This window comes from Homarus americanus, unplaced genomic scaffold, assembly GCF_018991925.1.
Source record: "Homarus americanus isolate GMGI-L3 unplaced genomic scaffold, GMGI_Hamer_2.0 scaffold39905, whole genome shotgun sequence".
In the NCBI taxonomy this organism is placed as follows: domain Eukaryota; kingdom Metazoa; phylum Arthropoda; class Malacostraca; order Decapoda; family Nephropidae; genus Homarus; species Homarus americanus.
In genome coordinates, this window is record NW_024754064.1 from 1 (window position 1) to 107,500 (window position 107,500).

The window sequence follows — 107,500 nt, forward strand, 5'->3', positions numbered from 1 at the left end:
ACCGACCTCCTTCCACTGGATGGCGAGATCCTCCAACACAGGACTTCAAACACATCTAACGAAGCCCGTAGGACGTCAGCGTGCTCGAGGATTCTGGACGCGGACAGCGAGCTTCGACATCTGGATTTTGATCCCATGGCCGTTTGTCACCAGAATCTAGTTTCTCGATGCTGCGATAGAGGAACGAGAACGACAAGAGAAGGGCATATGGGGAGAATTCAAATGTTGATCAAGGCAGCTTCACCTCTAGTGCACAACCCTGGTGGGATGGGCCCAAGTGCAAGAGGTTTTCACGCCAGACTCATGGAGCTGATCAACAGAAGCAGCAGCCCAGAAGTTATGTCACAGCCTGGATGAGATGTCGACTGTCCTTCTCGGTCGGCTTTTGCTCTGCCTCAGGGAACGAGAGCTGCCCCTACTCCGTCAACTGCTGCAGATATCGACTATGAGTTGAAGTACCTAAGTCGGATGGGATTCAAGTGCTCAACTAACACAGATAGGATAGTTGCTTATGTATTAGGATATTTAATATTAAGGTAAAAATGGTGGCGAAGGTGGCTATTGGGGAGGCTGAGGCCACTATAAAAAAAAAAAAAAAAGTAGTAGTAGTAGTAGTAGTAGAAGTAGTAGTAGTAGAAGTAGTAGTAGTAGTAAATAATATTCCAAAGAAAGTCCGCCATCTTGATAGAAAAGTTCACGTCTGTCTGTCTGTCTGTCTTATATGTTTACGCCCATCAGTCTGTCGGGCGTCATATTTCTGCCTTTTAAGTCACATCCCCAGGAAGAAAAGTTGACCAAACTGAGCAGGAACTATCCTCAGGGAGTGGCGGAAGTAGAGTTGTTGAGATGAAGTCTGGCCTTCCAGGGAACTGCACAGGAAGTCTTGCAAATCTTTTCCCTTGTGAACTCTCTGTTTCCCCGACTTTGTGCTGTGTTTGGGATCATATGATAGTACTCTCTCTCTCTCGCTTCGGTCACGTTAGGTTCGGTTAGGTTAGGTTAGGTAGGGTGGATTAATAGATTAGGTTTGGTTTAGGTTAGTGCAAGATTGGGTTAATTTTATGTTAGGTTAGCGTAGATTTGGTCATCGTTAGGTTACGTTTAGTTGATTAGGTTAGTTAGAAAAGGTCATGGTTAGGTTAGGTTAGGGTTAGGTTAGGTTAGGTTAGGTTAAGTTTGCAGTAGGATAGTTGATTATATAGATCAGGTGTGCTGATGGGGAAGCAGGTGTAATCTAAGGAGGGAACTTAATCTATCAATTATCCACCTTTACCTCACCTCCTCTTCTCCTACAGGTAGGTGCTGACTCACACACACACACACACACGCACACACACACGTCACCAGGGAGGAAACACTCTTACAGGTGAAGTGTTCTGTGTATGCTGTGTATATACATTGTTTTACTGTAGTCCATTATTTGTATACGTACACTGTCTAAATACATTGTTTGTATTCCTGCCATGTCTGTATGTGTAAATGATATACCCACACTGTATATGTACCTCCAGTTTATATGTACATTATATACCTGTACTGACTGTTTACATGGCTGAATCGATATGAACCATACGGCGCTTATTGAGCATCTATCTATCTCTCATCTATCACCTATCTATCTATCCACAACACACTTATCGAAAGAGACAGCAGTGCTGAGACAAGAGGAGGAAATATCCACACTTACTTGTTTGTTTGTGTGTGTGTAATAATAATAATAATAATAATAATAATAATAATAATAATAATAATAATAATAATAAAACGTTTATTAATAGAGCAGACGGTGGGTGAAAATATACAGACTTACATTTGATTTAGACATAATGATATGCGTTGAATACATTTACAGGGCTGCATAAATCAGCAGTTGTTTATTATTTTAACATTAGATGGGATGGTGCTATTCTTAGATCTATCAGTGGGCTCTGGGCTGAATTTTGTTGTAGTGGCGAGGTGGGAGGGGATTGCCGGTGGCAGGAGGTGGCGATAACGAGGATGGTGTGTGTGTGTGTGTAATAATAATAATAAAACGGTTTATTGAAAGTTTGCAGCCCGAAGGCTGAAAAATATACAATATAAATGACTTATTACATACATTGGTGGTTTAACAAAAGCCTTCATTAGAGAAAAGTGAAGGAACATACAGTGAAACATACAGATTAATGCACACGTAGATCGTGAGCTGAGATGTTGAGCAGCAGACACGTAGTAGTAATTCCCTCACAGATAGTTAAGAGGGGCATGTGAGTACTAGTTCTCTCACAGGCGGTGAGGGGCTTGACGTGGTGTAGTAGTTCTCACAGATGGTGCATGAGGGGCCTGATATGTGGTAGTAATTCTCACAGATGGTGTATGAGGGTGATGTGGTGTAGTAATTCCTCTACAGATGGTGTTATGAGGGCATCTCATGGCGTAGTAATTCCCTCACAGATGATGGTGTTATGAGGGCACGTGGTGTAATTCCTCACAGATGGTGTTATGAGGAACTTCACATGATGCTGTAGCAACTCATTCACTATGGTGTCGTAGCATCATGGGGGACACCACGGGCAGTTCACCCACTCAAGTGGGTGAGGTGTGGTCCCAGGCTTCTATCGCGAGTCTCTGGGGAATTATCACTGGGTACCTGGGACCTCACTGTGTGAAGGTAGCTTGGGTAAGACTGATTGTTTTTCACTGACTTAAGCACCGTTCACTACTATTCAACACTGGTTCCATTCTTTCCCAAATGAAATAGTAACCTCTGCAGAACTTGTTGATATTCCGGTGGGGAGGTTCAGGGAGGGAGCTGGTATGGACCAACATAGTTGACCTGGCTGCTGCTGAGCAGCGCCAGGTGCGTCTGACCCGTCGGTGGTCGGTGGTCTGGTGTGTGTGTGTGTGTGTGTGTGTGTGTGTGTGTGTGTGTGTGTGTGTGTGTGGTGGTAGCATTCTTAATCCCATGAGTACATGACTTCATCTCCGAACAGTGTTAATGTACTCAGGAGGTTGACCATCGTATTCAAAAGGATTAGATATTGTACTTAAGTTAAGTCGTCGTACTAGGATAAAGCTATCGAGTAGGCGGATTCATTGCACGTTGTACTCGAGGGGTTAATACAGAAAGAGGATAATAATTAAACTGATTCAGTAATGCTCTTGAATCATATTTTTCCTAACCTAGTCTAACCTGACCTGACCTGACCTGACCTAAGAGTGCGGGGAGATATGATAGAAGTTTAAGTGGGTGAAAGGAATCAATAAAGAGATATAGATAAAGTTCTTATAATATCCGAGCAGGATAGACCCGGAGCAACGGATTTAAGTTGGATAAGTTTAGGTTTAGGGGGAGATAGGAAGGAACTGGTTCACAAATAGTGGTGGACGAATGGAACAAGCTTAGCAACCTTGTAGTAAGTGCGGGAACTCTGAAAGTTTTAAAAGGAGGCTAGATAGATTCATGGATGATAGAGAGTGGTAGTAACTTCTCGACAGGAGCTGCTATAACAGGCCAACCGGCCCATTGCAGACTCTTTATGTTCTTATGTTCTTATGTTCCTTATGTTCTAACCTAACCTTAACCTGACCACTGATTTATCGTAAGGTAAGGATCAGATGTGAGCTACTCCCTAATAAAGGCAGTACATCATAGTCAATATACTGATTCATAATACTGATTCATAATACTGATTCATAATACTGGTTCATAATACTGATTCATAATGCTTCTTGATTGTTGAAGCTTCAGGCTTGTGTTTCCATAACAGTGGAGAACAGTGGAGGGAGGTGTGGCTGTCTGTTTGTCGTGACTTTCTCCTCCCCCTCTCCTTCCCTCCTCTTCTCCTCTACGTTCTTCCTCCTCATTCTTTTCTTCGTCTTCTTTTTCCTGAAATATAAGGAGAGAGAGAGAGAGAGAGAGAGGCGCCAGTGGGCTTGGCTGACCTCCTGTTTGAAGGGGATATAACAGCCTTAGTTGGAAGGAGTGTGGAGGGTCGGTGAGGGGAGGGGGGTAGGAGGGGTGCGGAGGGTCGGTGAGGGAGTGTGGAGGAGTAGGGAGGGAGGTGGGAGAGTAGTGAGGGAGGAGGGTAGTGGGAGGGGAGGGAGGGCAGTGAGGGAAGGGAGGAGGGAGGGAGGGCAGGAGGAGTGGGAGGGGGAGGGAGTGTGGAGGGAAAGGAGGGGAGGGAGGTGGGGAGGTGGAGGGGTAGGGAGGGGAGGGGTGGGAGGGTAGTGAGGGGAGGTGGGGAGGGTAGGGAGGGGAGGGAGGGTAGTGAGGGGAGGTGGGGAAGGTAGTGGAGGGGAGTGGGAGGGTAGTGAGGGAAAGGGGGGAGGGTAGTGAGGGAGTGTGGGAGGGTAGGTGAGGGAGTGTGGGAGGGGTGGGAGGGGAGGGGAGGCAGTGAGGGGAGGGAGGGGTTGGTGAGGGAGGTGGGAGAGTGAGGGAGGTGAGGGTAGTGAGGGAGTGGAGGGTAGTGAGGGGAGGGGAGGGTAGTGAGGGTGTGGAGGGTAGGAGGTGGAGGGTCGGTGAGGGAGTGGAGGGTCGGTGAGGGAGTGTGAGGGTAGTGAGGGAGGTGGAGGGTGAGGAGGTGGGAGGGAGGAGGAGGGTAGGGATGAGGGAGGGGTGAGGGAGTGGAGGGTAGTGAGGAGGTGGAGGGTAGTGATGGAGGAGGGTCAGGAGGGAGGTGAGGGTCGGTGAAAGTCAAAGAGTGAGAGAATGAGAAAAGTGAGAGGGAGTGAGAGAGAGTATCAAGACGTGTGAGAATCACTGTGATTGGACATTATCTCATACGGGAGCCAATCACCAGAGCCCTAACATCACCAGTTGGCACCAGGCATGTATTAACCAGTCAACAATCAGATTACATTCTCAAGACGTGACACCTGCCCCTGATGGCCAATTTATACGTAATTAATAGTCATTAACTTGGGCTTTCACCACTCAGCACGATCCTTGAACCACACTAATTGTGATTGGTGCCTTTCTGATCAATGGGAGGAGAGAGTTTGTTGATTGGTGATGAATAATATGGCCAACGAGAGGATATATTATGTTGAATGGTGTTTATCTGGCCAATGGGAGAGTTGATATGTTGATTGGTGTTTATCTGGCCAAAGGAGGAGTTGATATGTTGATTGGTGTTTATCTGGCCAAAGGAGGAGTTGATATGTTGATTGGTGTCTTATTCAATAATGGGAGGAGTTGACATGTTGATTGCGTTTATATGGCCAATGGGAGGAGATGATATGTTGATTGGTGTTTATCTGGCCAAATGGAGGAGATGATATGTTGATTGGTGTTTATCTGGCCAATGGGAGGAGATGATATGTTGATTGGTGTTTATATGACCAATGGAGGAGTTGATATGTTGATTGGTGTTTATCTGGCCAATGGGAGGAGTTGACATGTTGATTGGTGTTTATATGGCCAATGGGAGGAGATGATATGTTGATTGGTGTTTATCTGGCCAATGGGAGGAGATGATATGTTGATTGGTGTTTATATGACCAATGGAGGAGATGATATGTTGATTGGTGTTTATATGGCCAATGGAGGAGCGATATGTTGATTGGTGTTTATCTGGCCAATGGGAGGAGATGATATGTTGATTGGTGTTTATCTGGCCAATGAGAGATGATATGTTCATTGGTGTTTATATGACTAATGGGAGGATATAATTTGTTGTATGATGTTTATATTCAAAACCCTTCTGTTCTGTGAACCAATCAGCACGTTCGTAAGATCACTAATGGTGATTGGTGCTTGTGTGACCACTGATAGAGGTCAGAGCCAATCAACACGGAGTGGACCCGAAATTCAATCATCTCGGTCGTACAAATGTTGATAATGATCGATGCACATCTAACCAATGAGAGGAGAGATAATATCCCTTGAAAGCCGATTGGTGGGAGTGAACCAATAAGAACTTGGCTTGGCGGAATGGATTAGATAATGGCTATATATTTATCGTTCTATATTTTACTGCGAGAAAAAACATTATCGCGTACGAATAGAGACAACTTCCATCAGTTGGGTCAGGATGGGTGGTCACTGAATGTAGTAAACCACCTCTCTCCCAGCCTCCCCTTCCCTTCCCCTTCACACCCCCTGCCCCCCCCACCCCCTGCCCTCCCCACACCCCTGCCTCCCCCCACACCCCCCTGCCCCCCACACCCCTGCCCCCACAACCCCGCCTCCCCACACCCCACCCCCCCACACCCCCTGCCTCCCCACACCCCTGCCCCCCCACACCCCCCTGCCCCCCACACCCCTGCCTCCCCACACCCCTCACCCCCACACCCCCTGTCTCCACCCACCCCCCTGCCTCCCCACACCCCCCTCTACACCCACAACCTCCCCTGCCCCCACACCTGCCTCCCCCACACCCCTGCCCCCACACCCCTGCCTCCCCACACCCCCCTGCCCCCACACCCCCTGCCTCCCCACACCCCTGCCTCCCCACACCCCTGCCTCCCCACACCCTGTCTCCCCACACCCCTGCCTCCCACCCCTGTCTCCCCCACACCCCTGCCCCCCCCCACACCCCTGCCTCCCACACCCCCTGCCTCCCCACACCCCTGCCTCCCCACACCCCTGCCTCCCCTACACCCCTGCCTCCCTACACCCCCTGCCTCTACACCCTGCCACACAGTATCTACCCACCTGCCTTGTATACTCGACTGTTATACTTTTAGTAGCTTTGGGTAGTAGAGGAAAATAATGGTTACATATTTAGTACTTTGAGTTGTGGGTATATTTTGACCCAAACCAAAGTACTGTACCTTTCTCCTCTCACCCCTTCTCCCTCTCCCTTCACCCTTCTCCCTCTCCTTCACCCTTTCTCCTCTCCCTTCACCCTTTCTCCCCCCTCCCTTCACCCTCCTCCCTCTCCTTAACCCTCCTCCCTCTCCTTAACCCCTCCTCCTCTCCCCATCACACCTCCTCCCTCTCCTCACCCTCCTCCCTCTCCCTTAACCCCTCCTCCCTCTCCCTTCACCCCCTTCTCCCTCGTCCTCTGCCCCTTCCTCTCCTTCACCTTTCTCCTCTCCCTCCCTCTCCCTTCCACCCTCCCTCTCCCTTCACCTTTCTCCCTCTCCCTCCACCCCTTCTCCCTCGTCCTCCACCCTTCTCCCTCCCTCCACCCCCTTCTCCCTCCCTTCACTCCTTCTTCTCCCACTCCCTTCTTCAACCCTTCTTCCTCTCCTCCACCCCTTCTCCCTTTCCCCATCACCCCTCCTCCCTCTCCCTTCACCCCTCCCTCCCTCTCCCTTCACCCCCTCCTCCCTCTCCCTTAACCCCTCCTCCCTCCTTCACCCCTTTCTCCTCGTCCTCTGCCCTTCCTCTCCTTCACCTTTCTCTCTCCCTCTCCCCTTCACCCCTTTCTCCCTCTCCCCTTCACCTTTCTCCCTCTCTCCCCTCCACCCCTCCTCGTCCTCCACCCCTTCTCCTCACTCCTTCCTCCTCTCCTTCAATCCCTTCTCTCCTCTCCCCCTCCACCCCCCTTCTCCCTTTCCCATCACCCCCTTCTCCCTCTCCCTCACCCCTTCTCCTTACCCCTTCTCCCTCTCCCATCACCCTCCTCCCTCTCCTTAACCCCTCCTTCCTCTCCGTTCACCCCTCTCCTCTCTCTCCCCATCCACCCCTCTCTCCTTCTCCCCTCTCCATCCACCCCTTCTCTCCCTCCACACCTTCTCTACCTTCCTCCTTTCTCCCACTTCTCTCGTCCTTCTCCTCCCCATCCTTTGTCTTGTAGATGTAAAACAAAAATAAACTTAAACAATTAACTTTACTCCCTCACTACTTGTCTGGTCTTGTTGACGTAGAGTTGACATAGACTGTGCAAACAAACCCTCATTACTTAACTTGTAGATATAAAATAACAAAGAATCAAGTAACTTTCTCCTCCACTTGTACCCCCCGCCCCCCCCAGGTCAAACACCAGGTCATTACAAGGGGCCTGTTTGTTTACCTGTTATAAGTAGGGGAATCTCCTTTACCCACGACTGTTTACTCAACTCACGTAAAGTCATATACACTGAGATTTATCCTCTTATGGAAAATATTATCAAGGGTCTTTAGCCCGTGTCGCAGAAGTGGGGTGGTCGAGTGGATACAGCGTTTACCTCCTGTTCTATGGTCGGTGGTTCGATCCCCGGGCACTCCTTGTTGACTCAGCTGTAAATGGTTACTGCAACCTAAGTTTACAGTTTGGGGAAGTGAAGATGGTCGAGTGCAGTACCGGCCACGCTGCCTCCTTGTGAACTGATGGGTTAGAATATAGTGTGTTGTATCAGGCTGACACAACACAAGGCTGACACACCACAAGGCTGACACAAGACAAGGCTGACACACCACAAGGCTGACACACCACAAGGCTGACACAAGACGAGGCTGACACAAGACAAGGCTGACACACCACAAGGCTGACACACCACAAGGCTGACACACCACAAGGCTGACACACCACAAGGCTGACACACCACAAGGCTGACACACCACAAGGCTGACACACCACAAGGCTCACACACCACAAGGCTAACACACCACAAGGCTGACACACCACAAGGCTGACACACCACAAGGCTAACACACCACAAGGCTGACACACCACAAGGCTGACACACCACAAGGCTGACACACCACAAGGCTGACACACCACAAGGCTGACACACAACAAGGCTGACACACCACAAGGCTGACACACCACAGAGCTGACACACCACAAGGCTAACACACCACAAGGCTGACACACCACAGGGCTGACACACCCACAAGGCTGACACACCACAAGGCTGACACACCACAAGGCTGACACACCACAAAGCTGACACACCACAAGGCTGACACACAAGGCTGACACACCACAAGGCTGACACACCACAAGGCTGACACACCACAAGGCTGACACACACCACAAGGCTGACACACCACAAGGCTGACACACCACAAGGCTGACACACCACAAGGCTGACACACCACAAGGCTGACACACCACAAGGCTGACACACCACAAGGCTGACACACCACAAGGCTGACACACCACAAGGCTGACACACCACAGGGCTGACACACACACAGCACACGGGTAAGTGGAAGTAACAAAAATATGGGCAGTAATCAGAGGTGAGCTTGGCATACAAGGTTGTGATGTCTGAGGCGGTGAGCACTACTGAAGCATGACCAACGGTTATAAGTGTGTGTGTGTTGGCCCTGAGAGAGAGAGAGGTAAACCAAGGTGTGTAAAAGAGAGAGTAAAAAGATGTGTAGAAGGGGGAGAGAGAGATGAAGAAAGAATAACAAGACGGAAGAGGGAAATAGAGGAATAAACAAGGATAATAATATATAATAATAATAATAATAATAATAATAATAATAATAATAATAATATATCAAGTCAGGTTTCAGGTTCAAGTGTCAGGTCAACCTCTTGGTGACTTCATCAAAGCTGCCACTTGGCCTTTGAGTGACATCAAACGGCGATACTACTCACTGGAGGATAACCTGATTCCTGGTATTAGTGGCACTGATTCCTGGTATTGATGGCACTGATTCCTGGTATTGATGGCACTGATTCCTGGTATTGGAGGCACTGATTCCTGGTATTGGTGGCACTGATTCTGGTGTTGGTGGCACTGATTCCTGGTATTGGTGGCACTGATTCCTGGTATTGGTGGCACTGATTCTTTGTATTGGTGGCACTCATTCCTGGTATTGGTGGCACTGATTCCTGGTTTGGTGACAGATTCCTGGTATTGGTGGCACTCATTCCTGGTACTGGTGGCACTGATTCCTAGTATTGGTGGCACTGATTCCTGGTATTGGTGGCACTGATTCCTGGTATTGGTGGCACGGATTCTTAGTTTGGTGGCACTGATTCTTGGTATTGGTGGCACTGATTCCTGGTAATGGTGGCACTCATTCCTAGTATTGGTGGCACTCATTCCTGGTATTGTGGCACTGATTCGTGGTATTGGTCTCACTGATTCGTGGTATTGGTGGCACTCATTCCTGGTATTGAGGCACTCATTCCTGGTATTGTGGCACTCCTTCCTGGTATTGGTGGCACTGATTCTTGGTGTTGGTGGCACTGATTCCTGGTTTTGTTGGCACTGATTCCTGGTATTGGTGGCACTGATTCCTGGTATGGAGGCACTCATTCCTGGTATTGAGGCACTCATTCCTGGTATTGAGGCACTCATTCCTGGTGGAGGCACTCATTCCTGGTATTAGGCACTCATTCCTGGTATTGGAGGCACTCATTCCTGGTATTGGAGGCACTCATTCCTGGTATGGAGGCACTCATTCCTGGTATTGGAGGCACTCATTCCTGGTATTGGAGGCACTCATTCCTGGTATTGGAGGCACTGATTCCTGGTATTGGTGTTATCCTACGAACCTCCGGGAAATCCTGTCCAAACTTTCATTTTTATTTACAAGGAAAACTGTCCTTACTAACCTCATGGTGTGGCAGGTACAGAGTGTGGCTCAGTGTGGCAGGTACAGAGTGTGGCTCAGTGTGGCAGGTACAGGTGTGGCTCGGTGGCAGGTACAGGTGTGGCTCAGTGTGCAGGTACAGAGGTGTGGTTCAGTGTGGCAGGTACAGAGTGTGGTTCAGTGTGCAGGTACAGAGTGTGGCTCAGTGAGGCAGGTACAGTGTGTGGCTCAGTGTGGCAGGTACAGAGTGTGGCTCAGTGAGGCAGGTACAGAGTGTGGCTCAGTGAGGCAGGTACAGTGTGTGGCTCAGTGTGGCAGGTACAGAATGTGGTTCAGTGTGGCAGGTACAGAGTGTGGTTCAGTGTGGCAGGTACAGTGTGTGGTTCAGTGTGGCAGGTACAGAGTGTGGTTTAGTGTGGCAGGTACAGAGTGTGGTTTAGTGTGGCAGGTACAGAGGTGTGGCTCAGTGTGGCAGGTACAGTGTGTGGCTCAGTGTGGCAGGTACAGAGTGTGGTTCAGTGTGGCAGGTACAGAGAAAGAGAGAGAGAGAGAGAGAGACTTGACTCACACGGAATATCATGTCCCGAGAGTGACTTGATTCATGTGGGGTCTGTCATGGTGGGTAGCTCTCCTTGTCACACCTTCGGATCAAAAATGCTTTGAGGCATCCTGAAGGTGCGGGAGACTGCCTTTTGGAGGTTCTCTGGCTGATAAGGAGGTCTTGGAGGTGCTGAAGACGTCGGGGACCAGGTGAATTACGTCTCCCATCACAGCCTTGGATTGGGATGGGAGGGATCTCGGGTTCCTGGAGATTGAAAGACGTCAGGATGATGGTGGAACGTGTGTGTGTGGACCTGATACCTCACCTGGCCTGGCGACTTGACTTGACCTGGCTACCTGACCTGACTTAGCGACCTGCCCTGACCTAACGACCTGACCTAACCTAACGACCCAACCTAACGACCTAACCTAAACAAAATTAACGCACTCCTGTCATAACTCGTCTCATCCCAACGAAATCCATATGTAGTTAACCTAACCTAGCTACTGATCTAATCCACTTTAACCTAAGTAATTTAAGCTCAACCCAACCCAATAAAGCTGGAACCCATTAAAACGAACCCAGTAGAGCTGGAACCCACTAGAACTAGAACCCATTAAAGCTGGAACCCATTAACACGAACCCAGTAGAGCTGGAACCCATTAGAACTAGCCATTAAAGCTGGAAAGCTGGAACCCATAATAACGAACCCATTAGAGCTGGAACCCATAATAACGAACCCATTAGAGCTGGAACCCACGTAATCAGTAATCTCACACAAGACATGAAAGTGCGGGAAGAGAAAAGGAGCGGGTGGAGAATTATTTTCTTTACCTTAACCCGTCTCTGAGAATCTGTGATCCGGGAACTCATTAAGTCGACGGGAAGACTTCGTGAAGATGTCGCCACCCGTTGTCTTTGGTTCATTAGTGGCTTCCAGTATTCTTCCCGTCTTATTCCTTCAGTTTAAATTATTACCACTTTCGTATGTCTTATTTCCGTCTCTAGATATTACCGTCTTATTTCCGTCTCGAGATATTACCGTCTTGTCTTCCCGTCTCGAGATATTACCGTCTTGTCTTCCCGTCTCTAGATATTACCGTCTTGTCTTCCCGTCTCTAGATATCACCGTCTTGTCTTCCCGTCTGAAATATTACCCTGTTGTTTGTAATATTCCCGTTTCTTCCCGTCAATACATATTAAACGCAATAATCTTCCCGTCTCTTCCCGTCAACACAATCTTCCCAGGCTCTCTATATCATGTTCATCAGCTGGGTAATGGCGCGGCCACTTGTTTGATGGCGCTGCTGAATGGGAGATGGCGGTGACGAAATAAGCTGCAATAAGCTGAAATAAGTCTGGTGTATAAACTGGAATAAGTGGCGTATATTAAGCTGGAATAAGTCTGGTGTATATTAAGCTGGAATAAGTCTGGCGTACCCTGTATATTAAGCTGGAATAAATTTGGCGTACCCTGTATATTAAGCTGGAATAAGTCTGGTGTATATTAAGCTGGAATAAGTCTGGTGTATATTAAGCTGGAATATGTCTGGTGTATATTAAGCTGGAATAAGTCTGGTGTATGTTAAGCTGGAATAAGTCTGGCGTATATTAAGCTGGAATAAGACTGGCAGACAATAAGCTGGAATAAGTCTGGCGTATAAGCTGGAATGAGATTGGCGTATAAGCTGAAATAAGTTTGGTGTATAATAAGCTGGAATAAATCTGTCGTATAATTACAGTAGTTAAGCTGAAATAAGCCTTTAGGTATAAGATTAAACTGAAATAAGCCTCAAGTACAAGACAACAGTCATGGAATACGCAGAAATACGTCGTATGGGAAAGGCGTACGTCTCTAAATATGCATCGATAAGTCTTACGCATTTGACGATCTTGTAATACGTAAAAATTACTCAGGGATTTCTGGAGTAAATACGCAGAAATAAGTTGTGCGTATAAGACGTATCTTCTGATGTGCACTGTTCCCTGTAATACTCCCCAGCTGGCACTGTTCCCTGTAATACTCCCCAGCTGGCACTGTTCCTGTCCCCAGCTGGCACTGTTCCCTGTAATACTCCCCAGCTGGCACTGTTCCCTGTAGTATTCCCCAGCTGGCACTGTTCCTGTAATACTCCCCAGCTGGCACTGTTTCCCTGTAATACTCCCCAGCTGGCACTGTTCCCTGTCTCCCCAGCGGCACTGTTCCTGTAATACTCCCCAGCTGGCACTGTTCCCTGTAATACTCCCCAGCTGGCACTGTTCCCTGTAATACTCCCCAGCTGGCACTGTTCCTGTAATACTCCCAGCTGGCACTGTTCCTGTAATACTCCCCAGCTGGCACTGTTCCCTGTAATACTCCCAGCTGGCACTGTTCCCTGTAATACTCCCAGCTGGCACTGTTCCTGTAATACTCCCAGCTGGCACTGTTCCCCTATGTCTCCCAGCTGGCACTGTTCCTGTAATACTCCCAGCTGCACTGTTCCCCTGTAATACTCCAGCTGGCACTGTTCCTGTAATACTCCCCAGCTGGCACTGTTCCTGTTATACTCCCCCAGCTGGCTGTTCCTGTAATCCCAGCTGGCACTGTTCTCTGTAATACTCCCAGCTGGCACTGTTCCTGTAATACTCCCCAGCTGGCACTGTTCCCTGTAATATTCCCAGCTGGCACTGTTCCCTGTCTCCCCACTGGCACTGTTCCCTGTAATACCCCCAGCTGGCACTGTTCCTGTAATACTCCCCAGCTGGCACTGTTCCTGTAATACTCCCCAGCTGGCACTGTTCCTGTAATACTCCCCAGCTGGCACTGTTCCCTGTAATACTCCCAGCTGGCACTGTTCCCTGTAATACTCCCAGCTGGCACTGTTCCTGTAATACTCCCCAGCTGGCACTGTTCCTCTGTCTCCCAGCTGGCACTGTTCCTGTAATACTCCCAGCTGGCACTGTTCCATGTACTCCCCAGCTGGCACTGTTCCCTGTAACTCCCCAGCCGCACTGTTCCTGTAATACTCCCAGCTGGCACTGTTCCTGTAATACTCCCCAGCTGGCACTGTTCCTGTAATACTCCCAGCTGGCACTGTTCCTGTAGTACTCCCCAGCTGGCACTGTTCCTGTAATACTCCCAGCTGGCACTGTTCCCGTAATACTCCCCAGCTGCACTGTTCCTGTAATACTCCCCAGCTGGCACTGTTTCCTGTAATACTCCCCAGCTGGCACTGTTCCCTGTAATACTCCCCAGCGGCACTGTTCCCTGTAATACTCCCCAGCTGGCACTGTTCCTGTAATACTCCCAGCTGGCACTGTTCCCTGTAATACTCCCCAGCTGGCACTGTTCCTGTAATACTCCCCAGCTGGCACTGTTCCTGTAATACTCCCCAGCTGGCACTGTTCCCTGTAATACTCCCCAGCTGGCACTGTTCCCTGTAATACTCCCCAGCGGCATTCTTCCCTGTAATACTCCCCAGCTGGCACTGTTCCTGTAATACTCCCCAGCTGGCACTGTTCCTGTAATACTCCCCCAGCTGACACTGTTCCCTGTAATACTCCTCAGCTGGCACTGTTCCTGTAATACTCCCCAGCAGCACTGTTCCCTGTAATACTCCCCAGCTGGCACTGTTCCCTGTAATACTCCCCAGCTGGCACTGTTCCCTGTAATACTCCCCAGCTGGCACTTTCCCTGTAATACTCCCCAGCTGGCACTGTTCCTGTAATACTCCCCAGCGGCACTGTTCCTATGTCTCCCCAGCTGGCACTGTTCCTGTAATACTCCCCAGCTGGCACTGTTCCCTTGTAACTCCCCAGCTGGCACTGTTCCTGTGATACTCCCAGCGGCACTGTTCCCTGTAATACTCCCAGCTGGCACTGTTCCTGTAATTCTCCCAGCTGGCACTGTTCCTGTAATACTCCCCAGCTGACACTGTTCCCTGTAATACTCCCAGCTGGCTGTTCCTGTAATACTCCCAGCTGGCACTGTTCCCTGTATCTCCCCAGCTGGCACTGTTCCCTGTAATACTCCCAGCTGGCACTGTTCCTGTAATACTCCCAGCTGGCACTGTTCCTGTAATACTCCCCAGCTGGCACTGTTCCTGTAATACTCAGCTGGCACTGTTCCCTGTAATACTCCCCAGCTGGCACTGTTCCTGTAATACTCCCAGCTGGCACTGTTCCCTATGTCTCCCAGCTGGGACTGTTCCCTGTAATACTCCCAGCTGGCACTGTTCCTGTAATACTCCCCAGCTGGCACTGTTCCTGTAATACTCCCCAGCTGGCACTGTTCCCTATAATACTCCCCAGCTGGCACTGTTCCCTGTAATACTCCCCAGCTGGCACTGTTCCCTGTTATACTCCCCAGCTGGCACTGTTCCCTGTGTCCCCAGCTGGCACTGTTCCCTGTAATACTCCCCAGCTGGCACTGTTCCCGGGAATACAACTGGTTCAGAGACTCAGGATCGTGTGTGCTTCCGCCGGGTGCCAGGAATGTTGGCTGGCGAGGCGGTATTCCTAAAGCCTAGTGTCTGTCTGTCTGTCTGTCTGTCTGAACAACCTTGCTGGTGTTTGTCTGAGTGTCTGTCTATGTTTGTGTGTGTGTGTGTGTGTGTGTGTGTGGGGAGAGAGAGTATTTCACGATTGTTGTCTTAGCAATTTTCTATCACTTTCTATATGCTTGTGTACCTCTACTTTGTCTCACGCTTTCTCTGAGGTATACGAAAGTAGGAGAGAGGAAAAGACAGACAGATAGATAGATAGATAGAGAGACCCAACCACCTCTCTCATTCCCAACTTCACTGCTGCCAACTCCAAACTTTCGAATTTAACTTTCCAAACTTTCATTTTAGACTTTGAAGATAAACACATATTTTGCCATTTAAGTTCCCTAATAAAATTTTAATGATTTAATTAACTTTCCACATTTTTTTAGTTCAATTAGTGATTTTCTTTTTGTTTTAAATATTTTTACTTTCGTTAGTTTCCGAATTTTACTTTTTCTAGCGTATAAACTTTCTAATTTCACTTTGTTAGGTAAGGTTACGTTAGGTTAGGGTTTGGTTAGGTTAGCGTTAGGTTAGGTTGCGTTAGGTTAGATTATTTAGACTAGGCTAGGTTATGTTTGGTTGGGTTAGGTTAGGTTAGGTTAGGTTAGGTTAGGTTAGCGTTAGGTTAGGTTGCGTTAGGTTAGATTATTTAGACTAGTCTAGGTTATGTTTGGTTGGGTTAAGTTTGGTTGATTTAGAAATAGGAGGTGTTAAGTTAATTTAGAGTTGGGTTAGATTAATGTTGTTAGGGTAGTTTAGGCTAATTTAGTGGTGACATTTTCTGAAGTTAACTTGCATGAGGTTAAGTTAGGTCTAGTTAAGTTAAATTAAGTTATGATAAGAGAATGCTCTCTCTCTCTCTCTCTCTCTCTCTCTCCAGATACAAATAAATTGTCTACATCATCAACAACAATAAAAATATATTTATTTTTTTTATTTTTTAATTCATTAATTTATATTAGTAAAAATATAATTACGTAAAAATTCACGGATAATAAACTTTGATTTTTTTTTATTAATTGAGAAAGATTAGAGTAACTTTTTAAATTAATTAATGCTAAAGTTATGATAGTTTTTTAAGTATCATATTTATTTTAATTAATATTTTAGATCACCTGAACATTAGCCCCTCCGAAAAAGCTTTTTACACCTGACGATTTAATACTCTAATCTTACAGTGCCTTGGGGGTTAGGTTAGGTTAGGTTAGGTTAGGTTCGTATAGCGTCAAGGTAAGCCAAAATAAATTAATACATACAGGCCAAAATACATTAATTAGAACATAACATAACATAAGAACATAAGAAAGTGGGATACTGCAGGAGGCCGACTGGCCCATACAGGGCAGATCCCTTTCACACCCATCCCAGCACTTCCATGTGCCTATCCAACTTCGTCTTGAAGCTCCCCAGCGTCCCCGATCCTACTATAGCACTCGGTAGCCTATTCCACATATCCACAACTCTATTACCAAACCAGTGCTTGCCTATATCCCTTCTGAATCGGAATTTATCTAATTTAAAGCCATTTGTTCTAGTTATTTCGTTATTACTGAGCTTCAGAACATCTTCCATTTTACCCTTGTTAATCCCACTTACCCACTTGAACACCTCTATCATATCTCCCCTAACTCTACGCCTCTCTAATGAATGTAAGCCTAAGCTTTTCAGTCTTTCTTCATATGGAAGGTTTCTAATATTATGGATCATTTTTGTCATTCTTCTTTGTACTCTCTCCAAAGAATCTATGTCCATTCTATAATAAGGACACCAGAATTGAACCGCATAATCCATGTGTGGCCTCACTAATGCTAGGTAAAGTTTCAAGATAACGTCAGCAGTTCTGTTACTCACACTCCTAGATATGAACCCAAGAATCCTGTTTGCCTTGTTGCGAACGCTAATACATTGTTTTCTAGGTTTCAAGTCGTTGCTAACAAATACACCTAGATCTTTTTCACAATCTGAGTTTTCTATTTCCGTGTTACCTAGTTTATACTTAACGTTTGTATTCGTCTTCCCTATCTGTAGTACCTTGCATTTATCAGTATTAAAATTCATTTGCCAGTCTACTGACCACTCATGTAAGGTATCTAGATCTCTTTGAAGGTGTTCAAAGTCACTGTCTGAATTTATCACTCTCCCCATTTTGGTATCATCTGCAAATTTACTAATCCTACTAGTTATACCTAAATCAAGATCATTAATGAATATAACAAACAGCAGAGGGCCTAATACAGATCCCTGGGGAACTCCGCTTTTGACCGCACCCCAGTCTGACTTTAATCCATTTATGCTGACTCTTTGTTTCCTACCAGTTAACCATGACCTAATCCATTTTAGTAATGATCCACCTATTCCATGTGCTTCTACCTTCCTTATCAATCTCTCATGAGGGACTCTATCGAATGCTTTACTGAAATCTAAATAAATTATATCATATGACTTATCATTATCTACCGCTTCATATACTTCTGAGAAAAAGCTAAGCAAATTTGTGAGACAAGAACGTCCCTGGGTGAACCCGTGCTGAGAAGAATGAATTAAGTTGAATGTTTCAAGGTGGCTTCTGATTTTTGTAGCAATAATTGACTCTAGCAATTTGCCTATGATTGACGTGAGACTAATGGGACGGTAATTTGATGCAATTGATTTATCACCTTTTTTGAAAATCGGAACTACATTTGCATGTTTCCAAGCTTCTGGCACTAGGCCCGATTCTAATGACATATTAAATAAAACTGCTAATGGATTACTCAACTCATCTCTACATTCTTTTAATATTCTAGCATATACCTCGTCTGGACCAGGCGATTTATGAGGCTTCAGTTTGTTAATTACTTTAAGCACATCGTTACTAGTAATATTGATATTCATCAACATATTTTCTATACTGTCGTTATATACCTTATGAACTTCTGGAAACTGTGCTAGGTTTTCATTTGTGAATACGGGCGAAAATGACTATTTAACGTACTACACATTTCTAACTCATCATCAGTCATTTCTCCTGTCGTAGTTTTAAGGGGACCTATTGTATCTCTAACCTTTGATTTATACAGTTGATAAAAAGCTTTGGGGTTATTTTTTGATTCGTTTGCTACCTTGATTTCATAATTTCTCTTTGCTTTCCTAATTTCTGTTTTTACCTGTCTTGTTAGGTTCTGATAGTAACCAAGTAAGTGATTTTCGCCTTTCTTAACTTTTCTATATACTCCTTTCTTTTTCCCTAGAAGATCTAAGACTCTATTATTCATCCATTTTGGTTGGTTCCGTATCGATCTGAATTTTCTTTTAGGGATGTGTTTATTTTGAGCATTATGGATTGTCGCAATAAATTGTTCATAAGTAGCTGCTAAATTAAATTCGGGGTTCTCCCGTCCTAAATATATTAATACATACAAGCCAAAATACATTAATACATACAGGCCAAAATACATTAATACATACAGGCCAAAATACATTAATACATACAGGCCAAAATACATTAATACATACAGGCCAAAATACATTAATACATACAGGCCAAAATACATTATAAAGGACTACTGGTTCGGCCATTACCCACAGGCAAGTAATTACTGGAAATGACTGACGAATCAATTGGAAAACTGTGTAATAAAAGTGTATATTGGGTGATCAAAATTCTAATGGGTGTAAATGTATAGTTCACGTCTGTTTCATAATGGTTCGTTCGGTGAATATTACTCTTAAGTGAAGGTGTTGGAATGTGTCTGTTTGGCGTGTGGTGATCAGGGAAAATAACGTTTGTATATGGCTTAAACTGTACACTGTGACTCTACCTTGACTAGATACGTTCACTTAGCACCAGTTAAGAGACAAAATTACACTAGATACGTTCACTTATCACCAGTTAGGAGACAAAATTAACACTGTGACTCTACCTTAACTAGATAAGTTCACTTAGCACCAGTTAGGAGACAAAATTAACACTGTGACTCTACCTTAACTAGATACGTTCACTTATCACCAGTTAGGAGACAAAATTAACTTACAGCATCTTTCCAAAAACTCTCTACGTAACTTTGGTGTGTGGGTGGGTGTGTGTGTGTGTGTGTGTGTGTGTGTGTGTGTGTGTGTGTGTGTGTGTGTGTGTGTGTTAGAAAAAGTGAATTGAAGGAAAATTTAACCCCCTCTCTCTCTCTCACACCACCCCTTTAAGATGTTCCGAGTCGCCTCCTTCCGTTTTTTACGACACTGTTAACAGAAAACGGCAAAAGAGGCGGCTTCCGGCCAAGAGGTACCCCGTGACGCCGCCCTTCTGAACCATGCTGAGAACATTATTGAATGAGAGGAAATTGGGAGGTGGTCTTTGCCGGGTTGTTAATGGGGAAAAATTGGGGAGTTATCGATGGGGTGAAATTGGGGATTTAATGACGGGGTGAAATTGGGGAGTTATTGATGGGGTGAAATTGGGACGTTAACGATGGGGTAAAAATGGGACCCTATTAAAGGGATATAATTGGGACTCTGTTGTTAGAATGAGTGATAATTGGGACGTATTGAAGGTTTAAATTGGGACGCTACTAAATTAGGAAATTGTAACAGATGACAAGGTTAGCTTAGGTTTGATTTAATTTGCATATACATACGCATTAAATCACGTTACGTCGAGAGAGAGAGAGAGAGAGAGAGAGAGAGAGAGAGAGAGATTAATAATGGAGGTGTTCTTATTGTTTATGTTGTTTTTTGTTGTTTTATTCTTGTTTTTGTTGTTTTATTATTGTTTTTGTTGTTTTTTGTTGTTTTTTGTTGTTTTATTTTTGTTTTTTGCTGTTGTATTTTTGTTTTTGTTTTATGTTTTGTTTTATTATGGTTTTTATTTGATGTTTTTTTTTTGTTTTTTTTTTAATTATTTTTGTTTTATTAATGTTTTTGTTCTTTTATTATACAGTATTTATTTTATTTTATTGTTGTTTTGTTTAGATGCATCAACAGGTCGAGGTCTTTGAATACTAACTCGTAAAGACTAAAGACTTAAACACCTGTGCTGAGATGAAGGTCACAGAGGTCTGGCCGTGGGTCAAAGGTTAAGACCGTGTTGGGTTTGTAGGCAAGGTCATTATGTCAAAGATATATGTCATAGGTCAAGGTATAGGTCGTGGGTAGAGTCGTATAGGTCAGTGTTGTGATCAGGAGACCGGGCATACATACATACATACATACATACATACATACATACATACAGTACATGCAAACATACATACTCATACATAAAAAGTAGACACATAAACTTGCATTCCTCTCTCTCTCTCTCTCTCTCTCTCTCTCTCACACAGGTTTAATAACGACATATTAGATGATGTGGGCGCCGGTGTGTTTTTGTTTTATGTTTTGTTTTATTATGGTTTTTATTTGATGTTTTTTTTTTGTTTTTTTTTTAATTATTTTTGTTTTATTAATGTTTTTGTTCTTTTATTATACAGTATTTATTTTATTTTATTGTTGTTTTGTTTAGATGCATCAACAGGTCGAGGTCTTTGAATACTAACTCGTAAAGACTAAAGACTTAAACACCTGTGCTGAGATGAAGGTCACAGAGGTCTGGCCGTGGGTCAAAGGTTAAGACCGTGTTGGGTTTGTAGGCAAGGTCATTATGTCAAAGATATATGTCATAGGTCAAGGTATAGGTCGTGGGTAGAGTCGTATAGGTCAGTGTTGTGATCAGGAGACCGGACATACATACATACATACATACATACAGTACATGCAAACATACATACTCATACATAAAAAGTAGACACATAAACTTGCATTCCTCTCTCTCTCTCTCTCTCTCTCTCTCTCTCTCTCTCTCTCACAGGTTTAATAACGACATATTAGATGATGTGGGCGCCGGTGTGTCTCTTAATTAATATAACTACAATAACGGTACAGGTGAAGGTACAATGGCAGGTATAAGGACAGGTACAGGTATCTAATATACTATAGCACTAGGCGTGTGTCTGTCTGTTCTGGGCAGCCGAAACGGCACAATCGTTTTTCATCAAACTTGGTGGAAAAACGCAAAAAATTCGTAGAGTGGAACAAACCTGGTCCCATGTCGATGGTTTCTTTAGGAAAACAATAATTAACCATTATATTTACGATGAAAAACCATGCAAGTCTACGGACTTGGCGCACCCTCATTCGCTGTACGCTAGCCAAGCATGAGCGTTCAAACGTTCACTGGGCACGAAGGAGCAAGCGATCACTTACAAGGGCTATAAGGACAGGTACAGGTATAAGGACAGGTACAGGTATAAGGACAGGTACAGGTATAAGGACAGGTACAGGTATAAGGACAGGTACAGGTATAAGGACAGGTACAGGTATAAGGACAGGTAGAGGCTCTACACCCTGGTCTGATGGTCTTCCAAATGATCACTGACTGTGGTCGTGTAAACTTGGTAGGGTTGGTACAGTATATATATAGGGTGATTGACGTTACCTGTAAGTCATAATTATTAAACAAACAGGGTGACAGGTTGGCCACAGTGTAGTGTTGAAGGTCACTTGACGCAATGTGTTGACTTAAAGGAAGATATGAGACGGTTTAATATGACAGAGACTCGCAGTGTCTCTCTCTCTCTCTCTCTCTCTCTCTCTCTCTCTCACAACACACACACACACACATAATTAGTCACAATGACACGAAAATCCAAAACAGAAGTGTATTGAAAATGTGAAAATTACCCCACGGCCGACCTGTGTGTGTGTTCAACTAGAATATCATTATTAAACAAAATTCCGACGAATACACACACACACACACACATACACAATAAATAATCATGACAACAAGAGCTACATTCTCCACTAAATACCCCCAAACTCGACGCCTTCAACCAACAAATGTAATATAAGTCCCTGTTACCCCGAGGCCTCTGTCATAATTGCATTCTGCGAGTTAGTGAAATAACGTCGGGAATTACTGTATATTGTTTACCGGGAATAGACGGGAGAGGGAGAGAAGGAATGGAGTGATGGAATGGAAAGATATGGAAAGGGGTTAGAGAGTGAAGAGTAGGGAGGTGGAGAGGGAGAAAGGAGAGAGGAAGTGGTAGGGGAAGAGGGAATAAGGAAAGACAAAAGGAGGGAGACGTGAAAGTGATGAAAAGAGGTGAGAGGGGACAGGTGGAATGGGAGAGTGAAGGAGTGACAGAAAGAAATGGGAGGTTGATGGAACAGGGGAGGGAAAAGAGGGGAGGCATGAGAGGGGAGGAAAAGAGGGGGAGGCATGAGAGGGGAGGGAAAAGAGGGGGAGGCATGAGAGGGGAGAGAGAAAAGGGAGGCATGAGAGGGGAGGGAAAAGAGGGGGAGGCATGAGAGGGAGGGAAAAGAGGGGAGGCATGAGAGGGGAGGGAAAAGAGGGGGAGGCATGAGAGGGGAGGGAAAAGAGGGGGAGGCATGAGAGAGGAGAGAGAAGAAGGGAGAAGGGAAAGAAAAAGATGGAAGAGAATAAGAGAAGAATTAGAAGAGGAGGACACACACACACACACACACAGGTAGGGTCAAATACTCATTAAGACCAGGTACACAGCCGTCAGCACAGTATCGTATAAAAGGGTAGAGAAGTAAGGCAGTATAGCTGTAATTAATCGAGTACATGGATCATACGGCCTCACTCCTCTTATAGCTCGGCTCAATTGATAACCAAACCTAAGCTAACCTAACCTAAGCTAACCTAACCTAACCTAACCTAAGCTAACCTAACCTAAGCTAACCTAACCTCTACATTCGTTCTTTACCCTAACGTAATTTAACTTAAAATATCCTCCCATCTTTTATCTTAACTTACCCAAATTTAACCTGACCTACCCTAGTCTAACTTAACCTAATGCCGCTTTAGAGTTACGTAATTTGACTGGATTAACAGCTGTTCTTTATTTACATCCGGTCAGCTGATCAGAAGAAAAAGCGTATCTTGTTTACATCCGGTCAGCTGATCAGAAGAAAAAGCGTATCTTGTTTACATCCGGTCAGCTGATCAGAAGAAAAAGCGTATCTTGTTTACATCCGGTCAGCTGATCAGAAGAAAAAGCGTATCTTGTTTACATCCGGTCAGCTGATCAGAAGAAAAAGCGTATCATGTTTACATCCAGTCAGCTGATCAGAAGAAAAAGCGTATCTTGTTTACATCCGGTCAGCTGATCAGAAAAAGCTCATCTTCTTGTTTACATTCAGTCAACTGGGTCCAGAAGACATATATTATTGACTGGAATTCAGTAAAGAAAATTAAATGTCTTGGGAATCAAACTAATAACAGGCTGAGGCGTACAAGACAGCCTTAAGTCACTGGCAGCGTCTAGTAAGTGATGTTATGAGGAAATTAGAAACCTGAAGACGCTTGGATCACCTAAAGGTTATCCCCAGCTTATTTCACCTGAAGATTAGTTCCTCCAGCTTATTTCACCTGAAGATTAGTTCCTCCAGTTTATTTCACCTGAAGATTAGTTCCTCCAGCTTATTTCACCTGAAGATTAGTTCCTCAGAAGAAAAAGCGTATCTTGTTTACATCCGGTCAGCTGATCAGAAGAAAAAGCGTATCTTGTTTACATCCGGTCAGCTGATCAGAAGAAAAAGCGTATCTTGTTTACATCCGGTCAGCTGATCAGAAGAAAAAGCGTATCATGTTTACATCCAGTCAGCTGATCAGAAGAAAAAGCGTATCTTGTTTACATCCGGTCAGCTGATCAGAAAAAGCTCATCTTCTTGTTTACATTCAGTCAACTGGGTCCAGAAGACATATATTATTGACTGGAATTCAGTAAAGAAAATTAAATGTCTTGGGAATCAAACTAATAACAGGCTGAGGCGTACAAGACAGCCTTAAGTCACTGGCAGCGTCTAGTAAGTGATGTTATGAGGAAATTAGAAACCTGAAGACGCTTGGATCACCTAAAGGTTATCCCCAGCTTATTTCACCTGAAGATTAGTTCCTCCAGCTTATTTCACCTGAAGATTAGTTCCTCCAGTTTATTTCACCTGAAGATTAGTTCCTCCAGCTTATTTCACCTGAAGATTAGTTCCTCCAGCTTATTTCACCTGAAGATTAGTTCCTCCAGCTTGTTTCACCTGAAGATTAGTTCCTCCAGCTTATTTCACCTGAAGATTAGTTCCTCCAGCTTGTTTCACCTGAAGTTTAGTTCCTCCAGCTTATTTCACCTGAAGATTAGTTCCTCCAGCTTGTTTCACCTGAAGATTAGTTCCTCCAGCTTATTTCACCTGAAGATTAGTTCCTCCAGCTTGTTTCACCTGAAGATTAGTTCCTCCAGCTTGTTTCACCTGAAGATTAGTTCCTCCAGCTTGTTTCACCTGAAGATTAGTTCCTCCAGCTTATTTCACCTGAAGATTAGTTCCTCCAGCTTGTTTCACCTGAAGTTTAATCATCATGACGTCAATCTAACCTAACCTAACCTAACCTAACCTAAGCTCACGAAAGTTAACTTAACCTTCACCATATCTAACCTAATCTATCGTACACTAAATTAATCTAACTTTCTCTCTCTCTCTCTCTCTCTCTCTCTCTCTCTCTCTCTCTCTCTCTCTCTCTCTCCTGACTGGCTCGCTCCCCCTTACACTATTAGACAATTGATTGATAGCTTGACGTTGACACTTAACCTATTGGACAAGATAGAAGGGACGGGCTTGACAACTCGTCTCACTCGTGGACAAGAACTCCCTACCTCCTACTCCCAATTAAGTAACTCGTCTCTCTCGAGAACAAGAACTCCCTACCTCCTACTCCCAATTAAGTAACTCGTCTCACTCCTGCATACCACCTCCCTACCATTCCCATTTAAGTAGACGAGATAATACGCCCAAGAGAGTTTTTTCCTTAATGTTTTAAACTCTTGTGAGGTGCCCAAGGGGGAGTGTCTCTCTTAGTCTTGTCGCTGCTGGTAATTGAATTCTTACCTGGGCGTTTCCTCTCTATGTTCTTGAAGATATTAAGGATAAGTGGTTTATGTTTATGTTTTTAATAATAACTCGTGTGTGTGTGTGTGTGTGTGTGTGTGTGTGTGTGTGTTTAATTATGTATGGTTTCTTAATTATCACGCGTTTTCATTTAATTAATTAGCTATTGTGTTCTCTCTCTCTCTCTCTCTCTCTCTGTCTCTAACCATAATTAACCGCACACCTTTTCTCCTCAGGTAAGCGTGTTGACGACCTCACCTGTACAGCCGACCACAGTAAGTTATATCCTGTGTATTTCTTCCTCAACTTCTATGGTGATAAGACTATGGACAGTGATTGTTTGTTTACGTGTATATAATACCATAGTGTGTGCACCATAGAGTACTGTGCTGTTGGCTGTATGGTCTATTGTACTGTACCCTGGATGATGTTGTTCGGTCACTCGGTACTGTCCACCAAGCCTTTAGCACGATAGTATTGTATGGGGGTTACTAAGACTTAAATGTGGGTAATAATATTTTTTTTTATAATATATTTTTTTCGATTAAGCATTGTTTTTATGACTTTTCTATTGCGTGTTGTATTTGGGTGCTGAGGAATGAGTTTAGGTCATACCTGCTTATGTTATCTACAAGTCTGTCCTTAAGCTCCTCTTATGTTTTATCTCTTGGGTGATTTTACCTCTTAAATATTCCTCTTGTTGTCTTCCACCTAGCGTCCGTCTATTCGTCCGTGCGTCCAGGAACCACAGGCAAGATGACCAATAGTAAGCCAAACTTGTTCCGTGGATATATGACAATATGGTCTAAGACGTATTCACATATCAACATTCTTTCTCATCACTGGACGGAGGGAGTTATCGAGGCTTGATATTTGTTATGGTGAGGGGGGGGGAGGGGGATTTTAACTGCGTTCAGATATTGATTATTAAATATTACGATTTTCCTTCCTAGTTATAGAGATATCAAGTGGACCCCATTTCTAATAGGCCCCGATCTTAATAGGCTCCAGTTCTCATAGCCTACAGTCCCAATAGCTTCCACTTCTAATAGCCCCCAGTTCTAATGGGCCCCAGTTTTATTGGACCCAAGTTATAATGGACCTCAGTTATAATGTACCCCAGTTCTAATAGGCCACCGTTCTAATAGGACCCAGTTATAATAGGCCCCAGTTATAATGGACCCCAGTTCTAATAGGCCCCAACTATAATAGACCCCAGTTCTAATGGACCCCAGTTCTAATGGACTCCAGTTCTAATGGACCCCAGTTCTAATGGACCCCAGTTCTAATGGACTCCAGTTCTAATGGACCCCAGTTCTAATGGACCCCAGTTATAATAGGCCCCAGTTCTAATGGACCCCAGTTCTAATGGACCCCAGTTCTAATGGACCCCAGTTCTAATCTAATGGACCCCAGTTCTAATGGACCCCAGTTCTAATGGACTCCAGTTCTAATGGACCCCAGTTCTAATGGACCAGTTCTAATGGACCCCAGTTACTAATGGGCCCCAGTTCTAATGGACCCCAGTTCTAATGGACCCCACAGTTTAATGGCCCCAGTTCTAGTAACTCACATTAACCTTTATTACTGAGCTTCATTTGTATTAAAGGTCATTAGAACTGTGAGACCTAATGAGAGAGAGAGAGAGAGAGAGAGAGAGAGAGAGAGAGAGAGAGAGAGAGAGAGAGAGAGAGAGAGAGACCGTATTTGACGTAAGAGAGAGAGAGAGAGAGAGAGAGAGAGAGAGAGAGAGAGAGAGAGAGAGAGAGAGTACAGCTCCCCGGTACAGCTGTGTTCTTCCTTTAATTCTTGTAATTTATCAACAAAAGACTTCCTGTTTCAGTCTCTAACTCTTTAAAATATTTCTGCTTCTCTATCGTTCTCTCTACTTTTCTTTCTTTTATTATGTTTCTCTCTTTCTTTCTTTCTAATAACACGTCAAAATAGTGTTATAGTGACCTCTCTCTCTCTCTCTCTCTCTCTCTCTCTCTGGCCATACACTCACGTCTCGTCATAAGGATAAGCTCCCTCCCCACCCCCCATTAAGTCATTACACCATTACAAAACACTTAACTCTGAGTACATGTTCAAAGGCTGGTTAGTTAGCTGTAATTTACCTGACGACTGTAATTATACCTCGCTTGTATTAATTATTGTTTTGAAGTGTGTGTGTGTGTGTGTGTGCGTGTGTGCGTGCGTGCGTGTGTGTGTGTGTGTAGTTTTTAATAAAGTGGAGGTTGTTATTTGCGTGTCGTGTGTTCATTTATGTATCAATAATAAATGGTTTATAGCAATTAATGTATCCTGTGTCTGTCTGTCTGTCTGTTGAGTGAGCGAACTGTTATTCCCCGCGTTGTATATCTTACGCTTGGAAGGAGATATTGCAATCAGTATACGCTATGTCTGTCTGTCTGTATTCATGAGTTGCGTCGTGTATACAAAAATTGTCAGTCTGTTTGTCTCTTTGTAGTCTGGTGTGCTGTGGTATCAGTCTGGCGCTGAATTTAGAATGAAATTTTACGTCAGTGAGCATAGTCTATCAAGATGGGTGACGTGTTTGTTTTGAGATGGTGAGACAGACAGACAGACAGACAGACAGAGCCCATACCCTCATCTCAGTCTTTGTCACTTGGGGTTCATCAGTGTTGGAAGCAGATGAGACTGAAGCTTCGACTAGACTGTAATTAGAAGACTGAGACGTTGTTATATTACCTCCAAGTATGACCCGGTTAACGGAAGCTGAGAGAGAGAGAGAGAGAGAGAGAGAGAGAGAGAGAGAGATTTGATGTGAGCAGTAGGGGAAGTTGAAGCACTTTTAAAATCAGGTTTCGAGAGATGGGTTCGATGCCTCGGTTGAAAAGTCTCGAATAACTATTTTATCCTCTCCTCTCCTCTTCTCTCCTCTCCTCTCCTCTCCCCTACCCGTCCCCTACCCCTCCCCTACCCCTCCCCTCCCCCTCCCCTCTCCTCCCTGGCCACCAAAGGGAGGTGTTGGAAAATTGAATTGAACCAGACGTAATGTGATGGAATTTGTAGCTTAAAACAGATTTTCTCCATCACAGGTAAAGTGACTTGGAAATACTGAACAATATTTAAGGTTTACGATATAGTTTACATCCCTTTTGATAATTATTGTTTAATGATAGTAATAATAATATAATAATGATAATAATATAATAATAATAATAATAATAATAAGAAGAAGAAGAAGAAGAAGAAAAATAATGGCCGTGCCTGACCTGTCCTCTTTGATAGATGAAATAGTGTGAGAGAGAGAGAGAATGTGAGCGAGTGAGAGAGAATGTGTTAGTGTGAGAGAGTGAGAGAGAATGTGGTAGAGTGAGAGAGAATGTGGTAGTGTGACAGTGAGGAAAGGTTAGGTGGGGAGAGTGAAAGGGATTTAGGTAGAGAAAGAAAGAGGGAGGGGAGAGGGATGGGGGGAGGGGGGGTGTTTACGAGCCATAAATCAGGGGCAGTATAGTGTACAGTGCGGGGGAACGAGAGACTGTGGTGTCATCATGGCTCCTCGTCTCCATGGTAATTTTTCCTCCTCCCAGTGAGGAAAGGTTAGGTGGGGAGAGTGAAAGGGATTTAGGTAGAGAAAGAAAGAGGGAGGGGAGAGGGATGGGGGGAGGGGGGGTGTTTACGAGCCATAAATCAGGGGCAGTATAGTGTACAGTGCGGGGGAACGAGAGACTGTGGTGTCATCATGGCTCCTCGTCTCCATGGTAATTTTTCCTCCTCCTGTGTGTGTGTGTGTGTGTGTGTGTGTGTGTGTGTGTGTGTGTGTGTGTGTGTGTGTGTGTGTGTGTGTGTTTTGCAGATCGGTGAACGCACGCCCATACGCATACAAATATAAATTTATATATATGTGTACATTGTTCGGACGTACAGTATATGCACACGTATATAGAGGGACGTACACACACACACACCCCTCTCTCTCTCTCTCTCTCTCTCTCTCTCTCTCTCATCATCATCATCATACTCTGTTTTTCTAGTTTATAGAGTAAAAAAAAAAAATCCCATTATGCCTCAAGATGAAGACCATTTACATAAGTCAGTCCTTCACCATAAAGAAAATGTGGTGTTAAAAATGCATAGTGTCATAGAGAACGGGTCTGTGTCGTTAACTTAATGTGTAAGACTCGTGTATACTTCATTACATGTATGTATGATATTCACGCACCCCAGCCTAACCTATCCCACCCCATTCCAACCCAACCCAACCCAACCCATCCCAACCTAACCCAACCCATCCCATCCCATCCTAACCTAACCTAACCTAACCTAACCAATCGCCCCAAAAGCCAGGAAGGTTATTAACGTGAAGGCTTGAGTCTGGTGCCATAGTCAGCCCAGCAAATTATCTTAGTCGCGGTGAGACCAAAGGAAGAGGGAACGGAACAAAGCCTTAGGTCATATTCCCGGTAGAAAATTGGGAGAAACCCTCTTGAAGGCAGAGAGAACTTGAAGGCGGAGAGAATACTTTTATAGACTAACCTGTCAATACATCGTGGCTGGGCTCCTGATATATTGATATATTTTGAATATTTTTTTGAAGTCTCCCCTGAAGAAAATGTTACCCGCCATTCTGCCTCCCGGTGTGTAACAATAAAATGAAGTTACTTGTTGGTTTTTTTTTAATAGCTTTTGTGTTTGTATTAATTTTAAGTATGATGTGCAGGTAGAGGGGTTTGTATATATGGTAGCTGTTTCGTGTGAATATGTATGTAATATTTAGGTATAAAGTATAGATAATGTACTTCCCTTATGGTGGTTCAACTGGATCCCCTTCCCACTGAAACTATAGACTCTTGGATCGTCAACAAACGCTTCTCTTTTGTCTATACACCTTCCTCGCGTGTCCCTGTTGTTTATAGTGGTATGGCGGGGCGTTGTGATGTGATCGTCGGGGTCTTTACTGTTCTCTACGGGTGTGTTGTATACGAGGTACTGGTGTACACGTGAAGTAGTGGTGTGTGTGTGTGTGTGTGGTGGTTAAGCTTGCAGCGTGGTGTGTGTGGTGGTTAAGCTTGCAGCGTTGTGTGTGTTGTGGTTAAGCTTGCAGCGTGGTGTGGGTGGACGGGTTACGTGTACTTGTCAGTGTATTTAATTTGGGGATTTTAATTAGATATAAATACTGCACTTCTGTCTCTCTCTCTCTCTCTCTCTCTCTCTCTCTCTCTCTCTCTCTCTCTCTCTCATACACACAAATACATACACACTCTCTCTTTGTCACACACACACACACACACACACACACACACACACACCCACACACACCAGGGTAATTCTTGTATTTCCTCGGCTTCTCTTCTCTTCCTCACACTGAGATAATGAAATTCCTCCTGACGCCTCAAGTTCCTCTGTTCCAATTGGCTAAAAAGGTATTTGTTTACGTTCTTGAGTCCTTTCTGTGTTCCTATTGGCTAGTGAGGGAATCCGTCTTAGGTGTTTGTTTACGTTCTTGGGTGTTTCCTGTGTTCCTATTGGCTAGTGAGGGAATCCGTCTTAGGTGTTTGTTTACGTTCTTGGGTGTTTCCTGTGTTCCTATTGGCTAGTGAGGGAATCCGTCTTAGGTGTTTGTTTACGTTCTTGGGTGTTTCCTGTGTTCCTATTGGCTAGTGAGGGAATCCGTTTAATATAACTTAATTTAATTTAACCTAACTTAACATCAGCGTAAGTTATGGTTAGGTTAGGGTAGGTGTTAGTCTGGGTTAAGTTAGGTTTGGGTAAGTTAGGATACGTTAGGTTTAGTTAGATTTTTTAAAAGTTACGTTAGGTTAAGTTGGTGCTTGGTTGGGTTGAGTTAAAGGTAGGTTAAGTTAGGTTAGGATATATTAAATAAAGGTAAGTTAGGTTGATTTAGGCGATAAATAGATTAAACTAGGTTACGTTTGGTTAGGCTGTTAGGTTAGATCAGATTCCGGGTTAGATTAGAGCAAAATCCGGGTTAGGTTAGGTTAGAGCTCCATTCCGTGCACAAGCAGGTAGGAAACACCTTTAGACGGAGGTGTGTGTTCAAATACCTTCTTAATTACCAGATTTCTTCCTTAAAGGTGAAAGAGTGAGAGTTTGGCCTCTACCTCTCTCTTACCCTTCAATAGTTGTTTGCTCTCTCTCTCTCTTCCATCCTCACCTCCTACCTCCACTCCCCACTCCCACTTACTCCCCACTCCCCATCCCCTCCTATCATTCCTCCCTCAATTCCCCCTTCCCCCTCACCAAGATAGTCGTCTACTTTAAGCTCGCCAAGATAGCCATCCCTCCCCTGCCCCTCCCCCTTGCCCCCTCCCTCCCCCTGCCCTCCCCCTGCCCTCCCTCCCTCCCCTGCCTCCCCCTGCCCCTCCTCTCCCCCCGCCCTCTCCCCTGCCCCTGCCCCTCCCCTCCTCCTCCCTCCCTCCCCTTCATCACCATATATCACCAGCCTGACGTCTTCCCCTCTCTCCCCTTAATCACCAAGAAACTGATATTAATTACGGGTTTTGTTTAAGTTTCCCTTTACCTCCCTTTACCTCACCTCACCTCACCTCACCTCACCTCACTCACTACTCACCTCTCTCTTCTTCTTCTTCTTCTTCTCTCTTCTCTCTCTCGGGTGAGTGAGGGAGCCAGCAGCCTGAGAAGACTCTTGTATGGCGTCCAACTGCTTGTGGAAAAATCAATGGACGAAAGAAAGAGAGAGAGAGAGAGAGAGAGAGAGAGAGAGAGAGAGAGAGAGAGAGAGAGAGAGAAAAAAAGAGAGAGAGAGAGAGAAATGTGCAAGAGATAGAAAATAGACAGCTCGAATAGAATAAGAGAGAGATAGAGAGAGACAGACAGACAGATAGATAGACAGACAAAGAGATAGATAGACAGAGGTACCATAACACCCCCCAATGAGAGAGTTAATACTGTAGAGACCGAGGAAGGCTCCGTGTGGCTCAGACCGAACCCTATGGCTACCGAAATCCTGACCCCCTACCTTCCTCCCTCTTACCCATCACTCCCAACCCCTCCCCTAATCCCTTCCTTACCCAAATAAGGATTCCAACTTTTAAGAACGTCGGTAAAAGGATCGGAATACTTCTATAAGGAGATCACGTTAGGGTTTGTATTCCTATAAGATGAACAGATGTTGAGATCACCTGAAGATTAGGCACCCTCCTTCTTCACCCCCTCCCCCTTCCTTCTACTCCCCTTACCCCAGCTCACTATTTGGGGGTTTGGCTGGGTTTGCTAGGCTTGTGGGTTGGGTTTGGTTAGGTTTGGTTGGGTTTGGTTAGGTTCGGAAGGGAAGAGAATGAGAAGTGGATAGATAAGAGGAAGAAGGTAAAAGTGGAAGAGGAGGGGAGAGAGAAGAGGAAGAGAGGAGGAGGAGGAGGAGGAGGAGAGAGGATGAGGGAGAGGAGGAGGAAGATGAAGGTGGGGAGAAAGAGAAGGAAGGAGGAGAAGGAATAGAAGGGAGAGAATGAAGGGATGGTAATGGAGGGAAATTGAGAGAATCCAGATGAAGACGATGAGAGAGAGAGAGAGAGAGAGAGAGAGAGAGAGAGAGAGAGAGAGAGAGAGAGAGAAAAAAATAGAAACTTGAATTAAAAAGCTAAAATAAAAAGAAAGTTCTCTCAGAAAGTGACGCCAAAAAAAGAAAGTAGTTACAAAAGTGAAAGTTAGGAGAGAAAATAGAAGCCGTCGGGGTAAAAAACAGACCAATAGAAAGTTAATTAGAAAGTGCCTCGACCAATAAGATACAGTACAGTAGTCTTGAAGAGAGTGAGGAAAAGTGCCCAATGAAAGGTGGAGATAGTGAGTGTTGGAGTAAAGATAGTGAGTGTTGGAGTAAAGATAGTGAGTGTTGGAGTGAGAAAGATTGGTGTTGATAAAGATATGAGGTGGAGAAAGAATGAGTGTTGAGAAAAGATAGTGAGTGTTGAGTAAATATAGTGAGTGTTGAGTAAATATAGTGAGTGCTGGAGATAGATGGTGAAAGTGTTGGGTTAGGTTAGGTGAAGTACTGGTGAGAGAGGAGAGAGAGAGAGAGAGAGAGAGAGAGAGAGAGAGAGAGAGTTGTGGTCCAGGGAGATGTTTGTTGGGTCTCCTAATACAATTTTCCACCCTGCGAAACTTTCAGATTTTAATTGGTGTTCCATCAGACTGCCGGCCCTTGTTGCTGGCACTGGGAGGGAGATTATAACTCTGTGAGGGAGAATACGACTGGTGAGGGAGATTATGGCTCTAGGGGAGAATATGAATGGTGAGGGAGAATATGGCTCTGGGATGGTGAATACGGCTCTGGTAGGGAGAATATGACTGGTGAGGGAATGGCGCTGGTAGGGAGGTTAGTGAGGGAGGTAATGGCACTCACCCCCACTCCCTCACTCTCCCGCTCACCCCCACCCCTCACTCTCCTCTCTCTCCCACTCACCCCACTCCCTCACTCCCTCCCACTCACCCCCACCCCTCTCTCCCACTCACCCCCACCCTCGCTCCCACTCACCCCCACTCTCACTCACATGTAAACGGGTTACAGAGGCATCACATTAACTGGTCTCACTCCCTTAAGGTCGCTGGACTGAGGCACTGCAGCAGAAAATTGTTAATATCAGAGTAAATGATCCTTGAGAGTGTCAGCTGAAGCCTTTATGGGACGTTTGGCACCACCATAACCTCCCTGTGTTTATTGTTGTGACACCACCATAACCTCCCTGTGTTTATTGTTGTAACATCACCATAACCTCCCTGTGTTTATTGTTGCACCACCATAACCTCCCTGTTGTTGTAACACCACCATAACCTCCTTGTTTTGTTGTAACACCACATAACCTCCTTGTTTTGTAACACCACCATACTCCTGTGTTTATTGTTGTAACACCACCAAACCTCCGTGTGAACACCACCATAACCTCCTGTGTTTATTGTTGTCACCACCATAACCCCTGTTTTATTGTTGTAACACCACCATAACCTCCTGTGTTATGTGGACACCACCAAACCTCCTGTATGTGAACACCACCAACCTCCTGTGTTATGTTGTAACACCACCACTCCCTGTGTTTATTGTTGTAACACCACCATAACCTCCGTGTTTATTGTTGTACCACCACCAAACCTCCCTGTTTATTAACATCACCATAACTCCCTGTGTTTATTGTTGTAACACCACCATAACCTCCCTGTGTTTATTGTTGTAACACCACCATAACCTCCTGGTATATTGTAACACCACCATAACCTCCTTGTTTATGTTGTACCCACCATAACCTCCTGTGTTTTTTGTAACACCACCACCTCCTGTGTTTACCTGTGTTTATTGTTGTACCACCACCAAACCTCCTGTGTTTATTGTTGTAACACCACCATAACCTCCTGTGTTTATTGTTGTGACATCACCATAACTCCTGTGTTTATGTTGTAACACCACCATAACCTCCCATGTCCCACCAAACCTCCTGTGTTTATTGTTGTAACACCACCATAACCTCCCTTGTTTATTTGTAACACCACCATAACCTCCCTGTGTTATTTAACACCACCATAACCTTCCTGTATTTGTTGCTGGTTCAAATTTTGATATTTTCTCCTCATCCTACTACCACCACCACCACCACCACCACCACCACCACTACTACTACTACTACTACTACTACTACTACTACTACTACTACTACTACTACTACTACTACTACTACTACTCGTTTTATTCCTCTTCTTTCGCTTCCTGTTCCTCTCCTCATCTTCCTCCTATTACTTCTCCTTCTCTTCCTCCTTTTCCAACTCCTGCACCTAATCTTATTCCGCCAGAGCAAAGGCTTCAAGGTCAAGGTTAATCAGGGTATCAAGGTCAGATGCTAAAGACATGATCTTGGTAATAAAACAGACTTGAAACGTGGATGGTATCGTAGTTTGTGATAACTGAGGTACGAATGTTTATGACTGAGGCAAATGTTCATTATCAACCTCCTCTCTTGATCCTTCCTGACTCCTGTACTGACCTGGCCTCACACAGCGTCATGGCTCTCCAGTAGTGGATGTTGGTGTATTGATCGTTATCATCTATCGTACCTTTTACATAGACACCTTTCTGTATTTCATGGGAAAAACCAATCCTTCTTTTGTGAACTGTTTGGTATAGGAGAGCGCGTGTGCTTCATGGTGGATGACTTAGAGCTACATGTCTTCAAGAGTCCGAGTCTCTTGAAGATTTTGACAAATATTTTGTTTCTAGAATCTGAGTGACAGTGTTGGCCAAGGAAGGAAGTCAGAGATTTGCCTGTACTAGACGTGACCCTTATCAAAACGGTGTTGAAGGCCATCAACTGTTAATGTCGGCTGGCAGAAGATTCATCTTTAAGTGAAGGTCCTTGAAGGGTCACCCAAAGGAAGATTTTAATGGTATGAGAATGTCCTTCCCCTGGCAAACTTCCTATGATGGTTCCTGCTTCATCTTCCGGCGAAGAATGCCCAAGAATCGCTTCTCTGCAGTGCCCACATTGGTTCATCTCATGATGTCCTTTATGGTGTCAGGGAACACGAAGATCACCAGTCTCCTCTCTCAGGCCAGGTAAACGACCGATGATCGAGTCTTTCAGTCGAGTGTGATGAAAATAACCTGTTTCGCAGCCCCGCTTATCAGGGTCGTTATCTCAGTTCTCTGAGCTTGAAAAAACAAATCTCCACCATCTTCTCCGTTGATTTCACCATAGAGCTCCTCAAGAGCATCAGCCACTAGGTGGCAGCATGACCGTACCAAAGTCTTGCAGGGTCTGAATTACCACCTTAATGTTGACACGCTGTGGTCTACTCCCCACAAGTTAGCGGTAGGTGGACTAGTGAGCCTTCCTCAGTGGGCGGCGGGATGACGTTGATGACTCGAGCGAATGTTGAGTTGTTGGTTACTGGAGGACCTTAGTCTGTGTCCCCTGGAGAGACCTCCTCTTCCTCCTCCCCTTCTCCTCCTCCACCCTTCTCCTCTTCCTCCTCCACCACTTCCACCCTACTCCTCCTCCTCATTTCTTTACTTCCCCTTCCTTCCTTCCTTCCTTCCTTCCTTCCTTCCTTCTCTAGTCAATAATGTTATGTAGATTACAGCATTAGCTCTGTACCCTTCAATATCCGTCTACGTAACTCCTTGTATTAGTGTTATATACAACGACACAACAGGAGTGACCCATTGCTGTAACTCTCTGACCACTCGGCTGTTTGTGTTAGTGTTTGTGTGTGTTTGTACCTATGTTTGTAAGGTTTGTTTGTTTAAGGTTTGTTTGTTTGTAAGGTTTGTTTGTTTGTTTGTAAGGTTTGTTTGTTTGCTTGTAAGGTTTGTTTGTTTGTTTGTAAGGTTTGTTTCTTGTATTTGTTTGTAAGGTTTGCAGGTTGTAATGGTTAGGTTAGATTAGGTCGGGTCAGGGCCTATTAGAACTGAGGCCAATTATGAGTCGGACCTATTACGACTGATGCCTATTAAAACCCATTAAAACTAGGGTCTATCAACATGGGGGCCCAATAGGACTGGGCCCATTAAGTCTTCGGCTCATTAAGACTAAGGGCCTAGCAGAACAGGGAGCAATTAAGACCAGGGCCCATTAGATCTTCGGCCCATTAAGACTAAGGGCCTATCAGCACCGGGGGCCCTTATGACTGGGGTCCATTCGCCCAGTAAACCAATATCCTGGTGAATTCTCATTTGGGCGAGTCGAGGTCTAGAGGGGAATCCCCGGGGAGAGCAACGTACTTTCCCTCGTGTACTTTCCACTGTGTGTGTGTGTGTGTGTGTGTGTGTGTGTAAAGCAAAGGCAGCCTAACCCTGGTGCCCACGTTAGATTAGATGGTTATTGAGAGAGAGAGAGCCGTCCACTCTCCCGGCAGACGTTGACGAATACTTGGAGATAATCGACCCATTAGTCCATCTGATGAAACAGTTGTGTTCACCCCCTCACCGCGGCCTTATGGTCACTGTTATTGAAGAGTTACCACGGACGGCCCTGCTGAGTAGTTTATTATTGAGGCAACACCTAACTTAACCTACAAGGAGACATTTTTTTATATTGATATTGAAACAGTTTATTTAGCCAGAACAATGCAGTTACAGAGTGAATAATAATAAGAATATTAACATGGCTGAGCCAGTTGAGAACCTGAGCTCTCTTGTAGGCATCTGATATATACTGTACATTTATCTCAAGGAAGTATTATGTAACATTTAGTATCATCTAAGGAATAGTCGTAACTTGGTGGTACTAAGAATGTTACCACGGTTTTCACTTCGCTATTTATTTATTTTTTTACATTTATATAAGAATATATATATAGTTTACAGAGGAGTTGATATCTGGGTTGTATTAAGTTGTGAACAAGAGGACAGAAGTCAGTATCATGTCTAGTTGGCAAATATGATAATTGCAATGGTAGTTTCTGTATATCTACCTGACAGTTTCTGATATAATGGTTTTGGTGGTACGTTAACGGTAGGGATAAATATAGTAGGTATTACAAGAAATATTAATACTTAGACAATAGATATTTTTTGAGAGGTGATTTAGAGGAAGGGAGAGTAGTCTTTGTTGGGATGGGTGGGAGGTAAGTTGTTCCACACCTTCACACCGTGGTATTTTATGGAGGTCTGGGACTGAGAGGAGAGCATGGGGGGTGGTCTTAGTAGCTCTGGGTGCCTTAAGTTGTATCTCTGATTATTCCGGAACTGGAAATAATTATTGTCAAGCAAGTGATTGACAGATTTGTAAACAAATATGGCACAGCAGTAGGTGTTAATATCCTCGAATTTTAATATTTTCAATTTAGCAAATTGTTTGTTAGTGTGATCTTTTTTTTCAAGTAGGTCATTGTCCGCACAACTCTCTTCTGTGCAGTAACCAGGGATTGTGTTTTTGAAGAGCCAGAGGCCCCCATAGTGTGTGACAGTGTATCAGGTGTTGGTAAACAAGATCATATTATATTTTTTTCCCTGCTGTAAGGGTGAGTGACTGGCGAGTGTGATACATGATACCGCACTGTTTATTGACTTACTGTGAGTGGCTTGTATATGGTTTCTCCAGTTAAGTTTCTCATCAACAATAACCCCAAGGTTTTTAGTATATTGTTCACGTTTGAGTACTGTATTACCAAGGTACAGTACAGGGGGTCCAAATCTGGGGGTAGGTTTTTCCTGTTGTGAAAGAGTGTGTAGTTTTTTTTTTTATGTCAGTTTATTTCGTATTACCCAGGTCCTGACTTTAGTCAATTCAGTGTTCATAGTTCTCATCAAGGAATGGAGGTCTGAGATGCTGGCATAGAAATTACTATCGTCTGCAAATAAGTTGTATTTTATGAGTGTGCTGGCGTGGACTATGTCGTTTATGTACAACAAAAACAGTACTAGACCGAAAATGGATCCTTGGGGGACGCCATACAAAACTGGTGATTATTATAGCAGACATACTGCTTCCTGTCAGACAGATATGAAGTAAACCAATTGTGGGACAGGCCCCAAACGCCGTAATGTTCAAACTTTGCCAGGAGGATGGTATGGTCGACAGTATCAAAGGCTTTAGAGAGGTCCTAGAATATTCCGACTGTGAACTGACTGTCGTCAAAGGAATTTAAGATGTCATTAGTAAAGGATAGCGGAGTACTCTCAGTCGACCTTCTAGCTCTAAATCTAAACTGAGAGTCTGTAAGGATGTTATTGACACTGCAGAATGAATTTAGTCTACTACACGCTAGCTTCTCCAGTATCTTACTCAAGGCTGGGAGGACTGATGTGGGGCGGTAATTCTTGAAAAGACCGTTATCCACAGATTTTTTATATGCTGGATGAACTTTATCAATTTTCAGTTTATCCGGAAAGATATCACTAGTGAAGGGGGAGTTACTGGTGTGTAGGAGAACAGGTAGTAATAAGTGGGCTACTTTCTTACTGATGCCCATTGGTATATTGTCATCGTGTGCTGCTGCATCTTTGGACATTTTTATGATGGCCAGTAATTCATCTGCTGTGACAGGGGATAAGAACAGCTAATTTTGCTGTCTGTTTTTCAGGTAGGCTCGAAATTCCTCATGGTGATTAGAGATGCTGTCTGCAAGACTTTTGCCAACACTGATAAAATAATCATTAAAGTGGTTGGTAATGGGGGAGGGTTCCGGTACATCTGTTATCGTTTATCATAAGAGCTGAGTGAGTTGAGTGTTCCTGTTCTGAATAGAATTGAAAATACTCTAGGTTTTCTTACTGTTGCCTGTTGTTGATTGGAGCTTATTTCTAACTGCTTGAGTTACTCTATTTCTTCGAGGTAGTAGATAATGACGAAAATTACGACATTATTTACTTAGACTTTAGCAAAGCATTTGACAGATACCGCATCAGAGGCTTCTGAGAAAAGCTAAGGCTCATGGTATCGAGGGGAAAGTTTTAAATTGGATAAAATCACGGCTCACCGATAGAACACAAGAGGGTCAGCGTAGATGGTGTTAAATCTGAGTGGGGCTGTGTAACCAGTGGGGTTCCCCAGGGGTCAGTACTGGGCCTACTATTGAACATAATCTACATAAACGATCTAGATACTGGGATCAGCAGTGACATAACTTTGCGGATGACGCCAAAATAGGGCGGCAGATTAATTCAGGGCAGGATGCAAATGCATTACAGGGGGATCTAAATAAACTGCAGGGGTGGTCTGAAAAATGGCAAATGATATTCAACACCAGCAAGTGCAGCATACTTAATATTGGAAGAACAAATACTGTCCATGTATCCAGCCTTCACAACATCAACCTAGAGAAGTCGACTTGTGAAAGAGACTTAGGGGTACTTGTAAGCCCGGACCTACGGCCTAGAAAACAGTGCGTTTATGGTCGAAATATGGCAAACAGAGTATTGGGTTTTATATCTAGAAGTGTAAGTAATAAGAGTGCAGAGGTCTTATTGCAACTATATCTTGCGCTAGTCAGGCCGCACCTCGATTATGCTCTTCAGTTCTGGTGCCCCTATTATAGAATGGATAACAATTCACTGCAGTCGGTGCAGCGAAGAATGACGAAAATGATTCCGGGACTTAGAAACCTTCCATATCAAGATAGATTAAAAAACTAAACTTACATTCCCTAGAAAGACGAAGAGTGCGGGGAGATATGATAGAAGTATTTAAGTGGGTGAAAGGAATCAATAAAGGAGATATAGATAAAGTTCTTATAATATCCGAGCAGGATTTAAGTTGGATAAGTTTAGGTTTAGGAGGGAGATAGGAAGGAACTGGTTCACACATAGGGTGGTGGACGAGTGGAACAAACTTAGCAACTTTGTAGTAAGTGCTGGAACGTTGGAAAGTTTTAAAAGGAGGCTAGATAGATTCATGGATGATAGAGAGTGGTAGTAACTCTCGACAGGAGCTGCCATGCACAAGCCAACCGGCCTCTTGCAGACTCCTTATTTACTTATTTTCTTATGTTCTTATCACCGAGAGTTATGGGTCTCTTTGCAAATTTTCTTTGGAGTTCGTGTCTTTCTTTAATCATTGCCTTGATTTCACTTGTAATATTGGGTTTGGAGATCGATAGTTTTTACTAATTGCACTCGAGGAGGTGTTCTATCCGGGGTGGCGCGGTGTTCAACGCTGACCTTGTGACACCCCGGGTCAGAAACAACTGCAACAACCGACGCACACGTCATCACACTCACACTAAAAGGTTTGTCCCTTAATGCTGTCAATGCCAATGTGCCTTCCTCCACCCCCACCGAGCCTCCCCTACCACAACACAGTCCTCAGCCGTTACCAACAACCCTTCCTCCTGACCAATATCCCTCCTCCTACAGAGAGGCCTGGCATTTGACTTTTTAGGGACCTGCTACGCCTTGTCATAAACCAGTGTATCGGTAATTCTCCACCACTACACTCATCCTGTTACTATATTTAACTTGCCGATGAAATCCATGGCCCTTCAGGCACTTACGCCCTTGAATCTGTGAGTCGACTAGGCAAGCATGAACTCTCTATGCTTCCCTGTTGGGCGCTGTAAACGTTTTTTTGCACTTCGCCTTCCACAGGGGCAAAGTGTTAAAAAAAAAACCTGTAAGAGGTTTATCATGTCGGGTTTATGTATCAAGTTTGACCTTTGTAGCTCTCTGTCCCTCTGTGTTGATGGTGGTATTGGCTGACATCCAGGAGGTGAAGTGTACTCACTCAATGGCCTCACTCACTCACTCACTGGCCTCACTCACTCACTGGCCTCACTCACTCACTCACTCACTGGCCTCACTCACTCACTCACTCACTGGCCTCACTCACTCACTGGCTCCCTTCAACGATGTTATTCACTAGATAAAAAATAAATTACTTAAACCATACGTAGAGTATTTTTGGGGGGCAAAGAATTTGTAAGTCTGTGTCAAGGATGAATGATGGAAGGGAATGAGAGAGCTATAGTGAATGGTGATGTGTAGTGAATGAATAATGTATGGTGGTATAAGGTGTTGAATGATGTATGAAGAGAATGTATGGTGGTATAATGTGGTGAATAGTGTATGGATGAAAATGTATAATGTATGAATAGAGGGAGGTAATGGTGTATACGGTGTAGCGAGAAATGAATAATGTATTGATGAAAGAAGACAGTGAAGGACGTTATGAATAGTGTATGATCGAGAATGAAAAAATATATGTATGTATGTATGAAAATTTATGTATGTGTATATATGTATGAATGAGTGGAACATGAATAATGCATAACATGTATAAAGGAAGGTATTATTGTCAGGTCATGATTATACACATACACAGAGACAATCATACATACATACATACATACATACATACATACATACATACTCACTCAACACACACACACACACACACACACTAAAAGAATATTGGAAAGCGATACAAATAAAAAAGATGGATTGTGTAAAAATAAATGATGAACCGGATATTGCTTTTACAACAGTGGTTAGTCGGATGGGCCCCTGTCCCTGTAGACCCCAGTCCTGATAGACCCCAGTTCTAATAGACCCCAGTCCTAATGGATCCAAGTGTTGTTTCCCAGCCATGATAGACCTCAGTCCTATAATAGACCCCAGTTCTATGATAGACCCCAGCCCTAATAGACCCCAGCCCTAATAGACCCCAGCCCTAATAGACCCCAGTTCTATGATAGACCCCAGCCCTAATAGATCCCAGTCCTAATGGACCCCAGTTCTATAATGGAGCCAATTCTTAAGAGGCCTCAACACTCAACTTAAATTTACTTTTTTTTTTTAAGATTTGGCTCAGCTGTAATACGCTCCCTGTCTTAATGGGCCCTGGTTCTGATGGCCAGGTTGAGGGCCTATTAGGAATGGGGAAATTAACTTGAATCACCTGAAGAATCATCTCCCCAATATATTTCACCGAATGATTAACAACCTAATACTATTGGGGGGTGTTAGGTTAAATTAGGTTAGGTTAGCGTTAGGTTAGATTAGTTTAACGTTATGGTTAGGTTAAGTTAGGTTAGCGTTATGTTAGCTTTGGTTAGATTACCGTTACATTAGGGTAATTTAGCTTAGGTTAGGTTAGGTTAAGTTACAGGAAGGTTAGGTTAGGTTAAGTTACCGGTAGGTTAGGTTAGGTTAAGTTACAGGTAGGTTAGCGTTAGCGTCGGTGATATTTAGGTGAAATAAACTGGGGTGGAGATAATTATTGTAATATGATAAACAGTCAAAATATATTAATATTATGGAGACCAGAAGTAGAAATAGTGGTGAAGTGAACACACACACACACACACACACACAACCCCACCTGACCTATTTTAATACACCTTGCAGCTGGTATGAAGGCCAGCTGCGCCAAGAGACTGAATTATGTAAATTTCTGTTTCAATATAGTATTAGGAAGTGATGTATAGGGTGTCGCGCTGCCTGTCCGTACAACACCCGCCAGGCCACGTTTATTCTCCCGCGTTAAGTCCTGTGATATTACTGCGTTCACCCGCCATAATGACGTCATTGTGTTTATTTACATCTACAGCGTACAAGCTCGTAAACGTTCCTGGATTTGTCCGAATGTGTGGGTGAGTCGAATGAGAGTTGTGTTTTATAATTATATTTTTTTATTATTAATTTAAGTTACAATTAATAGTAATGGGGGTTAATGGTATATAAGTGAATATAATAAGTTATATACAGTTATTAGTTCAATGAGTCTAGCTTGCCTTTGAGTTAACCGAAGTCAGTTTTAAGGGAATCGGATGCTTCATATTTTATGCAAGAACATAAGAAACGAAATTTTGACTATAAGGATCTGAGGTACTTGTGTGTGTGTGTGTGTATGTGTGTGTGTGTGTGTACATGTGTGTGTGTGTGTGTGTGTGTGTGTGTGTTTTCAGAAGTGTGGGATATTGGCTGATTTTGAGTTGAGTACTGCTTACACTCTCTCTCTCTCTCTCACACACACACACACACACTATCATCACTATCACTGGGGCCACCAAACGACGACTGATGGAGACCGATATCCGATACTAATAAATATCGGGTATTATTCACACGTTCCCATTCACTCCAACATTTTTCAGTACCACCCAAAAAAATAATAAAAAATCAGGTATTCTTAATTTGTTCATGAGTCTCCGCCTTCCCCTGGTCCTCCTACCCTCAACTTTGTCCATTAATAATTATGTTATTATTTCCCATCCATAATTAAATCACCAAAGAATCTCAGTTTTATTTTTCTGTCCATTTTAAGTATTTCTCTTGAAGTTTTTGGTAACCTTAGTATTTCTAACCTAACACTAACCTAACACTAACCTAACCTCTAACATAGCCTAACTTAACCTAACCTAACCTCTAACATAGCCTAACTTAACCTAACCTAACCTAGCCTAACCTAACCTAGCCTAGCTTAGCCTAGCCTAAACTAACCTAATCTTAGTACTTCTGCATTTGTTTTCCTGTCAATGTAACTTATTCATAACATTCACTTGTAACACCACATTTCAAAGACCTCCAACCTCTTTCTGGTGTCTGCTGGAAGGGACTGTGTGGGGGCCAACATGAGTGAAGGAACTGTGTGGGGCCAACATGAGTGAAGGGACTGTGTGGGGCCAACATGAGTGAAGGGACTGTGTGGGGCCAACATGAGTGAAGGGACTGTGTGGGGCCAACATGAGTGAAGGGACTGTGTGGGACTAACATGAGTGATGGGACTGTGAGGGGCCAACATGAGTGAAGGGATTGTGTGGGACCAACATGAGTGAAGGGACTGTGAGGGCAACATGGTGAAGGGACTGTGAGGGGCCAACATGAATGAAGGGACTGTGAGGGGCCAACATGGTGAAGGGACTGTGAGGGCCAACATGAATAAGGGACTGTGTGGGGCCAACATGAGTGAAGGGACTGTGTGGGGCCAACATGAGTGAAGGGACTGTGTGGGGCCAACATGAGTGAAGAAGGGACTGTGTGGGGGCCAACATGAATGAAGGGACTGTGTGGGGCCAACATGAGTGAAGGACGTGTGGGGCCAACATGAGTGAAGGGACTGTGTGGGGGCAACATGAGTGAAGAGGACTGTGGGGCCATGAGTGGACTGTGAGGGGCCAACATGAGTGAAGGGACTGTGTGGGACCAACATGAGTGAAGGAACTGTGTGGGGACCAACATGAGTGAAGGGACTGTGGGGGCCAACATGAGTGAAGGGACTGTGTGGGGCCAACATGAATGAAGGACTGTGTGGGGCCAACATGAATGAAGGGACTGTGTGGGGCCAACATGAGTGTGAACATGAGGACTTGTGGGGCCAACATGAGTGAAGGGACTGTGTGGGGCCAACATGAGTGAAGGGACTGAGTGAAGGGACTGGAGGGGCCAACATGAGTGAAGGGACTGTGTGGGCCAACATGAGTGAAGGGACTGTGTGGGGCCAACATGAGTGAAGGGACTGTGTGGGGCCAACATGAGTGAAGGGACTGTGTGGGACTAACATGAGTGATGGGACTGTGAGGGGCCAACATGAGTGAAGGGATTGTGTGGGACCAACATACCTCGCCATGGGACGCAGCTTTTAAACGGCGGTAAAAAAATAATGTGTTTTAGAAATTGATTAAATTGAGGCCTGGGGTCTAGGGGGAATAGTTACCCTGTGGTAATTGTTTACTGTGTAGCTCCCCCGGGTCCTGTTGTCCCCAACCATTGTAAACAAAGAGCATCTGTGTGGGGACTTTCTTTCTTTCTTTCTTTCCAATTTCAATGATTCTCTTCTTTCTTTCATTTTATCTCTTCATTATATCTCCTCTTCGCTTCTGTATCTCTCTTTCTCTCATGTATACTGCAAATATAGTTAATACACACACACACACACGCACACACACACACACACACACACACACACACACACACACACACACCAGGTAGGCCCCGTCACAGCTTGTTATTGTCATTACTCAACTTGGGTCTCGTCCTGTCATTCTGCCTTTGTCTGTCTGTTTGATTATTATATGTCTAAAGGCAGCGAATGATTGAGGCAGAATGAACCAGCTGATGCTTGAATAATATTGTGACTTGTATTACGTCCTTGTGTGTGTGTGTGTGTGTGTGTGTGTGTTATGGGGGAGTGGGTAAGTCACCATGTGGCTGATGATGACTCGTGGTAGCGGTGTCAGGCCGCCGTGGTGTTGAAGGTTTAATATAATGGTCGACTCGGTCACGATGATAATCTCTGTGTTATAATACGGACAGTTGTTCCGCACACACACACACACACACACACACACACACACACACACACACACTCGAAACTCACTGACTATTGTTGTGAAAGAGACGAGTAAAGATCTCCCCTAACACACTATTAGTCGCCTCTGATGTTAAGTTGTGGAGGAGGTGTTTTGTTGTACGCAGAGCCACGTTAAGGCCTTGTTGGCCTGTCACCCTCCTCCTGGTGGACCTTGACGAGGTCTGGCCCAGATAACACCACGATGATTTTATTATTACCAGCAATATACTGTTGTGTGTTGGCCAGGTGTCCTTCAGGAGGTGGCGGTGCCTATCGTCCCTTTGTCCTGATACAACACCCTCCAGAGGCGGCGGCTGGTATTCATTATCATGGTGAGTGTTTTGGTCACGCTCTCAAACAGTGACGATGAACACCAGCACGACGTAACCAACCGCTTCTGGGTTACAGCGGCCCCGGTGGAGCTCTGTCCTCACAAGAGTTATCAGGTTATTCTTGGACCAGACGAGGATAACCTTACTCCAGCGGTCGACCGTCACCAGGGAGTTAGATTTTAATGTGACTCTTTAGAAATATACTGAGGTTAATGTTGTATGTCTTTAGGCACATGGAGAGAGGAAGATAAGGAGGCTGTAATGGTGGTATTATTATTATTATTATTATTATTAGTTATTGCAGTATTTATTATTATTATTAGTAGTAGTTATTGCAGTATTTATTATTATTATTTTGTTTACCTTCAATGTAAATTAATATAAAAACTGTCATCCAACGCCGGAAGAAAGTGGGCGTGGCTTACATTGTTTACATCAAGCGGGTATTTTCCGAACGCTGAAAGACGTCTTGTTGTTAAGACTTCACAACCTAATTAAGACATCAAGTAGCTATGTTCTTAATGTTTTATTTATTATTTAGACAATGAAAAAAGTCTCATAGTTCTTAACGCAGATGGAGCCGCGTGAATAGTGTGTTGTATCTTGAGTAACTTGGTATATGCTGCGGAATGTACCAGTGTGTGTGAGGGGAGGGGGAGGGGTACGGGGGGGTGATCACTGAACCCAACCTCCATAACCCCACCTCCTCATCTTAACCCCGGAGCCCGTGCATAGCTAACAACCTCACAAACAGACAGACAGACATGATACTTCCTTTGTATACATAATAGAGATTAATACAACCTCCAGATATATTAATACAACCTCAAAGTAAATATTAATACAACCCTCGGTAATTATAACACCTAATGAAGCCTTAACTGCCTATTACATCACAACACACAGTAAAAGGTAAGTAATTAATCGTAATTACATTTGGCGAAACTGTTTTTATCGCTTCTACGTAATTACATTTTTTGGCGATTTACAATTTTTGGGCGTTTTATAATTAATTTTTTTTGCGAATTTTTTGCTCATTACAGTTATGCGAAATTAAAAAACGCGAATTACAGTTTTAGCGATTTTTTGCGTCATAACATTTTAGCGAATAATTTTTTTTTTGCACTAAATTAGCGGCTTCGTGTTGGAGTATAGGGCGATTTGTTGTAGTGGGGAAGGCTAGTATACCCCCTCCCCCACAGTCTAGTATAACCCCTCCCCAGTCAGTATACCCCCCACAGTCTAGTATACCCCCTCCCCACAGTCTAGTATACCCCCTCCCCACAGTCTAGTATACCCCTCCCCACAGTCTAGTATACCCCCCCCCACAGTCTAGTATACCCCCCCCACAGTCTAGTATACCCTCCCCCACAGTCTAGTATACCCCCTCCCCACAGTCTAGTATACCCCCCCACAGTCTAGGATACCCCCTCCCCACAGTCTAGTATACCCCTCCCCACAGTCTAGTATACCCCTCCCCACAGTCTAGGATACCCCCCCCACAGTCTAGTATACCCCTCCACAGTCTAGTATACCCCCTCCCCCACAGTCTAGTATACCCCCTCCCCACAGTCTAGTATACCCCCTCCCCACAGTCTAGTATACCCCTCCCCCAGTCAGTCTCCCCCACAGTCTAGTATACCCCTCCCCACAGTCTAGTATACCCCCTCCCCACAGTCTAGTATACCCCCCCCACAGTCTAGTATACCCCCCCACAGTCTAGTATACCCCTCCCCACAGTCTAGTATACCCCCTCCCCACAGTCTAGTATACCCCCCCCCCCACAGTCTAGTATACCCCTCCCCACAGTCTAGGATCCCCTCCCCCACAGTCCCCCCTCCCCACAGTCTAGTATACCCCTCCCCACAGTCTAGTACCCCTCCCCACAGTCTAGTATACCCCCTCCCCACAGTCTAGTATACCCTCCCCACAGTCTAGTATACCCCTCCCCACAGTCTAGTATACCCCCTCCCCCACAGTCTAGTATACCCCTCCCCCACAGTCTAGTATACCCCCCCACAGTCTAGTATGCCCCTCCCCACAGTCTAGTATACCCCTCCCCACAGTCCCCCCCCCCAGTCTACCCCTCCCCACAGTCTAGTCTAGATACCCCCCCCCCACAGTCTAGTATACCCCCCCCACAGTCTAGTATACCCTCCCCCACCTCACAGTCTAGATACCCCCCCCCCACAGTCTAACAGTCTAGGGCTCCTCTTATATAATTGGTTAATTGTAATAGTCCAAAATCCTAACCTAACCTAATTTGACCATAATGATCTCTCTCTCTCTCTCTCTCTCTCTCTCTCTCTCTCTCTCTCTCTCTTTCCTGTATAACAATATATTAAAGTTAATTATATATATTTCTCTTTAAATTACAGGTAAGAATGCCAGTGACGTCATCCACAGGTGTGATGTGATGGTGTGTGGTGACGTTATTGACGGTATGTAACTGAGTTCATTATCTTTATGATGTCACCTTCGGCTGCCTGACGTCATCTCTCGATACGTAACGTCATCTTCAGCTAAACGACGTCATCTAGACTGTCTTGATAATTGTCTCTTTCCGGATTTGGACCGTACCCGAATATGAAACCGGATTCGTACCCGTATTTCGAACCCAAACCGTATCTGACGTACTGTAAAACCCAGAACCGGATTCGTATTTTAAACCGAACCCGGAGCCATATTTTAGAGTGTATGGTTAGGTTAAGTTAGGTTAAGTTAGGTTAGGTTAGGTTAGGTTAGGTTCCTGGTTTAATAATGTCGGGAATTATTGTTTTTTTTATTTTTTTAGTTATTAAATTTTATAGGTATATTTCAGTCAAGTTATTATATCATTATTATTATTTTATATGGACTTTATTTTCCCCACGAAGCAAAATAATATCCTAGGAAGAATTGTTTTAAAGTCGATATTTTAGCGAAGAAAGATTGTTATTCAAGCCACGAGTCAGCCATCGGAACACAACCTCCATAAAGCCATTACTAGAGAGTGATGTTCGGACTCCATCACGTTGGCTTGAGTTCCGTGTAAACAAAAAAATTCCCGCCATTTTTATTTTTTTTTTTTTCTATAGTTATTTATTGAATTTGTTTATGAAATTGGGAAGAAAAAACAATACGTGTTTTTTAAAGAGGTGACTGGAAATTCTGTATCGTTAATTTATTTTCAAACGGACCATTTTGTTATTGGACCATGCTGAGACGTGTGGTGGAGTTCATTCTCGCCACTGATTGTTAGAGACGCACGGATGGGGGCGTATTCTTGCCGCTGATTGGTGGAGACGCATGGGGGAGTTTATTCTTATTGCTGATTGGCTGTTCGCTTTTGTAGGCCGTTTCTTTTACCCAGATCTCTCTCTCTCTCTCTCTCTCTCTCTCTCTCCATTAAGAATGTATTTCTTTCTTGTACTTGAATCACATTACACAAATATATTCAGGATTTATATTATGTGTGTGTGTGCGCGCTTATCATTGCCTGGTATATATACGTATATTATTAACACAGTGAATTTAGTATACTCTGGCACCTGCGTACACCTCCCCACTACCTGGGACCCCACCTCCCCCACTACCTGGGACCCCACCCTCCCCCCACTACCTGGGACTCCACCCTCCTCCGTGTAGCGCCAAACTTTACTGACCTCGTGATTATAATTAACTTAGTAGTTTGAGATAATTTACACCCGGGAGAATCTTTTGAGACTTGAAGCTTGCCAGTGGAGAGAGAGAGAGAGAGAGAGAGAGAGAGAGAGAGAGAGAGAGAGAGTTCTTACTGTAGTTCACATCTTGACGTCCACAGGTTTGCTTTAACCTGGGACTGGGCTGTTCTTATAGTGATCAGTTCGTGCTCGTATGGGCTGGATGCGGTTGTGGTGTCGAACAGCAATTCTCGGACGAGGGATCTCAGGTGGTAGTAGGAGCCGGTGTCGAGGATGGTGTAGAAGCTTCTCACCAAGTTTGCAGATGGGGTCATGGTGATGGTCAGAGAGAGCCGAGAGGGGCAGTCTGTTGAGCGTTTCTTGATATGTGGAGTAGGAAGGGGAGAGAATAATCTTGCATGCCGTCTTTTGTAATTTTTTCTAGTTTTCCTGTGTGTGTGTGTGTGTGTGTGTGTGTGTGTGTTACCTTTTTTGGATAATGGTTTATGGAGGAAATGGCCACCAAATATTCGAGTTATTGTTGTACTTGTTTAAGCTTTTGAATATTGGGTAAATGCCCCTTTGTTAAGTTTCAAGAATATCAGTAAACATACATACATACATACTGTACACGCACACACACACACACACACACACACACACACACACACACAGAATCCTGCTAATCTCACACCTCTTTTATCCTCCTCCTCCTCCTCCTCCTCCTCGTGTCTCACCATTGTGTGTTTTTACCTTGATGTTTCTGGTGAATTGTCGGCTGTTTATTTTAAAAGATTATTATTATTATTATTATTATTATTATTATTATTATTATTATTATTATTATTATTATTATTATTATTATTATTATTATTTTATTATTATTATTATTATTATCATTATTATTATTGTTATTGTTGTTGTTGTTGTTGTTGTTGTTGTTGTTGTTGTTAATTGCCGTAAACGAGAACCACTGTGTTTAGTTTTAATGCAGTCTCCAGCGTTACATAATTCACCTCTATTACCCGCCATTTATATTCAGATCACAGATGCTTCGGTCATTAATTTCCAAAGGACTCAAATTATTATTTTTTTTAAAATTTGTAGTTTGGTTGAAGGTCAAATTAGGCCCCAGTCGTAATAGGTCCCAGTATTTTGAGGTATACATTCTAATAGGCACCAATCTTAATAGGCCCTAGTCTTAATAGGTCCCAGTCTTAATAGGTCCCAGTCCTAATAGGTCCCAGTCTTAATAGGTCCCAGTCTTAATAAGTCCTGAGTCGTAATAGGTCCCAGTCTTTTGAAGCATACATCTTAATAGGCACCAATCTTATTGCCCTAGTCCTAATAGGTCCCAGTCCTAATAGGTCCCAGACACCGTGACAGAAAAATGCTAGACGGGAGGGGGTGGGGACAGGTGTTGACAGGTGGGACAGCGGTGATTGTCTCGTTAACTGCCCCCCTCTGTCTGTCTGTCTGTCTCTCTCTGTCTCTCTCTGTCTGTCTGTCTGTCTTGGTATGTGTTTGTAATAATATAAACAGCAATAATAACAAAAATAACTGAATAATAATAACAATAATAATAACAGGAGTAATAATGTTAATAGTATTGAAGTAGTAATAATAATGAACGATTTATTAGTAACAACAACGTACTTTGCCGACACTTTAATTTGAGAGAGAGAGAGAGAGGGAAAGCGCTCAATGGCTACCTGGTGTGTGTGTGTGTGTGTGTGTGTGTGTGTGTGTGTGTGTGTGTGTGGGAGGGCCCTGAAGGGGGAGGAGGTATGTTAGGAGGAACGATGGGCCACTTGAGTGCTAGGTGGCCAAAGGAGCTTTTTCGGGAGGGGTGGAGGAGGGGTGGATGGGAGAGAAAGAGTAGGGTAAGGCAAAAGGAGAGAGAGAGAGAGAGAGAGAGAGAGAGAGAGAGAGAGAGAGAGAGATGGTATAGGCTTCAAAATGCTAAAAGAAAGAGAGAGAAAGAGAAACGAGGGAAAATTTGATAAAAAGAAAAGCTATTGTTATCGGCCTTTCCTGGTCACTGGGGTCGGAGAAAGAGCTGGCTATTATAGACTGTGATATAATCAGGGCTTGTGTGTGAGAGAGAGAGAGAGAGAGAGAGAGAGAGAGAGAGAGAGAGAGAGAGAGAGAGAGAGACCACCGCTCCTTCAGTCAACCTCTTGGTGGTAAACTTGCTCCAAACTTTCCACAAGTCTCTCCTACATTATAACGCTGTGTGGTGCTGGTCAGTGATGTGTTGAGGGAAACATATTGTCATCAGTCAGGTCAGGAAGTGACGGCTTGAGGATGACTAACCTAACCTAACTTTACCTACTCATTTCCTTTTTACATAAGAACATAAGAAAATAAGGAGTCTGCAATAGGCCGGTTGGCCTGTGCATGGCAGCTCCTGTCGAGAGTTACTACCACTCTCTATCATCCATGAATCTATCTAGCCTCCTTTTGAAACTTTCCAGAGTTCCCGCACTTACTACAAAGTTGCTAAGCTTGTTCCACTCGTCCACCACCCTATTTGTGAACCAGTTTTCTTCCTTTATCTCCTCCTAAACCTAAACTATCCAACTTGAACTAAGTTGCCTTGAGTCCTATCCCGTTCGGATATTATTATAAGAACTTTATCTATATCCCCTTATTGATTCCTTTCACCCACTTAAATACTTTATCATATCTCCCCAGCACTCTTCGTCTTTCTAGGAAAATGTTAAGTTTCCTTTAACCTATCCCGATATGAAGGGGTTTCTAAGTCCCGGAATCATTTTGTCATTCTTCGCTGCACCGACTCCAGTGAATTTAATATCCATTTGCTAATAGGGGACCAGAACTGAACCGCATAATCGAGGTGCGGCCTAACTAGCGCAAGATATAGTTGCAATAAGACCTCTGCACTCTTGTTACTTACACTTCTAGATATAAAACCCAATACTCTGTTTGCCTTATTTCGAACATTAACGCACTGTTTTCTAGGCCGTAGGTCCGGGCTTACAAGTACCCCTAGGTCTCTTTCACAAGTCGACTTCTCTCTCTCTCTCTAAGTGACGTTTTTATCACGGCCAATAAACTGATAAAGACTTAACTGCACAAATTAATTTCCACAATACTAATTAAAAAAAACTCGACACGTAAAATACATTTATTATTTTACTCAATAAAACCAATAATAAAATATAAAGGAAAACTCAGTAATAGCGAGCCTCTAATAACTTAGTGGTGCTGTAGCTGAGGCAAGCTATTGTGTACTGTATATCTTGAGGAAGTAAGAGTTAATGTGTTCCTTAGGGGAGAAAATCCTCCTGGAGATGACTGCCAACAGGACGCGCGGGACACAGCTTGGTCTTGGCTGCCTAATAATGTTCTTTAAAAATCCCTTAGTGAGAGAAAAATTATCCTTCAGTAAGATCAGCTCTGTGTTCCCTCAGCCCAAACTGTACGGTACGTGGCAGGAGGGTGTGTGAACGGTCATCCAGCTGATCTACGGTACATAAACAAACAAGATGGCCGAAGCAGAAAATAATGTGGTAAATAGCTGATGGTGTTTCATAGTTTTAATTTGTCATAATCAGTTATCAGTTTACTAGCCGCTCATAGTTACCATGTTATGTTAAGTGTTGGTACCTGTGATGTTTGGTAATGAGGGTCACACTGGCCAACACCCTTGTGTGATGACTGTGGTGACGGTACCATTCCCAAGTGTGTCCGGGTCAAGCAGGACACGAACCCATGGCATAGTAGTGAAAGGTAACCCACCTCACCCCGGGTCAAGCAGGACACGAACCCATGGCATAGTAGTGAAAGGTAACCCACCTCACCCCGGGTCAAGCAAGACACGAACCCATGGCATAGTAGTCAAAGATAACCCACCTCACCCCGGGTCAAGCAGGACACGAACCCATGGCATAGTAGTGAAAGGTAACCCACCTCACCCCGGGTCAAGCAGGACACGAACCCATGGCATAGTAGTGAAAGGTAACCCACCTCACCCCGGGTCAAGCAAGACACGAACCCATGGCATAGTAGTCAAAGATAACCCACCTCACCGCTGTACCGCCACCATCATCTTGGTATGTTCGGTCAGGTACCAACACCGCCATATTTTTTATTCGTAAACAAACCGCGCTACCAGGCGATCCACCTGTATCTAAAGGATGGCTAACAACGCGTGGTGTGCGGTAAATACGGCACAGTACTGTAATACAGCCCCGTTCACCAGCCGAGCGCCCCGCAGAACGAGTGTATTGCTCAAGTGGAAAAGCTAAGGAAGGTCAATAACCAGAAACGCGGGAAAATGTGAAATGCTGGAAATTTAAAGTGTGTGGGAAGAAAAGAAAGTGACATACTGTCATTAAGCAGCTCAGGAAAATGAGAAAAGCGCGGGAAACGTTATTAAAAACTTGGGATATTAAATAAGAGCGGGAAAATTAAACCTGGAAACACTAACAAATTCTGGAATTATTTTTTTTAGGAAATTTAAAAAATGAAGGAATGAAAAATACGCGAGAAAACTAAAAATAAACAGTAGGAAAATAGAGAACAAACTCGGGAAGATTAAAATATACAACGGGAAAAAAACGCGAGAAAGTTATTAAACTTCAAAATAAAAAGCGCGGATAAAATACAAAATAAACAACGGGGGCGAGGGGGACAAAATATTTAATAAAACGGGAAGAGTTAATAAACACAGGATAGTATATGTTGGGGAGGTGATCATAGGGGGACGCGGCCTACATTTGTGTGTGTGTGTGTGTGTCGACTGCTGGGGTAATGGTGACTGATAGTGTAGCGAGGAACTCTGGCGGTTTGTTCACTGCCTTCCCCTCCATGAGATATGAGAGAGAGGGAGAGAGAGGAGGGGGTCAGTTAGGAGAGATTAGAAAGGGAGTGAAAGAAACTGATATGAGAAAGACAGAGAACACACACACACACACACACACACACTACACACACACACACACACACACACACACACACACACACACACACACACACACACACACCATCCATACATTAACAAGTCATTATATAGTTCTACCTGTCCTGACTCCCAACAAAACACACCCCCTCACTGACCTTTTACTCATCCATGACCACTGGCGAAAGGTCAACATGCTAGTGGACTATGTATCTACGCCAAGAAGGACGTCCCCTACCAGCCTCTCGACGTCCCCCTTGAAGCCGACACTACCGACGTACACGCCATCACAATCACACTAAAGGTATGTCCCTCAATATTGTCAATGTCTATGGCCTGGCACTTGACATTATTAGGGACCTGCCACGCTTTGCTGTAAACAGATAAATTGTACCAGGAATTTTCCCCCCACACACTCATCATTCTGTCACTTTATGTAACTTGCTGACCAAACCCATGACCCTTCAGGCTTTTACGCCCTTAATGCATGAGTCATAAAGGCAAGCATGAACTCCGCATGCTTCCCAGATGGGCGCTGTAAACGCTTCTGCGCTTCACCTTGCACAGGATGTAAGAGGGTGCCCAATAAACTAGATCTATAATCTACAGGACACCACCCGATGTGACCTTGACTCCTGACCCCTGAGCGACCTGTCGTTAAGCTCTTAGACGTCAGTGTTTCTGTTTTTGAAAATTATCTCTTGTTTATATGTAGTGACCAGTGGCATGTTCACCACCATGACACTCCTACTACATGGCATCCTCTCCTTCTAGACTCCTCTTCACCGTGGCACCCCTTATGTGTGGCACCCCTTCCTGCCGAACTACTTTCCCTTTCCTTGGCACCTTATATTACACCTCCTGGCAACCCTCCCTGGCACCCTCCTGGCACCCTCCCTGGCACCCTCCCTGGCACCCTCCTGACACCCTCTGACCAACCTTCCTAGCAACCCTTCCTGGCACCCTCCTGGCACCCCTCCTGGCAGCCTTCCCTGACAACCCACTGTAGCCCTCCCTGGCAGCCCTCCCTGGCACCCTCCCTGTAGCCCTCCTGGCAACCTCCTGGCACCCTCCCTCGCACACCCTCCCTGGCACCCTCCTGACACCCTCCTGACACCCTCCTGGCACCCCTCCCTCGCACCCTCCCTGGCACCCTCCTGACAACCCTCCCTGTGCTTCCCTCCCTGGCACCCTCCTGGCACCCTCCTGACACCCACCTGACAGCCTTCTACTTAGCCCTTCCTGACACCCTCCTGACACCCCTCTGGCACCCCTCCCTCGCACACCCTCCCTGGCACCCTCCTGACACCCTCCTGGCACCCCTCCCTCGCACCCTCCCTGGCACCCTCGGCATAACTCACCATTCGCACCTACTCTCCCTCAGACATAGACACAGTGAGTCATTTGTTGAGACATGAATCAGACACGATGGTGTGTGTGTGTGTGTGTGTGACTGGCGGAGTAGGAATGTACTGTACTATGGGATGGAGTTAATGTATTTGTGTTCTTACCGTTGATAAATTGAGAACACACACACACACACACACACACACACACACACACACACACACACACACACTCTCTCTTTCTCTCTCTCTCGGGACAATAAATCTCACTTTACCATAACTGATTAAATTCGTGGTGGTACTGGCGCTACTCTTCACTGAGGGAGGGAGCCAGACCCCCCCACCATTAACACTGTTATAGGGAGTAACACAATAGTTCACTTCTCACTGTTTACATTTATTAAACCGCCAGCCACTACACCACCATCACCACACTGCCACCTAATGGTTGCCTCTCATGTACAAGGATGGCCGACCCATGGGCCACCTAGGCGTGAATTTGTTTAAGGTGTAGAAGCTGTCGCCAACACAACAACCACACCCTGAGTTAACGAACTGCATGACCCAGTGTTTAAGGTGTAGAAACTGTCACCAACACAACAACCACACACTAAGTTAACGAGCTCCATGACCCAGTGTTTAAGGTGTAGAAGCTGTCGCCAACACAACAACCACACCCTAAGTTAACGAACTGCATGACCCAATGTTTAAGGTGTAGAAGCTGTCGCCAACACAACAACTACACACTAAGTTAACGAGCTGCATGACCCAGTGTTTAAGGTGTAGAAGCTGTCGCCAACACAACAACCACACCCTAAGTTAACGAGCTGCATGACCCAGTGTTTAAGGTGTAGAAGCTGTCGCCAACACAACAACCACACCCTAAGTTAACGAACTGCCTGACCCAGTGTTTAAGGTGTAGAAGCTGTCACCAACACAACACTCACGCCCTAAGTTAACGAGCTGCATGACCCAGTGTCAAGGAATAGTCCGAGATGACCGGACAACTCGCCAACTGCACTGGCTAACCATTACCCCGGAACACGATCCTCAAATCGATTAACCTCCAGGTCCCCAATTACTGCTGGGTAGACAGAGGCAAATGGCCTAAAGAAACTTGCCCATAGTTTCACCCTGCCTGGGGAACGAACCCAGGACTCCCGCTGACTTAACCTTTTGGATTGGGCCCCAGTCCTAATGGGCCCTCTGTAATGAGCCCTAATCCAACCTAATTATAACTGATAGGGCCCAGTTTTAATGGTTTCTACCCTAGTAAACCCCTTATCCTAATAATCCGTAATCTCTTCTAAATAATCCCCAATATTTTCATTAATTTTCCGTCTAGGAGGATTTAAGTAATTCTCATCTTGTTTACAACGTCTCAGATGCAAATTAAAATCACGTCATCCTCACAACATAAACAACCTTCGTATACATCCTTCAACTACCACGAGACTGTGAGAGGTGCACCTGGAGCCGCTTGTTGTCTGGGCCACAATTAACCTACAGAGCAAACTCAACACGTGTGGGTCTCTCATCACGATATCTCTCTCTCTTTGTCTGGTTTTCAATTAGACTTTGTGTGTGTGTGTGTGTGTGTGTGTGTGTGTGTGTGTGCTGTGGTATGATATCAAACTATCTCACTTGTTAACGCTTGCCTGAATGAGTGTAGGGTAGTCGCTGGTACCTTTGATGCAGCTGAGTGAGATATCAGGTAATCTCACGTCATGTTACCTTTGATAGTAGTCGTAGATTGGTTGATAGTTGAAATCGTCTTAGCTATGTCGGGCTGTGAACTGGTGAGAACTAGACTGTACTCTCTTTAGTCTGGTGCCTGGTGGTTGGAGAGTAACCCACACTTCAACATGGTCATTATCTAAACAGCCTACCACACACTGAGGGTTGAGTCTTATGGGCTGACCATCCTCGGACGTGTGCCAGAACAAGTGCTGTATACTCAATAGTCTGGGTGATAGAATGTATATAATGAATATATTTCCTTAGCCCATTTTTATATAATATTAATGTGACAGAGGCTAATATAGGTGTGTGAATTTGTTAGAGGTGCCTCATGTTGGTGGTGGTAGTGGTTGGGATGGTGGTAGTGGTGGCTGGGATGGTGATGGTGGTGGTTGGGCTGGTGGTAATGATTGTGGTGGTCCACTAAGCTTGTTTGAAGATGGTGATAGTGGTAGAGAAGAGAAATATTTCAACATAGAGGTCCAGGACACAGGGGCCCAGGACACAGGGCCTAGGACACAGGGCCCAGGACACAGGGCCCAGGACACAGGGCCTAGGACACAGGGCCTAGGACACAGGGCCCAGGACACAGGGCCCAGGACACAGGGCCCAGGACACAGGGCCCAGGACACAGGGCCCAGGACACAGGGAATATTTCAACACAGGGGTCAAGAACACAGGGTCCAGAACACAGGGGCCCAGGACACAGGGCCCAGGACACAGGGAATATTTCAACACACAGGGGTCAAGAACACAGGGGCCCAGAACACAGGGGCCCAGGACACAGGGCCCAGGACACAGGGAATATTTCAACACAGGGGTCCAGAACACAGGGCCCCAGGACACAGGGCCCAGGACACAGGGAATATTTCCAACACAGGGGTCCAGAACACAGGGCCCCAGGACACAGGGCCCAGGACACAGGGAATATTTCAACACAGGGGTCCAGGCAGGGGTCCAGAACACAGGGCCCCAGGACACAGGGCCCAGGACACAGGGCCCCAGGACACAGGGAATCGCTAACACAGGGTCAGACAGGGGTCCAGAACACGGGGCCCAGGACACAGGGGCCCAGGACACAGGGAATATTTCAACACAGGGTCCAGAACACAGGGCCCCAGGACACAGGGCCCAGGACACAGGGCCAGGACACAGGGGCCCAGAAACACAGGGGCCCAGGACACAGGGCCCAGGACACGGGAATATTTCAACACAGGGGCCCAGAACACAGGGCCCCAGGACACAGGGCCCAGGACACAGGGAATATTTCAACACACAGGGGTCCAACACAGGGCCCAGGACACAGGGCCCAGGACACAGGGAATTTCAACACAGGGGTCCAAGAACACAGGGCCCCAGGACACAGGGCCCAGGACACAGAATATTTCAACACAGGGGTCCAAGACACAGGGCCCAGGACACAGGGCCCAGGACACAGGGCCCAGACACGGGGTATTTTCAACACAGGTCCAGAAACACAGGGGCCCAGGACACAGGGGCCTAGGACACAGGGAATATTTCAACACAGGGGTCCAGAACACAGGGGTCCAGGACACAGGGGCCCAGGACACAGGGAATATTTCAACACAGGGGTCCAGGAATACAAGGGTCAGGACAGGGGCCTAGGACACAGGGAATATTTCAACACAGGGGTCCAGAACACAGGGGTCCAGGACACAGGGCCCAGGACACAGGGAATATTTCAACACAGGGGTCAGAACACAGGGCCCCAGGACACAGGGGCCCAGGACACAGGAATTTTCAACACAGGGGTCCAGAACACAGGGCCAGGACACAGGGCCAGGACACAGGGAATATTTCAACACAGGGGTCCAGAACACAGGGCCCCAGGACACGGGGCCCAGGACACAGGGAATATTTCAACACAGGGGTCCAGGACACAGGGCCCCGGACACAGGGCCCAGGACACAGGGCCCAGGACACAGGGAATATTTCAACACAGGGGTCCAGAACACAGGGGCCCAGGACACAGGGAGGACACAGGGAAATATTTCAACACAGGGGTCCAGAACACAGGGGTCCAGGACACAGGGGCCCAGGACACAGGAATATTTCAACACAGGGTCCAGAATACAGGGTCCAGGACACAGGGGCCTAGGACACAGGGAATATTCAACACAGGGGTCAGAACACAGGGGTCAGGACACAGGGGCCCAGGACACAGGAATATTTCAACACAGGGGTCCAGAACACAGGGGTCCAGAACACAGGGGCCCAGGACACAGGGGCCCAGGACACAGGGCCCAGGACACAGGGGCCCAGGACACAGGGCCTAGAACACGGAATATTTCAACACAGGGGTCCAGGACACAGGGGCCCAGGACACAGGGGCCCAGAACATAGGGGTCCAGGACACAGGAATATTTCAACCAGGGGTCCAGGACACGGTCCAGACACAGGGGCCCAGGACACAGGGGCCTAGGACACAGGGAATATTTCAACACAGGGGTCCAGGACACAGGGGCCCAGGACACAGGGCCCAGGACACAGGGGCCAGGACACAGGGAATATTCAACACAGGGGCCCAGGACACAGGGGCCCAGGACACAGGGCCCAGGACACAGGGATATTTCAACACAGGGGCCCAGAACACAGGGGCCCAGAACACAAGGGCCCAGAACACAGGGGCCCAGAACACAGGGGCCCAGAACACAGGGTCCAGACAGGGGTCCACACAGGGTCTAGGACGGTATTTCTTGTGGCCCAATACACAGGGGTCCAGAACACAGGGGTCCAGAACACAGGGGCCCAGGACACACGAATATTTCAACACAGGGTTCAGACACGGGGTCCAGGAACACAGGGGCCCAGGACACAGGGTCCAGAACACAGGGAGCAGGACAGGGAATATTTCAACACAGGGGTCCAGAACACAGGGGCCCAGAACACGGGGTCCAGAATGCGGGGCCCAGGACACAGGGCCCAGGACACACGGAATATTTCAACACAGGGTCAGACACGGGGTCCAGAACACAGGGGCCCAGGACACAGGGGTCCAGAACACAGGGGTCCAGAACACAGGGGCCCAGGACCAGGAAAATTTCAACACAGGGGTCCAGACACAGGGGTCCAGAACACAGGGGTCAGAATGCAGGGCCCAGGAGGGCCCAGGACACGGAATATTTCAACACAGGGTCCGACACAAGGGGTCCAGAACACAGGGGTCCAGAACACAGGGGCCCAGGACACACGGAATATTTCCAACACAGGGTCCAGACACAGGGGTCCAGAACACAGGGGTCCAGAATGCAGGGCCCAGAACACAGGGGTCCAGAACACACAGGGTCCAGGAACACAGGGCCCAGGACACACAAGGTATTTCAACACAGGGTCAGACACAGGGGTCCGAACACAGGGTCAGTGCGGGCCCAGGACACAGGGGCCCAGGACACAGGAATATTTCAACACAGAGGTCCAGAACACAGGGGCCCAGAACACAGGGGCCCAGGACACAGGAAATATTCAACACAGGGGTCCAGGACACAGGGGCCCAGAACACAGGGGCCCAGGACACAGGAAATATTTCAACACAGAGGTCCAGAACACAGGGGTCCCAGAACACAGGGGCCCAGGACACAGGGAATATTTCAACACGGGGTAGGACACAGGGGTCCAGAACACAGGGCCCAGGACACAGGAATATTTCAACACAGAGGTCCAGAACAGGGCCAGAACACAGGGGCCCAGGACACAGAAATATTTCAACACAGGGGTCCAGAACACAGGGCCCCAGAACACAGGGCCCAGGACACAGGGCCCAGGACAGGGAATATTCAACACAGAGGTCCAGAACACAGGGGCCCAGAACATAGGGGCCCAGGACACGAATATTCAACCAGAGGTCCAGACACAGGGGCCCAGAACACAGGGGCCCAGGACACAATTTCAACACAGGGGTCCAGAGCACAGGCCCAAAACACGGGAACATTTCAACACAGGGGTGAACACAGGGTCCAGAACATAGGGGTCCAGAACACAGGGGCCGAGCACAGGGGCCCAGGACACAGGGCCCAGGACACAGGGGCCCAGGACAGGGAATATCTAAGGTATTTCAGCTTCTCTCTCTGAAGTGTATCTGGTAATAATTCCCCTTATCATCAAAGGCTTGGCCGCCCCATACCTCGACCTTCTCCTGCACCTTATACACAGTGCTGGTCTCTCCCTAGTCTACTGCCATTCTCCCTCCTCCCTCCCCCTCCCTTTCTTACTCCCTCCCTCCCTCCCCCTCCCTTTCTTACTCCCTCCTCCTCCTCCCCTCCTTTCTTCCTCTCCCTCCTCCTCCTCCTTCCTTCTTCCCTCCCTCTCTAACTCCTCCTCTCTAACTCCCTCCCTCCCTCCTCCCTCCCTCCCTCCCTCCTCCCTCCCCTCTCCTAACTCCCTCCCTCCCTCCTCCTCCCTCCCTCCCTCCCTCCCTCCTTCCTCCCTCCCCCCCTCCCTCCCTTACGGTACATTAACACATTTAGTTCAGTTTCAGGTTTAATGTTTTTAGATCGGAGAAGAGAGAGAATTTTTGTTGGTCTTTGTTATTTTCTATCTATTTTTTGATTGGTTAGGTTAGGGACGTGCGGAAATTACAGACAGACAGACAGAGAGACAGACAGACAGACCACATCTCCACAGTGACATGCAAGGATTTATAGACAGACAGACAGACAGACAGACAGACAGACCACATCTCACAGTGACATGCAGGATTTATAGACAGACAGACAGACAGACAGACAGACAGACAGACCACATCTCCACAGTGACATGCAGGATTTACAGACAGACAGACAGACAGACAGACAGACAGACAGACAGAGACAGACAGACAGACCACATCTCCACAGTGACATGCAAGGATTTATAGACAGACAGACAGACAGACAGACAGACAGACAGACCACATCTCACAGTGACATGCAGGATTTACAGACAGACAGACAGAGACAGACAGACAAACCACATCTCCACTGACATGCAAGGATTTACAGACAGACAGACAGAGACAGACAGACAGACAGACAGACAGAGACAGACAGACAGACCACATCTCCACAGTGACATGCAAGGATTTATAGACAGACAGACAGACAGACAGACAGACAGACAAGAGACGACAGAGACGAACAGACAGACCACATCTCCACAGTGACATGCAAGGATTTACAGACAGACAGACAGACAGACAAGACAGACAGACAGACAGACAGACAGACAGACAGTATACACCAATACACGAGGAAATGTAACATACAGAACACAAAATTCTCCGTCAGTGAATTAGTTAGTTAGTCTATGTATGTGTGTGTGTGTGTGTGTGTGTGTGTGTGTGTGTGTGTGTGTGTGTGTAATTGGTGAAATAGATTGTGTATAGCAAGTCTATCCTGGTGGTGGTGGGAGGAAGAGGAGGAGGAGGAGGAGGAAGGGGAGAGGGAGGAGGAAGGAGAGGGAGGAGGAGGAGGAAGAGAGGAGGTGGAGGAAGAGAGGGAGGAGGAGGAAGGGAATGAGGAGGGGGAAGAGTGAGGTGGAGGAAGAGAGTGAGGAGGGAAGAGGAGGTGGAGGAAGAGGAGGGAGGGAGAAGAGAGGGAGGAGGGAAGAGAGTGAGTGGAGGAAGGGAGAGGTGGAGGAAGAGTGAGAGGGGAAGAGTGAGGGTGGAGGAAGACAGGGAGGAGGAGGAAAAGGAGGTGGAGGAAGAGAGGAGGAGGAGGAAGGGAGTGAGGAGGGGGAAGAGTGAGGTGGAGGAAGAGAGTGAGGAGGGAAGAGTGAGGTGGGGAAGAGAGGGAGGAGGAGGAAGAGAGGGAGGGGGGGAAGAGTGAGGGGGAGGAAGGGAGGGAGGTGGAGGAAGAGTGAGGAGGGGGAAGAGGAGGTGGAGGAAGGAGGGGAGGAGGAGGAAGAGTGAGGTGGAGAAGAGAGGAGGAGGGGAAGAGAGGGAGGAGGGGTAGGTAGGAGGAGGAGGAAGAGGGAGGAGGAGGAGAGGAATATTTCGACCATTCTAGTGATTTTCATTAACAGTTGTACCTTGACCTTTCGTTTGACCCCTGACCCCACCTTCCCCCTCCCCTCTCTCCTCCCTCACCCTCCCTCCCTTGCTTTCGGTTCAGTTGTTGTTTTATCTGTTAAACTCTCTCTCTCTCTCACACACACACACACACACACACACACACACACACACGCATGGGCACGTCGTACCTAACCATCCTAACCTAACCAACCTAACCTAACCTACAAGGAACTGTCTCAGGTGCAAGTGGTTAATGTCCCGCCTCAGGTTAGATTAGGTTAGGTTAAGATTACGTTAAGGTTAGGTTGCTCTCTGCTTTCTTGTGTTGACTCGAGGTTGACCTTCATGTCAGACGTCGCTATCTTGAGGACACTTCCTTGGAGGAGGAGATGAAATAATATTAAAAATTGTCGTGTGTGTGTGTGTGTGTGTGTGTGTGTGTGTGTGTGTGTGTGTGTGTGTGTGTGTGTGTGTGTGTGTGTTAATATAGAGGACATTAACAGACGTAAGGTGATCCTGTGTTAGTAACTATTTGACAGACAGACAGACAGACAGACAGCAGACAGACAGAGGAAATGGGGTCCTCTTAAATTTTTCCTAACTCCTATAAATCTGTCTCACTTTACTCATAAGCCCGATTTATTACCCAGATTTTTTAGACGGCTTTTCTAGTAAATCTTCCTCTTTTTGTAGGTGATTACGGATCTTTGTAGGGGCGGATTAAGGGATTTTGTAGAGGTGGATTAGGGGTTTTGTAGGTGGATTAGGGGTTTTGTAGAGGTGGATTAGGAATTTTGTAGTGGATAATGGATTTTCTCAACCTGCAACCCTACACTAACCCCTCCAATCAACACCTCCGCGCTTAACCTCCAACCCACACCCCCCACCACACCCACACAGCCTCCAACTCATACCCCCACCACGCCCACACAACCTCCAACCCACACCCCCACGCCCAACCCACACCCCCAATCCCCAACCCGCGCGCCCAACCCCAACCCACACCCCACACCCCCACGCCTAACCCCAACCCACGCCTCCCACATTTCACGGCTCCACCACCACGCTCACACAGCCTCCAACCCACACCACCCACGCCAACCCCAACACACACCACCCACGCCAACCCCAACCCACAACCCACACCACCCCGCCAACCCCCAACACACACCACCCACGCCAACCCCCAACACACACCACCCACGCCAACCCCAACACACACACCACCCACGCCAACCCCCAACCCACACCACCCACGCCAACCCCCAACCCACACCACCACGCCAACCCCCAACCCACACCACCCACGCCAACCCCAACCCACACCACCCACGCCAACCCCTAACCCACACCAACCCCCAACCCACACCAACCCCAACCCCACACCATCATCCACAGGTATAGCTTCTGCCAGCCATTGTGAGTGAGTACGAGACATCTCCCTATCACAGACGAGAGAATTCGTGTGTATTTTTGAAGGGCTTGGCTCTAGGTTGAGTTGAATGGGTCTCTCTCTCTCTCTCTCTCTCTCTCTCTCTCTCTCTCTCATCTCTCGCTCTCTCACTTGGTTTTATTCTGATACTTTTTAGGTTTATTGGGATGTTTTTTTTAAACCGATTAGCAGTTTTGGTTTTCTTTGGTCGGTTTGATTCTTAATGGGGTGACTTAACCCATTATTTCTATTTTAGGGTTTTCTTATGAGAGTTTTTGTTAATGGGAAGGATTAAGGTATTATATTTGTTCAGGTTTATTTGTTAGTATGAGTTAAGGGGGAAAGTAACCTATTATAACCGCCCATTAACTTCTCCTTTGTAGCATGTATAAATTAAGGGGTGGATTTACCCATTAACCTGGAGTACTGAGGGTTTTATTAACCCATTAAGCCACATTACCTGCCATTACTACAAACCTCCTCCCATTAGCTTCCATTGACTTTATTTCCACTTCTTCTTCTTCTCCTCCTCCTCTGGAAATATAATCGTTTTACCTAAGTTCTCCATTATAACAAGAGCCAGAGGGGAGCTATTACGAGTATATATTAAGAAAAAAAATATATATGGTGAGGTTTATACGCCTTGGTTGACGCCGTCCATTAGTGGTGTGTGTGGCTGTCGTAGTCTTTTTTCAGCAGGTGTACGAGGATGGCCGGCCCAAGGGCCACCTAGGCGTGAATTTGTTTAAGGTTAAGCTGTCGCCAACGCACACCTGAGTTAACGAGCTGCCTGACTCAGTGTTTAAGGTGTAGAAGCTGTCGCCAACACAACAACCACACCCTGAGTTAACGAGCTGCCTGACTCAGTGTTTAAGATGTAGAAGCTGTCGCCAACACAACAACCACACCCTGAGTTAACGAGCTGCCTGACTCAGTGTTTAAGGTGTAGAAGCTGTCGACAACACAACAACCACACCCTTAGTTAACGAGCTGCCTGACCCAGTGTTTAAGGTGTAGGCTGTCGCCAACACAACACCCTTAGTTAACGAGCTTCATGACAGTGTTTAAGGTGTAGAAGCTGTCGCCAACTCAACAACCACCCTTAGTTAACGAGCATGACCCAGTGTTTAGGTGTAGAAGCTGTCGACAACACAACAACCACTTTAGTTAACGAGCTCCTGACCCAGTGTTTAAGGTGTGGCTGTCGCCAACACAACAACCACACCCTTAGTTAACGAGCTTCATACAGTGTTTAAGGTGAAGCTGTCGCCAACTCAACAACCACCCTTAGTTAACGAGCTTCATACTGATGTTTAAGGTGTAGAAGCTGTCGCCAACACAACAACCACCTAAGTTAACGAGCTTCATGACCCAGTGTTTAGGTTGAAAGCTGTCCAACACAACAACCACACCCTTAGTTAACGAGCTTCATGACCCAGTGTTTAAGGTGTAGAAGCTGTCGCCAACACAACAACCACACTAAGTTAACGAGCTGCCTGACCCAGTGTCAAGGAATAGTCCGAAGACCGGACAACTCGCCAACTGCACTGGCTAACCATTACCTCGGAACACGATCCGCAAATCGATTAACATCCAGGTTCCCCATTACTGCTGGGTAGACGAGGTAAATGGCGTAAAGAAACGTGCCCATAGTTTCACCCTGTGCGGGGATCGAACCAGGGACCACTCACTTGCGACGTGAGCTACTGACCATTACACCACAGGTGTCATTAACGCTGGTCCGATAAAAGTATTACTTTCATTTTTGTAACTAAACGTCAGGTCAGGTATCTCTCTCTCTCTCTCTCTCTCTTGCTACAGTATCTGGAGGTAGGTCAAGTATAGCCTCTTGCTACAGTACCTGGAGGTAGGTCATATAGCCTCTTGCTACAGTATCTGGAGGTAGGTCACATATAGCCTCTCTCTCTCTCTCTTGCTACAGTATCTGGAGGTAGGTCAAGTATAGCCTCTCTCTCTCTCTCTTGCTACAGTATCTGGAGGTAGGTCAAGTATAGCCTCTTGACTGCAGGTAAAGAGTGAGACTAAAGTATGTTTATTCCTTGTCTGTTGAACACTACAGAGTTAAAGTGGCTCCACCTCGATAATTTTTCCTCATAACTGAAGTTGTGTGAATTTGTATAACTGATTAATTTAAGATAAATCGAGAATTGCGTCCAAATATGTCACCAAAAATACACTGAGACTCTACCTTAACTAGATACCTTCACTTAACACCAGTTAGGGGACAAAATTAACACTGAGACTCTACCTTAACTAGATACCTTCACTTAACACCAGTTAGGGGACAAAATTAACACTGAGACTCTACCTTAACTAGATACCTTCACTTAACACCAGTTAGGGGACAAATTAACACTGAGACTCTACCTTAACTAGATACCTTCACTTAGCACCAGTTAGGGGACAAAATTAACACTGAGACTCTACCTTAACTAGATACCTTCACTTAACACCAGTTAGGGACAAAATTAACACTGAGACTCTACCTTAACTAGATACCTTCACTTAACACCAGTTAGGGGACAAAATTAACAGAGAGATTCACCTGAACTAGACTTCACTTAACACCAGTTAGGGACAAAATTAACAGAGAGACTACCTGAACTAGATACCTTCACTTAACACCAGTTAGGGACAAAAATTAACACTGAGACTTACCTTAACTAGATACCTTCACTTAACACCAGTTAGGGGACAAAATTAACACTGAGACTCTACCTTAACTAGATACCTTCACTTAGCACCAGTTAGGGGACAAAATTAACACTGAGACTCTACCTTAACTAGATACCTTCACTTAACACCAGTTAGGGACAAAATTAACACTGAGATCTCTACCTTAACTAGATACCTTCACTTAACACCAGTTAGGGACAAAAATTAACACTGAGACTCTACCTTAACTAGATACCTTCACTTAACACCAGTTAGGGACAAAATTAACAGAGACTACCTGAACTAGATACTTCGCTTAACACCAGTTAGGGACAAAATTAACACTGAGACTCTACCTTAACTAGATACCTTCACTTAACACCAGTTAGGGACAAAATTTATACTTACCTAAACTAGATACCTTCACTTAACACCAATTAGGGACAAAATTAACACTGAGACTCTACCTTAACTAGATACCTTCACTTAACACCAGTTAGGGGACAAAATTAACACTGAGACTCTACTTAACTAGATACCTTCACTTAACACCAGTTAGGGACAAAAATTAACACTGAGACTCTACCTTAACTAGATACCTTCACTTAACACCAGTTAGCAAAATTAACACTGAGACTCTACCTTAACTAGATACCTTCACTTAACACCAGTTAGGGACAAAATTAACACTGAGACTCTACCTTAACTAGATACCTTCACTTAACACCAGTTAGGGGACAAAATTAACACTGAGACTCTACCTTAACTAGATACGTTGCCAGTCAGTTAAATGCATCCTCACTCCTTTTAGTAATGGGAAAATATTTATTGTAAACCTTTGACAAGTTTATACATTGTAGAATATATTTTCATTATTTACCACAAAGAAAATTACGTCTACTAAATCCGTTTTATGTATGTTTTCCTGTTGTGGTATTAGGAGATATATTTTTTTATTGAGTTAAGAGTTTTATTGAGATGTTTGGTGTGTGGTTGGTGTGTGTGTGTGTGTGTGTGTGTGTGTGTGTGTGTGTGTGTGTGTGTGTGTGTGTGTGTGTGTGTGTGTGTGTGTGTGTGTGTGTGTGTGTGTGTGTGTGTGTGTGTGTGTGTGTGTGTGTGTGTGTGTGTGTGTGTGTGTGTGTGTGTGTGTGTGTGTGTGTGTGTGTGTGTGTGTGTGTGTGTGTGTGTGTGTGTGTGTGTGTGTGTGTGTGTGTGTGTGTGTGTGTGTGTGTGTGTGTGTGTGTGTGTGTGTGTGTGTGTGTGTGTGTGTGTGTGTGTGTGTGTGTGTGTGTGTGTGTGTGTGTGTGTGTGTGTGTGTGTGTGTGTGTGTGTGTGTAAATGGCTTAGTTTATGTTGTAAGAGAGAGAGAGAGAGAGAGAGAGAGAGAGTCAGTCATAAGCCGCACTTATTACCTATATTAAAACCTTTCAATTCTACAATCTTATAATCAGATGACTTGACCTTTCTAACTGACTGATCTGATGGTGTTTTTATACTTAGGAGGAGAGGGCGTTATTTTGTAGAGTTTAGTTAGTAGTTTTCTCTTACAACATGGTAGGAGCGCCATAAACCAAGCCATTTAGCCACACACACACACACCCTGAAACCATGGTAGATGATCAACAGCGTGTTCACCCACTGTGTTGATGACTGTGGAGGGAGGAGGAGGAGAGAAAAGGAGACGTCTGTAGATATGAAGAAATGAGTAAGAGGGAGAAAGAAAGGGAAGGAGAGGATAATTAACATGAACTAGATGATTGACAAGGAGAGAGAGAGAGAAGAGAGAGAGAGGGGTAAGGGAAGGAGTGGCAACTGGCTTGAATTTTGCATTAAATATGACTTAAAGAAAAGAGGATGAGAAAAAGAGAGAGAGAGAGAGAGAGAGAGAGAGAGAGAGAGAGAGAGAGAGAGAAGAGAGAGAGAGAGAGAGAGAGAGAGAGAGAGAGAGAGTCACCGTGTTGGGATCTTTAACTTGTGATTCTGGTGTTCCAAGTCACTTAGGTCCTTATGATACTGTATGGATATTTTGGTTACCTGTTGAATGGGCCCCAGTTCTAGTAGACCCAGTTCTAGTAGGCCCCAGTTCTAGTAGACCCAGCCCTAGTAGGCCCCAGTTCTAGTAGGCCCCCAGTTCTAGTAGGCCCCCAGTTCTCGTAGGACCCAGTTCTAGTAGACCCAGTTCTAGTAGGACCCAGTTCTAGTAACCCCAGTCTAGTAGGACCCAGTTCTAGTAGACCCCAGTTCTAGTAGGCCCCAGTACTAGTAGGCCCCCCAGTCTAGTAGGCCCCAGTTCTAGTAGACCCCCAGTAGGCCCCTAGTTCTAGTAGGCCCCCAGTTCTAGTAGGCCCCAGTCTAGTAGGACCCAGTTCTAGTAGACCCAGGTCTAGTGGCCCCAGTTCTAGTAGGCCCCAGTTCTAGTAGGCCCTGCTCTAGTAGGCCCCCAGTTCTAGTAGGACCCAGTTCTAGTAGGACCCAGTTCTAGTAGGACCCAGTTCTAGTGAGGACCTGGGTATAGTAGGCCCCAGTTCTAGGCCCCAGTTCTAGTAGGCCCCAGTTCTTTTGTAGGCCCCAGTTCTAGTAGACATCAGTTCTAGTAGGCCCCAGTTCTAATAGGCCCCAGTTCTAGTGAGGCCCCAGTTCTAGTAGGACCCAGTTCAGTAGGCCCCAGTTCTAGGACCTGGGTATAGTAGGCCCCAGTTCTAGTAGACCCCAGTTCTAGTAGGCCCCAGTTCTAGTAGGCCCCAGTTCTAGTAGGCCCCAGTTCTAGTAGGACCCAGTTCTAGTAGGACCCAGGTATAGTAGGGCCCCAGTTCTAGTAGGCCCCAGTTCTAGTAGGGCCCCAGTTCTTTTTAGGCCCCAGTTCTAGTAGACATCAGTTCTAGTAGGCCCCAGTTCCATAGGCCCCAGTTCCCAGGGCCCTGTTCTAGTAGGACCCAGTTCAGTAGGGCCCCAGTTCTATTAGGACCCAGTTCTAGTAGGACCCAGGTATAGTAGGCCCCAGTTCTAGTAGACCCTGCGTTTTAGTAGGCCCCAGTTCTAGTAGGCCCCAGTTCTAGTAGGGCCCCAGTTCTTAGGCCCCAGTTCTAGTAGACATCAGTTCTAGTAGGCCCCAGTTCCTAGTAGGGCCCCAGTTCTAGTAGGCCCAGTTCCTTTTAGGCCCCAGTTCTAGTAGACATCAGTTCTAGTAGGCCCCAGTTCTAGTAGACCAGTTTAGTAGGCCCCAGTTCTAGTAGGCCCCAGTTCTAGTAGGCCCCAGTTCTTTTAGGCCCAGTTCCAGTAGACATCAGTTCTAGTAGGCCCCAGTTCTTAGGCCCCAGTTCTAATAGGTCTCAGTTCTAGTAGGCCCCAGTTCTAGTAGGCCCCAGTTCTAGTAGGCCCCAGTTCTAGTAGGACCCAGTTCTAGTAGGCCCCAGTTCTAGTAGGCCCCAGTTCTAGTAGGCCCAGTTCTAGTAGGACCCAGTTCTAGGACCCAGGTCTAGTAGACCTCAGTTCTAGTAGGCCCAGTTCTAGTAGGACCCAGTTCTAGTAGGACCTAGGTCTAGGCCCCAGTTCTAGTAGGCCCCAGTTCTAGTAGGCCCCAGTTCTTTAGGGCCCCTGTTCTAGTTGACATCACTTAGTAGGCCCCAGTTCTAGTAGGCCCCAGTTCTAGTAGGCCCCAGTTCTAGTAGGACCCAGTTCAGTAGGACCTAGGTCTAGTAGACCCAGTTCTAAGGAGGCCCCAGTTCTAGTAGGACCCAGTTCTGTAGGGACCTAGGTCTAGTAGGCCCCAGTTCTAGTAGGCCCCAGTTCTAGTAGGCCCCAGTTCTTTAGTCCCCTGTTCTAGTTGACATCACTTCTAGTAGGCCCCAGTTCTAGGCCCCAGTTCTAGTAGACCTCAGTTCTAGTAGGCCCCAGTTCTAGTAGACCTCAGTTCTAGTAGACCCTCAGTTCTAGCAGGGCCCCAGTTCTAGTAGGCCCCAGTTCCCAGTGGGCCCCAGTTCTAATAGGTCTCAGTTCTAGTAGGCCCCAGTTTTAGTAAGTCTCAGTTCCCAGGCCCAGTTCCACAGGGCCCTAGTTCTAATAGGCCCTGTTCTAGTAGGGCCCCTGTTCTAGTAGGCCCCAGTTCTAGTAGACACAGTTCTTGTAGGCCCCAGTTCTAGTAGGCCCAGTTCTAGTAGACCCCAGTTCTAGTAGGCCCCAGTTCTAGTAGGCCCAGTTCTAGTTGACCTCAGTTCTAGTAGACCTCAGTTCTAGTAGGCCCAGTTCTAGTAGGCCCCAGTTCTAGTAGACCCCAGTTCTAGTAGACCCCAGTTCTAGTAGCCCCCAGTTCTAGTAGACCAGTTGTAGTAGACCTCAGTTCTAGTAGGCCCCTGTTCTAGTAGGCCCCAGTTCTAGTAGACCCAGTTCTAGTAGACCCCAGTTCTAGTAGGCCCCAGTTCTAGTAGACCTCAGTTCTAGTAGGCCCCAGTTCTAGTTGACCTCAGTTCTAGTAGACCTCAGTTCTAGTAGGCCCAGTTCTAGTAGGCCCCAGTTCTAGTAGACCCCAGTTCTAGTAGCCCCAGTTCTAGTAGACCCCAGTTGTAGTAGACCTCAGTTCTAGTAGACCTCAGTTCTAGTAGGCCCCAGTTCTAGTAGACCCCAGTTCTAGTAGACCCCAGTTCTAGTAGCCCCCAGTTCTAGTAGACCCCAGTTGTAGTAGACCTCAGTTCTAGTAGGCCCCTGTTCTAGTAGGCCCCAGTTCTAGTAGACCCAGTTCTAGTAGGCCCCTGTTCTAGTAGGCCCAGTTCTAGTAGACCTCAGTTCTAGTAGACCCCAGTTCTAGTAGACCCCAGTTCTAGTGCCCCCAGTTCTAGTAGACCCCAGTTGTAGTAGACCTCAGTTCTAGTAGGCCCCTGTTCTAGTAGGCCCCAGTTCTAGTAGACCCAGTTCTAGTAGACCTCAGTTCTAGTAGGCCCTAGATATGACTATGAATAGATAAAATATCCACGGTCTAGCCTGTAGTGCTCCAGTGACGACATGTAAGCCGTCATCGCTGTCTGGTTGGTCGAGGACAGACACTCACCGACCCACGAGTGCCATAATCTAGCCCGGGAGATCTCGCTGTGCTCTCCCATTCTCTACCTGTGTGTGTGTGTGTGTGTGTGTGTGTGTGTGTGTGTGTGTGTGTGTGTGTGTGTCATCAAGTTTGGTTGAAAGGCGGATTCACGTCTTATAAACGATGGTTTTTTAGGGACCAAGGAGACGGATTCACATTTGTGTAGGAGCGTTAGAAATAAATTAAGACTTGCTGACAGCTGTTGTATGTACCGAGAAATGACGTCATAGCAATCACCGAAACTTGGATGAATCTGGTTGCCTCTTATTAAACTTATCTCTCTTCACTGTTTTGTTATTTATTTATTTTGTGAAATTAGAAATAGTGATAATTGATGAATGGATAATTAACGTATTGTATCTTATTTATTTATTTTTATTTCAATGCTCTCTCTCTCTCTCTCTCTCTCTCTCTCTCTCTTCACTCACAATATTAGACCTAGGAAGGAGCCCTCAATTGGGTAGGCTAAACCACCTCCTTCCTATACCAACATATCCTCAAAGCTTAGAGGGGAAGGTAGGCAGGCTTGAGGGGAAGAGGGAGAGCTTGAGGGGAAGAAGAGGGAGAGCTTGAGGGGAAGAGGGAGAGCTTGAGGGGAAGAGGGAGAGCTTGAGGGGAAGAAGAGGGAGAGCTTGAGGGGAAGAAGAGGGACAGCTTGAGGGGAAGAGGAGAGTTGAGGGGAAGAAGAGGGACGGATGAGGGGAAGAGGAGAGCTGAGGGGATGGAGAAGTGAGCCAGCTTGAGGGGAAGAAGAGGAGAGCTTGAGGGGGAAGAAGAGGGACAGCGAGGGGAAGAAGAGGGACGCTGAGGGGGAAGAAGAGGGACAGCTTTAGGGGAGAAGAGGAGAGCGAGGGGAAGAAGAGGGACAGCTTGAGGGAAGAAGAGGGTCCTAAGGGGAAAGGAGGAAGGGAGGAGAGACCAAGGGGTATTAATGTAGGTTAATTAAAAAGGATTATCGGTAGATCATAGACGCCTGGATGAGACCTCTAATGCGATTGTCTTTGTACATTGACCTTAAATTGACCATCGCTCGTCATTAACTCCCCCACACACACACACGACACTTTACATGTTCTGTGTGTGTGTGTGTGTGTGTGTCTGTCTGTCTGTCTGTCTGTCTGTGTGTGTGTGTGTGTCTGCTGTCCCTGGCTACCTGTAATTACCTGTGGCTACTTACGACTACCTATGGCTACCTACGGCTACTGTGACCAGTCCTAATAGTCACTTATCCTTACGTATTTTAGGTAAGGGAAGCTATACTGTGTTAGGTAAGGGAAGCTATACTGTGTTATAGGGAAGCTATACTGTGTTAGGTAAGGGAAGCTATACTGTGTTAGGTAAGGGAAGCTATACTGTGTTATATAGGGAAGCTATACTGTGTTACAGGGAAGCTATACTGTGTTAGGTAAGGAAGCTATACTGTGTTATAGGAAGCTATACTGTGTTATAGGAAGCTATACTGTGTTATAGGGAAGCTATACTGTGTTAGTAAGGAAGCTATACTGTGTTAGGTAAGGAAGCTATACTGTGTTAGGTAAGGGAAGCTATACTGTGTTAGGTAAGGAAGCTATACTGTGTTATAGGAAGCTATACTGTGTTAGGTAAGGAAGCTATACTGTGTTATAGGGAGCTATACTGTGTTATAGGAAGCTATACTGTGTTAGGTAAGGAAGCTATACTGTGTTAGGTAAGGAAGCTATACGTGTTAGGTAAGGGAGGCTATACTGTGTTAGGTAAGGGAAGCTATACTGTGTTATAGGGAAGCTATACTGTGTTATAAGGAAGCTATACTGTGTTATATAGGAAGCTATACTGTGTTATAGGAAGCTATACTGTGTTAGGTAGGGAAGCTATACTGTGTTAGGTAAGGGAAGCTATACTGTGTTAGGTAAGGGAAGCTATACTGTGTTAGGTAGGAAGCTATACTGTGTTATAGGAAGCTATACTGTGTTATAGGGAAGCTATACTGTGTTAGGTAAGGAGCTATACTGTGCTAGGTAAGGGAAGCTATACTGTGTTATAGGAAGCTTATACTGTGTTAGGGTAAGGAAGCTATACTGTGTTATAGGAAGCTATACTGTGTTAGGTAAGGGAAGCTATACTGTGCTATGGGAAGCTATACTGTGTTAGGTAGGAAGCTGTACTGTGTTAGGTAAGGAAGCTATACTGTGTTGTAGGCAAGGAAGCTATACTGTTATAGGAAGCTATACTGTGTTAGGTAAAGAAAGCTACACTGTGTTAGGTAAAGCTACATTGTCTTACGAAGGAAGCTATTCTGTGTTATACATAAGCTATAATCCGACAGCTAACACACAGCTATATAACTCCAAAGCTAAAACACATGACATATTCTAGTTTGTTTTCCCTCGATAGTTTCACTCACTGGGCGTCTCTCTGTTGCACATTGTTGCTAAAGTTTTCGCTAGGTGTAACTTTCTGTTTCTGATTTTGGCGACTGGCGCGAATTCTAAATCTATCTTAAATTATTTTCTTTTCCTAGCTCAATCGTAGCATTTTTTTGTTTCGTTTAGATTTCGCGTTTCGTGAATTTTAAGCATTTTACGAACTTGTTATGACGGGTTCGTTAGTTGGTATTTCGTGAATTTGGCGATTTTTTTTTTTGCAATTTCACGTTGTATATATTTGGTGAGTTTAGTAATTTTGGCAAAAGTTTCTCACACATATGTTTCTCACCTCTCACACTTCATATGTTTCTCACCTCTCACACTTCATATGTCTCTCACCTCTCACACTTCATATGTTTCTCACCTCTCACACTTCATATGTTTCTCACCTCCTCACACCTCCATATGCTCTCTCACCTCTCACACTCATATGTCTCTCACCTCTCACACTCTCATATGTCTCTCACCTCTCACACTTCATATGTCTCTCACCTCCTCACACTTCATATGTCTCTCACCTCTCACACTTCATATGTCTCTCACCTCTCTCACACTTCATATGTCTCTCACCTCTCACACTCATATGTTTCTCACCTCTCACACTTCATATGTTCTCACCTCTCACCTTCATATGTCTCACCTCTCACACTTCATCTCACCCTCTCACACACTTCATATGTTTCTCACCTCTCACACTTCATATGTCTCACCTCTCACACTTCCAATATGTCTCTCACCTCTCACACTTCATATGTCTCTCACCTCTCACACTTCATATGTCTCTCACCTCTCACACTTCATATGTCTCTCACCTCTCACACTATGTCTCCACCCTCACACACTTCATATTTCCTCACCCTCACACTTCATATGTTTCTCACCTCTCACTCTCATATGTCTCACCTCTCACACTTTATATGTCTCACCTCTCACACTTCATATGTTTCACACCTCTCACACTTCATATGTTTCACACCTCTCACACTTCATATGTTTCACACCTCTCACACCTTCATATGCTCTCACCTCTCACACTTCATATGTCTCTCACCTCTCACATTTCATATGTTTCACACCTCTCACACTTCATATGTTTCTCACCTCTCACACTTCATATGTTTCACACCTCTCACACTTCATATGTCTCTCACCTCTCACACTTCATATGTCTCTAACCTCTCACACTTCATATGTTTCTCACCTCTCACACTTCATATGTCTCTCACCTTCCACTTCATATGTTTCTCACCTCTCACACTTCATATGTTTCTCACCTCTCACACACCTCGCACTGAGTTTCCTGACTTCAATCGTATCACATTTCAAATATTTCTCACCAGGTCTCAACTCTTACACCTCTCGTCAACCACACCGAGAATTCTTCCTCAGTTGGCGAGTCATCAAGGCGATAACGTGAAGTCGTTAGTCTCTCTCTCTCTCTCTCTCTCTCTCTCTCTCTCTCTCTCTCTCTCTCTCTGTATATCAATGACAACTTAACCTAACCTAATTTAACCAAATTTATTGTAACTCAACCTAATTACTCTAACCTAACCTTTCCTAACTTAACCTATTTTTCCAACCTAACCTAACCTTTCCTAACTTAACCTAACCTACAAGTAAACACCAGTTACCGGGAAATTTTGTCTTTCACTGTCTGTTTATTTCCCTAAAACACACACACACACACACACACACACACACACACACACACACACACACACACACACACACACACACACACACACACAAGGGATTTTAAACATACATATTTTAGGTTGTAAACTTGACCTAGAAGTACTTTTTGAAAGCCTACTGAATATATATTTATTTCTAGTGAACCTTGTTATTATATGACCCCGAGGCGACGTTCTTGTTAGGCGGGCAGTGCGTGTGGGGTTAGGTTAGGTTAGGTTAGGTTGGTGGATATATTCTCCGTGATAGCAGGTACAGCTCTGGTGTTTTTTGAGGTCTGAAGGATAAATTTCGGTATTATTATCGTTTCGGTTATGTAGCGAATTTAGGTTAGGTTATGCTAGTTGGGTTAGGGTTAGGTTAGGTTAGGTTAGGTTGAAATGATGTTTTTTTCCGATGTTTAGGTAGGGTTATGCTGGGTTGTTAGGTTAGTTTGAAATGATGTTTTTCCGGTGGTTTTTGATGTGTTTTGAACGAGTCTAACCTTGGCAAAATGGGCACAGGACCGAAACGATAATGTTACCTAAATTTCAAGGTGACAGCTTTGATAATAGTGATTGTCCACGACATAACTCAACAACGTAAACAGTTAATGGGTTTAAACTACTCACCATGATAAGCCTTTGTGCCCTTATGTTTCTGAGGTCAAAGGTCAAGGTCACTAGGATAGCACCGACCAGTTATACTCACCATGATAAGCCTTTGTGCCCTTATGTTTCTGAGGTCAAAGGTCAAGGTCACTAGGATAGCACCGACCAGTTGGCACCTCGCTCGGGTTCAGTATAAAGTTGACGTCTTGGTCACTGTAATGTAATTATTGTCTATATTATTGATTACGAGAGAGAGAGAGAGAGAGAGAGAAAAGAGAGAGAGAGAGAGAGAGAGAGAAATAAAACGTTTGTACTCCGTTTCATTCTTATTACTGTTTCTTCATTCACTGTTGTTCATTCATCCAATCATTCGTAAGTTTCTTTATTCATCTATTCATTCTTATCACGTTCCCTCCTTTCATTGCCATTTATCATTCATTCATTATTATTCCTTTACGGTCTTCCCTGCCACAACGTCTCTACAGGTACCTTAAAATCCATCTTTCTCACCTTACGAAAATCAACAACAGAGCCAACAAGAGATAACTAAGATTAACATAGTAATACACACACACACACACACACACACACACACACACACACACACACACACACACACACACACACACACTACCAAAAGAATTCAATTTCACCTCAAAAACCTCTAAGAGAAACCGACGTAAAATGAAAACAAAAGCGAAACAAAGAGAGCATCGTTAATCCTGGGGAAAAATGCTCTCGGTAATCTTCGCCCTGACGGTGGAGTTTATATACTGTATATATATATTTTTTTCCCAGGATGACCGCAGTTGTCTCAGGCCCATAGTAGGTTGTGGTTAGGTTAGGTTAGATTCCAAGCCTCCTCTCCACCTCTTTCCCTTCTTCTCTCTCTTATCTTTCCCTCTCCTTTCCTCCCTTTCTCCTTCCCTATGCTTCACTTTATTCTCCCATTCTCCTCTCCCTCTCCTCCTCCTTCTATCTCCTCTCCCTTCTCCCCTTCCTTCTCCCTCCCTCTCTCCCCTCCTCTCCCTCTCCTCTCCCTCTCTCCCTCCTCTCCCTCTCTCCCTCCTCTCCTCCCTCTTCTCTCCTTCTCTCTCTCTCTCCTCTCCTCCCGGTCGTGGCAAAGGCAGACAACAGAGGGAATGATTTTCACCTGAGGAAACAGGTCGAGGGTAACACGACCCTCTGTTATGGCAACATTGTATTGTATGTTAAGGAGCCTGTGTTGCCGAGAGAGAGAGAGAGAGAGAGAGAGAGAGAGAGAGAGAGAAGAGAGAGAGAGGGTCAAACTCCCAATCACTACCTAAAAATCTTCCAACCCATTCACAAGCACCCACCCAATCCCTCCTAATCCCTTACATTTCGTTCCTAATCGCCTCCAATCCCTCTCAATTCCTTCCTAATCTTCCCTCCAATCCTCCTCCAATTCCTTCCAACGCCTCCAACCTCCTCAATTCTTTCCTAATCGCCTCCAATCCCTCTCAACCTCCCTAATCTCCTCCAATCCCTCTCAATTACCTCTTAATCCCTCTCAATCCCTCTCAATCCCTCCTAATCCCACACAATCCCATTCATTTCCTCCCAATCCTCCTCACTTCTTACCCATGTCACCCAATCCTCCTCATCCATCCCTAATCTTTTCCTAATCCCTCACAATCTCTCCCTAATCCCCAGCTGAGATAAAATGAATTTGACTTTGGAAGATTTCTTGTCGGATTCTGTGTGTGTGTGTGTGTGTGTGTGTGTGTGTGTGTGTGTGTGTGGTGTTTCAATTTAAGTCTCTTGTTTCATTTTGCCTGAAGGGTTGTTGAATCACAATGTTATTCCAGCACCATTTTGTAGTTAATTTAGTGCTATAAGGGTTAAGCGAAGCCATTAGATACGTTTTCACCCCTGAATTAGAAGGAAATTTGAACTTACGAATTTTTCAAAAGTCTTAGTGTTATTATGACGCCATTTTGAACACCAGATCTGGGGTAGTTTGTTAAGGATAATTTTTTATTTGAGGACTCTGTAATTTGTGGGTCTATTTTTAACTTAGTGCGGTGGCTGAATGGATACAGCACACGTCTCATGCTCTAAGGGGTCATTGGTTCGGTCCCACTTACAGTCGACCTAGTGTAAATGGTTACCTCACTGTACAGTTTAGGAAGTGAAGGCGGTCGAGTACAGTGTCGGCCAGGCTGCCTCCTTGTGTACTGAAGGGTTAGAGTTAATGATGATATTAGGTAACTTGTTCCACTCATCCACTACTCTATTTCCAAACCAATATTTACCTATTTCGCGCCTAAATCTAATTTGTCTAATTTAATACTATTGTTACGAGTTCGCTCCTGGTTGGATAGTGTGAGTGCCTTTGTAATGTCACCTTTGTTTAGCCCTGACTTCCATTTATACACCTCTATCATATCACCCCTCACTCTACGTCTCTCGAGGGAGTGCAAATTAAGATGCTTTAACCTGTCTCTGTACTCAAGGTTCCTAATGCCCGGGATTAGTCTTGTCATTCTCCACTGACTTTTTTCTAGGGATTCTATATCCATTGTGTAGTACAGTACAGTGACCAAAACTGAACTGCGTAATCCAAGTGAGGTCTCACAAGCCCAAGATATAGTTTTAGGATGACCTCTCTTGTCTTGTAACTAACACTCCTTTATATGAACCCAAGTACTTTATTAGCCGTGTTTCGAGCAAATACACATTGTTGTCTTGGCTTAAGATTCCTACTTATCATTACTCCGAAATCTTTCTCTCAGTCGGATTTTCATAACATCGTTGTTCATCTGGTATCTGGTTTCCCTGTTTACATCTCTTATGCTAAGTACTTTGCATTTGTCCACATTGAATTTCATCTGTCATTTTCAGACCATTCGAAAAATTTGTTTAGATCTTCCTGTAGTTTTGCGGAGTCCTCGTCAGATTTAATTACACGTCCTATTTTAGTGTCATCAGCAAATTTACTTATGTTGCTGTCTACGCCGATATCTATGTCGTTTATGTATATGTTGGGAAGAGTAAAACTAACCACAACGCGTTGTGGTTGTTTGGAAAATAGCGAGAAACGAAATTTTGCTACAGGTTAGGTTATGTTTGTTAGGTTAAGTTGTATCTATTGGGCAAAACCCAAGACGCAAAATTTCGCTTTCTGGTTCTTTTGAAGAAAAGCAATCCATAACGCGTTGTGGTCGTTTTCGATCTTTGAGCCCAAAATATATAATAATGGTCCAAGTACTCCACTAGTGACGTTACTCCATTCGGATGAAGAGCCATTAATGCTCACTCGCTGTTTTCTGTTCTGTAGCCGCTCCCTAATCCATTTTAGAATATCTCCTTTAATGCCATGAGCCTCCACTTTTCGTATTAGTCTTTCGCGGGGGACTCTGTCGAAGGCTTTGCTGAAGTCGAGATATTCCACATCATAATCGCGCCCATCGTCCACTGATTCAAAAACAGATGACAATTTTTTAACAGATTTGTCCGAGATGAACGCCCGCTTGTGAAGCCATATTGGGAATCATTGATCAACTTGTGCTTCTCCAGGTGATTTCGAACTAAATTTGAAATTATTGCTTCCAGTAATTTGCCTATAATTGATGTTTAACTGACTGGACGGTAGTTAGAGGATAGTGATCTATCTCCCTTCTTGAAAATCGGGAAGAGGAGGTGCAGCGAGGAGAGAAGTTGAAGTGAGGGGGGGCAGTGAGGGGTTAGGTAGTGAGGAAGGCGAAGAGTGAGGGAAATACGTAGATGGGGTGAGGGAGGATGATAACGCCACCACAGAGCAGTAAGGGAAATAATGGTGATGTGAGGGCGGCGGTCGGACCTCTGAAGGTATAGATGAGATGAGGGGAAAGGAGGAGGATATGGGGTGATGGAGGGAGATATGGGGTGATGGAGGAGATATGGGGGTGATGGAGGGAGATATGGGGGGTGATGGAGGAGATATGGGTGATGGAGGGAGATAGGGGGTGATGGAGGGAGATATGGGGGTGAGGGAGGGGAGGGGGTGATGGAGGGAGATATGGGGTGATGGAGGAGAAAGGGGTGATGGAGGGAGATGGGGGTGAGGGAGGGAGGTATGGGGGTGAGGAGGGAGATATGGGGGTGATGGAGGGAGATATGGGGGTGATGGAGGAGAGATGGAGGAGATATGGGGTGAGGAGGGGAGATATGGGGGTGAGGGAGGGAGATATGGGGTGATGGAGGGAGATATGGGGGTGAGGGAGGAGATATGGGGGTGATGGAGGGAGATATGGGGGTGATGGAGGGAGATATGGGGGTGAGGGAGGAGATATGGGAATGGGGTGAGGAGGGAGAGAGAGAGATAAAGGGCTATATAAACAGTAAATCTCTCCCTCTATTATAACTTAAATGGTAATATTGTGACCTTTGACCTAGTAACCTGCAGGTCATCAGGTCAAATGTCATTTCTACAAGGGGTCATGTGTATTAAGGTCAAGGTTTATTTTTGTATGAGGTCACCAGGCTTCGTTATACCTAGGGTCAAATATTTTATGACCTTGTAAGTAAATTGGGTAAGAATAATACATAACCCGTGTGTGTGTGTGTGTGTGTGTGTGTGTGTGTGTGTGTGTGTGTGTGTGTGTGTGTGTGTGTGTGTGTGTGTGTGTGTGTGTGTGTGTGTGTGTGTGTGTGTGTGTGTGTGTGTGATTACCTGTCTCCTTCCTAATGTAGTATTTTCTCTATTACAGGTAAGATCTGACGCCTTATTCTCAGAAGGGTCAACCAGGGGCTCCCCACCGTTTGAAGGTAACTGCTGGGTGTGTCTTTGGTAGTGATAAGTAACATGAATGCAAGTCCGATTGGGCCCCAGTCCTAATAGACCCCGACTTAATCTGACCTAAGCATCGGGATTGGAACCCATTCATGTAGTTCCAATCCTACTTCCCTAACCTAACCTAACCTAACCTAACCATAAGTATTGGAATCCATCAGATAAATCCTCCAACCTAATATAATCCCATAATCAGGTCAGGTCAGGTCAGGTCAGGTCAGGTCAGGGGTCGATTAGTACAAGAGGGTTCATTATGACTTGTAAATATCATCCTCTAAGGAGAGTTAATCACCTCTCATTAATTACTATGTCATTAACGATGGACGGTGACTCAGCATTAGTAATGTTAATGAAAGGTCGAGAATTAGATAGAATTATTGGGTATTTTGGGTGAATATTTTTCTGTATGTGATTTTATGTTCCTCTATTAATTCTTAAGATAATCAGGGTATTTAAATTCATTATGTCATCATGTCTTAATTAATTCTCAGGTAATGAAGAATTAGCTGGAATTAATCACCAGCCTAAATAGATTATATATGTCTTACAAATTAATTCTCATAGTAAAATTAATTCTGGCTCCATGGAATAGACCAGAATTAATGGGAATAAAGATGATCAGAATTAATTAAAGGAATCTGAGTGACTGATGGATATTTAATTCATCCTCTTGGTTCTCTTGTTAATTATCATATTGTTGGTAATGAGGTAGGAATTAATTAAGGATATCCGAGACAGTGAAAGGTTACCACTAATTAATATTTACTGATACGAGTTGATTTGTTATTATTATTATTATTATTATTATTATTATTATTATTATTATTATTATTATTATTATTTGTTTTACTTCGTGTTAGTTTTAGATGTTACGGCCGTATGATTATACCCATACATGAGGAAGAGCAAACCCCTCCTCTCCCCCAACTCCAACACCACATTATGGGAGCAGGCCCTGCCTCACTGACAAAGGAACAGTTATGCGGGAGCTTTGTCTGCGGTGGAAGGCAGGTGTGATTAAAATGACAGCCGACAGTAACAGGAACCAGACAGTGATAGCCATCATAGTACCGCTGTTGGGTGAAAGAAAATAACTCCCCTCTATATTATAGGTGTGGCAACAGTTGACATAATAACAACACTTACCTAAAATTGGTTTCAAAAGTACGGCTGTTAGTCTAATTTTAGGTCTTTTTGGTCTTTTAAGTCTTAAAGTCTTAACATTTCTCTTAGGATTAACACTTCACTTCCTCTTAAGTCTTTGTGTTAATATTATTTTCGGGTCATGTTAAAGTGATTTATGCACTGATATATACCCTGTACAGTATAACATGACCTGGTGTTGGTGACTCATGTTAACATTACCCGGTATAGTCTCTTGTATATGACAGGGTATGACATGACAGGGAATGACATGACAGTACCCAGATGGCCTCCAGGGTGTATAACAGTACCCAGATGGTCTCCAGGGTGTATGACAGTACCCAGATGGCCTCCAGGGTGTATGACAGTACCCAGATGACCTCCAGGGTATAATGACAGTACCCAGATGGCCTCCAGGGTGTATAACAGTACCCAGATGGTCTCCAGGTGATGACAGTACCCAGTGACTCCAGGGTGTATGACAGTACCCAGATGACCTCCAGGGTGTTCAAGTACCCAGATGGTCTCCAGGGTGTATGACAGTACCCAGATGGCCTCCAGGGTGTATAACAGTACCCAGATGGCCTCCAGTGTATGGCAGTACCCAGATGGCCTCCAGGGTAATGACAGTACCCAGATGACCTCCAGGGTGTATGACAGTACCCAGATGGTCTCCAGGGTATGACAGTACCCAGATGACCTCCAGGGTATATGACAGTACCCAGATGGCCCAAGGTGTATGACAGTACCCAGATGACCTCCAGGAGTAGGACAGTACCCAGATGGTCTCCAGGGTGTATAACAGTACCCAGATGGTCTCTGTATATAACAGTACCCAGATGGTCTCCAGGGTATATAACAGCACCCAGATGCTCTCCAGGGTATAAACAGTACCCAGATGGCCTCCAAGGTATATAACAGTACCCAGATGACCTCCAGGGAGTATGACAGTACCCAGACGACCTCCAGGGTGTATGACAGTACCCAGATGGCTCATGGTATATGACAGTACCCAGATGGTCTCCAGGGTATATAACAGTACCCAAATGGTCTCCAAGGTATATAACAGTACCCAGATGACCTCCAGGGTGTATGACAGTACCCAGATGGCCTCCAGGTGTATGACAGTACCCAGATGACCTTCAGGTATAGGACAGTACCCAGAGGTCTCCAGGGTGTATAACAGTACCCAGATGGTCTCCAGGTGTATATAAAGTACCCAAATGACTTCAGGGTATAGACAGTACCCAGGCCCAGGGAGAGGACAGTACCCAGATGACTCAGGGTATATGACAGTACCCAGATGGTTTCCAGGGTATATAACAATACCCAGATGGTCTCCAGGGTATGTAACAGTACCCAGATGACCTCCAAGGTGTATAACAGTACCCAGATGACCTCCAGGGTGTATGACAGTACCCAGATGGCCTCCAGGGTGTATGACAGTACCCAGATGACGTCCAGGGTGTATGACAGTACCCAGATGACCTCCAGGGTGTATGACAGTACCCAGATGACCTCCAGGGTGTATGACAGTACCCACATGGTCTCCAGGGTATATAACAGTACCCAAATGGTCTTCAGGGTATATAACAGTACCCAGACGACCTCCAAGGTGTATGACAGTACCCAGACGACCTTCAGGTATATGACAGTACCCAGATGGCCTCCAGGGTATATGACAGTACCCAGACGACCTTCAGGGTATATGACAGTACCCAGATGGCCTCCAGGGTGTATGACAGTACCCAGATGACCTCTAGGGTGTATGACAGTACCAGATGACCTCCAGGGTGTATGACAGTACCCAGACGACCTCCAGGGTGTAGACAGTACCCAGATGGCCTCCAGGGTATATGACAGTACCCAGATGGCCTCCAGGGTATATAACAGTACCCAGATGACCTCCAGGGTGTATGACAGTACCCAGATGGCCTCCAGGGTATATGACAGTACCCAGACGACCTCCAAGGTATATAACATTACCCAGATGGCCTCCAGGGTGTATGACAGTACCAGATGGCCTCCAGGGTATGACAGTACCCAGATGACCTTCAGGGTATATGACAGTACCCAGATGGTCTCCAGGGTATATGACAGCACCCAGATGACCTCCAGGGTATATGACAGCACCCAGATGACCTTCAAGGGTATATGACAGTACCCAGATGGCCTCCAGGGTATATGACAGTACCCAGATGACCTCCAGGTGTATGACAGTACCAGATGACTCCAGGGTGTATGACAGTACCCAGATGGCCTCCAGGGTATGACAGTACCCAGATGACCTCCAGGGTGTAATACCCAGATGGTTCCAGGGTAATGACAGTACCCAGATGGCCTCCAGGTATATGACAGTACCCAGATGGCCTCCAGGGTATATGATCTGTACCCAGATGGCCTCCAGGGTATATGACAGTAACCAGATGCCCTCCAGACCACTCCAGGGTATATGACAGTACCCAGATGACCTCCAGGGTGATATGACAGTACCCAGATGATCTCCAGGGTTTGTTGTCTGGATAGTGTATATGTATTGTATGGAAGAGTTATTGTGATTTATGTGTATGAATCTCTCTGTCCTTCCCTGTTTTCAGCCTCACCCTCACTTTTCCCTCCTCTCCCCTCCCATCTCCCCTCCCATCTCCTGCTCTCCTCCTCTCCCTCCCTTTCCTCCTTCCTCCCTCTTCCCATCTTCTACACTTCCTCCTCCTCTTCTTGCAGGATCGCCCTGGGTAGCAATTAGACATTGAGAGAGCACCCATCCACCCATTCCAGAGGGGAGAAAATTTTGTGTGTGTGGTCAGCATCCTCGCCTCACAAGCGAGTGGTCCCGGGTTCGATCCCCGGGCAGGGTGAAACTATAGGCAAGTTTGTTTATGCCATTTGCTTCTGTCTACCCAGCAGAAATTGGGAACCTGGATGCTAATCGATTTGTGGATCATATTCCGGGGTAATGGTTAGCCAGTGCAGTTGACGAGTTGTCCGGTCTTCTTGGTCATGCAGCTTGTTAACTTAGGGTGTGGTTGCTGTGTTGGCGACAGCTTCTTCACCTTAAACAAATTCACGCTTAGGTGGCCCTTGGGTCGGCCATCCTCGTTACACGGGGGGCAACCTTTAATAATAATAATTAACGGTTTATTGAAAGAGCATGGCAGCCGGAAGGCAGAAATTATACAGTTACATAATTGGGGAATGGGTCTCTTGATTTACAGATAATATACAAGTAACATAAGTTATACACATACGGTATATATTAACTAGGTGGGGAGAAGGTCATACTACAGGGCATTTCAACATAGTGACAGTGCAAAAAGGTAATATTGACTGGGAGTGAATACACTGGTTGGTTACAAGTCATTGATAATTTTTACAATGGATGGGACTGGGCTGTTCTTAAAGCGATCAGTACGTGCTCGTATGGGCTGGATGCGGTTGTGGTGTCGAACAGCTATTCTCGGACGAGGGATCTCTGCTGGTAGTAGGAGCCGGTGTCGAGGATGGTGCAGAAGCTTCTCACCAAATTTGCAGATGAGGTCGTGGTGATGGTCAGAGAGAGCCGAGAGGGGCAGTGTGTTGAGCGTTTCTTGATATGTGGAGTAGGAAGGGGAGAGAATAATCTTGCATGCCCGCTTTTGCACCTTTTGTAGGCGTTTACGTTGTGTGGCATTTAGGAGGAAGACCAGGCAGGAGAGGTATAGGTTAGCTTGGGAAGTATGAATGTTAAGTAAACACTGAGGAGCTCAGGCGCAGGAACTCTGAGGGACTTGAGTCGTCGGAGGAGGTGGAGACGGAAACTGGAGGATTTGACAACTTCACTGACGTGTGTTTTCCAATTTAGTTTGTTGTCTATGGTGACGCCGAGGAGCTCATTGGAGTCGACAACCTGGAGTATGTTGGAGGCCTAAAGTAATGGAAGGGGGGACAACGTCGGAGGAGAGGTTGGTGTGCATAACCATGGACTTGGTTTGGTTGATGGTGACGTGGTAGTTGGTGGCCAAATTTTGGAGACTTAAATAAATCCTGTAGGGCGGTATAGTCGGGAGCGGAGTTGTTGACACTGATCCCAATGGTGGAGTCGTCGACATATTTCCAGCGAGCAGGGGTTCTCTTTAGGGATCATTGATGAGCATAAGGAAGCAGAGTGGTCCCATCTTGGTGCCTTGGAGGATGCCATAGGTGAGTGAATGAAAAATGGAGACAGCCCCTCGGAAGCGTACGGCTTAGCATCGGTCACTGAGGAAGTCTGTAAGCCATGGTATAAGACTTCTTCGAAACCCGAGGTTGATAGCTTTGTTGACGATTGAATTCTGGTCGACTAGGTAAAATACTTTGGTGAAGTCAATGAAGGCGGCAGCCACAGACGATTCTCGTTCTTCCAGATGGCGGTATAAGTAGTCGAGAAAGCTAACAAGAAAGTGAGTGGTGTAGGAAGTTTTCATAGTGGTGAAGGAACGATAGACAGACACAGGCAGACAGCTCTTGACTACAGATAGACAAGCTGATGGCAATATTCATCTACTGTTTAGTTCGTTTATAAGTAAGTTTGTCTGTCTGTGTGTCTGTCTGTGTGTCTGTCTGTGTGATCAGGTGTTGTGTTGTTGGCCGAAAGTTTGTCGTATCGACTCTTTCAGTAGTGTGTGTGTGTGTGTGTGTGTGTGTGTGTGTGTGTGTGTGTGTGTGTGTGTGTGTGTGTGTGTGTGTGTGTGTGTGTGTGTGTGTGTGTGTGTGTGTGTGTGTGTGTGTGTGTGTGTGTGTGTGTGTGTGTGTGTGTGTGTGTGTGTGTGTGTGTGTGTGTGTGTGTGTGTGTGTGTGTGTGTGTGTGTGTGTGTGTGTGTGTGTGTGTGTGTGTGTGTGTGTGTGTGTGTGTGTGTGTGTGTGTGTGTGTGTGTGTGTGTGTGTGTGTGTGTGTGTGTGTGTGTGTGTGTGTGTGTGTGTGTGTGTGTGTGTGTGTGTGTGTGTGTGTGTGTGTGTGTGTGTGTGTGTGTGACGCTATTTGGGGAGTTCCACTAAAACATGACCCCACAACCTAACCTAACCTTCCTTCCTCCTTCACCTCCTCCTCCTTCACCTCCTCCTTCACCTCCTCCTTCACTTGCGTCCTCAATTCTTCTTATTCATCTTTTCTTCCTCCTCTTTTGTCCTATTTCCCTCCTCCTCCTCTTCTTCCTCCTCCTCACCTGGCGTCTTGGGGTTAATTACAAGCACAATTAAACACGAGAAGTTAACCTGTGTTCACCTGAGGCTTAACGCAATATTTGGTTTCCGCTCTCTGAGTTTAATTACAGGGAAGTGATTGTGGTAGCTGGTGGTGGTGGTGGTAGGTGGGTAGTGGTAGTAGGTGGGTAGAGGTGGTGGTGGTAGATGGGTAGTGGTGATGGTAGGTGGGTAGTGGTGGTGGCAGGCAGGTGGTAGTAGTGGGGTGGAGATGGTGGGAGTAATAGGTAATGGTGGATAGTGGTGGGGGTGGTGGTGGAGGGGAGGTGGTAGTGGTGGTGAAGGGGGTGGTAAATAGTTGTTGGTAGATGGGTAGTAGTGGTGGTCGTGGGGGTGGTAGTGGTGGTAGCAAAACTGGAACCCATTATTATTTGAAACCATTAGCACTGGGTCTCAATAAGACAGGAACCCATTAGAACAGAAACCCATTAGAGAGGAACCCATTAGACAGGAACCCATAAAGACAGGAACCCATTAAGACAGGAACCCATTAAGACAGGAACCCATTAAGACAGGAACCCATTAGAACAGGAACCCATAAAGACAGGAACCCATTAAGACAGGAACCCATTAGAACAGGAACCCATTAAGACAGAAACCCATTAAGACAGGAACCCATTAAGACAGGAACCCATTAGAACAGGAACCCATTAAGACAGGAACCCATTAAGACAGGAACCCATTAAGACAGGAACCCATTAAGACAGGAACCCATTAAGACAGGAACCCATTAAGATGATACAGCAGGTGTTGTCCCCAGAGGTTATACAGTGATTCACCAACGTTACTGTAGTGAGTCTGCTGTGATGAACTCTGCGGTGATTAACGCTGCTGTGATTAACGCTGCTGTGATTGGTTCTCTGCTGTGATTAACTCTGCTGTGATTGGTTCTCTGCTGTGATTAACTCTGCTGTGATTGGTTCTCTGCTGTGATTAACTCTGCTGTGATTGGTTCTCTGCTGTGATTGGGTCTGTTGTGATTTGGTGACTGCTCTCTCTCTCTCCAATATACAGCCCAAAATTAACAGCCAAGTAAATGATTGGATGGCTCTTTCTTTAACTATAGTGTGTGTGTGTGTGTGGATTTCTCCCACCCTCTCCTTCCCTCTCCTCCTGCTCTCCTTCCTTCCCTCTCCCTCCCCTACTCCCCTCCCTCCTCCCCTCTCCCCTCCTCCCTCCTGCTCCCCTCACCCCCTGTGCCGCGCTAAGTGTGGAGCGCCGTGTGTACAGTGTTAGTGTTGGTGCATCTGTTTTTTGTTGTGGTGTTGGTAAAGAGGAAGGGGGGAGGTCCTGCCCCTTGTCTCTTTGTCCGTCTCTTTCGCTTTCTTTTTCTTCTTAACCCAACTCCAACCTAGCCAACTAACCTAACCCAACCCAACCCAAGCCAACTTAACCCAATCCCAACCCAAGTCAACTTAACCCAACCCAACCCAAGCCAACTTTAACCCCTAACCCAAGCCAACTTAACCTAACCTAATCCAAGCCAACTTAACTAACCTAATCCAAGCCCTAACCTAACCTAACCCAACCCAAGCCAACTTCAAACTTAACCCAACCCAAGCCAAATTTAACAACTAACCCAACCAAGCCAACTTAACCTAACCCAAGCCGATCCTAACCTAACCCAACCCAAGCCAACTCAACCTAACCTAATCCAACAGCTCAACTGACCAACAACCTAACCCTGAAAAATCAAGCCAGCAACCTAACTAATCCAGGCCAACAACTAACCTAACTCAAGCCAACTTAACCTATAACCCTAAGCCCCAAGCTTTCAACTCCTGTCCCCAACCCAACCCAAGCATTGACAACTTAACCCGGCTTGGCCTAAACCCAAGCCAACTTAACCCAACCCAACCCAAGCCAACTTAAACCTAACCTAACCAACCCAAGCCAACTTTCAACCTAACCCAAGCCAACTTCAACCCAACCTGGGCCAACTTTCCAACCCAACCAACTCCAACCCAAAGCCACAACTTAACCTTAACCCAAGCCAACTTAACAGCCTAACCTGCCCTAACCCAACCCAACCCAACCTAACAACCTTAACTAACCTAACCCAAGCCAACTTAACCCTAACCTAACCCAAGCCAACTTAACCTAACCTAACCAGGTCAACTTAACCTAACCTAATCCAAGAATCCTAACTCAACCAAATCCAAGCCAACTTAACCTAACCAACCCAAGCCAACTTAACCAACCCAACCCAAGCCAACTTAACCAACCTAACCCAAGCCAACTTAACTCTTAACCCAAGCCAACTTAACCTAACCCAACCCAAGCCAACTTAACCCTCCAACCCAAGCCAACTTAACCCTAATCCAAGCCAACTTAACCTAACCTAAATTTAAAACCAGCTAAACCTACCAACCTAATCGGCCAACTTAACTAACTAAGTTAATTAACCCAACCCAAGCCAACTTAACCTAACCCTAAGCCCTTAACCTAACCTAAGCCAACTTAACCCAATCCCAACCCAAGCCAACTTAAGCCAACTCAATCCAAGCCAACTTAACCTAACCAAAGTCCCAAGCCAACTTAACCTTAACCCAAGCCAACAACCCCTAACCCAAGCCAACTTAACAACTTAACCTAACCAAGTCAAGCCAATTTAACCCCTCCAAGCCAACTTAATCCCAATCCCAACCCAAGCCAACTTAACCTAACCCAACCCAAGCCAACAATCCTAACCTAACAACTTAACCTAACCCAACCCAACAACTTAACCTAACCTAACCCAACTCAACCCAAGCCAATTTAACCTAACCCGTAACTTAATCTAACCTCAACCCCCAAGCCAACTTAACCCCTAACCTAACCCAAGCCAACTTAACCTAACCTAACCCAACTTCCAACTTAACCTAACCTAACCCAAGCCAATTTAACCCAACTATTAAAGCCAACTTAATCTAACCCAACCCGCTTCAACTTAACCTAACCCAAGCCAACAACCAACTTAAGTAACTTAACCCAAGCCAAGCCTTAACCAACCTGCGTCAATTTAACCTAACCCAAGCCAACTTAACCTAACCCAAGCCAACTTAACCTAACCTAACCCAAGCCAACTTAACCTAACCTAACCCAAGCCAATTTAACCTAACCCAAGCCAACTTAATCTAACCTAACCCAAGCCAATTTAACCTAACCCAAGCCAACTTAACCTAACCTAACCCAAGCCAACTTAACCTAACCTAACCCAAGCCAACTTAACCTAACCTAGCCTAACCTAACCTTAAAATATTAAATTATTGTTATTTAATAAATTAAATATAAACATCCTCTCAGTAGATCCTCATTAATTATTGTTTTAAATTGATTATATAATTACGATTATTTTTGTACATATATAATATACAAAGGATTAATTAACATTCTATGAATATTTTTAACCTTTGTAAAATAATAAATGGATAATTAATTTGTTGCTATTGTTATTAATTTGGATTTGTTAATTACTTCTATATAAAACTCACAGGTTAAGTTACTCTATAGAGCTGATAAGATCCCTCACTGACGAAACACATCTATCAGACAGGTCAGGACAGACAGACACTGTACTGTAAAGACACACACACACACACACACACACACACACACACACACATAGCGGTTGGCAGGGATCCGGAGATCATCTGGCTATATTACCAGGGCTATATAAGGCTATCCAGGCTATATGTGATTATACCGCGCTATATGATGCTATATGAAGCTATACCAGTGATATATTAGACTATACCAGGCTATATGATCTTATGTAAAGCTATACCAGACAGCTATATGAGACTATACCAGGCTATATGATCTTATGTAAAGCTATACCAGACAGCTATATGAGACTATACCAGGCTATATGATCTTATGTAAAGCTATACCAGACAGCTATATGAGACTATACCAGGCTATATGATGCTATGTAAAGCTATACCAGACAGCTATATGAGACTATACCAGGCTATATGATGCCACATGAGTCCCTATGAGGCTATACCGGCTTATATTATGTTATATTAGGGCTATATAATGTTTTGCTGGGCTATACTAGGCTATGTGGATGTAATGGTGTTGACCCCAGCGCTGTGTATAGCCTACTTATTATAATGTGAGTAGTGGTTGTAGTTGTGGTTGTGAGAGTAGTTGTAGTGGCTCTCACTTCTAGGGTGCTCAACTAATCGTTTTGTTTCAGAATTAAAAATCATCAGTATTATTTCATTATTAACTGGGTACTCTCCCTCACCCCCCCTTAATTCTCCGTCATTACAGTCATATCTTACAGTCACCTTATGTATCGTAGGGTCAGGGAGGCAGTCACTATAATCATCTCCCTGTAACTCTGGATATATGTACAGTCACTCAAAATAACTATCTGTACTCGGGGTGATCAATGAGTTTCAATATGAACACTGTGACTCCTGTTGTCTCGGTAGGGTTGTCAAAATGCTTCGTCCGTTGTGTCATAATTCTCAACACAATTTTGTATATATATATATTTTTGAGTGACTATGCGTGTTTAAGGTTCTATTATAATTGGTTCTATTATGTCTTGGATCTATTATAATTGGGTCTATTATGTCTTAGGTCTATTATAATTGGGTCTATTATGTCTTAGGTCTATTATAATTGAGTATTATGTCTTAGGTCTATTATAATTGAGTATTATGTCTTAGGTCTATTATAATTGAGTATTATGTCTTAGGTCTATTATAATTAAGTCTATTATGTCTTAGGTCTATTATAATTCGGGTCTGTTATAGTCTTAGGCTCATTATAATTGGGCTCCTATTATGTTCCAGTCTATTATAATTGGTTTATTATGTCTAGGTCTATTTATAATTGGGGCCTATTATGTCTGGATCTATTATAATTGGCTCTATTATGTCTTAGGTCTATTATAATTGGTTCTATTATGTCTTAGGTCTATTATAATTGGTTCTATTATGTCTTAGGTCTATTATAATTGGTTCTATTATGTCTTAGGTCTATTATAATTGGGTCTATTATGTCTTGGATCCATTATGATTAAATCTATTATGTCTGTTGGGTTTATTATAATTAAGTCTATTATGTGTATCGTGCCTTTTATGCTTAGAGGTCTATTATGCCTTGTTTCTAATATTTCAGGGTTCTTTTATGCCCTGGGGCCTATTACAAATGAGGGGAACGACCCGTTAACAGTGAGGGAAAGCGCCCATTAGACTAAAAGGGATGGACCCATAATCAGTAACGGAAAGACCCCCACATTCCCCCCTCTCCCCTGAGCCTTTAACCCGGATCACAGGAGAAACATTTGGTCCACCATTTCTTTCAACAGGTTAATCACTCTCCAACAGGTAGCGGTGATCCTGAGAGACAGACAGACAGGCAGACATCTTCCCCATCAGAAGAATTCGAGTTATAACGCCGAAAAACAGAGACAAAAAAAGACTTATTAAAAAAAAAAAAGAGTGAAGTAGGGGGAAAAAAAGGATAGCATAGAAAGACCATAGGAAGGGGGTCTTTACGTGTCCCATCAACTGTTTCTGCCAGTGGTAAGAGGGAAAGAAAAGTTATGTGTTAAGCCCTTAGGTGTACTGTATGTATGTGCCTGTTAAGATGGCCCGGCGCTCTGTGGCATGTTTACTGTTGATTAGTGGCGTAGTGAGTGTCTCTCTCTCTCTCTCTCTCTCTCTCTCTCTCTCTCTCTCTCTCTTTTTCTCTCTCTCTCTCTCTCTCTCTCTCTCTCTCATATCTCCATCTGTTACCCTTTCTTTCTTTCTTTCTTTCTTTCTTATATCTGTTACCTACCCTCCCATATCTCTCTCTCTCTCTCTCTCTCTCTCTCTGTATGTCGCAATCGGATCAGCTGGTGCTTGTCGGTGTATTCACGGCCTCCTGCTCCACACCACAACCACCATCCCTTCACCACAACCACCATCCCTTCACCAAAACTACCATTCCATTACCACAACCACCATCCCTTCACCACAACCACCATCCCATCACCACAACCACCATCCCATCACCACAACCACCATCCCATCACCACAACCACCATCCTTCACCACTACCACCATCCCTTCACTACCCATTCCATTGCCACAATCACCATCCTTTCACCACAACCACCATCCCTTCACAACTACCATCCCTTCACTGCAACCATCATTCCTTCACAACTACCAAACCGTCACCTCAACCACCATTCCTTCACCACAACAACCATTCCTTCACCACAACCACCATTCCTTCACCACAACAACCATTCCTTCACCACAACTATCATTCCTTCACCACAACCACCATTCCTTCACCACAACTATCATTCCTTCACCACAACCACCATTCCATCACCACAACCACCATGCCATCACAATCACCATCCCTTCACAACCACCAACCCATCACCACAACCACCAACCATCACCAGCCATCACACACCATGCCATCACAATCGCCACTACAACCATCATTCACCACCATCAACCACCAACCCATCACCACAACCACCATTCCATCACAATTACCTAACCGTCACTACAACCATCATCCCATCACCACAACCACCATCCCATCACCACAACCACCAACCCATCACCACAACCACCATTCCATCACAATTACCTAACCGTCACTACAACCATCACCACAACCACCACGGTCACCACAGAATAATCCAAGTCTTCCAGCAATGCTTCAACACTTAAACCCATTAATCAGACTTACAGCTTGTGTTAACAGAGCAGCGTCATGTAGATAAGCCTTTACTACCTCCAGCTGGTAGTTGAAGATGACATTTAATATAATTACACTGAGAATACATCCAAGGAAACTATTCATTATAGAGTGTAAATTGAGTCAGGACTGAGAAATACTTATAATATTTACAGTAAAACAAGAGTACAGACACTGCATGGTCGTGTTACCCAACTGATTTAGTCATTTATCTATATTAATCCTATATTGTGGCTCTCCATTAACAGAAGGATTACTTAGTATTCACCCCTAAGTATTCACCCCCAATGCTGGTGAATAAATTAATACCCAAATGTATTATACACAATGAATGAAACAAGATTACAATCACTCTCCTGGTCTCACATCCACACCCTGTATTTTCCCTGGAGTAAAACAGCTCCTCGACGTAAACAACTAAAACATCTTTTACACTTAAAATATTAACTTAAATCTTTTTAATATAAGTACATAATATTATATGAGGGGGACCGGTGGTAGAAGCGGTACCGTTCTTGCCTCGCAAGCGAGATGTCACGGGTTCGATTCCCGGGCCGGTGGAAGTTGTTTGGACATACTTCCTAGCCTCCATTAGTCCCTGTTCACCTAGCAGTAAAGTAGGTACCTGTTGTAAGTCGAAAGTTGCGAATTCGTATTCAGGGACAAGTTGTTGGAGCTTCCAATAACTTGATGACATAAACCACTGACTTCAGGCTTCTACGCCCTTAACTCATGAGACATAAAGGCAAGCATGAACTTAGCATGCTTCCCTGTTGGGCGCTGTAAACGCTTCTTCGCTTCACCTTACACAAGGATGTAGGGGAGTGCCCAATAAAAAAAAAATAGAATATGGTTACAAAATATTCGGAATTACCTACAACCAAAATAACTAAGTACTTACATCTTTCATATCTCCTCCTTCATAGAAAACCGCTTTTGCAACGGTGACTGAAACAAAATAAATATACAGCACATATCTTAATATTATGTAAATATACAGACATATGTACCTCCATTCCATCACCACAACCACCATTCCATCACCACAACCACCATCCCATCACCACAACCACCATTCCATCACCACAACCACCATTCCATCACCACACACCCTCCCCTTAACCCCTTACCGGACAAAACCACCTTGCAGGACACAATCACCTCTCTCTGCCGGACACAATCACCTGTGGTTCACGGATTCCTGTAGAGTTGGACGCCGCTGTATATTTATGTATTCTGGCCAGTTGTTGATGTATTCTGTGTTATGTATTATGTGTATTATTGTAGCTGTTGTTATCTGTTGCCTCGCGTTGTATACAGTAGATGTATAATGCATACTTAAGCTGTATTTGTGGGTGCATATGTAGGGTTGTCTTGTAGTGTATGACCCTGTATACAGAAGTTGTATGTGTAGGTATTTATTGAGGCTTGTTTGGTATACATGGTAGTGGTGTATGACTATGTATACTGAGCTCGTATTTCTAGGCAACTGTAGTGTTGTGGTGTATGAATATGTATAATTGACTCGTATTTTAGGTAAATAGGTAATTATGTATACACACTGTTTGTTGTATGCATGGTAGTACCTATGTATACTTAACACGTATTTAAGTAATTAGGGTTATTTTGTATACATGGTAATACCTATGTATACTTAACACGTATTTCCGTTATGTTGTAGAGGCGGTGTAGGTGTATCGTCTACATAATGTGGATTTAAAGGTGTTCAGGGTTGTGTTAGAGACGGGTGAGGAGCAGCTTGTTGTTGTTGTACACATAGAAAAACTATTTTGGTAACCATGGGTAGAGGTAGAGAGGTCATTTAGTGAACCGCAAGGAGGTATGGCCGCAGGGAGGTGTGGCCGCAGGGAGGTATGGCCGCAGGGAGGTATGGCCGCAGGGAGGTATGGCCGCAGGAGGTATGGCCGCAAGGAGGTATGGCCGCAGGGGGTAGGTATGGCCGCAGGGGTATTGGCCGCAGAGGTATGGCCGAGGTATGGCCGCAGGAAGGTATGGCCTGGGAGGTATGTGGCAAGGGGAGGTATGTGCAAAGGTAAAAATACTGTCGGCCTGATACCATAGTGTTAGATAGTAGTGGTGTGATAGTTAACATTAGGACTGTGGTCAGTGTTTGGTGAGGGTGATAATGTGATGTTTACTACTGGTGTAATGATGTTTACTGCTGGTGTATTGATGTTTACTGCTGGTGTATTGATGTTTACTGCTGGTGTATTGATGTTTACCGCTGATGTACCGTACCGCCTCGCTCAATGCTCAACGCAGCTAAAGGCTTTCAAGCTTTTGGTGTATGTAAACATCTGTGTGTCAATGTTTATAGAATTGTCGTGTGATTATTGCTGTGTGTTATAGATGTTTTAACAAATGTTGATAATGTAAACAACAAGAGCTAAACAAATGACTATCGCTGTCTGCTTCACAAACTAACTATAGCACCTAACCTAACCTAACCTACCCTACCCTACCCTACCCTAACCTAACCTAACCTAACCTAACCTAGCCTAACCTAACCTAACCTAACCTAACCTAACCTAACCTAACCTACCCTACCCTACCCTACCCTACCCTAACCTAACCTAACCTAACCTAACCTAACCTAACCTAACCTAACCTAAATTAAATCATACGAGTAAAGAAAGTGATCAAGACATTACAGCTGGCAGGATATTTTGAGTTAATTGAAGTTATATGTTTTTTTTTATTCCTTGGCCTTCAGGGTAACCTTTTGTTCATCCATTAGTCTGTCTGTTTGCTTATCCTCCTAGATAGAAGATAGTAACCTGACCTAGCCTAACCTAACCTGACCTCACCTGACCTGACCTCACCTGACCTATACTTTTTAAATACTTTTCTAAATATATTCCACTAGAAAATAACATAAATTTTCCTTCTTTTTTTTTTGTCAAACTGATCAACTGTTGAGAATATTTTGAAATAGATTTTGAAATGTAATAGAAAATATTTTGTCGGCTGTAATGGCCAACTAACCTCAGTAAACAATAGTTAAACCACTTTATAAAACCTGCTTCTCGTCCTGTTATTAAACCTATTGTTATTATTGTGTTTTTGTTATGTGTTTGTTTACTAATAGTCTCTGTTATTTACCCTCATAACAATAATATCAACGTGTGTTTGTTTGTGTAATTATTGTTATTATTATCCGTATTTCTTGTTATTTTGTATTTTTGGCTCACTATTATTATGGTAGTACAGTGACTTATGGTGGTACAGTGACTTATGGTGGTACAGTGACTTCATTACAGGATCATGTATTATTAATGAACAGTATTTCAGGGCAGGTTGTATTAAGGTCTTGTTATTGTGGTATAAATTATTTAAGTTCTGTATTACACGAAGTCCATTGAATATACTACACTCTTACAGTAGGTGTAATGAGGTGTAGTCTACCCCAGTGGGTTTTATCACGGTGTACACAAACTTGTAAGGTGTATCACAGGTGAAGTTTAGTGTTTCTTCGAGTAAACACACACACACACGGCCACAGATAGGTATACTACACGGGTATGTGGTATACTCTCTTAATGACTCTTATACTCCAGGTATGAGTTGTTTACACTGACAGGTGGCGAGAGGACAGGTAAGTGATGCCTCCTGTTTTATTACTTTGAAACACCTTCATTATGGCTCCCCAGAGAGTAAGATATTGGTGTTAATGTTATGCTACAATATTTTGGTGGGAAATTATACATTGTGGTGCAACCTTTCTGATTAATCCCGGATATGACATGTTGTTTACAAGTATTGTTTCGGTATTGTTATAAAATACGAAAAAAAAACAGTTTGGGTCTTTATTTATTTATTTATTTATTTATCATTTCCACCACTTATCAGCTTACAAACCGTTCGGGCTGCTTGTCTATCCGGTGGTAGTACAGGAGGAACCGGACTCGGGTAACCTTTGAGTCGTACTTGAAGCTGTTATGGTGTGTAGGAAGGACGGACCTGTGATACTGTAGTTAATTCTATCTTGTGTGTGTGTGTGTGGTCACTATATTCCTTCACCTTTCCTCATATCATCGTCAACTTGTCTTAAGGGGTGATAATCTTTGGGGAGGGGGGTGGTTAAGGGAGTAACAATACGTGGGGGGACGACAGACTTGTGGTGACAGGTAGAACCCATATTCAAAAATGGCGACAGAGCATCAGCGTCGAATTACCGGCCGATTAGTTTGACGACAGTAGTGGGGAAATTTCTTGAATCAATTATAGCAAATAGCATCAGATCGCATTTAGAAAAAGGCAAATTAATCTACGACTCCCAACATGGGTTTTCAAAGGGAAAATCTTGTCTAGCAAATCTGCTGACGTTTTTTAGGAAAGTCTTCGAGGTAGTAGATAATGACGAAAATTACGATGTTATTTACTTAGACTTTAGCAAAGTGTTTGACAGAGTACAGCATCAAAGGCTTCTGAGAAAAGTTAAGGCTCATGGTATCGAGGGGAAAGTCTTAAATTGGATAAAATCATGGCTCACCGATAGAACACAGAGGGTCACCGTAGATTGTGTTAAATCTGAGTCGGGCTGTGTAACCAGTGGGGTTCCCCAGGGGTCAGTACTGGGTCCACTCTTGTTCATAATCTACATAAACGATCTAGATACTGGGATCAGCAGTGACATAAACAAGTTTGCGGATGACACCAAAATAGGGCGGCAGATTAATTCAGGGCAGGATGCAAATGCACTACAGGAGGATTTAAATAAACTACAGGAGTGGTCAGAAAAATGGCAAATGATATTCAACACCAGCAAGTGCAGCGTACTTTATTTTGGAAGAACAAATACTGTCAATGTATACAGCCTTAACAGCATCAACCTAGAGAAGTCGACTTGTGAAAGAGACCTAGGGGTACTTGTAAGCCCGGACCTACGGCCTAGAAAACAGTGCGTTAATGTTCGAAATATGGCAAACAGAGTATTAGGTTTTATTTCTAGAAGTGTAAGTAATAAGAGTGCGGAGGTCATATTGCAACTGTATCTTGCGCTGTTTAGTTCTGGTGCCCTTATTATAGAATGGAAATCAATTCACTTGCATTCCCTAGAAAGACGAAGAGTGCGGGGAGATATGTTAGAAGTATTTAAGTGGGTGAAAGGAATCAATAAAGGAGATATAGATAAAGTTCTTATAATATCCGAGCAGGATAGGACTCGTAGCAACGGATTTAAGTTGGATAAGTTCAGGTTTAGGAGGGAGATAGGAAGAAACTGGTTCACAAATAGGGTGGTGGACGAGTGGAACAAGCTTAGCAACTTTGTAGAAAGTGCTGGAACGCTGGAAAGCCTTAAAAGGAGGCTAGATAGATTCATGGATGATAGAGAGTGGCAGTAACTCTCGACAGGAGCTGCCATGCATAGACCAACCGGCCTATTGCAGACTCCATATATGTTAATGTTCTTATTATATCCGGGGCACTACGATACACATCATACGGCTGGCAATAGTAACCAGGTGTTTTACCCAACGAGTGATTGACACAGTTGAGGGAAGCGTAAACATTGTCATTCGTCCCCAAATGTCGTACAGCACTGAGCGATAAATCATGAGAGGTGGGCCGGGGGGGGAGGTAATGTTGACGATAACACTACAGATACAAATTATGTTTATGGCTGTAAATGGGATTATGACTTTACAAACAAATAGACAGGCAGACATTGGCTTTGTTAATAATCGCATGATAAATATTAAGCTTTCCAAACTATAGCCCGGCTAATGTTGATTAATAAGCTGGAATATAAAAACTAGTGATGGATATTAAATCGTGAAAAAAAAAGTTTTGTTAATAATAATGTAATAATGAAGGCCAGAAAAAGTTTGGGTTAACAGCATCACCAATATTACTGTTAAAAATAGTTTAACGTGTTATTAATTCCAGTAACCTAACCTGACCTGACCTGACCTGACCTGATGTGACCTGACCTGACTTGACTTAACGCTAACTTAACCTAACTTAGAAACATCACTGTCATGGGTTAGAAGCAACACTGTCATGGGTTAGAAGCAACACTGTCATGGGTTAGAAGCAACACTGTCTTGGGTTAGAAGCAACACTGTCATGGGTTAGAAGCAACACTGTCATGGGCTAGAAGCATCACTGTCATGGGTTGTGTCAGGTGTACAGGTATAAGGTAATGGTTGCCACACTGGGTCTCCCTACACATAACACAACAAAATATACATACACAGTATACACCTTCTACACATACACAATATACACCCTCTACACATACACAATATACTCCTTCTACATACAATATACACCTACACATACACAATACACCTTCTACACATACACAATATACACCCTCTACATACACAATATACTCCTTCTACATACACAATATACCTTCTACACATACAATACACCCTCTACACATACCTATACACCTTCTCACATACACAATATACACCTTCTGCACATACAATATACATCTGCTGCACACAATATACACCTGCTACACATACACAATATACACCTTCTACATACACAATATACACCCTCTACACATACATAACACATTCTACACATACACAATATACACTATTCTGCACATACACAATATGCCTTCTACACATACACAATATACACCTTCTGCACATACACAATATACACCCTTCACCACACATCATATACACCTTCTACACTACACAATATACACCTTCTACACATACACAATATACCTTCTGCACATACACAATATACACCTTCTACACATACACAATATGCACCTTCTACACATACACAATATGCACCTTCTACACATACACAATATGCACCTTCTACACACATGCACAGTATACACCCTCTACACATACAATATACTCCTTCTACACACACAATATACACACCTACATACACAATATACACACTATCACCTAATATACACCCTCTACACATACACAATATACTCACATTCTACATACACAATATACACCTTCTACACACACAATATACACCCTCTACACATACACAATATACATCTACACATACACAATATACCTTTTGCACATACACAATATACACCTGCTACATACACAATATACACCTTCTACACATACACAATATACACATCTACACATACACAATATACACCCTCTCACATACCACAATATACACTTCTACATACACAATATACACCTTCTGCACATACACAATATACACACTTCTACACATACACAATATACACCTTCTACACATACCAATATACACCTTCTACACATACACAATATACACCCTCTCACACATACACAATATACACCTTCTACACATACACAATATACACACTCTCACATGCATAATATACCCTTCCACATGCATAATATACCTGCTGCACATACACAATATACATTCTTACATACACAATATACACCTTCTGCATACACACACCATACAATATACACATTCTACACATACATGATATACATTCTCACACAATATACACATTCTCACATACATGATATACACCTCACACATACCCAATATACACCTTCTACACATACACAATATGCACATTCTACACACATGCACAATATACTTATTCTACACATACCTGATATGCATTCTACACATACACAATATACACCTTCTACACATACACAATATCCTTCTGCACATACACAATATACACCCTACCATACACAATATACACATTCTACACATACACAATATACACATTCTACACATACCTATATGCACCTATATACATCTTGCATACACAATATACACCTTCTGCACATACACAATGTCACACTTATTCTACACATACACAATATACACCTTCTCACACATACACGATATGCACCTTCTACATACAATCACACTTACACATCCACACACCTTCTCACACACGCAATATGCACCTTCTACACATACACAATATGCACCTTCTACACATACACAATATGCACCTTCTACACATACAAGTATGCACATTCTACACATGCACAATATACATTTCTACACATGCACAATATGCACATTCTGCACATACCTGATATGCACTATTCTACACATACACAATATCGCATTCTGCACATACACAATATGCACCATTCTGCATCACAGTATGCACCTTCTGCACATGCCTGATATGCACCTTCTGCACATACCTGATATGCACCTTAACATACACAATATGCCATTCTGCACATGCACAATATACACATTCTGCACATGCACCAGTATCACTCCTGCACATGCACAATATACACATTCTGCACATACTGATATGCCCTCATCCATCTTATTCTCACACCATGTCACACATTCTCGCATACCTGATATACACCTTCTACATGCCTGTATGCGCACATACACATATAACTCACAACACAATATACACCTTCTGCACATGCACAAATGCACATTCTGCATACATGATATGCACCTTCTGCACATGCACAGTATACATCTCGTGCCTGATGTCTTATTCTCACATGCCTGATATGCTTCTGCACATACCTGATATGCACATTCTGCATGCGATATGCATTCTGCACATGCCTGATATGCACATTCTGCACATGCACAATATGCATTCACACATGCACGATATGCACTTTCTGCACATGCCTGATATCCTTCTGCACATACACAGTATGCACTTATAACACACATGCACAATGCTATCTCTTTGCATGCACACAATATGCACCTTCTGCACATACACAATATCTGCTACACATACACAATATACACCTTCTGCACATACCGATATGCACCTCTGCATACACAATATACACCTTCTCACATACACTGATATACACATTCTGCACATACACAATATACTTATTCTGCACATGCACAATATGCACCTCACATACACAATATGCACCTCACACATACACAATGCTATACAGTTACACAATATACACCTTCTACACATACACAATATACACATTCTGCACATACCTAATGCCACACCTTCTACACACACACAATATACACATTCTGCACATACACAATATACACCTTCTCACACATACACAATATACATTCTCACATACAATATGCCTTCTGCACATACACAATATACAATTCTCACACATGCACAATATACACCCCTTCTACACATACACAATATACACCTTCTCTACATACACAATATGCACCTACACATACACAATATACACCTTCTGCACATACTAATATACACCTTCTACACATACACAATATACACCTTCTACACATACACAATATACACCTACACATACACAATATACACCTTCTACACATACACAATATACACCTTCTACACATACACAATATACACCTTCTACACATACACAGTATACACCTTCTACACATACACAATATACACCTTCTACACATACACAATATACACCTTCTACACATACACAATATACACCTTCTACACATACACAATATACACCTTCTACACATTATACACGAATATACTTCAATACAAACAAATGGAAACACAACCACCAGACCTGTTGTTCTCTGCCAAATTGGTGTCTCTACTTAAAGGTCAAGGTCACGGGGTAAGAGTCATCTTGCAGGTACAGTCCCCTTCACTAGTGCGTTTACAAGGGCTTGTCATAGAGCCTGAGTACAGTCCCCTTCACTAGTGCGTTTACAAGGGCTTGTCATAGAGCCTAGTACAGTCCCCTTCACTAGTGCGTTTACAGGGGCTTGTCATAGAGCCCAGGTACAGTCCCCTTCACTAGTGCGTTTACAAGGGCTTGTCATAGAGCCTAGGTATAGTCCCTTCACTAGTGCGTTTACAAAAGCTTGTCATATGAAGCCTGGTACATTCCCTTCACTAGTGCGTTTACAAGGGCTTGTCACAGACTAGTACAGTCCCTTCACTAGTGGTACAGGGCTTGTCATGAGCCTAGTGCAGTCCCTTCACTAGTGCGTTTTAGGGGCTTGTCATGAAGCCTGGTACAGTCCCCTTACTAGTGCGTTTACAAGGGCTGTCATAGAGCCTAGGTACAGTCCTTCACTAATGTTTACAGGGCTTGTCCAGAGACTAGTACAGTCCTTCACTAGTGCGTTTACAGGGCTTGTCATAGAGCCTAGGTACAGTCCCTTCACTAGTGCGTTTACAGGGCTTGTCATAGAAACCTGTACAGTCCCGCTTCACTAGTGCGTTTACAAGGGCTTGTCGCAAGCCTGGTACAGTCCGCTTCACTAGTGCGTTTACAAGGGCTTGTCTTAGAGCCTAGGTACAGTCCGCTTCACTAGTGCGTTTACAGGGCGTCTAGAGCCTAGGTACAGTCCTTCACTAGCGTTTACAGGGGCATCAGAGCCTGGGTGCAGTCCCCTTCACTAGTGCGTTTACAGGGCTTGTCATGAAACCTGGTACAGTCCCTTCACTAGTGTTTAAGGGCTTGTCAAACCTGGTACAGTCCCTCACTAATGCGTTTACAGGGCTTGTCATAGAACCTGTACAGTCCCTTCACTAGTGCGTTTACAAGGGCTTGTCATAGAGCCTAGGTACAGTCCCCTTCACTAGTGCGTTTACAGGGGCTTGTCATAGAGCCTAGGTACAGTCCGCTTCACTAGTGCGTTTACAAGGGCTTGTCATAGAGCCTAGGTACAGTCCCCTTCACTAGTGCGTTTACAAGGGCTTGTCATAGAGCCTAGGTACAGTCCCCTTCACTAGTGCGTTTACAAGGGCTTGTCATAGAGCCTAGGTACAGTCCCCTTCACTAATGCGTTTACAGGGCTTGCTTATAGCCTAAGTACAGTCCTTCACTAATGAAGGGACTGTGCCATTTCCTGCCCCTGTAAAGGCTCTTCATAACGACACATAACACACCATGTCTCACCCCCACCAGATGAGGTGTTGTGTGATGTGTCCTCAGGCGAAGGTTAGGTTAGGTTAGGTCAGTATCACGTGAAGATTAGGCATTCTGGTTTATTTCACCAAATGTAAACCCTGGGTGCTAACCAAGCTAACCTAACCAAACCTAACCTAATCTAATGTAACATAACATGTCTAACCTAACCATGACCTAACCTAACCTAACCTAACCCTAACCCTAACCTAACCCTAACCTAACCCTAACCTAACCTAACCTAACCCTAACCTAACCTAAGCAACGTACTTTACTGAACTTAACCAAAATGTCCCCAGGTGATATGGCCAGGACTTACAATACAGATTTATTTATTTATTTTGTATTTTTTCTGTCAACTTCGGCTATACAGTAGGTCAAGGTCATCAGGTCATCACACTCGCTGAATTTTTTTTTTTGGAAGGGGAGGGAGGAGAGGTCAGAGGTCAGAGGTCAAGGTTGGTTTATTTACACCGTTTATGAAGTAAAAGTTACGTGTATTTATTTTGTCTATTTGTTACGAGTTGTTTGATCTAAGTTTATGGTGTGTTTAACTGTTGATTTTAATGCCATTGGCTGATATAACTGGCACTAAACTGGTATTGGCTGCTGTAACTGCTAACTGGGTTTAGACTGGTTGCTGGAGTTATCAAAATACTCTCCCATTGGTTGTTATAGCTGCTAGTTAACTCGTATTGGCTGTTGTAGTTACCATCTACATCCCCATTCGTTGTAGTTACCATCTACATCCCCATTGGCTGTTGTAGTTACCATCTACATCCCCATTGGCTGTTGTAGTTACCATCTACATCCCCATTGGC

General features: G+C 44.7%; 1 long non-coding RNA gene across 1 annotated transcript; it reads left to right on the plus strand.

Annotated features, from left to right (window-relative positions):
• Positions 1–25,629: 25,629 nt before the first annotated feature.
• Positions 25,630–94,594, plus strand: LOC121855685. Its single transcript, XR_006086831.1, has 3 exons — positions 25,630–25,671; positions 82,688–82,745; positions 94,458–94,594. It is a non-coding gene; the product is annotated as an uncharacterized LOC121855685 (long non-coding RNA).
• The last annotated feature ends 12,906 nt before the right edge of the window (positions 94,595–107,500 follow it).